The sequence below is a fragment of the Mugil cephalus genome, chromosome 7 (assembly GCF_022458985.1).
Source record: "Mugil cephalus isolate CIBA_MC_2020 chromosome 7, CIBA_Mcephalus_1.1, whole genome shotgun sequence".
NCBI lineage: Eukaryota > Metazoa > Chordata > Actinopteri > Mugiliformes > Mugilidae > Mugil > Mugil cephalus.
Window position 1 is genome coordinate 25957804 of NC_061776.1, and position 115792 is coordinate 26073595.

The 115792-nt window shown below is 39.8% G+C and overlaps 5 protein-coding genes and 2 long non-coding RNA genes across 13 annotated transcripts; 3 read left to right on the forward strand and 4 right to left on the reverse strand.

The window, feature by feature from the left end:
* Nucleotides 1–21202: 21202 nt before the first annotated feature.
* LOC125010775 (keratin, type I cytoskeletal 13-like) lies at nucleotides 21203–24031 on the forward strand. Its single transcript, XM_047589588.1, has 8 exons — nucleotides 21203–21954; nucleotides 22202–22284; nucleotides 22698–22854; nucleotides 22954–23115; nucleotides 23199–23324; nucleotides 23438–23512; nucleotides 23603–23751; nucleotides 23848–24031. Exons 1-8 carry the CDS (start codon nucleotides 21538–21540, stop codon nucleotides 23921–23923), a joined length of 1245 nt encoding a protein of 414 aa, XP_047445544.1. The 5' UTR covers nucleotides 21203–21537; the 3' UTR covers nucleotides 23924–24031.
* Nucleotides 24032–28896: 4865 nt separating this feature from the next.
* On the forward strand, nucleotides 28897–29900 carry LOC125011321. The gene is made up of 3 exons (XR_007113161.1): nucleotides 28897–28923; nucleotides 29073–29167; nucleotides 29584–29900. It is a non-coding gene; the product is annotated as an uncharacterized LOC125011321 (long non-coding RNA).
* An 8228-nt stretch (nucleotides 29901–38128) lies between these two features.
* LOC125011320 lies at nucleotides 38129–72742 on the forward strand. Of its 5 annotated transcripts, none has more exons than XR_007113157.1 (9): nucleotides 38129–38242; nucleotides 38659–38726; nucleotides 45971–46111; nucleotides 55004–55114; nucleotides 55282–55365; nucleotides 63001–63141; nucleotides 69401–69485; nucleotides 69763–69912; nucleotides 71937–72742. It is a non-coding gene; the product is annotated as an uncharacterized LOC125011320 (long non-coding RNA). The 5 variants fall into 5 exon arrangements; XR_007113156.1 differs by having other exon boundaries at nucleotides 38142–38296; XR_007113158.1 differs by lacking the exon at nucleotides 55004–55114 and having other exon boundaries at nucleotides 38142–38296.
* On the reverse strand, nucleotides 39938–50536 carry LOC125011316 (myosin-7-like). The gene is made up of 38 exons (XM_047590471.1): nucleotides 50515–50536; nucleotides 50012–50220; nucleotides 49786–49929; nucleotides 49536–49692; nucleotides 49415–49442; nucleotides 49230–49338; nucleotides 48948–49040; nucleotides 48806–48869; nucleotides 48381–48479; nucleotides 48189–48292; nucleotides 47962–48100; nucleotides 47603–47721; nucleotides 47365–47514; nucleotides 47094–47264; nucleotides 46689–46998; nucleotides 46469–46548; nucleotides 45948–46153; nucleotides 45744–45867; nucleotides 45524–45660; nucleotides 45012–45267; nucleotides 44682–44924; nucleotides 44418–44594; nucleotides 44194–44339; nucleotides 44020–44110; nucleotides 43537–43926; nucleotides 43309–43435; nucleotides 43115–43233; nucleotides 42842–43038; nucleotides 42580–42763; nucleotides 42341–42506; nucleotides 42133–42257; nucleotides 41733–42041; nucleotides 41440–41643; nucleotides 41049–41345; nucleotides 40772–40876; nucleotides 40597–40692; nucleotides 40224–40358; nucleotides 39938–40061 (listed from the first exon to the last, which is right to left on the reverse strand). The coding sequence occupies exons 2-38, from the start codon at nucleotides 50210–50212 to the stop codon at nucleotides 40041–40043; spliced, it is 5823 nt and encodes a 1940-aa protein (XP_047446427.1). The 5' UTR covers nucleotides 50213–50220; nucleotides 50515–50536; the 3' UTR covers nucleotides 39938–40040.
* LOC125011318 (myosin-7-like) lies at nucleotides 56660–69373 on the reverse strand. The gene is made up of 37 exons (XM_047590475.1): nucleotides 67236–69373; nucleotides 67010–67153; nucleotides 66760–66916; nucleotides 66643–66670; nucleotides 66453–66561; nucleotides 66176–66268; nucleotides 66034–66097; nucleotides 65532–65630; nucleotides 65340–65443; nucleotides 65113–65251; nucleotides 64735–64853; nucleotides 64497–64646; nucleotides 64232–64402; nucleotides 63840–64149; nucleotides 63412–63488; nucleotides 62978–63183; nucleotides 62414–62537; nucleotides 62085–62221; nucleotides 61587–61842; nucleotides 61257–61499; nucleotides 60994–61170; nucleotides 60770–60915; nucleotides 60596–60686; nucleotides 60113–60502; nucleotides 59885–60011; nucleotides 59691–59809; nucleotides 59418–59614; nucleotides 59156–59339; nucleotides 58917–59082; nucleotides 58605–58729; nucleotides 58205–58513; nucleotides 57912–58115; nucleotides 57521–57817; nucleotides 57327–57431; nucleotides 57130–57225; nucleotides 56903–57037; nucleotides 56660–56785 (listed from the first exon to the last, which is right to left on the reverse strand). The coding sequence occupies exons 1-37, from the start codon at nucleotides 67434–67436 to the stop codon at nucleotides 56765–56767; spliced, it is 5820 nt and encodes a 1939-aa protein (XP_047446431.1). The 5' UTR covers nucleotides 67437–69373; the 3' UTR covers nucleotides 56660–56764.
* LOC125011317 (myosin-7-like) lies at nucleotides 71904–86401 on the reverse strand. Of its 2 annotated transcripts, none has more exons than XM_047590474.1 (39): nucleotides 86061–86399; nucleotides 85927–85965; nucleotides 85443–85655; nucleotides 85154–85297; nucleotides 84880–85036; nucleotides 84760–84787; nucleotides 83557–83662; nucleotides 83375–83467; nucleotides 83225–83288; nucleotides 83038–83136; nucleotides 82846–82949; nucleotides 82369–82507; nucleotides 82160–82278; nucleotides 81912–82061; nucleotides 81646–81816; nucleotides 81260–81569; nucleotides 81027–81103; nucleotides 80683–80888; nucleotides 80468–80591; nucleotides 78959–79095; nucleotides 78610–78865; nucleotides 78213–78455; nucleotides 77957–78133; nucleotides 77734–77879; nucleotides 77540–77630; nucleotides 77059–77448; nucleotides 76796–76922; nucleotides 76472–76590; nucleotides 76185–76381; nucleotides 75765–75948; nucleotides 75108–75273; nucleotides 74890–75014; nucleotides 74494–74802; nucleotides 74204–74407; nucleotides 73769–74065; nucleotides 73408–73512; nucleotides 73106–73201; nucleotides 72848–72982; nucleotides 71904–72025 (listed from the first exon to the last, which is right to left on the reverse strand). In XM_047590474.1, exons 3-39 carry the CDS (start codon nucleotides 85641–85643, stop codon nucleotides 72005–72007), a joined length of 5817 nt encoding a protein of 1938 aa, XP_047446430.1. In that variant the 5' UTR covers nucleotides 85644–85655; nucleotides 85927–85965; nucleotides 86061–86399; the 3' UTR covers nucleotides 71904–72004. The 2 variants fall into 2 exon arrangements, with proteins under 2 accessions (XP_047446430.1, XP_047446429.1); XM_047590473.1 differs by lacking the exon at nucleotides 71904–72025 and adding an exon at nucleotides 72101–72323 and having other exon boundaries at nucleotides 86061–86401.
* Nucleotides 86402–89730: 3329 nt separating this feature from the next.
* LOC125011315 (myosin-7) lies at nucleotides 89731–102477 on the reverse strand. Of its 2 annotated transcripts, XM_047590470.1 has the most exons (39): nucleotides 102384–102477; nucleotides 102108–102168; nucleotides 101662–101864; nucleotides 100803–100946; nucleotides 100525–100681; nucleotides 100419–100446; nucleotides 100233–100338; nucleotides 99911–100003; nucleotides 99453–99516; nucleotides 99261–99359; nucleotides 98564–98667; nucleotides 98272–98410; nucleotides 98076–98194; nucleotides 97785–97934; nucleotides 97520–97690; nucleotides 97115–97424; nucleotides 96927–97006; nucleotides 96635–96840; nucleotides 96419–96542; nucleotides 96161–96297; nucleotides 95817–96072; nucleotides 95498–95740; nucleotides 95229–95405; nucleotides 95005–95150; nucleotides 94831–94921; nucleotides 94359–94748; nucleotides 94131–94257; nucleotides 93937–94055; nucleotides 93664–93860; nucleotides 93401–93584; nucleotides 92940–93105; nucleotides 92723–92847; nucleotides 91368–91676; nucleotides 91086–91289; nucleotides 90697–90993; nucleotides 90505–90609; nucleotides 90330–90425; nucleotides 90106–90240; nucleotides 89731–89849 (listed from the first exon to the last, which is right to left on the reverse strand). In XM_047590470.1, exons 3-39 carry the CDS (start codon nucleotides 101860–101862, stop codon nucleotides 89829–89831), a joined length of 5820 nt encoding a protein of 1939 aa, XP_047446426.1. In that variant the 5' UTR covers nucleotides 101863–101864; nucleotides 102108–102168; nucleotides 102384–102477; the 3' UTR covers nucleotides 89731–89828. The 2 variants fall into 2 exon arrangements, with proteins under 2 accessions (XP_047446426.1, XP_047446425.1); XM_047590469.1 differs by having other exon boundaries at nucleotides 96927–97424.
* Between the last annotated feature and the right edge of the window lie 13315 nt (nucleotides 102478–115792).

Consider the following 115792-nt stretch of genomic DNA (forward strand, 5'->3'; position numbering starts at 1 on the left):
CGGGGCTGCGGATGAGTTTCTCTCCTTTGATCAATGAAGTCGGCGGTGATCAGTAATTTGTGGTTATTATCGGTAAAAGCAGCGTAAATCACAACTTTGTTCAGTTTGACATTATTGTCAGTCCGTTAGATAAACATTACATTGTATTAAAATAGAAAATTAATATTTAAAGCCTGTGGGCTATACAAATAATAGTCATTGAAGTAGCTGGCTGGACTCAGTTGTGTAGTGGGCCATATGGCCAGCAAAGCCCTGTATTTATCCGCCACATCTTAAAGGATCTGTGAAAATATTGTCCGACAATAAACCGATCCGTGGCCCAAAAAAAGTTTGGGGACCAGTGCTCTAGAATACAAGTGAGGTCCCCAAAGATGAAGCCCATTGTACTGTAACAGGCCAGTCTTGAGATACAACAAAATTACTACTGAAAAACACACTCATGTGAAAAGGCATTTGCTAATGCTAGCAGAGGAACGGTCCAATTCCTCCCGACAACAGTCAGTTAACAGCTTCACCAAATGCCCCGCAGGAACCGACAGGAATCCACATTTTTGTCAAATTTCACTGTCAAAGATATTAGACCTTAAGCTACAGTACACAGAGAAGGCTTCAGAAAAGTAATGATTTTCTTTTTACTGTGTTGATATTACATCATCATCGCCTCGACTTTTACCACATATAGTTCGACTTTGAAAGAATTTATTTATTTTCCTGATTTCTTTTTTTTGACTTTGAAAGAATTTAAGTCGTGCAACCTCTAATATATAACAGCACTTCATTTACATTCATCAGTGTGCATTTAAATTGCATTTGAGAGAACACATGATCATTTTAAAGAAGAAAAGTGATCACGATAAGTACAACTATGAAAATAAAACATGCAAGTAAATTAGAATTTTAACTACTGTCCACAGTTAAGAAACCAAAAGCATCATGGCATGTTTGTCCTTTAAAATACTTATGTGGAATTTCTATAAGAAAGCTCTAGTAATTTGACTATTTAACTATTTATTTGGTGAGTTTCCAACTCAAGACAGCAATAAGAAGTTTAAAAATAAATCTATAATTACTCTATAAATAAACCCAGCCGACACGGTTTCATCTGTATCTATTGTAGGAATTCCAACTTTTTAATGGGATCTATTAGCAGAGTTTACGCTTTATTCAACATTAATGTTAAATGTTAAATTTAATTTGACAGTACTTCCATAACAAATTTTGATTTGAGCTAAACATTGAGTATTTAAATAAAACAGAAGGATGATACAGATGATGATTCTTCTCACTAAAAACATTTAAGTGAATAGTCATTTTAGAGCAATACTTTATTATTATTAATAAATTATTAATAATATTTAATTTACATTTAATAAATATTTAGCATATTAGTTGGGAGAATTTGATCAAGGAACTACTGGGACTTGTATATTACCCCATGATGACTGAAGTTTCAGCAATAAACCAGACCAACAACCTGTTTTTTGAGGTAAGTAGTTTTTCTTTCTTTCTTTTTTATTTTGGAACTTATAAGTGTGTTTTTCAGACTTTTCATACAGAATTTTAAGCCTATTAATTACCGCCACCTACTGGATGACACGTTAAACAGTAGGTATTAACTGGTACATCTGTGTCTCAAACTGTAAAATGCTCCTTATGTGAAGCCTAAATTACAGTTAAAAAAACAGGAAGATGATTCCGGTGACTACTCTTTTTTCTGTAAACCTCAATATTTTCAATACTGAGTAGTTTTTAAATGAACAGTAATTTTAGAGTTATTGTATAAAAACCAAAAATCTCCAAATGTAAAGAATTCATAATGGACTTACTGCAATAAAGCTCCGGGCGTCACACAGTGAGGAAGAAGAGACTGTCTGTATTTTCAATTGTTCTGACTTTCTTGATTTTGTAATGGCATTCATTTTTCTGTACGAGATAGCTGGCTACGATGCAACGTCCTGTTTTATTGTTATCTCTATGATGTTGATGGTCTCTATAGCAGCATCCATGTAGAGTTCTTTATAGGCTGCATTAATGCTACAAACAGCATAAAATAGTGTTAATTTGTTGATTGTCTTATTAATTAAAAGGTATAATATACATATTAAAAAATTTAAAAAAAATAAATAAAAATCCGGCTTGTCTCACAAAAGAACCGGGTGCCAAATACCAGAGAAGAAGGATCCCCGGGGCACTAAAATCCATTTTAAGTTTCTTTATTGTTTCTTTATTGACCGGACAGCACACCTACAGATTACTACACAATAAATACCATAACATACATGTCACTGCGTTTCATCTGTGGCAGCGTCCAGCAACCAGATAGCAACAGCAGAAAACATGACACTGTAACAATTTTATACCGAGACATGAGAGATTCATCGTAATAACAAACCAACCATAGATCATATATATATATGATGTATATTAATGTATATTTCTCACTAGAAATATTGTCAAAATGATTTTTTTATGACCAAACTATAGTGCATTGAAATGATGCATAATGCTTACCTATTTTCAGCTGATTTCAGCCTGTTCTTCTTCTTGCTTAACACCTCTCCAGCTTTGAAGAAGACCCTTTCACATCGGAACAGATGTTGCAGGCATGTGTAAATATTGTTTGGAAAGCTTGTACAGTTTGAATAAATTGCCGCCCTCAACTGGCAGTACTTTAAAGGGTCTTTTCCTCTGGAGAGGCAGGGCTCTGATAAATACTGAACCTGTGCTGCTTCAGCTATAACGTTTTGTAGTCAGTGGCAACTGCAAGAAATGGAAGGTGAAATCCATTGTAGGTGTTTTTGTCTCAATGAGGATTTTTGTACACACTATTGCAACCAACCAACTCAGCAGTCCAGAAGCTCCCAGAGGTTGTCAGGGTCAGCCTCTTGTGTTGAGGGACCAGGGGCTTCCTCCATTGTAGACTAAAAAAATGGAAAAAGACACTTCTTTAAAAGAGCCCATATACAAGGAATGATAAAATAAAGAAAGCTCTTATCTGTGATGTCGAGGGTGTGACATATTCTCTCCTCAGTCGTTCAGCTGTGACCCTGCCAACTGCCTCTTGTGCGTTGGTTTGGTTTCCAAATGCTAGCATTTTGAAACTTGGGTCCAGAACAGTTGCCACTGCCAGGACCCAAATGTTTTCCACATAGCACCTCGCCAATAAAAAGTGCAGCGGATTTTGGTTGAGTAGGGATCTGGACTTCTCAGTAATTTTATGTTGTATACGAATGATAGGTATGATTTTGGTTACTGACACCTGTCTGCTGAAAGCTCAGGTTACATGCGGCCATTCAGACATGTCACCATTCCGACATACCACTATTCCGACATACGGACATACTGGCATTCCGACAAAGTTTCGTCCCGGCATTCTGACACAGAGTGTGTGTATGCGTGTGTGTGTGTGTGTGTGTGTGTGTGTGTGTGTGTGTGTGTGTGTGTGTGTGTGTGTGTGTGTGTGTGTGTGCGTTTTCTTTTTTTCATGTTTTAAGACATGTGTACAGATGTGATACAGTCAGTTGAAGCTTAATAAATAAACACAAAGTCTCGCCATCCGAAGGAGGAGGTGCATTGAACGGGAAGCAGACCGTCGTGGTTTTCAATCAAACACTTCAATCACCATTTCAGTATAAATCTGATGTGTGCGTGCGACAGCTGTCATGGAGGTGTGTCGAAAAAAAATGACAACATATGATCAGAAGCTCTTTCAATTCTGTGAAGACTGGGGGAAGTGAAGCCGACCTCATCCTCTGCTTCAGAGAGGGACAGCCCACTGTCGATCCTGGGTCTCTGCTCCGTGTCCGGAGCCTGGTCGGGACCGGAGAATGAATTGATTCATGGACCAGTGACGGGGTGCAGCGCACGCTGGGAAAATGCTCTGATTGACAGGAGTGAAACGCTACAGCGCAACTGAGACAGAGACCCAGGTCCGACAGCGCAGCGAGGAGAGCAGCACGTGAGGAAGATGAAGATGGGCTACTAAACGATGAGGAGGGATTTAAAAATAAAAGCCTCCCTCAGATAGAAGCTTGCCTCCAATAAAGGCCGTCGGCCGTAGCCTACGTCACACCGAGCTGTCAGGTGCAGCCTGACTCCATCCATACTATGCCAGATGCCAGGCTGCGCAAGCATAGATCTATGCATTATGTGAGATAAATGTAAGTCAGACAAATTGAGTTTAAATTTGGATTCCTTATTTATTTATTTATTTTTTTATTTTTATTGCATATGCTGGCATCATATTGCATGTGATGCCAGCATGAAGGCACACAAAAAGATTTGTCAGAATGGCAACACTTTTAAAAACGGATAACATACCACCATTCCGACCTTAGGAGGCAAACTTTTTTGGAATGATGGGACGTTTGATTAAAGGGTTATTTGTTGCCATTCCGACAATTAGGCTTGGAATGGCGTTATGTTGGAATGGCCGTTGCCACCCGAAAGCTCAGTTGTAGCCAGAGACAGTTCTACTCCGCAAACAAATTTAGAACCCCCTCAGACCATGCGTACGCACAATTGATGAAAGAAATTTCCTCAAAAATGTTAATACATACCCTTTTAAATAAATACATACATATTAAAACCTAATTTATCGGGAAAAAAGGCTTTAATCATAACAATAATTGAATTTACTAATGTATGGACCAAATGTAAATGCTGTGTCATCCTCATAATTTATTATCACAATTAACATTGTTAATCATAGCAATTCAGTTGTAGTTTATTAACTTCACAATAGAGTAGACCATATGAGAATGTTCACATTGAAATGTAACACTATTGGCCTTTATTAAATAGTTTATTGACCTATAATTGATAGGTGATTCCGAAAGATTGGTAGTGCTATGACTGAATTTACCGCCAATGAAGTGGAGAGATGGCAGATCTAGCCTTGCTGGAAGATATCGCTGCCCGTGCATTCAGGAGAGAGCGCATCTTTAGGGACCGTCAAAACATGTTTGATGAAAGTGACGGCTTATGAGCCATTTCCGACTGCCAAGGCATGTTTGCCCTGAACTGCCGCACACAGCTATCTCTTGGCCTGACCAATTAAATATTAAAATCAAATTCAGTCCTGTGGACACACTACTGAAGAGTGTATTTTTTCTGGCCTTCACCTCTTTCCGCCACAATAATCTTAGTTTCTGCTGACGTCAAATTTTACTTCTTACTTTTTGGGGCCATCTTTCACGTTGTGTCAGCTTCTCCGTTAACAACGCTCTCTTCATGCAGCACTAAACAGATGTCCTATACAGAGAAATAGAGGCATGGTAGTATGCTGATTGCTGATCGTGGCCACGTGCCTGTCAATTTAGAATGGTTCTAATTTACTAATGGTGGTGAGAACAAAATTAGCCGGTACGCACGTGTCATGAATCCAACAGTGATTTTGCGCAAGTACTTTTTTCTGCAGAGAGCAACTCGAAGTTTTGTCAGTGAATCCCAACCCGATATTGCCAAGCCATCACACAACAGCAGCAGCATATTTCAGAAGATTTGGGCAATGAACCCCTGAGATGAACGTTCCCGACACAGTTCATGTCCATTGTCAATCATTGTCCATGGGTATATCATGAAGGCCGAATGATGCACATATCACACAAGAGAAGGAAGGAAAGAGAAATCCCATGACAAGGATTCTCCAAGTAATAAGAAGTCTATCTGGACATTGGATGTGCAAGCTGTGATGCTCAAGCAAGCAGCCTGTATTACAAAACAAAACTGCAGGTCCATAACTTTAGAGTGAGGCAACACTGTTGGTGTATCCCTCAGTATAGATTATAATTGTTTCCTGTTTCATTCTCTCTTATTAAAAGACAGAGGAAGGAAGCAAAGAAGGGAAGACAACACAGGAGAAACGAGAAGGAGAGAGAGGGGTAAGAATCAGTTTAGCCATTTAAAGCAACTGTTGACTCTATGGACCTTTTACTTAACTTGCCATTTTAACCGGTACAGAGAAAAAATACCAGAGAGCAGCTGAAGGATAATCAGTGCCTCTCTCCCATCCCTCCAGGACATTTACAACACCTGGCTCACACGCAAAGCCCTCTGCACTGCAGGTGATGCCACCCACCCGTCACACAGCTTCCTCAGGTTGCTGCCATCAGGGAGGAGACTGCAGAGTCTGCAGACCAGAACCAGCAGACTGGGGGACAGCTTCGTGCTTTTGTGAGATTAGGTTTCAGCTCCATATAAGTAGTTATTTAAGTAATTAATCACCGTATGTTTTTAAATGAAATAATACATTTGTGTATTTTATGTAGACTGCAAGACACATGATGTTGTCCAAGACAAGATCTCCTGGTTTAACAAATGTTTCGTCTGCCATGGACCATTTTCTGAACTGAAGTGGTGGGGCCTGAGATGTAAAGGTTGGTATAAAAATTCACATGGAGTTTAAAACAATAAGTATTATTAGGGTAATGTGATTTAGGGATGCCTAACATTTGTAGCATTCATCGTGTGAAAGAAAGTTTTAAGCTATTGAAATAATTTAAATCCTTAAACAGAAGTATTTTTTATTAGTAATTTTAAAGCACAAGTTCACTTTTGTAACATGATAACACATACATGTTTTCATGTAGTTAGAAATATACAGTGTATTTTTAGACAAATTTACTTGAAACCTGGTCCAGAGTCCTGTGAATCCTTTGAAGCAACACAAATTTAAGTCAAAGTTGTAGTTTGTTAAGGTAAGACCAAACTTTGCCCTGGATTCCACTTCTGCCGGCCAACTTGCTTTTTGAGTAGTGAAATATTAATAATAAGGATAAGACAATTCAGTTTTTTGAGATAGATAAGAAAAATAATAATATTTTTTATATTAAATATGTTAATCAAGAACATTCTTTTATTTTTGGGAATGGTCATTACTTTTGGTCCCTTACAACATTTTGTATATGAGCCTCCCACTTTTTAATTCCAACACCGTTAACCTCAGTTAAACGTAAAAACCCTCAAATTAAAGCTAAAAGTCTGCAGTGAAAGCACATCTTGTTCGTTTCATTTCAGATCCATTGTGGTGGTGGACAGAGCCAGAAAGATGACAATTGGGTTAATGTCCCAATATTTACAGACCTGACTGTATATGCTTCTTTGCAGACTAATATCTTCATGTAAAACAACGTGTGATCTTACAACACTGAGGCTGCTTTTGTGAGGTTAGGCTTCAGCTCCATATAAGTAGTTATTTAAGTAATTAATAAACACTTTTTTTTAAAAATTAAATAATTAATTTGTGTATTTTTGGTAGACTGCAAGACACATAATGTTGTCCAAGACAACCTTCCCTATATTTGTGGAGCTGACTGTTTGCAGTAGATTTATATTTTAAGATAAAATTACTAAAATAATTTTAGATTACGCTATTCTTTTTCAGTATTAAGTATTTGGATTGAAATTCAGTTTTCAGAAAAGCAATCTCAGTATATTTCTTGTTGTTGTGTTGTGCTTTTGCAAGTGTTTTGCATGTGTTATGTTAACTTTTTATTTTATTCAGAATGAGCCAGAAACTACGGATGAGGAAGTATCAGATGATGACCGTGGCCCAGAATATGTTCCAGCATCAGAAACTGATACAGAAGAAGATGAACCTATGTACAGCTTGGCTAAAACAAAATCTATTGTTGCTGAAGAAGCACTAATGAACTCTATGGACCTGGATGTCAGTGGTGACACTGTTGAAATCAATAGTGAATCTGACAACAATCAACAGAGGAAACTTCTACCCTCAACCACTGCGGCAACAGGAGGGCAACATTTCTGCTTTTTACGCAAGAAGTTTAATTTTAAACTAGCTCAGCACTTTAGGACTCACATGAAAGAGAATGCTGAAGCAGCGATGGCTCTTAGTCTCCCTGCAGGCTCAAGATGTAGGAAGGAGTTGCTGGAGAAAGGCAATTTCATATACAACAACATTGGAACACTTAAAGTAAAAAGAAAGGCTAAGAAAAACAACAAAGCACGACTCGCCAAAAAAAATTGTCAGCTTGGAAGACTTCTAAAAACGATACGCAAAGTCTTCAATCCATAATTTGGAGGCTTTAAAACCAGCCAATTTCATGAAATTAATTGAGGCAGTAAAAGAAACAGCATGATTCAAGAGAGAAGACAGCACTTTCAAGACGCCAAGGCTTGCCCTAAAAATTGGACACTCCCTGTAAAAAGTAAGTGATATCATTCAGTGCCATGCCCTCATGTCGAAAAAGAAGACGAAAAGACGAGGAGTTGAGTAAATCGTCAGATGCTTTTCAAAAACTTTATAGATCCAAGTGGTCAGAATTCATATCACACTGTCATAACCACATAAGTGATTTGAGGTACAACAAATCAACTAAACTACCTCTCACCGAGGACATAACAAAACTCCACACTCATCTTGATGAAAGCACCAAAACATCAAGTGCATTTCACTTTCACACTTATGGGAAATGATGTGTTGTAAGTACACTAGCTATGTGCCTGAAAGACCAACTCCAAATGCATTGAACTGCTTATGAATGCACCTCTTGTGGCTCATTTTCTTATATGGTACTGTACTTAATATTTGTGTTTAATGTTTTGTGTTCTAGGTTTAAAATATTATATTAAAATCCTGTTTGCATTGGAAGTTCTTTTGTCTTTCATACTTACTGTAAATCTTAGATTTCACAAATGTCACTGTTAATATGTAATTAAAAAACAAAACAAAACAGGCAATAGTGTTCAACACACTAGCCAGAATACAGAATTGTAGTATATGTATGCTTATTAAAAACAAAAAAAAGTTCTCTAGCAGGGTTGGGCGGTAATACGGTAATAAGGTATACCGGCGGTGTCTTTCAAAAGCAACGGTACCAGTTTCAATACCGTCATTACAGTCATAAAAAAAAAGTGCAGTGCACTTATATAGGAGATAAGGATTAAATATAAGATATAATTAATTCAATGCCTAAAAATGATACTATGTCCACTGTCAGTGTGTGTGCGGCGCATTCTGCGCAAAAACTCTTCTGGATCGTTATGTTAATTTAATTGTTTGACTGTTGTTAATACTGTACACATTATGTTGTTACTGTTTCATTATTAGTGTTCGGTATTCGGTTTCTGAACGGTGTAGGCACAAGCCAACAGTTTGGTGATGCTGTCGGGCCCGTCCATGGCGCGTTGCGTGTATTTGGTCCATCCTGCACGCAACTTCAAAACCTACCGGGTTAGGCTGCCAGATTTTGTTTACTTGCTCAGATTTGGCCATTTTCCCAGTGTATGTTCTTCTAAACATGCTTCTACAAGTGTAAATATGCTACGTTGTTTAATAAGTTTTGCTTTTGTCTGTTTTTATGACCGACAGTTTGCACGGGGGGATTTTATTTTGAAAATCCACCAGATTCTGTTTTTCCTGTGTCTGGCTTCTGCCCAGTCGAGGTTGTCGTGTAAATTGACGCGTGCTTCGTAATTTTTAATTAGTCACGGTAATACCGTATACCGCGGTAAAATGTAGAGATGGCATGTAGATATCAAAATTTGGACACCGCCCAACCCTAATGACATTTTGTATTCACAGGTGAATTTTCTCGTGTACTGCTGGGGGACAGATGGTATGCCCAGGGTCGTTGCTAGGCCTGCAGCTTTACAGGGGCACAGGCCCCCACTGAGACCCAGTGTGTTAACGTCCTGTGGTTAGCTGAGCTCTCTCTCTCCGGAAATGATTCCCATTGACATCTGGCTCAGTGCAAAAAAAAAGCTAACCCTACCTGTCTCCCTCTTATTCACTTCTCCTCCTCCTTGCTTCTTTGTCTCGATCGCCTCGGTTTTAAAAGAACTGTCTGATGTCCATGACGCCAGCCAGGCTGTCCGATGACAGCGCATCCGTATCTATGATCCGCAGCAGTGTGTGTACACTATTTCAATTTCACGTGCTACGTGTTGCTCCTGTCACATGCACGCATCACTATTCGCGTGAGTCATAGCACAGGGTTTCGGATATTTTTCTGTGATCATAAACTGTCTGTGATGAAAAATAGACTCATTCGTGAAATTTCATCTGGAATTTTACAGGGGGGCACAGTGTGTGTTTACCGGGGCACATGTGACATATCTCTACAAGTTTTTTGGTCTCTTGATCTGCATGTCATTGGTGTCACTGTCAAATCTCCAAGACTACTGGAGACAGAATTAAGTTTTGTCTGTGCCCTTTCCAGTCAAGGTGATGACAAGGGACAGGTTTTGATCCATATTTTGGAACATCCACCTCAGTGACCCAGAGGAACAAAATGACAGAAAGAAGGGCATGCCAGTCCATGACAAGCTGTTTGGAGCCTTTACGATGACATCCGCAGAGCCCATCTGGTTTATTACCACCCAAGGAGGGACGTGACAGTGGATAAAAGGATGGTGGCGACCAAAGCAAAAACAGGCATGACGCAGTATATGAAGGACAAGCCAACTAAATGGGGAATCAATTTTTTTGTACTGGCTGAGTCAAGCTGTGGCTACACCATCAAGTTCGACATATAAAGTTGCAACTGCAAGTGAGCATGAACATTCTTATGATGTTCATCCACCCTTTCTTGGTACTGGGTACCATATTTACATGGACAATTTTTAGTCCCAAACTGTTCATGGACCTGGCCAGTATAAAATTTGGACCTTGTGGCACCTATAGAGACAAACAAAATACAAACAGTAACTAACCCCTGGTCACCCCAACCAGTGACAATATGTAGAGGGAAGAGGGTCTTTCCATCTGAACAGGATCAGACGTCTGGCCAGTAGTGTACGGCCACCATATTGGACTTACAATTACTGAAGTTCACAGCCTGTGGAGTGACACCAAATAAAGCAGTAAGAGGGGATGGATTTTATCGGCTCCATTAATATTTTAGATAGAGTATTGAAAATTGACTGCCAGAAATGACTGCCATCTTTTGGCAGGAAAGGGTGGTAAACTCTTAGTATGGACAAGAGTGCTGACAGAGTGACCAGAGAAATACCAAACCTAGTGGCCCAATCTGACAACGCAGACTGTAGGTCAAGGGCTGAGTGGTTGTCATCATCACAACTTTCATCACTTTCACTAAAACCCTCTTCAGGCATGGTCTGATCACACAACTGGGAATTGTTTGCACTACAGTTTGCCCTATCATTTCCCCATCATCACTCTGACTTGGACCTGGGTCAGAATTGTCAGACATTTCACTCTGCATAGACAGGAGCATCAGATCAACTCTATTTCAAGCTCTTCTGCAAATGTTACTCCACTAACTGTATGCCATTGTGGACTGAAACTAAAAGGAAGGAAGAGAAAATACAGTTAGTTCTGTAATAAAGTGTGGAAGGGGTAATAAATTAACAATTACATAGGTCTACTATTACAATAATTCCAGCTTTTGGGACATTGACATATACATTTATACGTTTTTCTGTGACACAAATGTTGTTGAGCACAAATGCATAAAAAAATCAACTTTGTCCCCATTGAAATGTTCAAAGTTTTCATTTGATTAACACAATTCTCTCTGTAGACACTTTTTGTAGTGTAGCTGTAGCAACCACTGGGTCTGAAGAGTGAAGCAAATGCAAAAGTGCAAACAAACTGCAGTTCATCAAGTGGCCACTTGAGGCTTCAAAAGGGAGCAAATTCCCATAGACCCCCAAGTTAAAAGGCCCAACTTTACAGCATTATTAAACATGTTTACAGCCTGTTACAAAAACAGTTTTGGTCTTATTAGCTTATTTCACGATTCATGACAACTGTACGGGCGTGATTTTTTTTCTAACTCATTCATTTAGTGTCTACTGAGGTTTAAAAGTCTGCATATTTTAGGGTGTTCCCGTGTGACCAGTGACGTATGGACGCTGCCAGAGGCCGCTAGCTGCTAGCCTTGGTCTCTCTGCTTGTCCTCGTCTGAGGTTTTGGTGCATTTTGGATAATTTTAAATCCACATAGCTATCTGCTTTGCTGGACCTCTTACCAGAACAACCGGTAAGTGAATCTGAATAATTATTTATATGGCCGGTGTCAGACCAGCATAACTAGTCTGGTTGTTGAAGTTAATAATGTAATTAACCAGCTAACGATTAGCCTCAGGGAAGCCTTCCAGCGCATCCCAGGTTTGTTAACCAGGCTAACAGGGGGCTAACAATCAAACCGGCGCCAAAGTCAAAACGTAAATAATTTTGGAAATATTAATCCACCATGTAAAGTAGGTAACATTAACGTCTCATTTACAATACGTTTTTTCCATAGACCATTGTTAAAATGTTGAGCTGTGTTTAGTTATATCAAAATACTGACATTATATTGCAGCGTCAATCATAAGGTTAGTCTCTACATATAAATATTTCACAGAGGGTACATCACTGAAAAAAGGTTGAGAAACACTGGTCTAGATTATATGCTAGTCGTTGAAGTTAGATTGAAGTGTAAACTAAACTAAAATGTTCATACTCGTAATTATATTTCGTACATATAACACATATATTATTTCACTGTGTAAAGTTGTGCTCCAGATAATCCAGATGTTCTATATGAGATGCAGAACAGGACTTCTCGTCTGGGCAGAGAACGCCAGTCACTTCACCGCCAATTCCTTATTGCTGCCCAGATATGTTACCTTTAGTTAGTGTTGATGTTTTGATTATTTTTGATTATCTGTCATTTTTGCTATTATTATTAAAGGTTTTATGATTAATAATTTATTTGTATCTATTAGTGTGGTATTTGCTTGTTACAGTCAGTGCAAAAGAACTACGGAATTTATTGAAATGTGACCCATAACCTGGAATAGAAATCTAAGATTTTTTTAAATAAGTCATTAATCACTAAATCATGACTGTATTTAATATATTCTTCTATTCCTATAATATTATAAGGCCACCATGTTAGTCGGCTGCTAGCACCTCGGATAGCGATTAGCCTAGGTCGGTCGCCCAAACTAACACGGCAGCGAAGAGTTGGGTGTGCGGGGTTCAACGTGAGGACTGCTTTAGCTCTGGGGGTCTGCTTGTACTGGGACTGAAAAAAGCAGATGTAAATCTTCCTGCTTGCTCTGTGGTTTCATGCGCTGTTTAATGGAAGGAGAGAGGAGAGGGGAGAGGGCAGTCGGAGTGGTGGACCGGTGTTACCAGAGTTTGGACCGGACAATTCCAGTTCCACACTGAGTGACAGCATGAGAACATGTAGCTACTCCGTTGCCCACCCATTGTTTTTAAATCCCTCTATGACGGTAATGATTTCTGCTTGTTTCAGACAAATTTGTTGATGCTAACTAGCCCTAACTAACTAGCCTGCAACACTTTTAAATGATATTCTTTCCTTAAACTGTTGCAAAATCACAAATCTTGCTGGTATATTGAACTGTACCCTACGCATTCAATAGAGTGTTATCCTCATCATATTCTTAGACTATAGCTAAAATATCATATTGCAATGATCCCTTCACAAATAATCAGATCAAAAATGTGTTTGAACGTTCACCTGTCATAATTTTATTAATGATAATAATAAATGTAAGTTGCTTATATGACCAGCGACTCAAATAGATCAAACAAAACCATGAAACTTGTGGTTAGCAAAAACAAACCAATTTTTAGAGAAGAGAAAATGTATTCACCTTCAGTGTTCACGCCGAGAAACTGATGTGGGCGGGGCTGCTTCTCTTGTATTTAAAAGGGCAAAAATTTTCCCGGTCTTTGCGCAGACTTTTGGCGAGACGGAGAGGTGCCAAGGCGCTCTCATAATGCGATCCTGCTCAAACACATACGGTCCCACTCATCGCCTTTTTGTCTGGTTAACCAGACATAAGCTAAAACTTGGCCGAAATTACATTGCAACTTTATTTATTATGGCAGACCATAACCAAACCAAAACGGACCCAAAACCCTAATCATTTGCCAAAACAAGCCCAAAGAAGCCACATGTATGCCATAGGAAAGCCAAAATGATTTGCTATGTTGGATTTTGTGGGGTGGAAGAGGCATGTGTTCCCCACAGCAGCCTTCATTGCCCAGAGCAGCCTTCATTGTCTAAAGGCTATTGAACTCTGTGTGCATCGCTTAATTATATATCGGTTTGTGATATACTAATAACTTATAACTGCAGACTTTGAACTGCTCCTGTAATGATATTTAGTCAGTGGCACTGACTCAGTGCTGATGAGGCCAGCTATATTTGTCCTTTTGATTGACCTCTTACTTCATCCATTCTTGTTTATGTAAAAATAAAGCCCCACCAGTAAACTGTGCTGATGACAGGTGTTTCATGTACATGTGTGCATGTACAGTGTCCAGTGTCCAGCAATTCAATTCATTGATAATTGAAACACTTTCTGTCGAAAGTCTTGTCTGATTAGGCGAGATGGAGTTCATCCCACTCTTATCTCTAATAATTTGGCCAATTAACCCCCAAAACCATAACAAGCCACAATTCAAGCCCTGGAGGCAGAGTTGCAGTCGTACACACTCATTCACAGGAACCTGATACAAATTCATCCTCTCTCGTCTAAATCTCTTTTAGTAAATGATTTGATAGCTGATCATCGGATTAATCTACCTAGTTTGACTGAAACGTGGACGCAGGATGATGAATGTATCAGTTTAAATGAGTCTGCATCACATTTCACAGAACACAGGTAGAGGAAGCGGTGTTTTCACCTAATATTGTTTCTAATTTGCGATAGTTGAGGGCTTATGTCCATGTGGACACAGATTATTTGTAAAATCTGGCATCATATCATGAAACTGTAGGATCTATAGGCAAAGATTTTACCCCCTTAAAGCCAACTCCACAGAAAGAGAAAAGGAGGGAAATATTGTCCTTCAATCGTCCTATTGTTCTTCAAATTAACTTCAGAATATTTTTTTCTCACTTTAGATGAGCTGACAGAGCTAACATGTCAAATTCACAGCAGCAGTATCATTTGAATATTATACAAATATGCTTGTAAGAGTCTTAGTAAGAATTTAATACTCTTTTAACACACCGTGTTCCACAATGTATTAACTTGCATTAAATATTTTAAAAAGTTTCTCGTTTTTTACCCTAACTTACATGAAAGTGATGTATTTCATATTTATCACTTCAAAAGGTACACTCCTGAACCGTGTATGATTCCATACTTTCCAAGTGGATTTTGAATGCATCGGCAGAATCTCGCCTGTTTGGCCAAAGGGGGCTGAGCAGCTCTAGAGATAAGTGGTTTGATTAAAGGGCGAGGTCACGGAGGAAAGCAGAGACCATCACAACTGCTAATGTAAGATATTTTATTCTAGTTTAACTAAATTTGGAGAATGTTTGGCTTTACAGCTCCAGGGTAAGGCTGTTTAGTTAACCTGTCATAATACATAACTGTTGTGTAAAATCAAAATCAATCCTAACTGTCCGCAAAATGAATTAATTTATGAAGTGGCACAATGACAATTTTTTCTTCGAATTTTTAAAAGAGTAAATGTGTTTTTTTGGCTCGGGGAAAATAAATTATAAGTATTTAACTGAAGTGTATTTTATTTGTGTTAGTTCTTTTTTAAAATTTTAGTTCTAAATTGGAAGATTATTGTGATCTTGAAATATTAAAATAAAATTATATTTTATTATTTTACGTCGCTCAAAATAAGCGTCACACTTAAGGAAGCTGGTATACCCAACAAAATGCCATCCATATATCAAGACTTTCAACCCCAGGTAGGCCAAGTATGGAGAAATGTAAGAAAAGAAATATATCTGAAGAAAATAGAACATTTAATGATGCCTAGGCACATTCATTTGCATTTACCTCTGGCTAGAGGAGCCTACCAGTATGCCTAATTCGTGGAGAAAGACTGGCTAACAATAAAAGGTCAAATGTCACAAGACATTTCCAAAATAAACACAGAGCCTTTGCTGAAAAATATCCGGAGGAAGAAGAGAGGAAAAAAAAGCTGTTTCGGAACTAATGCAGGAGGCTGATCTGAGGAAAAATCAGTTCCAGAAGCTGTACCTTCCAAGACCGGACAAAATCATGTTTGAAACATGGATGTGGATTTCTGCTGTTCATGACATCGAAGCATCTGTCAATCACCTCAAACATAAACATTCATTGTTGTTACTATTGTTTGATAATAAACTTAAAATACGAATTTATATCAAAATTGTTGCAGATACATTTTTTGTTTATCAGTGAATTGTTGCAGCCCTGTTTCCGTTGACATTACATTTACCCAATACTGTAAAGTACAAGTACTGATGAACCTTTCAAGGATTAACTCAACAAATCCAACTGTTGGAGAGCAATCCTTGAACTTGTGATGAAAGGTGTATAATATATCAAGTGTTATAATGCCTGAAATCAATTTAAGGCCTGCACCTTCATCTTCTGGCTGATAAAGTTGATGTGCTTGCTTGTGTTTCCTGGACTACATTGAGATCTGATAAGTAGCTTCATTTCACAGCTCCAACAGGACTGTTGATAGAACCATATGCCTGCAACATGTTTCTGGTCAGCTTTAACATGTGACATGGGTGTCTGATGCTAGAGAGTTGATAAGGAAGTAGGCTATTGGCATCTTCCAGTGGCCTTGGAGTTCCACAACCACAAAAACAAGGGCTTCACCTGCCACAGTGGTCTCATCTAAGCCATCTCCCAGGTCAACAGAGCCTGTCATCTTTTGTGTATGCACGTCATATTGGATCTGTCGTCCAGCATGAGGCATACTTGTGAGAATCGGTCTGGGTCTTCATTTTTTCTCTTCTGCAGCATATCCAGAAGTGCAGTGTTTAAACCAGGCTTTCCATCCACAGCCTGCCACTGCCTGTTTTACGAAAAACAGTCAACAATGTGTATGCATTACACACATACTGACATATTTACTTTTTGATGAATGTGAAAATGTGGAAAAGGTAACATTTACTTTTGAAGAGTGTGGGGATGTGGCAGTGGAATTTCCATTGTTTCCCTTAATATGTGTATGCTTTCGGTTCTTGCCAATTTAGGGTCAAAGCGAATTATCTTTGAGCTGGAGAAAAAGCATGATCCTGCATGAAGAGTTCAACGAGAAGATCTGAAATGTTGAGCAGAACATGTCATTTCCACAGCTGCCTGAACTATTTCAGGGGTGATTTTGTTTTCACAGCTATTCCTGGTAGGCATTCAGAACAGTGGTGAGAGACAATTAAATTATATGTGATCATATATATTTAAGGTGTAACTAAATCCCAGAGTTTTGGCTGAAGTGGGACTATACTGGACACAGAGGAGAGGGGCTATGCTGCAATATGTTGAATTCATACACTTGCACTAACATATCAATTAGATCTGGACCCGGGACCATCAACAACACAAATAAATCCTTATACATTAGTTTTCAGATGAATAAAAGTGGTTTGGTGGTTGAGTTACTCTTTCAACCACTACAAAATTACACATTTTACACATGCATTTGTTAAAAGGAACATGCAGGGCAGTTCAACCAACCAGAGTAGAAGTCAGGTTTCTGCTGCAGATCATCTATTAGCAATGTTGTATTTTCCAATTCATTTAATAGAAATTTCACAGTCCTTTTCGCCTGGCATTTCTTATGCTCCATTGCAACTTCTCCACCTTCCCCTGAAGGTCAGTCAAATTTTTTTTTGCTTTGACTGGATCAAAGGCATACTGATGATCCTGAAAAATATTACTTATAATAACTTATAAGGCAGGCATCCAACAGAGGTTGTTGGATTTTTTCACTCACTGAGGTTGACTTCTCACTGAGGTTGAGTCCTTCAAGTCCTCTGACAGAACGTGATTCCTCATGGTCTGCCTGGTGGAAAATAGTAAAAACTACGATTTTGAGGGCATAAAATAATTTTTTTTTCTCTGTCCTCCAAGCTACATTTATAAAGGTTTATATGAGAGTTCACTCAATAGGAACCATTTATAACAATGTATTTCATTACTTTCATCACATGTTGTGATAGTGAAATATTAAGATTATGTGCGAAGTTGTCATAACACCAACTTTACAAAGTTGGTCATGCCTTCCTTCAAACGAGTTGACTGTCCAGTCCTGTCAAAGTCTTCTGCTTTAAAAAGATAACCGCAGAAGACTGAACAGGCCTTGGGCACAAAATCTCTCCTCCTGAGTGCCACTGTCCATGCCCACCTCTTCAATTTATCTTTTGGAAACCTGCACACAAAACAACTCTGAACAACGCTCAGTTCTGCATGCTTATGTAGCTACAATTCGTAATGTCTCCATGAAACTGATTTAATAGATAATTTAGGAATAATAAGACCTACTTAGCATAGTTACATACAGAGGCTGGTTGCCAAATGTCACTTTCATTATCTTACTGATATCTTACTAACAAAAACATCCTTTGTTGTCTTATTGTGACACAAGCTAGCAACAAGGTACTTTAATTTATGTTAGTTTAAGAGATACAAATCAATCAAAATTCAACACGTTCATTAGCAATTACAACCCATTAACCCACAGAATTTCCTGTTTAGATCTCAACTTCTCTCTTAGAACTGAAGAAGATCCTTGGATGAGTGGCAAAATGAAGAAACTCCACAAGTCCACACACTATAACATATAACAAGGTGGCATTAGCCACAAACAAAACACCCACTATATGGGCACCTGAACTGAGAAAGCTGGCTATCATACCATGACGAAAGCCCGCCCCTCCACCCCCATACATTATTCTGTATAACCAGTCAAATGACATAAAAAGAAAAACAGCAGAGATTGGTCATACTACAAATTGAAAAATATCCATCGAGGTTAAGAGTTTTTTTTTATTTTATTTTTTTTAGAATATTTATCAAGCAAAAAATAACAAACTGTACTGCAAAATTGTAATTAATTCATATTGCCTGTAGGAATATAAATGACTGAAGTAAGCAATATAATAAACCAGCAAAAAACAGCATCCCTCATTTTAGAAGGAAACTTTAGAGTCACAGAAAACTTCAAGTATGCACCGATGTGTGTTATTATGGGTGCATGGAATAATACTATACTTATCTAGAGATTCTGTGTAGAATAGAATAGAATAGAATACCAGTACATTAGATTCATTCGTCAGTCCACCTTCCGGGTCTGAGTGCCAAAGAAGTCTTCAGCCTCTGCCTGGGTTTCAAAGAGGTGCACTTCTGATCAGCGGGACAGCTTTAGTTTAGCCGGATAAATCAGGAACGGAATGAAACTGAATTTCCTTGCTGTCTCCATCGCTTGGGAAAATGAGCGCTGCGCTTTGATGGTGTAGTTACTACAGTCAGCTGCAAAGTGGATCTCTTTGCTGTTGACCTCAATCCTAGAGCCCCTCGTTGCCTTCAGGATGCGGTCCCGGTCTGTGTAGCGTAGCATCTTGCAGATCAAGGTGCGGGATCCGGTGTTGCGCTCTGGTCCTATACGATGAGCCCGCATCACCTCCATCTTTCTACTGGTGAGAGCGGGAAACCATTTAGGGAGCGAGGATGAAACAAATTCGCTATGTCGCCGTTTTCAATTTTTTCTGGCAGGTTGATAATACGGACATTATCCCTGCGGGACCTGTCCTCTAGCTCCGCCAAGTTTGCTTCAAGTTTGCAACATGTAGTTTGGAGAGACTGCTTTGGAGAGGATTTAGCCAGCTGTATGGAGAGCCCATTGTGGTCTGCTTTCAGCTTCTTCATTTCATTTGAATTCTTCATTACCTGTGTTTCTATGTTGTCCAGTTGTTCTTCAAATTTTGCAAACTGTTTATCAATAAAGGCCTTCAGCCATCGTATACACTAAAGTTATGGAGAATCCGGGCAAGGGGTTGTTAAATTAATAGATAGATAATATGTAAAAGTTAGGAGGGGGAGGGCAGGAGCAATGCGTCGCGCAGCCATCTTCTCTGCAGGTCACGTGCGTCCTCTAAATCATGTTACTTATTTAATAAACTGTCAGTTGATTATTAAAAGTGTCACAGTCTTCGCTGCTGTACTCCTCTCCATCTGGTTGATTACGGGTGAGCAGAGCTGGAAACAAGCTGTGACCCAGGCTAAATCTGCAGAAAGATCGGGTCGTTAGCAGGTGAGCGATTGCCCATCACTGTTGTCACTGTTGCAGCGCAGTGAAGGTGTTGTAATGTCGGGCGTAGAAACAGGTCCGTTAACATTCAACTATGGCAGCAGAGCAGGCAGGCAGGTGGTTTCGGTAGGATTTTATTGAACCCACCTAATGAAAAGGGAATGTTTGTAGAGTTAATCAGGGCGTGATCGGCTGTTAAGCCTCGCTGATGAGTGATGGGATGGTGCGAGCTGGGTGTGTGGGTCATTCAGGATGGAATGAGGACAAGAGGTCATGAATGCTCTGCGCTCAAAGTTTTCAAATGGGATTTATGGAGGAAAAGTAGAGATGATGCAGGATGTTCTTAACTGAAAATTAATGTGATGTAAATGCACCCTTCATATTGGTCAATAATGATGATTGTGTAGATCTAATGCACACAAGTAGATTAGAGTTGACATATGCACGCACTTTCGTGTTGCATTGTGGTTGCAAACACTGCCGCAGGAGGGTTTCTGTCACAAAATGAAAACATCCGCTGGGCTCAGTTAGTTCAGAGCTGATAAGCCGTGTTATCTCACTGTTATTTTAGTCTCTGCACATCTTCACAGAAGTATGAGAATTCAGTCACTTTCCACGTTCACTTCAGTACAGATAATTAATAATCTTTCTGCTTATTTTGTGTACATAATGCTCATAATGTTTACCTGTGTGTACATTCGGGACAGATGCCTACCCTATAGTCTATATCTCTGCCTCACTACAAAAAACACAATTCTGTGAACACACAGTGGAAAGAGGTGAAAAGAGGGAAAAAAAAATAGTTATTTAGTGCTTTAGGCAAGCAGAAGCCAGAATGGAAACGGTGTCATTTTGACTTGACTTTGGTGTTTTAGATCAGTGTGGGGTTCAGGGCAGCCATCACCTTTTAATACAAGTCCATTCTAAATCCTCAGTGAGTTGCACGGACACTAGAAAAGAAATGAAGTACAACGTGCTACGACTCAGTTACTCATTTGCACAACTTCATTAAATCAAATTTACTGAGGTCTGAGGAGTAAGCAGCATTCAATCTGATGTTCTGCAGGATGTGTGATTTAAACTACGGTCCTTAACCATCTGCTGCACTTTGTAAATTTGAAACTCACTCTCCCATTTCATGGGAGTTTGCTGACATTTACATGAGCTTTCACTTAAGCCCTGAAGCTTTAATACGTTAAATCTGTGTGTGAGGCCTCGATGTCATAATTAAACTTTACCCTACTATTTTGACAGCTCTGCTTAGCAATATTTTTACTAACTATCCTTTAAAAGTCACAAGATTCCTGGGGGTGGCAGAGACCTTCTTTGTTGCCATTGATCAAAAGAGCCCGTTATTGTTTTCCGTGACCATCCCTGACACGCCTCATGTAGCCTGCCCTGCTGCGCACATACTTGGCCCGTGCCGTGCCGGGATGCATTGAGTGACTAACTGCTCCCCGAGTTTTAAATAGGAGGAGGGACACGCTGCTCCTCACTCTCCTCTCTGTGTCGTCTCTAGCCACAGCATCTATCATGGCCAAAACCATTTCTTCGTCCCACTCCATCAGGACCTCCATGGTTGGCCTTGGCGGCGGGCCTCGGATGTCAATGAGGGCTGGCAGCGTGTATGGTGGGGCCGGAGGCTGTGGCGTACGCATCTCCTCCTCATCCTCCATGGGAGGAGGACTCGGTGCCTGCTTCACTGGTGGCTACCCGTCCTTCGGCAACGTTAGCGTGTGTGGCGTGGACGACAGCATCATTGGCAACGGGAAGTTCACCCTGCAGAACCTGAACGACCGCCTGGCTTCATACCTGGCCAAGGTGCGTGCTCTGGAGCAGGCCAATGTCGAGCTGGAGCTGAAGATCAAGCAGTTCTTGGAGAGCAAGGTCGGCCCCGCAGCCAGGGACTCCAGTGCCTTCTTCGCCACCATCGAAGAAATCACTGCCAAGGTAGAACCTAAATCCTCATTTGGCAGGTGTAGACAAAATATATATAAATCACAGCTATAGTTTAAAGCAACACAAGAAGATTTAGCACATCAAACCCAAAGAGATCCCTCTGCTAATCTGTTTTTATGTTAATTGTGATATGATGTTTGAGTTTATTCTGTTCTTTATAAACTTTGTTCCAACTTAGCAGCGTTGAAGGAATTTGCAGTACCAAACAGTGATGGTCATATTAACTTCCTGTCTGCAGATTCAAGAAGCCATCAAAGTGAACGGAACAGTCCACCTGAGCATTGACAATGCTCAGCTGGCTGCTCAAGACTTCAAGACAAAGTGAGAACCAGCAATTACAGAGGCAGAAATATTCCAAGCAGAATCTTCTTCAGCCACTTTCATAAATGTTGTCTGAGAAACCACAAGAACATAGATTCAGGCAATAAGAAACATGATCAGCTGGAGTTGAGTGACTACTGTAAGTGTAGTTCTGAGGTTAGATTGAACACAGAGATTAATGGTCGTGTCTGATCGTGCAGATCAAGGTTTCACTGACTTATAAATCTGAGGCGCTGCTTTGGCTCTGACTTGGTTGCAGAATTATGTGATACTGATCAGTTCGTTATACTGATTTTAGGGGCAGACAAATTATTATTAGGTTAATTTCTAATGATTTTCTCGTGCTCCTTTTATTGTCTTTATTCATGTGACAGTTAATATTTATGGTCTCACCTGTCACCTTCCGCCGGCAGGTACGAGAATGAGCTGTCCATGCGTCAGGCAGTTGAGGCGGACATTGCCGGGCTCAAGACGTTCCTAGACGGGCTCACACTGACCAGGACTGACCTGGAGATGCAAATCGAGGGCCTGAATGAAGAACTGATCTTCCTCAAGAAGAACCACGAGGAGGTCTGCTGAGCAAACCAGCAAATAACCTGAGGAGTTTCTAAACCACCCCTGTCCCCCAAAACAAACTCTCCAGAAAACTAATCAATTTGTTCGTTTCAGGACCTGCTGGCCGTACGAGCACAGATGAGTGGCCAGGTTCACGTGGAGGTGGATGCCGCACCAGCAGAAGACCTCACCAAGATTATAGCTGAAATCAGGGAGCACTACCAAGCCATCATTGCCAAGAATCAGAGAGACCTGGAGGCCTGGTTCCAGGCAAAGGTGCCACAATGACATCACTTCCTGCTGACTTCACCTTCACATTGTAACTTTGTGTGGACCGAAGTGTGTGTTTCTTGTTGCAGACAGAGGCGCTGAACAAGGAGGTTATCACTCAGACCACCACGCTGCAGACGTCCAAGACGGAGGTCACAGAAGTCAAACGCACGCTGCAGACTCTGGAGATCGAGCTGCAGTCCATGTTGAGCATGGTGAGCATCACATGACCTTTCAGTTCATCTGGACTAAATTCTCTGACCTGAGTGGAGTATGCTGACAGAATTTATGTTTTGCTTTGCTTTGTTAATTTAATTTCCCTGTGCAGAAAGTGTCTCTGGAGGCAACCCTCGCTGAAACAAAAAAGTGCTACTCAATGAGGTTGTTAGGATTCCAGGCGCAGGTAAGACTATGAGTGAGCCAAAATGTCACAAATGCCAAGCAATGAGGGTGTGGAGCTTAGTTTCACCTGTGAACGTGTCTTGGCCTGCAGGTGACGTGTCTGGAGGATCAGATGGTGCAGCTGAGGGCCGACCTGGAGCGCCAGGGACACGAGTACAACATCCTCCTGGACATCAAGACCAGACTGGAGATGGAGATCGCCGAGTACAGGAGGCTTCTGGATGCAGAGGGTGCTACCAGGTAAGGCTGACACAGATTTAGTCGATGATCCTGAAGCTACAAGGCGACATTGAGACTCAGCTGTTCTGTCTTGTGATTGGTCCGCACTGTCACCAGTTCCACCCCAGGCAAGAATGACGTAACAGTGGTGGAAGAGGTTAACAGAAGGGTGGTCTCCACCACCTCCGCTTGATCCTCTTCAGTACTGGCCCGCTGAGGAGCTGCAGACGACGACAGCCAGAGTGTCTTCTCCTCTGTCAGAGAATCTGACGTGACAATAAAACGAGAGTCCACATCAGAACCGAGTGTGTCAGTCTTCATTTAATGAGGTTCAACTAATCTGTCAGTGGCTCCCAGTCAGTCATTAGATATTAGAGGTGCATGATTATTATAGGGCCCATAATCATAGACCCGATAACATATAATATATATTTTTGTCAGCACTGTCGTTTGAGTCGTCGTTTTAATCAGGCGCTCCCTCTTCTACATGAGACCTGCTCGGCCTGGAGTGACTGCTGCGATCGTGGCATCAGTATAATCGTAAAAACAACCTTCTGACTGAAAAAATGCGTTTCTCCCTCATGTCAGAAAACAACTCGTCAACTCTGTCATACTTTTGGTAGTAGCTTACTGATAACAACGTCTTATCCCCAGTATTTTATTCAATGCACTGGATGTTACACATAAATCATAGAAACATGAACATAAAAAGGTCGGGGAAATGACTCGCAAACCGGGAAAGGGAAAATTCTGTCACCACAAGAATGCATCACAACGTGCATACGTTTGTAAATATACAAGATGGCGGCAGTAGTTTCTGAGGAAGATACTTCGATGGCTGAGTGCAATAAATGTTTAAAGAAAATACCACTGGGAGGGAGAACTAGCATAGAACTAGCATAAAAATGTTTGATTCTAACTTGTGTCAATGCATTACTTATTTTTCAGAACTTGTTGAATGCACTTTTTTGTTCCTTTTACTTTTAAACCTGATGCACTGTTTCAGGTCTAGAGGACTTTATTTTGTGATGTTCATTTGAAATATCAAATAGTTTAGTTTGACCTTGATCTTTTAGCAATTTTTTGCTTGCTAATCAATCGCTTGAATCAACAAGCGATTGTTGATTGGACACACAAGACACACAGGCGTGCACACAACCACGGAAACACACACATGGACTCATAGCCCTAGACCAGCCCAAATCGTGCATTTTTTACTCTAGTCAGCTGTAACGTTTTGAGATAAGGCTAACGTTAGAAGGCTTAAGGCAATGCCCCCCTCCCAGCTCACAGAGGTTTATATCACTTGACTTACTTGTGGCTCTCCTATATTTGTCCCTCTAGAGAAAACACGAGAGACACCTGGAGAGGTATACAAAGCTCACAACCCTGAAAAGGAAGAATGACAAAGAACTTAAAGACCAAGCACCCAAGCAGGTGAAACTTTGGGAAGCCAGGCACGTGTCACAGAAGAGTGTGGATAATCATATCGTTGACTTTGTAGTTCAGGGCCTGCACCCTCTGAGTGTTGTTGAGGAGGAGGCTTTCCAACATTTCGTGCATCACCTGCAACCAAATGCAAAGGTCATGGCTCGCAAGATTGACAAAGCAACACAAGAGATGAAAAAAAATGTCACGGTTGCAATGCGGGATGTTGAGTTTATCGTAACCACTACAGATTACTGGACAGCACATAGAAAGGGCTTCATCTGTGTCACAGCACACTGCATACAACCCAAAAGTCTGCAGAGGTGCTCTGCTGCACTAGCATGCAAGCAACTGAAAGGCCCACACAACTTTACTGCACTCGCAGATGCTCTGACTGAAATACATACAGGTATGTAGGCTTAAGTCCAATCCAGTTAAAATGTATAGGTTTGTTATTCACTTTTTAATACATTACTTTTAACTTTGAATGTCTACTTCCTTAACTTCTAATGTGTGCATTCATGTGTCGGTGTCTCCAGGCTACTGCAAACTTGAATTTCCTGTGGGATCAATACCATGTCTGCCTACCTTAGTTTTTCCTTATCCATCTATCTGTCTAGAGTTCAGCATCAGAGACAAGATTGTATGTACGACGACAGATAGTGACAGAATCGCAAAGTGCCAGGCTCTCTGGAACAAGAGCAGCAGATCCTCCACAGCTTCAGAGATCATTGAGGAACACTGCAAACTCCATCTCCTCTGGCCATGTGCAACCAGGTACACTTTTAGATATGTTCAGCCCTTTGAATATGTTTCAAATGTAAAGCACTGTACAAATATAATGCGTCCTTTTTTATTGTTACAAGGTGGAATTCCCTCTTCTATGCTGTTGAGCGGATTGTACGAATCATTAAGGATAAAGGAGAAGCAGCCATTACAGCAGTCTGCAGCGCGCTGAACATTCCGATGTAAGTTTACTTGGCATTAACACCTAGGGTTGGCTGGTGTAAGTAAACATCCATGGATACCATGGACATCCTGAAAACATTTCCATCTGTGTGCCGCCTGTCTCTCAAGCTAAACACACCACTACCTGCCTCAGCTGCCTGGGAGAGGTTTTTTAGCACAGCGGGAATGATTTTTAGACCCAAGTGGGCTAAGCTATGTTCCAAGAACTTTGAAAACCTTCTTCTCTTGAAACTGAACAAACTTTTTTGTTAGATTTGTTTACGTAGAGATATGAAGATGGAGGTCTAGTATGTGTTATAAAATTATAAAATTGATTAAATGGATTCCATATAAATTATCGTGTGGTTATTAGCTTTGAAGTGAATTGTGCAATAGAAATACTTTGTACTTTCAATAATACTTTTGAGTACATTTCAGAGCCTGTACTTTTTACGTTTACTTGAGTGAATATTCGGATCAGTACTTTCACTTCTACTGAAGTCGTTTTTTACACAGGTAGTTTTACTTCTACTCAAGTAAAGAATCTGGGTACTTTTGGCAACTCTGCGACAGTCTGCCGCTTTCACCCGGGTGCTTTGCTCTCATATGAGAGTGCATGGTTGTCGTAGACTTGTGATATGAAAGCCTTGCCTCGCAGAGTTTACATTGTACCTCTGTTTCACCTGTTTTTTGAAATAGCTCCACAGGGAACTTTTTGGCGGCTGCAGTAATCTCTCCATCGTGTCTTCTCCTCTGTTCGTTTCCTTCTACAGCTTGGCATCTAGCCCGCTACCCCCGTGCGGAAGGCGCCAGTAATACAACATATATTTTTATCAGATACGATGAAGTATACGATTTTTTATGATTTAATGACTATTCGAATATTGTAAAATCAATGCCCATCCCTATGACAAACCTACATGAGAAATGTGCATTGGCAGACTGGTGAGATTTGGATACATAGAACAGGCTTACATGGGACTGCTCATTTTGACAGGTGTTTGTAGGTCAAAACACAAATCAACCCTCACGCTCTGGAATGAAAAAACAGGACAAAGCATTTTCCAGGCTACAATGTCTCACCAAATTTGCAGAGCCCTCAGGTTTGACGACACACTATTTCACCTGATGACAAGCTTGCTGCCTTCTGCAAAGTCTGGGACAGGCAAGAAGCGGCCTTCTCCTCGACCTTTGCTTTTACAAAGACCTACACACTGGTCTCTTACATCCCACAACGGGGCAAAAATGTGCTGCTCCCAAGCAAGAAACACCACTGTCCATAAGTAATCAATGAAAAGAAGAAAAAAAATGTCAATGCTAAAAATGTAGAAACAACACTTGCAAAATATTTTTCCAATACATGATGATTTAAGGGTGTCAGTATACATCTGTTTTTGTTGGATTAAGTAGTAAACAGTGCTCAGTGGTCGCCATGGAGATCTGAGGTAAACAAGACTGCAGCTCAAGAAAATCTTTCTGTTTTTGTGTTGGTTATGTATTATTATATATTTATAGGTGTTGGTGCTCACCTAGCTAACGTTAGCAAGCAACAGATTGCTAACCACAGTTAGCTATAGTAGTAGCTAAGCTTTTAAGCTTAACGTCAAGAGTATTCTGTAGTAAAAATTTGATGCACCCTAAGATATACGGCCACAGACCAGGGAGTGCCGGTAGAGAAGCTTGCCTTGAATCCATTACACCATTGGCGCAGTCCTCCGCTCAATTTTTATCTTGTATTCATTGTGTTCTGCTTGAAAGCTCATAATTGCATAACGGTTGTTTTCTTTCATTCACTGGTTGTTGGAACATAACTTCACTGTGTAGCGCGCTGTTGCTAGTAGCAACAAGCGTGGGTGTGGCTAAAGCCCGCAAAACCGGGGGGAGGGGTGATCACTCCTTAGTAATGGAAAAGTTAGTTACAAAAAAGTTGGTGAGGTGAGCGGCGGTGTGGAGGTAGGGCGCGTCATACTGAGAAAGTAGAGTAAGTATTTTTTCTGCACTGCAAAAAATCAAAATCTTACAAAGTATATTTGTCTCATTTCTAGTCAAAATATCTCATTACACTTAATATAAGACACAACTGCCTAACAAGTACCATTTCAGCAAGATATAGGGACTTGTTTTAAGACAGCGCATCTTGAATATCTTGTTAAGTGAAAAAGTCTTGAAAACAACGTTTTGAGTCATATGTCATGTGAAACAAGCTTTTTTGACATTTGAAGAGGTTTTTAAGCTGCTGTGTTATTTGCAAAAGATAAACCATTTTGTTTCAGTAATTACACTTACTTGATTTAAGAAAATATGTCTTGTTTACAGGAAAGCCTTAAGTTTCAACGGATTTTGACAAAAACTCATCAGATAGTGACTTTCTGGAGTCTGCTGTTTGCCTCATGGTGATCACAAGACTAGGGATTTCCAGAATGTTGAAGTATTCCTTTAATCAAAATAAAACTCCAACAAAATTACACAATACAATGATACGCAAATCCATGATTTTTAATTGTCAGTGACATAAAATTAATTTCTGCCATAAATCTGTGGAAATGGTAGCAGTCTATAGTTCAGCAGTGGTTTTACGTACTGCGCAGCCCTCATTAAAGATTAAACGAAAATGAGAGATGGAACACTCCATGGCTATTTCCATCTCTGAAAAACAACGTGTTTTATTCAGAATTTAAGTGAGCATAATACATTCACCTGATTTTTAAGAAGTGAGATGTCTCACTTTTTTGTCGTGTCGGTTGAAAGTTGGACATGCGCAGTAGAGAACACAAAGAAGAAGAACAACAGTACGGCTCTCTGGGGGGAACGTTAAAGGTACGTAATAAAGCTACCTCTTCCGAGACGTTTTGAATTCGTATTTCATTGCAGGTTACGTTGTATCGAATATCTCATGTTTTTTTAGTCACATACGTTTTAAATATTATCCACGTTTCAATGTGTATTTGTTGTGTACACTGTTGCAGACGAGCACGAGCTAACGCTACCTGAGCGCACTTGCTAGCTAAAACCGCTAACAGCATGGACGAACTTGATGATGCCACGGTGTCGACTTTAAGAGGTAATGTAGTCAAATATACATTTGCAACGTAGTTATTGTTTTATTTTTACGTCATAACTATGAATTCTGAACTAATTTTAATGAAATTGGATAAATTGAACATGATATTGGTTACTTGTTTCAATTAAATCCAGTTACTGGGTCGGATCTACTCAATTCTATACTAAAACATTAACCTACTGAATAGCCACAACTTAAAATGTAAATTATTTAGAATTTATGCTCTTATGAGTTTCTCCAAAATTGTAGATTGCTATCAGGGCTGATATTTGTTAAAAGATTTAATTCCATGAAAGTATCTAATATTAGTATATGATTATTATAGCAGTTTTTTGACATATTCTTTGTCATGCAACAACATGGGATGAACTTTTTTAAACTGAGGCATATTAATCATGTATTTTTGTGTCTTACAGCTAACAAGTCTGCAGATATTGACAGTCCAGACACCTACAGTCCAGCAACCTTGGCCAAGCACTACAAGACCCTACAAACTTTGTATAAAAGAAAAAATCCAAACCACCAGGATATCTCTCATCTCTTGGATTTGGAATTCGTAGCCAGAAGAGCATTCATTGATTCAAATACCGTTCGCGAAGAGGACAGACATGAGAAGGTTCTCGAAGCATATCCTTGTTTCAAGGACATTGGACATGTAAGTCATTATTGACTGTGCATGATTAAAACCATGGTATCACGCACAATGTTTAAAAGACCTGGCCTAACCTTAACCCTGCCAAAATGTTTTATGAAGCTGTTTCCCTCAGTCCTCTGGGACTTTTTGCTGTTTAAATAATAATAAAAAAAAAAAGTTGGTTAAATGCAAGACTGGTTTTCATTTTTTTCTGTCTTATAAGAAGTAGTTAATGTCTTGAATCTAGCAGGTGAATGTCTTGAATCTAGAACAGCATTACTTTTGTAGAGCTTACAATAAGGTCAACACACATAAGATGATGACAGGATGGTAAATTACAGCTTATTATGGCAAAAAAAAGCACTGCTTAATATGAGTCAGGAATGCTAACTTCAAGACATTTTGTTTCAAAATGCCAGTTTCTGGTCTTATTTCAAATAGGTGGTGGACTTAAATCTGGAACAGTGTAACAATTACAGAACTAAAAATTAGCATCACAAAACATCACAATACTAGTAATATATAGCTAAAATGAGTATTCCCAGCTAATTTCAAGATCACTCTTATCATCCAAGGCTTATATATAATGTCTTATTTCAAGAAATCTTACCAGGACAATTTTCACTTGTTCCATTGGCAGATTTTTTGCTTACTACAAGCAAAAATATCTTGTATTAATTTTTGTTTTGGTTATTTTTGGAGTGGCCTTTTTTCCAGTGTGCTTTTATTTATTATTATTTATTACTGTTTCATTTTGTGTTTTAGTTAGTTTCCTTCCTGTACAGGTGCTGGCCAGTAAATTAGAATATCATCAAAAAGTTGAATTATTTCAGTAATTCCATTCAAAAGGTGAAACTTGTATACTGTATACTTTCCTTCCACACATAGTGATATATTTCAAGTGTTTATTCATTTTCATTTTTATTATTACAACTGACAGCTAATGAAAACACCAAATTCAGTATCTCAGAAAATTAGAATATTCTGAAAAGGCTCAATATAGAAGACACCTGGTGCCACACTAATCAGCTGATTAACTCAAAACACCTGCAAAGGCCTTTAAAAGGTTCCTCAGTCTTGTTCTGAAGGCTCCACAATCATGGGGAAGACTTCTGACTTAACAGTTGTCCAAAAGACGACCATTGACACCTTGTACAAGGAGGGGAAGACACAAAAGTTGATTGCTAAAGAAGCTGGCTGTTCGCAGAGCTCTGTGTCCAAGCACATTAACAGACAGGCGAAGGGACGGAAAAAATGTGGTAGAAAAAAGTGTACAAGCTCTATGGATAACCGCACCCTGCAGAGAATTGTGACGACAAACCCATTCAAAAATGTGGGGGAGATCCACAAAGAGTGGACTGCAGCTGGAGTCAGCGCTTCAAGAACCACCACGAAGAGACGCATGAAAGACATGGGATTCAGCTGTCGCATTCCGTGTGTCAAGCCACTCTTGAACAAGAAACAGCGTAAGAAGCGTCTCGCCTGGGCCAAGGATAAAAAGGACTGGACTGCTGCTGAGTGGTCCAAAGTTATGTTTTCTGATGAAAGCAAATTTTGCATTTCCTTTGGAAATCAAGGACCCAGAGTCTGGAGGAAGAGCGGAGAAGCACAGAATCCACGTTGCATGAGGTCCAGTGTAAAGTTTCCACCGTCAGTGATGGTGTGGGGTGCCATGTCATCTGCCGGTGTTGGCCCACTCTGTTTCCTGAGGTCCAAGGTCAATGCAGCTGTCTACCAGGAAGTTTTAGAGCACTTCATGCTTCCTGCTGCTGACCAACTTTATGGAGATGCAGATTTCACTTTTCAACAGGACTTGGCACCTGCACACAGTGCCAAAACCACCAGTACCTGGTTCAAGGACCATGGTATCCCTGTCCTTGATTGGCCAGCAAACTCGCCTGACCTTAACCCCATAGAAAATCTATGGGGTATTGTGAAGCGGAAGATGCAATGCGCTAGACCCAACAATGCAGAGGAGCTGAAGACGACTATCGGAGCAACCTGGACTCTCATAACACCTGAGCAGTGCCACAGACTGATCGAGTCCATGCCACGCCGCATTAATGCAGTGATTGAGGCAAAAGGAGCCCCGACTAAGTATTGAGTGCTATACATGCGCATGCTTTTCATGTTCATTCTTTTCAGTTGGCCAACATTTCTAAACAAAACATTTTTTTTCATTGGCCTTTTCAATATTCTAATTTTTTGAGATGCCAAATTTGGAGTTTTCATTAGTTGTCACTTATAAATATCAAAATTAAAAGAAATAAACATTGGAAATACATCGGTCTGTGTGCATTGCATGAATATAATGTACAAATTTCACTTTTTGAATGGAATTACTGAGATAAATCAAGTTTTTGATGATATTCTAAGTTACTGGCCAGCACCTGTATGTGCCCTCCGTTGTGATTGTCTGCCCTGCCCTGATTGTTTTCACCTGTGCCAAATTACCTCAGCCTGTGTGTGTGTGTGTGTGTGTGTTTAGTACATTTATCTTTATTAACAAATTCTGGCATTACAAAGTCAGTATCAATCAGATAGTTCAGCCAAAATGTAGCATGTTAGACCAAGCAACACATGTAAATACATGAAAACAACACTGTATCATCAAAACAACAGAAAATAAATTAATGTAACAAACCAAAAAACAAATAAAAAAAAGAGAGTCAGAGATTTAATCATCAATGAATCAATGTAATTGAGCTATTGTTAACACATAAGGCTTGTTTAGGTTTTATATGTTTTTTTTTTTTAAATTAATCAGCTTATTCATAAAAATCAAAAACAGTGGTGTGACATTTGAAAATCTACATCTATGGATAAAATGCTTCCCCATGATGCCTGTATGTATTGTCTGTCTCTCCCTTATTCCTTTGCCACTTGGTCCTGTCTCATGCCAGTAGTATCAGCACGAGCTGTGCCTTGTCTTGTCTTGCCAGGTCACCGTTTTACCTAGACCTTATTTTCCTCAATATTTCAATACCGAGTCTTACCTTAGATTCCATCTTTTTCCTCATTGTGTGTGACTTTGAATTCTCTTCTTCTGGCCTTTTTTTTTTTTTTTTTTTTTTTGCTCACAGTGATTTTGTGTTTTCTTAGTCATTTGTTAGAAATTTAAATCAAACACTTGACATTAAAGTTAAAAAATGTTCTCCTTCTGCAGGAGTACGTGTCAACAACCTAACAAAAAACACCAAAACATCTTGACTATATTAATGAATTATCCAAGAATTCTTTCTCAGGATAAACATTATTTATTTCATATGAATAAACACACCAATGTATATTTTAGATAAAAAGTATAAAAATGAATAAATGTGTGTCCATCTCCTCATAACATTTCGGGACCTTTCGGTTAGCACCACTCGTATTGTTGTGCCCCTTGGCTGCTTGATAATCGGCTTTCAGTTTTTTTTAGGTTTCTCCTTTGGTTTACCGTCCTGATAAAGCCAAGTTTTTTGAGACACATTTTTGTGGAGGATGATTGAGATGGCAGCCAGGAGAGCTTCGGCAAAACTTCATGGTGCTGTTCAGATGGTCCAAAGCTTAGGACCATAGCTCAAAGGAAAAAAAAAAAAGGACTAGAACCCCCTCAGTGCAGTGTTTAAAAAAAAAAAAAAAGGGCATTCTTGATGCAGATATTGCTGACTGTGTTTCATATGGCCCATTCGCGCAGAATAAACAAACTCTGTTGTTATGGGTCCACTACTTTAACTTTGAAAAGCTCATGTTAACATCCAGGAGCAATGCAGAACACGTCTCCTTTAATTGGTTTTGTAATCTGCTCCTCTTTCCCCGTCATTTTCAGTGTAGTTGCTGAGTACAACTGCAAATTGAGCCAACCAATCCAATGGTGTCACGTCAGCGACAGCAATGGCAGCACCCTGTGTTTAAGCAGTGAAACTTAAAGGGCAAGATTTTGAAAATCCTTTGGCCATCGGTGTTAAAAGATATATAATCTTTTTAGCACGTGAGACCTTCTTTAAATGATCATAACTATGTTAAGTGTTTCATGTCCCCTTTAACAATAAAAAATCAGCTTAGAAGAGACTAGAACTTGAAACAAAGAATGAGACAATACAGTGCTGCAAATATGTGTTTAGTATAGGTTGGTAGAAGGAGGAGTAGTAGTCAGCAGTCCTGTTGTTTTTACTCTTGTCCTTGTCTCAGTTCTGGCATGGCATCCTTGAGCACCAAGATAACCTGTGAAATTCTTGCTCACTGCCCACATGGTGCTGATGATGCAGGGGACAGCTTGGCGACAGCTACTGACGCACAGTGGAGGAATCAAAGCTTTCTACATGTAGAGGAAAAGCAACAGGTCAATGTCAAGCAACACACAGGCGGCAATTTGAAAAAGACTTAGTCCATAGTAAATCGGCAAATGCAAAAAGACTGCATCTGTAGTTTTACTCTGCCTCTTGTTTTGTTTTGGGGTTTTTTGTACAATGCATTTTTTTAAAAAAAGAATCCCAGTTTATTGCAAACCTGGCAACACACTAAGACAGAAACTGGTCCACCCCAAAGACAAAACACCCAGAAACAAACAGAGTAATGTAGTGTAAGCTGTTAAGTGTAGTGAGGGGACACTAAACAACCCATCCACAAACGCATGGCCCAACACAGGAGAGCCAGCTCATCAGGAAACGACTCAGTAGTCCACCTCCACCTGAAGGACAAAGGAGACTCCTTTGAAGATACCAACGTCAAAGTCCTGGCCAGAGATGACACGTGGTTTGATAGAGGAGTTAAGGAAGCCATCTATGTCAAAGTGGAAAAACCTGCTCTAAACAGAGGAGGTGGACTGAGATTTAATTTACCATCTATTTATAATTCAGTCTTGACTTCTGTCCCCAAGAAGTTTCAACAACATTCACACCTTGAGCCTCCAGGCTCCCATTGACAATGGCCTCGTTAGAGCTCTATTCATAGGGTAAGTAGCCTAGGTACACAGTTCCCCCCATTCAAGGACAGGTAAGTATCAGCCATTAAGGAAATGAGTGACCCCAGTTTCTGGTCAAGCAAATTTCGGGTGGGTGGTACCAACAGAGTTTTTCCTATTTAAACCTCAATTTCCCACTAGTTTATCAGAACTGACGAAGCTACTCGGATGAGTGGCGAAATGTCTTCAAGAAATCCTACAAGTCCAGCTGACCTTATTCAACGCTTTTTGGATTGTGTCCATACATGCTGTGTCAGTTTATTAGGTGAAAACGTTGTCGTTTCTATGAATTTATTTGTCAGGAAAAAAGAATAAAAAAGCTCAGCACCATGGAGCATGGAGAGAGACCTTTCATTTATATGGTAGGTGTCAGTGCCCAAGGCAGCCTGGTAGCCAAAGTTAACTATCTAATTAGAGACTAATTAGATAGTTTTGGTTTGTTAGCGAGACTAACGAGAGGCTAACGGCAGCTTAACAGTTATCAAACCAGTACAGCACTAAAGTCAAAACATAATTAATAATTAATACTTTCAAAAGAAGTGTGTCAGTTTGAGGTTGGTAAATATTAGTCCCCAACATAAAGTTGATAACATTTATATCTTGTTGACCTTCCTTGGTAAATGGTAAATATGTTCAATGTTACCAAGGTGTTCAGTTATATTAAAATATTGTTACACAGACAAATAGATATGTTGATCCAGGTGATCCAGATGTTCTACATAAGATAAGGAGCTGGACTAACAGGAATTCTCATCTGGGCAGAGAGCACTTTGAAAGTCATCTCTTCATCACCAATTGCTTACTACAGGCCAGATTTGTTAACTTTAGTGTTGATGTTTTCGTGGGTGTGAATTTTGACTTCAATTTTTGCTATTATGATTTATGATTAATAAGTATGATGTTGCTGTTATAGTCAGTAAAAGACCTAAGGAGTGTAAATGCACATTTAATTTATTGAAATGTGACAGATAACTGGTAACAGAACTCTTCATTTATTTTTTTTATTAATTAAAGACACTAAAGACATAATGATGACTATTTAATTTGACCTGGGACAAGTCAAACTGGGTGCGAGGCCACCATGTTACAGCTAGCACGTTAAATAGTGATTAGGCTATCGCGCTAGCCTGAGCTAACACAGGGGAGAACGAGCTGCCTTTGGTCCGTCCCAACACGACACCCATGTCCATTTTTGGAGTATTCACATGTGGGCAGATTGAAGCAGGTTGCCCACTTGGGGTTTAATTTTTTATTTATTTCCATTCTTTATTAACTATCATACAAGTATGAATACACTTTGGGCCTAATTATGTGTTCATATACCGGGCCAATAAAACTGATTCTAATTTTACTGTTCAGAAATCTAACGGGTGACGTTTAGTTTTTGCCAACATTAACCCGACGAGGGACACTGTGGCAGACAGGATTTCAGATCTCTTCTGGTTTGGTGGAACTTACCTCTTGCTCCTGCACTGCCACAACTTTCATAAATAAGCTTGTTTTAAAAATAGTGAAAACAGTGAAATAGTGAAAGTAAAGTGAAATACTTTATTTTTCAGTTCTAAATACCTCTCACTAAAAGTTTTGTACCTTAGAGGCATAACATTACATTTTTTTTAAAGAAATTTGCGATTGTTCAGAAAATATTTTATAAAAATATTTATTCAGTGAAGAAAGAACTTAACTTTACATAAACCACCTGTACTTTTTTGCAATAAAGCAAAGGTGAAATTTTATTTTGTTATTTGTAGCTTATAATGCCATTCTTATGGTCTGGCCTGCTTGAGATAAAATTTTGCTGAATATGGCCCTTGAATTGAAATTAGTAAAAGTATACATCCATTATGCTCAGCCACTCAAGAACTAAGCGTATTAATCCAGCTTTGCAACATGAAATAACATCCACACAACACACACAGGTCAACCCCATATTCCTTAACTTTAAAGGGGACATGAAACAAACGGAACATACACCAAAGTAGAAAAAGTGTACATGTTGCTCAAATAAAACATCAGCCATTTTAAAGAAAATCAGCTATTAAAACTGCTTTGAATTATACTCGCTGCCATCTAGATTTCACATCATTCCCTGAACTTTTTTGTAATCTGCTCCTCTTTCCCTGTCATCTTTAATGTATATGTAGTTGCTCAGTGTAACCACAAATTGGGCCAACCACTCCAATGTCCTGCGACACAACAGCAATGGCGATGCCCTGTGTTTTAACAGTGAAACTTAAATGGCGAGATTTTGAAAATCCTTTCGTCATCGGTGTTAAAACTTATATAATCTTTAAATTATCATAACCCTTTTTAGTGTTTCACGTCCTCTTCAATTATATCTTTTTGAAAGTGGTGAGAGGTTATATCCAGCATGGCCTTTTGGTTACTCTGATATTGAGGTCGTTGAGTTCATTTGTCATTGCTTCTGTTGTTGTAACTAATAGGCAGCTTACTCCACCAAGGTTGTCTTATTCAATTTAAATACATATCCGCTGACAGCAACACCTGCCAACTATAGCTTTGCAGTTGCTGTTTGGACATATCTGTACACATTTGTGGGCTGTTGCTACGTTAGGGAACCAAGACAAAATTGCAGATTCTCTCAGATTTGTGAGAACACAGAGCAGTGTTTGCATGTTGTGGAACTGAAGCAGCAATAATATGTGGGCCTCAAACAATATGACAGAATCAGTGGAAGTTGTATCACAACATGAAATGCTGACTTGAGTGTCCTTTGAGAATAAACACTGTCTCTAGGAATATGTCTGCACCGAAACATTAAATAAATGGTTATGCTACCTAATATTTACTTTAAATTTATTAAATGGAAATTTGCAAGAAAGATAATGTACCACTACACTGTAAATATATTGCAAAAACAAAAAAACAAAAAAAAACAAAAAAAAAATAGAATAAATTAACTAACCGTTTAACTTGAACTGATAGTATTTGTAACTTCATGGAATTTCTAATAATTTTCCAAAAGGCACCAATCAGGCAGGCTGATGTGTCAACAGCTTATAAGTTGACCTTGCTCAGCCAAGGTAACAAGAGGAAGCTCTTTTGATTTTCCATACAGTTGACATACATAATGTTGGCAGTGTGTCAGCATTTTTGCAAACTTCTAAACTCCTTTTCTTAGCTACAATCTATTCCAGGCTTCGGTGCTCGGTCCTTGTCAAAGGTCCCATTCCCAGCTGTCCACAGGCCTTGCATCTCTGACTTTTGCACACACATGTATACATAAGAGAAGTTGTGAGGCACCTTGCCTCTCTTAAGTTTGTAATCTGAGCCAGCTGGGGCTTCAGATGAGGTTGCTATTGTTAGAATACTTGTTATTTACTGACGGTCACTTGAGGAGGTGTTGAGTATTGGTCCCTGCCTCCATATGTCCTCCTCTTGTCTTGCCCTTTCTCCTTGCCTCCATTCAGACAGTGAAGTCGTCAGTGGTTGGTACGTGTGTGCTAGGAACAAGAAGACTTCTAATGATAAAAAGGTTTGTCTGCTGATGAAAATTTAACATTTTGCAAACAGAGAAACAAAGAAAAAGGTAAAGTTGACTTGTATTAGATTATTTGTAAAATTATATTGTGTTCATTATGTGAATCTGTTTTATCTGGCCTGTATAACCAAACCTGGGTCTATTGGTTGAAGATGGAAGGATATTGTTTGTAATGTTATTTGAGCTGTGTTAGTAAAAAAAAAAAAAAAAAAACAGGTGAAGTGAAGAGATATTTATACTGCTGTTGAGTCTGCTATAAAGATGGAAGTAGCAGAAGTCAATTTGAGTTTATATCCTTGTAGATTGTATAACATTTCAATGATTTGCTTTTATGCTGAAACGATTCATAACAATGTTGCACATACTTGAAATGCTTTTTTGTTTTTTATTTTTATTTTCAAATATCACAGGCTTTTTATTGTGAAGTTGAAAAAAATAGAAGAATGTGGCACCTTGTACAAGAACATCTTATTAACAGGTGAGTTATCAGAATTGCTGCTGAGATGTTCATCATAGGTCAAAAATGAGACAGTTCTGTATGAGATAACAGTGATCACCAAGCTTACATGATAATGTCTGAATTAATGTAATGGTGTGGATGCATAGCAAAACAAATCTCTAATAATGTCTAACATTAACCAGTCATTTGATCATATAGTTTTTCATATAAGATACAATAGTCTTTATAAACCTTGAATTTAACCCTGTGTAGCCCATCTCACTAAGGTAACTACAGCTACTATCTCTCTGAGGTCTCATCACCTTCCTAATATTGTGTAGGTCTCCTTGTGCCTCCAAAACAGTTATGAATCATCAGAGAATGGACATGGGTCTTCTGAGCGTGTCCTGTGTTGTCTGATAACACAATGTTGTTAGTGGGGGTCTTTGGGTCCTATGGGTTGAGGGGAGGGGCCTCTGTGGATCATCCCACAGATACTTGATCAGTTTGTGATCTATTGAATTTAGAGGCGAGGTCCACACCCTGTGCTGTTCTTCATGTTTTTTGAGTTGTTCCTAAACTGTTTGTGTGTGTCTGTGTCAGTCTGGGGGTGGCTGCTGCCATCAAGGAGTGTCATTGCTATGAGGTGGGAGTGCTGGGTCTGGTCTAAGTGGGTGCTACATGTCTAAGTAACATCCCCAAGAATGAATGCCAGGTCCAAAAGATTCCCACTAGAACACTGAATTGTCACGAGATAATTGATTCTATTTAATTCTCCTGGTAGTGATTTTAATTTTAATGAAAAGTGTATATGTGGATTTGATAATTACCTAAATCATTTATCAAAAAAAAAAAAAAAAAAAAATGTGTTCTTGGATAACAAGAACCGCTGGTGGGGGGATTTTAATTTCATGGAGAAAAGCAAGGCGAGGGGTTTGAAAATCAAAATGTTTGATATGCATGAGGAGCTACTTTTTACATTTATCAAAATCAAATGAAGTCTAAGGTGTATAATATATCGTCCTTACTACTGTGAGTGCCCAATTAATTAAAATTTGAGGCGCACATTTTCCACCTCCTATCTGAGTCAGGGTTAGGTCCTGCTGTAAGACTTTAATATGCCATTTTGACATAAAATATTGTCAGTGAGACATGACAACATGTGACTGGATGTCCATATGTAAAGAACTGTTGTGTCTCAAACGTCCTCATGTCTGGTGAAGCTACGAAAAAAAGGTCCAAGGCACAGATTGAGATGCCGATTCCTTTTATTCTACTGAACAAACAGCATGCATAGGGAGACACATCGTTAAGATTTAAGTGCCTCAGAAGCAAGCATCCATCCGTTTAGCTTTATTCCTCATCGTGTCCTTTCTGGAATTAGAAAAAAAGAGAAAGAAGAATGTAAAAAACAGTGAAAATGTATATTACAAAATTGTGTTCATCCATGTAGCAACAGTATCAATGCTGTATTTGCTCTAACTTCTGCAGAAGTACAGTGTGCCCATTACAGAAAAGGAAAAAAAAGTAGCTCACCTTCGAGCCCACATCGCGGCTCTTGGCACGCATCTTGTTGACCTGAGACTCCGCGATGTCAGCTCTCTCTTCAGCCTCATCAAGCTCATGCTGCAGCTTGCGGAACTTGCCAAGATGACTGTTGGCCTGTTCCTCCTACAGAACAGAGACACAGTACTTGACATACTGTATATGTTTCTACTGAAAATGTAGCAATTCAGCAATAAACCATGGCTTAAGTTTCAGGCATAAAATGTTTTTATTGATCTGGGCAAATGTAATGCCAGTTGTCAAAATCTGGTTATAAAGAAGGGCTTGGTGTGAATTTTGGCCATATTTTCCAGGTATTATGTTTTTGTTTTTTTTAATTTTGTTTAACGTGAAAATTACTTACCGCTTCTTCAGCAGATCTCTTGTAGGATTTGACCTTTAGCTGTAGCTTGTCCACCAGATCTTGCAGACGGGCCAGATTCTTTCGATCTTCTTCAGTCTGAAAAGGAAAAAAAAAAAAAATTAATTTGTTTTTATGCTATGAGGAACATAATTTTGTGAACTGGACAGAAACTTGCCTGATAGGTCAACTCTTTGATTCGTCTCTCATATTTCCGTATTCCCTTCACAGAATCGCTGGACTTTCTTTGTTCAGCCTCTACTTCACTTTCCAGTTCTCTGATCTTTAAGATAATGACATGATGACAAAGTGTTTTATACTCAGTGGTTTGTGTAGACTTTCTTATGCAAAAAAAATTCTAACAATTCCTTTTATCAGAATTTGATGATTATTTTCAATGATTTCTTGTAATCATGACATGCATTTGACTTCTCTGAAATTATTGTTACTCTTACCCTGGCCTCGAGCTTCTGCAGCTGCTTCTTGCCTCCCTTCATGGCGATCTGTTCAGCCTCATCCAGACGGTGCTGCAGGTCCTTGATGGTTTGCTCCATGTTCTTCTTCATGCGCTCCAGGTGAGCGCTGGTGTCCTGCTCTTTCTTCAGCTCCTCTGCCATCATGGCAGCATCAGTAATGGCTTTCTTGGCTTTTTCCTCTGCGTTTCTACACTCCTGCACCGCATCTTCTACTTCAGTCTGAAGCTGGACTGTATCACCTTCCAGCTTCTTCTTCTGGTTCAACAGGCTGGTGTTCTGTTTTTACATAAAACATAGACACATTTTTGGTGTGAAAGTAGTCAAAACAGACAGGCTGAAAAACACGGTACAGATGATTGTTGTTTCATACCTGTGAGTGCAGTAGCTGCACCCTCTCACTAACATCCAGCAGCTCTTGCTCAGCAAGTTTGCGACTTCTCTCAGTTTGTTCCAGACCAGCTCTGAGCTCCTCCACCTCAGCCTGAAGCAGGTTGTTACGTCTCTCAACAATGGCAATATTTTCTTTCATATCATCACTGGCTCGCAGAGCATCATCAAGCTGAAGTTGAGCATCCTGGAAGATAGAAACCCAAAGGACTTAATTTTGAGTGAAGTTCAGAAGAAGCAATAGAGTAATGATTGTATTCTCTAGTTATTTCAGACCTTCAGATGAGCATGAACAGATTTAAGCTGTTTCTGGGCCTCAGCTGCCTGCCTGTTGGCCTGGCTCAGCTGGATCTCCATCTCATTGAGGTCTCCCTCCATTTTCTTCTTCAAACGGAGGGCCTCATTCCTGCTGCGAGTCTCAGCTTCAAGAGAACTCTGGAGAGTGTCCACAATCCGCTGCTGGTTTCTTTTTGCTTGCTCCATTTCTTCATCTTTCTCGACTAGCTTGCGTTCAATGTCAGCCTTAACCTGGTTGAACTCTAGCTGGGCTCTGAGAATCTTCCCTTCCTCATGCTCCAATGAAGCCTGTGGTCAAATAAAAAATTAAAAATAAACACCATATGTCTGTCAATTACCATTTCGTAACAATGTTCCAGAGGTTCACTTAGCAGCTAACCTCTGCTTCCTCCAGAGCTGTCTGTATCTCAGACTTCTCTTGTTCCAACTGTTTTCGAATCTTCTCCAGCTCATGAATGCTCTTTCCACCCTCACCAATTTGTTCAGTGAGGTCAGATATTTCCTCTAAGAAAGCAAATGTGATATTTTCAAAATTTTAGTCCTTTCTACAAATTGTGCATCAAAGGTGTAACTGGTGCTACGTTTACCCTGTAGATTCTTGTTCTCTCTCTTCATGGTCTCCAGATTTTCCAGAGATTCTTCATAGGAGTTTTTCAGTTTGAAGAGTTCAGTGCTCAGAGACCTGGCCTCCTTCTGAGAACTCTCTAGCTCTGTTTGACTCTCCTCATACTTTTGTTTCCATTCTGCCAAGACCTGAAAGACAGTTCACATTTTAGATAGAACTGGCATTAAATCTACACCAAATTCATATGTTAAGGATTCAAACCTTGTCAAAGTTTCTTTGCTTCTTGTCCAGAGCAGCAGCAGCAGCATTAGACCTCTCCACATCCACCATGAGATCTTCAATCTCATTCTGCAGTCTGTGTTTGGTCTTCTCTAGAGAGGAACATTTAGCATTCACTGCTTCAACAGCCTCCTCAGCCTCCTGCAGACGCTGAGCCAGCTTCTTTCTGGATGAAGAAAAGAATTCATTAGGGCTAGTTACATTTCAAATTTGTTGAATTGGGTTCAAACTGTGTTTTACTCACTTGGCTTCTTCCAGTTCCTCAGTCCTCTGGATGGCATCAGTTTCGTACTTTGTTCTCCATTGAGCCACCTCAGAGTTGGCCTTGGACATGCTGCGCTGCAGTTCAGCCTTGGCCTCCTGCTCCTCCTCATACTGCTCTCTGAGCAGGTCACAGTCGTGACGAGAAGACTGCACTGCATGGGCTAATGCATTTTTGGCCTGAAATGAAAGTAAACCTTAATGATTTGTTAGTGACACCATTCAATCTACTCTTCATGAATTTTCTTTTTTCTACCTTGACTTCCTCCTCCAGTTGTCGTTTAAGGTCTTCGAGTTGTTGAGTGTAGGACTGTTTTCCTCTGGTGAGTTGAGACACCAGAGAGTCCTTTTCCTCTAGCTGCCTTGCAAGTTCACCTAATTAAAGCAGAAGATAAAGTTAATACTCCAGATACCCACAAGTTAAATATACTGCTGCAATGAAATGCATACCATTCTCAGTTTGAAGCTTTGCTTTCTGCATGGTGAAGTCATTGATGCTGCGCTGCCCCTCTTCTGACTTTGTTTTATATTCATGCATCTGGTCTTCCAAAGACCTGCACATTTTCTCCAAATTGTTCTGAAAGCAAAATACAGTGGAATTGGCACAAAGACTGGAAAAACCTATCCAACATTCATTATTAAATAAGAAGGTAAATGAAATGGTTAATAGTACCTTACCTTTGCCTTGACAATTTGCTCCATGTTGGAGACCACATCATCCAGTTCCAGTCTGAGTTCACTCTTCTCCTTCTCCAGTTTCTGCTTGACTCTCTGCAGGTTGTCAATCTGCTCTCCCAGGTCAGCAACACTGTCAGCTTGTTTCTTCCTGAGTGTGGCGGCGGTGGCTTCATGATGCAGAGTGGCCTCTTCAAGGTCTCTGCGGAGTTTCTGGAACTCAGCCTCCCTCTTCTTGTTCATCTCAATCTGGGCAGCTGTTGCTCCTCCAGCCTCCTCCAACCTCTCACTGATCTCCTCCAACTCTCTGGCCAAATCTGCCCTTTGCTTCTCCACCTTGGCTCGAGCAGCTCGCTCTGCTTCAAGCTCTTCCTCCAGCTCCTCAATGCGGGCCTAGACAAAAATCAAAGCAAATCCTAACATGAAATTCCATTTCTATAAATTGTGGTCTAAATAGTGGGTATTCACTTTCATTTGGATTTTTACCTGCAACTCCTTCAGTTTTTTCTGGAGTTGTGCACACATTGCTTGTTCATCTTCTATTTTTCCATTGAGCTGACTGATTTCAAAATCTTTCCTGTGGATGAAAACAGTATAATGTACAAGGTGTATCCTAGTTTAAAATAGTTTGTACTATTAAAGGTGAACCTGTTGCATTACTTCTTCAGCCTCTCTTCGAGTTGCTGTTTGTCATTTTCCAGGTCCATGATACTCTCTTGAGCCAATTTTAGGTCTCCTTCAAGCTTCCTCTTTGCTCTCTCAAGATCCATGCGTATTTTCTTTTCTTGCTCTAAGGAGCCTTCAAGCTGTGGGAAGTAATAAGCAACTTTTTAGAAATCCTAACTCTAATTTATTGTTTGTTATCCTCCATGTGAAGTTCTTACATCGTCCACTTGCTGCTCCAGCTTAGTCTTGGCCTTGGTCAGAGTGTTGACTTTGTCTTCTTCACTCTGCAGGTCATCCAGTGTTTGTTGATGAGCTTCCTGTAAGGCTTTCTTTTCCTTGGTCAGCTTGGCGATGATTTCGTCCAGAGCAGCCATTTCCTCTGTCATGTTCTTCACCTATAATCCATTAAAAGATGCTTTACTGGATGCTTTACTTAGTCATTAAATCTGTTGAAATAATCTCTTGTTATTTAATTGTCATACCTTGTTCTCAGTGGCATGCTTCTCTTTCTCCACTTTGGCCAGGGTTAACTCTAAGTCATCTATGTCTTTCTTTAACTCAGAGCACTCATCCTCCAGCTTCCTCTTCTTAGCAGTCAGTTCAGCATTCATCTCCTCCTCATCCTCCAACCTTTCTGTCAGCTCTTTGATTTTTGCCTCCAGTTGGATCTTGCTCTTAATCAGCCCCTCACATCTTTCTTCAGCATCACACAGATTATCTTGCTCCTATGAATGCAAAGGCACAACATTACACATTGGAAGACTTGGTTTGATTTCAACATTTTTGGTCATTCTGATAAACTTTAAACATACAGTCTGAACTTGGAGCTGCAGGTCATTCTTCTCTTGGAGAAGAGTAACCATTTTTTCCTCTAGTTCCTTCCTGCGCGCTTCTGATTTTGCATACGCTTCTTTGAGTTTGGTAAACTCTTCCTTCATGTTGGCCATCTCCTTCTCAGTCTCGGCTGATTTCAACAGAGGTTTGATTTTGAAGAACATCTTCATCCAGGGCCAATTCTTGACCCCCATGAAGGCACGGATGTTCCACTGGATCACAAGTAGTGCATCCCTGTGGATAAACAACTTTCATTCCTGAAACCCTTAAAAATCATTGCCTTAAACTACTGGTAACCTGAGCAAATGATGTGCTTCTCAATATATCCTAAATTAATTCACATCCTAGACATTGCCCACCCATTTTGAGATTTTTACAGCCATTACAGGTTTTGTTAGTGAGGCCATTTCCATTTTTAGATACACCCTTCATTTTTCATTAGAATAGTTTTTCTGACTGATGTTTGGTTTTGCAGTGAACAGTTAGTTACCTGCGCTCAACAATCTTCTGGAATTCTATTCTTGCCAGAAGACCTCGCGACCGGGCTTGGATGCCAGTGATGATCAATGCTAATCGGTCATCTCGCATCTCCTCTAGCTGACCCAGCAATCCAGCCTTGAAGAACACCTTTTTGTAAAAAATAATGGATAGTTAGTAGCAACATATTTATTGTACAAGATGTGCATTTCTGTAGCAGTGGCAATCCTGACCTTGGTGTGCCCCAGTTTATACTGGTTGTGGTCTATATCCAAAGAACCCAACAGCTTCTCAGCAGCCTTCTTGTTGTCAATGAACTGGCCCTCAGGAATTGCATTTGGATTCAAAATGCGGTATCTTAAGAAATACAAAGGGCAAGTCAATCATTTAGTTTTTGTTTGCATTTTTAGGTATAAGTTTGTTCATCAAATGCAAACCTCTGTTTGAAATCTCCATATAGGATCCTGTTGGGGAAGCCCTTCCTGCAGATCCTGATTCCTTCCAGTACACCGTTACAGCGCAGCTGGTGCATCACCAGAGGGTTCTCCATGGCCCCAGGAGTCTTGGTCTCATTGGGGATGATGCAGCGTACAAAGTGAGGGTGAGTGGACCTCAAGTTGGTCATCAGCTTGTTCAGGTTCTCCTGCAAGTTTGTCATATATAACTTGTGTTAATTGTTTTAATAGTGTCTCACACAAATTAAAAAGTTGCAGTGTAGTAAATTTTAAAGAATGAATGTCTAGATTATAAATGTAACAGAACTTTATAGAGTTTTATGTAGTCCTGATAAGCCTGCGGTACAAATTACTTCCAGTTGATTGGCCTCTTTGTTGAAGCCTCATTTAATTGGTAATTTTTTTCTAGAAGCCTTATACCTATATAATGTGACCATTATCGTGTTGCTTCTTTCTCAGACCAATAACGATTGGAAATGAGATTCAAATAGTGAAAATCTTACCCTGTGCAAAGCTGATACCGTTTGGAAGGATGACCCTTTCTTCTTGCTACCGCCTTTTCCCTTCCCGCCGGATTCTTGAGCTAAATAAAACATTTTGAAAATTTTGTAAACAGAGCAAAGTCAAATTCTGGGAATTTTGTACTTCAGGCATTTTCAGAGGTCTACTGAATCTTTATTAAGGTGGTTATTATGAGATTTTTGTCAAGTGTTGTCAACGTACCTGAGTCAGCTCCAGCATACCCTGCAAAAAGCAAGGCTAAAAGCTTAAGGGTGGACTTTTGGAATAGTCCAACAACAGTCTCGTTCAGAGGATCCTTGTTCTTCACCAGCCAGTTGTTGATATTATAATCAACAGTTCCAGCATAGTGAACCAAGGAGAAGTGGGCCTCTGGTTTTCCCTTGACCACTCTGGGCTTCTGGAAGTTATTGGATTTGCCAAGATGGTTGTCGTAGAGTTTAGCTTTAAAGGTGGCATCAGAGGCCTTGGGGAACATGCACTCCTCTTCAAGGATGGACATGATACCCATGGGCTGAGGAGAATATAATGAAGAAAGTCAACATGTCCAGAATGACAAACCAAAGAAATGGGGTTTAGATGTAAAGTACAGTACACTCAAAAACTCACCTTTTCAATGAGGTCAATACAGGCCTGCAGGTCCATACCAAAATCAATGAATTCCCATTCAATGCCCTCTTTCTTGTACTCTTCCTGCTCCAACACAAACATGTGGTGGTTGAAAAACTGTTGCAGTTTCTCGTTGGTGAAGTTGATGCAGAGCTGCTCAAAGGTATTGAACTGGAAAGAAAGAACATGTAGGAGTGTATTAGTGTATTATTCTCTGCATTTATATCACATTGACAGGGGTCTAGCCTATGCTGCACATAAAATTGCTCACATCAAAGATCTCAAACCCAGCAATGTCCAGCACACCAATGAAGTACTGGCGAGGCTGCTTGGTGTCCAGGGACTGATTAATCCTCACCACCATCCACAGGAACATCTTCTCATACACTGACTTAGACAGTGCACCAATGGCGTAGTTCACCTTATGTAGAAAACAATCAGTTTTAAAAATGAACTCTACATTATGTGTAAAACCAACCCCCCTCACAAATTTCCCTTCATATTGTTACCTGGGCAACATTCTGTCCCTTGGTGACCCACTCATTCCCTACTTTGACTCTTGGGTGACAGAGACCTTTGATGAGGTCAGCAGAGTTCAGGCCCATCAGATAAGCCACTTTGTCAGCATCTGAGAAAGTAAACATAAAAGGAACTTTTTATTTTATTTTATAAGCTTGTTTTTATAAAGAAAGTTCATCGTACTATAATTAAGTGCTGTGCTCAAGAAACATAAGGAGTGGGGCCTCTATTAAATTTATTTATATCATGCCAGAAACAATCAAATTTGCCTCAGAATGCTTTGTAAAACCCAGACAATATGTGTTAAACATCAGACAAAAGTCTTATTGACCCCTAATGACACTCTTACCTTCAGTGCCATCAGCTTCTGCCTGCTCTTCACGTTGCTTCTGCTTGAACTTCATGTTACCATAGTGCATGATGGCACCAGTCAACTTATAAATACTGTTCTTCTCTTCTTGAGTGAAGCCCAGCACATCAAATGCTTCCTAATTCACATCCAAAGATTTAATTAGGACATTTCATCATTTTGTCATTAACTTAAAGTCTGATGTGACTCAAAGGGATCCAGCTCACATCAGTGGCCATCAGCTCTTCAGAGTCATTAATAGAGGCTACTGTTGTCTCTCCTTGGGAGATGAAGGAGTAGTCATAGGGGTTGTTGGTGATGAGCAGCATCTCTGAAATAGAATATTTTCATGTAATCATATGATACATGATGCAGAACATTAAAAAAGATATTGTATTACTTGTATCTTTAACACTTACCCAGAAGTTCAGGCTTTGCCTGAGACAAGATCTGGTAGAAAATGTGATAGTCCCTTTCAGCTTTGAGCTGGTAGGTGACTCGAGATTTTTCCAGAAGATCTGTTTGAGAAAATTGTACATGTGATATTATTGTTTTTTGCGTCTGAAACAGGGCAGCACAGTAGTGTGGTGGTTAGCACTAATGCCTCGCAACAAGAAGGTTCTGGGTTTGGGTCCATTGGCTTACTGGGGCCTTTCTGTGTGGATTTTGCTTCCTCCTTCTGTCAGCTTCACCACTATGTACGCTGTATTCTCTTACAAATGTTTGTAGAAGAGATGTACATGCCTAGTTGCTTGATTTTATACATCTGTAGCCATGGAAGCAATTGAAACACTTGAATTCAATTGTTTGAAGGGATGAGTGAATACCTTTGGCTTCTACTTACATGTTTCAATATCAGCAGAAGCCAGCTTTCCACGGTTGTCAAAATGGATTCTGATGAATTTACCCTAAGGGAAATGTAGTGTTTAACTCTCAGTTAATTAATAGTAATCAAGAGGTTTCTCTGCAGTCCTACAGACACTCACAAATCTGGAGGAGTTGTCGTTCCTGATGGTCTTGGCGTTACCAAAGGCCTCCAGTGCAGGGTTAGCCTGAATGATTTGATCCTCCAGGGTTCCCTGATTATGACAAAGATGCAACTTCAGTCTCGTTAACAACTTTGGAGAAACTTTATGCACAAAAGACTTTTCTTTTTTTGTCCGTTTTATAATGATGTAATCTCTGTTTATCTAAAATGAGACCTATAACCTATTTAGCGTTTTTTTTTTTGATTGTGTGACATTAAGACATAAAGATGTAATACAAACCTTCTTTTCAGCCGCAGCATCTTTCTTCCCAGTTGGAACAGCAGCAATGCTGGCAAAGTACTGAATGACACGCTTGGTGTTGACAGTCTTTCCAGCTCCAGATTCTCCGCTGAGTAGAAGGGACAAAGGTTTAGGACCTGTGATTCCCAACTGCTGAAAAGATTTTAGTTTACAGAGTGACTTACGTAATAAGGATTGACTGGTTTTCTCTGTCTGTCAGCAAAAGATTATGACAGTGTCAGTGAAAAATGTTTTTTTTTTATCACAAAGAATTTTCAAACAACGTGAAGGCTAAACAGGATGTACCTGACAGCATGTACTGGTAGGCATTATCAGAGATGGAGAAGATGTGAGGAGGAGCTTCACTCCTCTTTTTTCCTCTGTAGGCAATTACTACCTCTTGGTTGTAGACTGGCAGCCACTTGTAGGGATTGACAGTCACACAGAACAGCCCAGAGTAGGTCTGCCATGTGAAAAGAGTGATTACAATCATTGTTTTCAGATTCTGAGACATCATATTAGTGGGGGGAAATGACAGAATAAGGTGCTGACTTACATAAATCATCCATGCTGCGTAACGCTCTTTGAGGTTAAACAGCACAGCTGGTTCATGGAGGAAGGTGAACATGGCCATGTCTTCAATTTTATCAAACTTTGGTGGATTCTGAGGGTGTACATCACACTCCTTCACTGTCACAGTCTGCAGAAGGAAACAACACATCTTATCCAGAGGTCAAGACGCATACTAACATACAGCTGAACTTAACTGAAATGATGCACACCTTTCCAAACTCAGTCTCAGCAGTGACTTTGTCACCGTCACGACTGGTGATGGAAGCCTTAACGTACTCGACCTCAGGGTCGGGGACAAAGCATTCTTTCTTCATGTCAAATGGACGAGTCTGGGCCTCCAGACGCTCTTTATCTGACTTCCGTAGATATGGAGCCGCGGGCCCAAACTCTGCCATGGCAGCGTCACCCATTTTTCAACCTTTCAAAAATAAAACATTGTGTATGCGCTGTGATTTATTTCTTTGTTTTTTTATGCTAATAAAAAAGCATAAATAAGGAAGTTAAATGTTTCTCTTGCATTCGTGTTAATGAGATATATGCAGTTATTTACATGAGTTATTTTGCATTAGAGAAATGATACAATGGCACAATCAAAAGAGGCATACAAGACACCTGTTGCTGACAAACACCTGTATCAACAGAAGAATTGTATTAATTGTTTTACTGTTATAAAACAGTTAGTTCATTTGATAAACCTGGCTGTAAGTTTTACCTGAATTGTTTTCACCCCACAGGAAATTGTGATCTGTGCTATGTATATTAAGTAGACAGAAGAAAGCCAAGGATCATGTTAAGCCATTATTTAATTGAGATAAATGAAGTAAACCATAACAGAATACATCCTATCAGTAGAAACTATAGCTGAGAGTATTTTTAGCATCCTAAAAAGTCAACAACATTGTCCCATATACATAGCTGTGTCTCCCTTGAGTAGGTGATTTTCCTACCTTTGACCGTCAAGCCCTCGTCAAGTGAAAGGATGGATCCAGTGGCTGACACCAGTCTGCCTCCCCGTTAATAAAGGCTGCAAGTCAACCAAATATGGGGGTGGATATCAAAGAATTGGCATCCAGGTTGCCTATCACAAAAAGCATTTTCCAAATTAGGTAGAGTCTACTGCTGCTATTTGTTGCTCTCACCTTGTCAACAACAGACTTTATGCCAGAGTGTACATGACGAAGCAAGGGGAAGGCAGGAGGTGGGGAAGCCAGGACAGGCTATAGTTTGTCAAGTAATTCTCATCTCTTCCATGTAAGTTGTATGAAGTACTTTTAAAATAATAATGAAAAAGAGTGTCTTGAACCAATGTAAAATTGAACCAATGTTGTGATCCATTTTAGTTATTCAAAATGTCAGTTTTGTGATTATACTGCATGCATTTAAGGACATTTCCATAGTAAAGGAAGTAGAAATCCCAGTCCAACCACAGCATTAGGTGATCATGATTAATGATTCACTTAATTAGTGTTTTCGTCTCAGCACTATATGTTGTGTTCCATAACAGCAATCACTATAGCGTGCATTCTTCCTTTTCTTGCCATGCAACATCTCAAAAGGAAACACGCTGATTAGAACATGTATATCAATGACTATTTGTTACTAAGTGGACAGAGCCACAGTGTCATAGGTTGTGTCTCCATATTTGAACTAAATAAAATAAGTTTACATACAAAGGATTTGTGGGACTTAAAGCATCCTGAGATCTAAATGTCAATAATAGTCTGTCAAGTGATGGGGTGTGAAATACATTTCAAGAGGGGGAATAACGAGTCGCAGCTGTTGTCTACAGATAGGCAAGACGAGGCCAAGGTCACAGCTGTGAAATCTCTTTATTATCACTCACCACTGTTCAGTTACATCCACACCCTTTGTTTAACCCTGGTCAATTGGCAGTCTTTCCTTTTTCTTTACCAACAATAGACATGTGCAGAGACTATACAATGCTATTCAAGTTCCTATTGAAGCAAAAAAAAAAAGTTTCTTGACTTAATGAGTCAATAACACTGGCATTTGACGAACATGTACTCCTCCTGACTAAGAAAGACATTTGAGTCAAAACTCCATATATTTATTCTATCAGTGTACAGAATATCCATATTTTGATTTAGCTTTATATGCAGTTAGCAAGTGGGGTTTTGGACTTCAGTAGGTTTGCAGAATACTTGGGGGCATCAGCAGTTCAAAGCAAAATTTGATAAATTTACATTTTTCTAAATGTGTTTTTCCATCATTGAGCTAATGATAGCAATGGCATTCATTATTACACAGGATAAGATGTTACAATCCCTTGTGCCAAAATCCCAGACAAAACACTTTTAGAAGCCCAACAGAAAAACTGACCAGCAGGCTAGCAACTACCTGCTAGCAACCAACAAGAAGACATCAGTTAAATAGCCTAGCCAACAGTAGTAGGCAATATGCAGCACATCATTGGGGTTTTCAAGTGGGCACCTCCCTTCACCGATATTTCCTTAAGTTAGGTCCACGACACCTCAAGGAGGCAGTGAGTTACAGCCTCCTGGAATCACCCCCCTCATTGGTGCCACCGCACAACTGCGTGACCATGGAGCGACTACCTTAGCCATTTTCACTACTATTCAATAAATCGTGTCGTTGGATACCGTAAACTGAAAATAAAGGGGGACTACATGACTATAATGGTTCCAACAACTGGGAGTAGGAGGGTGGTCAGGGTCAACTGCTGGGATAACTTTGGGATCTTATTCTGTGGGTGTTAAAGTGCCTTCAAGACCTTACTGGGGTGTGAGTAGATGAAGAGGAAGCCCCCACCTCCAACTAGAGGTGGGGGCTGCAGGTCTTGCCAGTAAATCAGTTTGGTGTACATGGACCGGAGGTCCTCCTTAGGAAGGCTCTTTAAGAAGTATCCTTAGGAAGATGCCTGTTAAACTAACTGCTGTCCTTTACGCTGGTTCGGAGAACAGCCTTCATGGAGCAAATAAACCAGCTCCATAACCCCTTGGTCTGCAGATTTCTGTCAGTGGAAGTTTGTAACAGTGTCTGCCTTTGATAGGAGAAGTATTTCTGGAGGAGGATGAGAATGAGGTCTACATTGCAGAAAATGACAACAAGGTGGGCGGAAAATTCCTGAATGTGCTGGACTCAGTACTGGCATGCTTCTTGATGGGCTTTAGGGATGAAGGCCACAGGCTTTTGGAGAAACAAAGGATGCACTCATTACTGTGATTGCAGTATTCCTATGTTCCAATGTGAGTGGAGCATAGGGGTGGTGAAAGGTGGGTGAAAGCAGCTCTTCTTTTCTACCCTGCTGAAAAGTGCATGGAGATTGACACTCAGTGCTGAGATGTGGTGAAAAGGCAGGGGCAGGGAAGAGAACAGTCGTACAGTGCTTTTGAAAAAACTTTTATCAAAGTCTGAGGATGTATCTGAGCCCCAGGGGTGTGGATTTTGTACTAAGGAACTTATAACTGAGACGGAAGTTTTTGCATAAATAGGAGGGTTAAGAGCACACAAGGCTTGCTCTTTCCCAGGACGTTCAGCATTCTATCCAGAAGGCTTGACACACAAGACACATCTAGTCCCAACAGAAAGTCTTTTTTCACTTAAATCGATGAACTGTTTAGTACGACTACCAAACAACACTTCTGGAACATGAACAAAATCACGCAATCTTACAACAGCAAAAAGCAGCTGCATGTTGAATTTATTCTACTGACCTAACATATATGTTCATAATTTATAAAAAAAACAAACAAGTAATTAGTAATTATGATCTGTTACTAATCTGATAATTATGAAGAGATTAACATCTATAACACCATTAAATAAAAAGTGATACAAGTTGGACACCCATTTTTTATTTTTGTGTACAGCAATAATTTTTATCAAACTCTATTTTTTTCTGTTCATGATAAAGTTAGCAGATACGCTTGCAAAATCGTACAATACTTATAGGGTTTATAATAAAGGTAAAGTGAGCTGCTGACTATGTATTTAATATTTAACTATAGGATAAAAACCAAAAGACTGCTTTCTTAGCTCTGGAAATTATATTGTATGTTTACATTGTATTTGTAGATTTATTTATTTGTAGTTTTAAAAAAACTACTCTCTTTGAATGTTAAAAATAGTATGATACTTCCTTCAGTTAAGTTGTTTGATGACCACCTTACAATTTTTTTTTTTCCATTGGAGAGACTTATATATATATATAAAAATATGGTCGGGAAAACTTTTTGTTGAGTTGTCGGAGCCTTTACTTTCTCAACTTAAGGCACTAGGATAATGACTGTGTTTTTATGGTTAAGAGTTTAAGCTATGTGTGGTTAAACTGTTATTCTTTGCTGTGTGACTGATGTTACTGTTGTGTTACTGTTTTGTTTATTGGTTTGTTTCGGTCTGTTATTGGATTTGGTTTATCTGTGTTTTGTTGTTGTTTTTGCTTTTTTCCCCTTTCTTTTTCTTGGCAGTGTGTATGTATTTATACCCATATAAATGAATAAGAAAAGATTAGAAACACAGATATGAATTCCTATAGCCTTATGCATAATAACTTACATACACAGCATATAACAGGCATCTGTCCAAAAGTTACATGCAGCAATTGGCCATGGCCTACTCCTGTTGATATGGCATTGTTTTCTTCTCTTTATCCTTGAGCACAAAGATAACTTGTGAAATTCCTGTTGGCTGCCTTTGGGGGCTTGATGGTTCAGTTATGTCACAGGCTGTCCTCAAGCTATCCTCAGTGGTTCAGAGGATAGCTTGAGGACAGCTTGTGGCATCTAGTCACGTTTTTGTTTTTTTGTTTTTTTTTTCTCTGACCAGCAGCAACAGGTGATACGCCCATAGGAAACCAGTGACATGCATACTGTAGGATAATCTTTAACTTACATGCAAATGAATATATATTCAGCCAAAATTTGAAGTATTGTAACAGTGAATGGACACACAAAGCAGGACAATGTGAATGATGAAAATCAATGTGATACAATAGTGGAAATCAGGCTTTCTGAAACATGTAAAAGGATTTTCTTGGCCTGACAGAAATTTTTAACTCAGGTGTACTGAAAAGTAAATCTCCTGGCATAAATTAAATCTTACAGAACATGTCCTAGAAACACCTGTCTTCCTCTCCATCACATCCCATCCTATCCCTTGAGACCTTGTCCCTGCTTGCCTTTGTATTAGAATTTCCATCTCCTTTCTTATCCCTATTCCAGGCCTACATCTATTCCAGGAAAGCACCTGTCTTTCCATTTAAGATGCCATTCCCAGCTGTCTGCAGTCTTTGAGTCTGTGACTTTTACCATCACATGAACACACCAGGGAAGGTGAGAGGCACCTTGCCTCACTTAAGTTTGAAACTGGAGCCAGCAAAGCTATTGGCACTATTTGCTCTCTGTTGTGGTGAAAGGTCACTTCTAAGGGGTGTGAAGTTCTGGTAGGGGCTTACATAGGTTATTGTTCTCTTCCCTTTGTCTTCTCCTCACTCATTCAGGCTATGGACTTCAGCGTAGACAATCCAGAGTGCTGCTAGTCTTCTGATGACTCTATGACCAGGACAAAATGAAATAATGGCAAGGTACTGTCAACAATGAATACTTTTGTTATCTACTGTTGTGGATGAAATATTTTAATCCACTGCAAAAGAGACTAAATTGTTAAGCAGGTTTGATTTAAACAATATACTCTTGCTATCGGTGGCATGCTTTAATTGAGTAAATGGTGATGCTTGAACTGCCCAGGTGTATGTTGGAGGTCTGGACTTGGTCAGACATCTTTGCCAGTTGAGCGTCTATCCTGTCTATCCCTTCAACAACCCAGCATTGTGTGCCTCTGAAAATTGTATTTTGGTTACAACAGAAAGCCTGAACTCTACTACTATTTTAGCGTGTAGTATTATGAGATTTATATTATATAAAATTACAATGGTTGAGTTGCTACATGATGTTCTGAGGCCAATATTAGTCCTGAAATGATGCTTATAGTTCTACCTCTTATGACAGTAATAAAACTCATGACTCAGTACAGACCTCTAATCGGTCACTTGTCAAACACTGCCAACTACAGTTCTGGAGGAAAATTGCTCATGCTGATTACACAGATCTTCCTCTAAAAATGTACTTTTGTACGCTCTCATTAACTCTTGGTGGTAGGAATGGGGATTTTATTTTTCCACTTGTTCTAACACAGACTTTGCAGTGCACGAATCATCATGAGATCCTTTAAACTGCTATTTCCTTATTACATATCTCATCATTTTTTTTTTGCTTTGTCCATATTTTTCATACATGTTAAGGAATACCACACTTTTATTAAGTTTTGAATTTGCATTTAATGAGAAAGCAGAGGTTGTTCAGCCAAATACAATACCTTGAGCTTTATTAGTAGGTAGAGGCCAGGTGTAATTGTTACAACGCCAAACTAAAAAGAGATACAGTATGTGAGCGCCATCTGCTGGTCATAGGATGCTTGACTGACATTTGCATATGAGTGAGGTTAAAAAAAAAGGCTAAAATAAAACAATAAATGTAAGTAATGTGAGTAAGTGCAATTGGGATCACTTTCTAGCTTAAGAGACAAATCGTATGCTGACATTACATGTTTTCGAAGGTTTAAAATAGACATGCAGTGTATAATTAAAGCTACCTAAATGACCACTGCATAGCATTGTGTACAAGTAGACATTTTGATTTAGAAATAGCAGCAGTACTTATTTGGAAATAATATAACAATAAATAAATGGATATATTTATTCTTATATATTGTGGATAAATCAAATAAGTCATATTAAATAAATTATATATATAAATGGGTATATAATGGGTATGTGTATACATTGTTTTTCATTTTGTCAATGAAAAGTCAAGAAGCACTTTCATATGCAATTTCAATTTATTCTATGGAACAAAACACATGCTTAGGGAGACACTGTTACGCAGTCAAGAGGTGTCTCAGAATGAGTCATTCTTCAGGGAGATTCATTCTTCATCGTTCCCTCTCTGAAACAAAACAACGTTTTTTTAAATTATTTTAGAGGAACAAGTCGTTGTGAGTGACGCTCCAATTTTAAAAGTTAGAGTCAGGCAAAATGCTAAACATGGAATTTGACTACAAACCTTCGAGCCCACATCGCGGCTCTTGGCACGCAGCTTGTTGACCTGAGACTCAGCGATGTCAGCTCTCTCTTCAGCCTCATCAAGCTCATGCTGCAGCTTGCGGAACTTGCCAAGATGACTGTTGGCCTGTTCCTCCTATAGGACAGAAAGACAACAGTGTTTGCTAGGATAAAGCTCAGTTTCAGAGGATAGATGTGTGGCTGTAATTTAAGGTCACTTATACTTACCGCCTCCTCTGCAGATCTCTTGTAGGATTTGACTTTCAGTTGCAACTTATCCACCAGATCTTGCAGACGTGCCAGATTTTTACGGTCCTCTTCAGTCTGAATAATGCAAAAACAACATGAAAATAAATGTATTCATCCTTTAATTCTGAGTAATGTTTCCATGAGATAAAGAGACTATGTTTCAGATTGACATTTACCTGATAGGTTAGCTCCTTAATTCGTCTTTCATATTTTCTTACTCCCTTCACAGCATCACTGGCCTTTCTCTGTTCACCTTCCACCTCAGTTTCTAGTTCCCTGACCTGTAGGATATAAGATGCCAAAACCAAAGTCAGCTTACACCATGCTTTTTTTTATTTACAGCAGTAGTCGAAGAGAGACTTATGCTCACCCTGGACTCGAGCTTCTGCAGCTGCTTCTTGCCACCCTTCATGGCGATCTGTTCAGCTTCATCCAGACGGTGCTGCAGGTCCTTGATGGTTTGCTCCATGTTCTTCTTCATGCGCTCCAGGTGAGCGCTGGTGTCCTGCTCTTTCTTCAGCTCCTCTGCCATCATGGCAGCATCAGTAATGGCTTTCTTGGCTTTTTCCTCAGCATTTCTGCACTCCTGCACTGCATCTTCTACTTCAGTCTGAAGCTGGACTGTATCAGCTTCCAGTTTCTTTTTCTGGTTTATTAAGCTGGTGTTCTGTTTTTACATAAAACATAGACACATTTTCGGTGTGAAAGTAGTCAAAACAGATAAGCTGAAAAACACGGAACAGATGATTGTTGTTTCATACCTGTGAGTGCAGTAGCTGCACCCTCTCACTAACATCCAGCAGCTCTTGCTCAGCAAGTTTGCGACTTCTCTCAGTTTGTTCCAGACCAGCTCTGAGCTCCTCCAGTTCAGCCTGAAGCAGGTTGTTACGTCTCTCAACAATGGCAATGTTCTCCCTCATATCATCACTGACTCGTAGAGCATCATCAAGCTGAAGTTGAGCATCCTGGAAGATAGAAACCCAAAGGACTTAATTTTGAGTGAAGTTCAGAAGAAGCAATAGAGTAATGATTGCATTCTCTAGTTATTTCAGACCTTCAGATGAGCATGAACAGATTTAAGCTGTTTCTGGGCCTCAGCTGCCTGCCTGTTGGCCTGGCTCAGCTGGATCTCCATCTCATTGAGGTCTCCCTCCATTTTCTTCTTCAAACGGAGGGCCTCATTCCTACTGCGAGTCTCAGCTTCAAGAGAACTCTGGAGAGTGTCCACAATCCGCTGCTGGTTTCTTTTTGTTTGCTCCATCTCTTCATCTTTCTCAGCTAGCTTGCGTTCAATGTCAGCCTTAACCTGGTTGAACTCTAGCTGGGCTCTGAGAATCTTCCCTTCCTCATGCTCCAATGAAGCCTGTGGTCAAATAAAAAATTAAAAATAAACACCATATGTCTGTCAATTACCATTTCCTGACAATGTTCCAGAGGTCCACTTAGCAGCTAACCTCTGCTTCCTCCAGAGCTGTCTGTATTTCAGACTTCTCTTGTTCCAACTGTTTTCGAATCTTCTCCAGCTCATGAATGCTCTTTCCACCCTCACCAATTTGTTCAGTGAGGTCAGATATTTCCTCTAAGAAAGCAAATGTGACATTTTCAAAAGTTTGGTCCTTTCTACAAATTGTGCTTTAAAGGTGTAACTGGTGCTACGAGGTCAGAAATCTCCTCTGGGGGGGTCAAGTAGTGAGATAAAAATACGATTACAATTTAATCCGTAAAGTTTGTCTAACGTGTGCACAGTCCCTGATAATAGATTTTACCCTGCAAGTTCTTGTTCTCTCTCTTCATGGTCTCCAGATGTTCCAAAGATTCTTCATAGGAGTTTTTCAGTTTGAAGAGTTCAGTGCTCAGAGACCTGGCCTCCTTCTGAGAACTCTCCAGCTCTGTTTGACTCTCCTCATACTTCTGTTTCCATTCTGCCAAGACCTGAAAGACAGTTCACATTTTAGATAGAACTGGCATTAAATCTACATCAAATTCATATGTTAAGGATTCAAACCTTGTCAAAGTTTCTCTGCTTCTTGTCCAGAGCAGCAGCAGCTGCATTCGACCTCTCCACATCCACCATGAGATCTTCAATCTCATTCTGCAGTCTATGTTTGGTCTTCTCTAGAGAGGAACATTTAGCATTCACTGCTTCAACAGCCTCCTCAGCGTCCTGCAGACGCTGAGCCAGCTTCTTTCTGGATGAAGAAAAGAATTCATTAGGGCTAGTTACGTTTCAAATTTGTTGAATTGGGTTCAAACTGTGTTTTACTCACTTGGCTTCTTCCAGTTCCTCAGTCCTCTGGATGGCATCAGTTTCGTACTTTGTTCTCCACTGAGCCACCTCAGAGTTGGCCTTGGACATGCTGCGCTGCAGTTCAGCCTTGGCCTCCTGCTCCTCCTCATACTGCTCTCTGAGCAGGTCACAGTCGTGACGAGAAGATTGCACTGCATGGGCTAATGCATTTTTGGCCTGAAATGAAAGTAAACCTTAATGATTTGTTAGTGACACCATTCAATCTACTCTTCATGAATTTTCTTTTTTCTACCTTGACTTCCTCCTCCAGTTGTCGTTTAAGGTCTTCAAGTTGTTGAGTGTAGGACTGTTTTCCTCTGGTGAGTTGAGACACCAGAGAGTCCTTTTCCTCCAGCTGCCTTGCAAGTTCACCTAATTAAAGCAGAAGATAAAGTTAATACTCCAGATACCCACAAGTGAAATATGCTGCTGCAATGAAATGCATACCATTCTCAGTTTGAAGCTTTGCTTTCTGCATGGTGAAGTCATTAATGCTGCGCTGTCCCTCTTCTGACTTTGTTTTATATTCATGCATCTGGTCTTCCAAAGACCTGCACATTTTCTCCAAGTTGTTCTGAAAGCAAAATACAGTGGAATTGACACAAAGACTGGAAAAACCTATCCAACATTCATTATTAAATAAGAAGATAAATGAAATGGTTAATAGTACCTTACCTTTGCTTTTACAATTTGCTCCATGTTGGAGACCACATCATCCAGTTCCAGTCTGAGCTCACTCTTCTCCTTTTCCAGTTTCTGCTTGACTCTCTGCAGGTTGTCAATCTGCTCTCCCAGGTCAGCAACACTGTCAGCTTGTTTCTTCCTGAGTGTGGCAGCGGTGGCTTCATGATGCAGAGTGGCCTCTTCAAGGTCCCTGCGGAGTTTCTGGAACTCAGCCTCCCTCTTCTTGTTCATCTCAATCTGGGCAGCTGTTGCTCCTCCAGCCTCCTCCAACCTCTCACTGATCTCCTCCAACTCTCTGGCCAAGTCTGCCCTTTGCTTCTCCACCTTGGCTCGAGCAGCTCGCTCTGCTTCAAGCTCTTCCTCCAGCTCCTCAATGCGGGCCTAGACAAAAATCAAAGCAAATCCTAACATGAAATTCCATTGCTTTAAATTGTGGTCTAAATAGTGGGTATTCACTTCCATATGGATTTTTACCTGCAACTCCTTCAGTTTTTTCTGGAGTTGTGCACTCATTGCTTGTTCATCTTCTATTTTTCCATTGAGCTGACTTATTTCAAAATCTTTCCTGTGGATGAAAACAGTATAATGTACAAGGTGTCTCCTAGTTTAAAATAGTTTGTACTTTTAAAGGTGAACCTGTTGCATTACTTCTTCAGCCTCTCTTCAAGTTGCTGCTTATCATTTTCCAGGTCCATGATACTCTCTTGAGCCAATTTTAGGTCTCCTTCAAGCTTCCTCTTTGCTCTCTCAAGATCCATGCGTATTTTCTTTTCTTGCTCTAAGGAGCCTTCGAGCTGTGGGAAGTAATAAGACACTTTTTAGAATTCCTAACTCTAATTTATTGTTTGTTAACCTCCATGTGAAGTTCTTACATCGTCCACTTGCTGCTCCAGCTTAGTCTTGGCCTTGGTCAGAGTGTTGACTTTGTCTTCTTCACTCTGCAGGTCATCCAGTGTTTGTTGATGAGCTTCCTGTAAGGCTTTCTTTTCCTTGGTCAGCTTGGCGATGATTTCGTCCAGAGCAGCCATTTCCTCTGTCATGTTCTTCACCTATAATCCATTAAAAGACGCTTTACTGGATGCTTACTTAGTCATTAAATATGCTGAAATAATCTCTTGTTATTTAGTTGTCATACCTTGTTCTCAGTGGCATGCTTCTCTTTTTCCACTTTCGCCAGGGTTAACTCTAAATCATCTATGTCTTTCTTTAACTCAGAGCACTCATCCTCCAGCTTCCTCTTCTTAGCAGTCAATTCAGCATTCATCTCCTCCTCATCCTCCAACCTTTCTGTCAGCTCTTTGATTTTTGCCTCCAGTTGAATCTTGCTTTTGATCAGCCCCTCACATCTTTCTTCAGCATCACACAGATTATCTTGCTCCTATGAATGCAAAGGCACAACATTACACATTGGCAGACTTGGTTTGATTTCAACATTTTTGGTCATTCTGATAAACTTTAAACATACAGTCTGAACTTGGAGCTGCAGGTCATTCTTCTCTTGGAGAAGAGTGACCATTTTTTCCTCTAGTTCCTTTCTGCGCGCTTCTGATTTCGCATACGCTTCTTTGAGTTTGGTAAACTCTTCCTTCATGTTGGCCATCTCCTTCTCTGCTTCAGCAGATCTCAGCAAAGGTTTGATCTTGAAGAAGAGCTTCATCCATGGCCAATTCTTGACTCCCATGAAGGCTCTGATATTCCACTGGATCACAAGTAGTGCATCCCTGTGGGCATCAGTTTTAGATATACAGGATTTGAGTCCATTACAACTATTGATTTTTTTGTGTGTGATTTTAACTAATCTATATTTTTATGCAGAATTTCAAAATTGCTAAGTGTTTAAGTTTACAGAATGTGGAAAGATACTGATGAAACAAAGACACAATCTAAAATATAACCCTGAGTGAGTCTTCTTTTACATTCTTATAACTTCAGAACAGATTCAGTAAATGTTAAGTACACATACCTGCGTTCTACAATTTTCTGGAATTCAATTCTTGCCAGAAGACCTCGGGATCGAGCCTGGATCCTGGTGATGATTAGAGCTAAACGGTCATCTCGCATCTCCTCTAGCAGACCGAGCAACCCAGCTTTGAAGAATACCTGTTTATTCCAAACAGCTTTGATCAGTAGTAGCAGACACAAGGTCACCACACAGAACTTATGTGTGTATGATGTATGCATGATGAAGGTTTGCTCATTCCCAAAGCATCACTGCCAAACTTCGATGTGCTATCACATAAGCCAAAACACTTTCTTTATAAAGCATGTGCAAAATATACTTCAAGTTCTGACCTTGGTGTGACCCAGTTTGTACTGGTTATGGTCGATATCCAAGGAGCCCAAAAGTTTCTCTGAAGCTTTCTTGTTGTCAATGAACTGCCCCTCAGGTATAGCATTTGGATTTAAAATGCGGTATCTGTAGAGAGGATCATAAATGACTTCAGTTTTATTTCAAATCATATAAAATGTCCAAAACACAACTACAATATGTCTTTTATCTGTATTGCACTAGGTAGACTACATTGTTGGATGGCATAGTGAAAGAAAAAACCTGCAAATAAGTGGGGAAACATAACTACTGAATCAGGGAATGATTAGTCACTATATCCACTGATGAACCAACCATCCATTCTAGTCATATGCTGAGTATGTAAATTATGGGAATTATAGGATCCTAACATATTGCAAAACCTGTTTTAGGTGTTGGAGCAAGATGTTAGCACACCAGTGCAGGAATATCTTTTGGCAGAGTAGTGTCTATTCCCCTAGCAGACAATGATTTAGAATGTAAGTGGCCTCTAATTAAGACATCAAATGACTCCTTTCTTTTAGATTTTTTAACCGTCTGTATATCACCTCTGTTTGAAATCTCCATATAGGATCCTGTTGGGGAAGCCCTTTCTGCAAATCCTGATTCCTTCCAGTACACCGTTACAGCGCAACTGGTGCATCACCAGAGGGTTCTCCATGGCCCCAGGAGTCTTGGTCTCATTGGGGATGATGCAGCGTACAAAGTGAGGGTGAGTGGACCTCAAGTTGGTCATCAGCTTGTTCAGGTTCTCCTGCAAGTTTGTCATATATAACTTGTGTTAATTGTTTTCATAGTTTCTTACACAAATTAAAAAGTTGAAGTGTAGTAAATTTTAATTAATGTCTAAATTCTAAAAAAGTATAAAAAGTTAACAGAGCTTTATAACAGAATTGTATCTAGTCTTGAGAAACATTATCGCGTTACTTCTTTCTCAGAACAATAACTATTGGAAATGAAATTCAAATAGTAAATATCTCACCCTGTGCAAAGCTGATACAGTTTGGAAGGATGACCCCTTCTTCTTGCTGCCTTTTCCCTTCCCGCCGGTGTCTTGAGCTAAATGAAACATTTTGAAAATTTTGTTAATAAGACACAGTCAAATTCTGGGAATCTTGTATGTCAAGCATTCGCAGAGGTCCACTGAATCTTTATTAAGATGGTTTTCATGAGATTTCTATGAGTGAAGTCAAAGCGGACACTTTTTGCAAAGATGTGCCCTTCTTCTCGCCTCCTCCTCCCTTGCCACCTTTTCCAGTTTAAACGAGTTGAAATAGTGCACTCATTAGATTACATTAGTAGATCCACACCCAAATCTGTCAAATGTACTAAAATGTCAGAAAGAAAACTATTTGAAGACCATTGCTATTCCCATTAAAGGTTAAAGCAGTACATTGTTTTTATTCTTACCTGAATCAGCTCCAGCATAATTTGCAAACAGGATAGCCAACAATTTGAGATTAGACTTCTGGTAGAGTCCAACAACAGTCTCATTCAGAGGATCCTTGTTCTTCACCAGCCAGTTGTTGATATTATAATCAACAGTTCCAGCATAGTGAACCAGGCCAAAGTGAGCCTCTGGTTTCCCCTTGACCACTCTGGGCTTCTGGAAGTTGTTGGATTTGCCAAGATGGTTGTCGTAGAGTTTGGCTTTAAAGGTGGCATCAGAGGCCTTGGGGAACATGCACTCCTCTTCAAGGATGGACATGATACCCATGGGCTGAGGGACAATATAAGTTAATTAAATCCCAGACTATATTTGTGTTCATTGTGATTTAACATGTAATAGTCCAGCATCTCACCTTTTCAATGAGGTCAATACAGGCCTGCAGGTCCATACCAAAGTCAATGAATGTCCATTCAATGCCCTCTTTCTTGTACTCTTCCTGCTCCAGCACAAACATGTGGTGGTTGAAAAACTGTTGCAGTTTCTCATTGGTAAAGTTGATGCAGAGCTGCTCAAAGGTATTGAACTGGGAAGAAAGAACATGTATCAGTGTCTTCATCTCTCCATTTATATCACACTGATAAGGGTCTTGTTTACTTTGTACTCATACAATCACTCACTTCAAAGATCTCAAACCCAGCAATGTCCAGCACACCAATGAAGTACTGGCGGGCTTGCTTGGTGTCCAGGGACTGATTTATCCTCACCACCATCCACAGGAACATCTTCTCATACACTGACTTAGACAGTGCGCCAATGGCGTAGTTCACCTTATGTAGAAAGCAATCAGTTTTAAAAATGAACTGTACATTATGTGTAAAACCAACCCCCCTTACAAATTTCCCTTCATATTTTTACCTGGGCAACATTTTGTCCCTTGGTGACCCACTCATTCCCTACTTTGACTCTTGGGTGACAGAGACCTTTGATGAGGTCAGCAGAGTTCAGGCCCATCAGATAAGCCACTTTGTCAGCATCTGAGAAAGTGAACATAATTGGGACATTTTTATTTTATTGTCTAAGCTTGCTTTTATGTTCATTGTACTGTAATTTAGTATCATGCCAAAATCACTCAACTCCGTATCTCATGCTTTAAAGAACCCAGATCAGTGAACAGCAAGAAACTTGAGTAGAACCCAGCAAATATGTGTTAACCGTAGCACATCTGCTTCAGACAGCATAACAGACTGAAAAACATCAGACAAAAGTCTTATTGACCCCTAATGACACTCTTACCTTCAGTGCCATCAGCTTCTGCTTGCTCTTCACGTTGCTTCTGCTTGAACCTCATGTTACCATAGTGCATGATGGCACCAGTCAACTTATAAATACTGTTCTTCTCTTCTTGAGTGAAGCCCAGCACATCAAATGCATCCTAATTCACATCCAAAGATTTAATTAGGACATTTCATCATTTTGTCATTAACTTAAAGTCTGATGTGACTCAAAGGGATCCAGCTCACATCAGTGGCCATCAGCTCTTCAGAGTCATTAATAGAGGCTACTGTTGTCTCTCCTTGGGAGATGAAGGAGTAGTCATAGGGGTTGTTGGTGATGAGCAGCATCTCTGAAATAGAATATTTTCATGTAATCATATGATACATGATGCAGAACAGTAAAAAAGATATTGTATTACTTGTATCTTTAACACTTACCCAGAAGTTCAGGCTTTGCCTGAGACAAGATCTGGTAGAAAATGTGATAGTCCCTTTCAGCTTTGAGCTGGTAGGTGACTCGAGATTTTTCCAGAAGATCTGATTGAGAAATTGTTATTGTGACGTTATTGTTTTCATGTATGAAGCAATATGATGTTGCTGTAGGTTTAGCGACAAGAAAAAAATCTTAAGATTTATATTGCCGAATATTTATGTAATAAAATGTTTCAAACTGACTAAATTCAATATAATGAGGGGTTTAATTATTTTTTTAATTTCACATGGGGGTTACAGAACTCTGTGTTGCCTGTTCTCCTTGTGTCTCCAGGTTGAACAGTTTGTGTGTTCCTGCGGGGTGCACTGTAGGTTAGTCCTGGGACAGATAGGAGTCAGGTGTGGTGATTTACACTTCCTCTCAAACTGGGGGATCAGCTTCACCACTGTGTATTTGTGCCATGCCGCCCTACAAAGTGGCTAAGAATATAAATTTACTTCTACTTACATGTTTCAATATCAGCAGAAGCCAGCTTTCCTCGGTTGTCAAAATGGATTCTGATGAATTTACCCTAAGGGAAATGTAGTGTTTAACTCTTAGTTAATTAATAGTAATCAAGAGGTTTCCCTGCAGTCCTACAGACACTCACAAATCTGGAGGAGTTGTCGTTCCTAATAGTCTTGGCGTTACCAAAGGCCTCCAGTGCAGGGTTAGCCTGAATGATTTGATCCTCCAGGGTTCCCTGATTATGACAAAGATGCAATTTCAGTCTCGGCGACAACTTTGGAGAAACTTTATGCACAAAAGACTTTTCTTTTTTGTCCGTTTTATAATGATGTAATCTCTGTTTATCTAAAATGAGACCTATAACCTATTTAGCGTTTTGTTGGTTGTGTGACATTAAGACATAAAGATGTAATACAAACCTTCTTTTCAGCCGCAGCATCTTTCTTCCCACTTGGAACAGCAGCAATGCTGGCAAAGTACTGAATAACACGCTTGGTATTGACAGTCTTTCCAGCTCCAGATTCTCCGCTGAGTAGAAGGGACAAAGGTTTAGGACAAGACCTGTGATTCCCAACTGCTGAAAAGATTTTAGTTCACAGAGTGACTTACGTGATAAGGATTGACTGGTTTTCTCTGTCTGTCAGCAAGAGATTATGACAGTGTCAGTGAAAAATGTTTTTTATCACAAAGAATTTTCAAACAACGTGAAGGCTAAACAGGATGTACCTGACAGCATGTATTGGTAGGCATTATCAGAGATGGAGAAGATGTGAGGAGGAGCTTCACTCCTCTTCTTTCCTCTGTAGGCAACTACTACCTCTTGGTTGTAGACTGGCAGCCACTTGTAGGGATTTACAGTCACACAGAACAGCCCAGAGTAGGTCTGCCATGTGAAAAGAGTAGTTAAAAACAGTGTTTTCAGATTCTGAGACAGCATATTAGTGGCGGGAAATGACAGAATAAGGTGCTGACTTACATAAATCATCCATGCTGCGTAACGCTCTTTGAGGTTAAACAGCACAGCTGGTTCATGGAGGAAGGTGAACATGGCCATGTCTTCAATTTTATCAAACTTTGGTGGATTCTGAGGGTGTACATCACACTCCTTCACTGTCACAGTCTGCAAAAAGAAACAACACATCTTATCCAGAGGTCAAGACTCATACTAGCATACAGCTGAACTTAACTGAAATGATGCACACCTTTCCAAACTCCGTCTCAGCAGTGACTTTGTCACCGTCACGACTGGTGATGGAAGCCTTAACGTACTCGACCGCAGGGTCGGGGACAAAGCATTCTTTCTTCATGTCAAATGGACGAGTCTGGGCCTCCAGACGCTCTTTATCTGACTTCCGTAGATATGGAGCCGCGGGCCCAAACTCTGCCATGGCAGCGTCACCCATTTTTCAACCTTGACAAATTATGAACATATATTCAAATCAAGGATGGAACATCAGTATAGGGCACAAAAGATAGCATACATTGCCACTGGTGTACAGGTACAGTTACAAGGCAAATAGTTGATATCCCACTATGATTGAAAAGGGTTGTTGAATGATTTGTCTACATATTGCATACAACAACCCTGTCCTAAGGAGAATGCCCCACTTTAACTTTTAAAGACCTTGTCCTCTTAATTGTATGTGAAAATTTTAATATCAACAACTTGAAATAAACACACAACATTTAAGTCCAGACTGAGTTAGGGACTTTTTAACTGGAATGACAAAGGTTTTAACCTAGTGTGGGTTGGACCAGGGTCAATCAGAACCTTGCTGTGCAGACCAAATGACAAGGGAAAATATAAAAAAAATATATACATTATTAGTCACATTCCATTTGATACCACCAGCCAAGAAGAGACACATGTTTATCACGAAAGCGTGATGTGTCAGGACATCACTTTTAAATATCCAATTGCATGACATGTCTATCCCATACCACGTATATAACTGTTACTTACCTTTGACTGTCAACCTCTTATCAAGTGAAGTGAAGAGTCCTGTTGTTGACAGCAGTCCTCTCCCCATTAATAAAGGCTGTTATTCCACCAAATATGGGATGAATTTTTGGAGAAAGGTTTCAGATTTAAAAAGCTTTCTTCTAATTGGGCAGGATGTACTGCGGCTATTTGTTGCCTTCACCTTGTGACAAACAAGGCGAGGACAGTACTTGGTAAATAGAAAGGGGAGGGCAAGAGGTGGAGATCAGGGACAGGCTTCATATCAAGTGACTATTATTTTATTTGTATATATCCTAACAGCTCAGTTTATAGAATTTCCTACTAGCTAGTAGTGTGACTCAGTTACAACTGGTCAGTTTGAGTTTCATTATTTGGGTCTAGTTGTATTTATATAAATTAAAAAGAAAATTGTAGTAGCAGCTAAACACAACAACCAGATTAAAGAGTAATCAAAACAGTACATTTGATGTTTTATGTCTGTAAAAAGATAATAAGCATAGGAGGGTTAGAGACGACTGGATGTCTAATCTTCATGTCCTCCACATGGCATCGTTCTCAGTCCTGAAATAAAGGATGATAGTTGAGCAAGATTAAGGATTTAAGTAGACTAATTTGTTCCCCAAACACTTTGGTTTGATAACAGCCCTGATTTGTTGGTCACGTTAAGATTCTTAATCAAAAAGCTAAAGTTCAGCTAAGTTCAGGCATGCAAGGGGGTTTGAAAAGTCTCTGCTGCAACAATAAAGACTTGCAGCTGTTGCTGAGTGAGAGCTAAGGTCAGAGACTTTAAAGGATCACTCAACACTATTCTGCCCAGCTCTTTCTACACCCTTTGTCTCATGATGTCGTTATGGCATTGTTCCCTTTCCTTTGGCCTTGAGGACAAAGATAACCCTGTGAAATTCTTGTCTGGATTTTTTCTCCCTGATTGTACAGGGCAGCATTTAAGGACAGTGATCGAGCTGAACTGTAGTCTCTGATGGGGGTGACAGGTGCACACCACTTAAAATACTATATATATGCTGAAACAACAACACCAACAACTTTAATATCCTTTTTTTATTCCATTATTTAATATAATCGTATCAATGCAGTGTTTAAAAGCTGACTTCAGTTCCCACTGCAGCATGTTCTCTGTCCTCCACTTAACTGAATCCTAATGTCATGAGAAAAGTTCAAAGAAAGCTGGATTTTGTTATCACCTATCTCATGGAGAACAATCATATTTCTTCCCCTTATCAACTAAAGGAATGCAGTATATGCAAATCTGGTTTCCTACAGTAAACGTGGAATGACCTTTACTGTCAGTGTAGTTGTACTGTTAGATTGAGCAATGTTCCAGTGGACCTTATGAGAGTTGATCAGAATTTGATTTCACATTGTTGGACTCATTCTCATTCTCAGCTGTCTAAAACCCCAGGGAAATCTTCATCTGTTCTGCGCCCCCTTTCTGGCTCTCATCCTGTTATCCTTGTATGACTCCTCTAAGGTAATTGTTTTGATGCTTTTCATGTTAATATGCTGTTTGAAACTATGCCTGCTAATTTATCCTGAATCATTTGTAAACATCACAGTCCTTTGTGTTAAGCAGTTGACACTATAGAGGCCCGTAGCACATGGATCACAGCATTAAAAGGTTGTTAAGTCTAAAGGGTTAGCTTGAAGACAAACAAAACCATGGCTTATTGGCATTAAAATACAGATAACGAAGAATAACAATATATAATGAATTATATAATTATATCAATCAAATAATCTCTCTGCAGGTATCAAAATCATTTGAAGGACAGGGCTTTTTGAGGTCAGCATTTGGTGCCAGATGAGTGTCAAACTAGCAGCCACCCTTCTCCTGACTCCTACTGACAGCAAACGAGAGCATGCTTCAGTTCCCATCTGTGCTACTGCAGAGACATGAGGTACGTAGATCCAAATCTAAACTGTTACTCTACTAATTAGATTCATGTTCAGATTTCAGCTTTTTGTGTTGTTTGTGTAGTTCATATTTCATCCTTATGTGTTTCCACACATTAAACCGTTTATTACATTTGCATGTTAGTGTTATAAGTGTCATACTGAATGTTTATGGCCAAACTATGGTTTAATTACAATTACAGTTATTATTATTACATATTCTCAATTTAATATATACATGTTATTTGGTATATATTTCTTTAGAATGGTGATTTATAACAATATGGGGATTATAGCCAAAAAAATACATGCTGTTATACGCAGTTTAAAACTAGCTATTTATAGCTAGTATTGTGTATTTTAATTACTGCTTACAGAGAATAAAATACGATCAGCTTATATTGCAAAAATAACGCTGAATTGTAAGTGTACAGTACAGTTTTTAACGCTGAAAATACTGTACATTTTACTTGCTTTCCAGCCGATTTATAACTTTCCAAAGTTTTTTCTTGTTTAACTTACTAAATTTGTAAATAAATACATCTCATATTACTGGCATATACTACTCAGCATAAACTTGTACTTTTCTTTCTTTTCCTTTTTTTTTTTTAGAATTTACTTCATAGATTTTACCTCCACACTAATGATTATAGCATAAAATGAGAAAACAAAGAGAAACTCTGAAAAGACCAGGCTGTTGATGGTTGGCACACTCCATGGTGTCAACAAATAAGCCTGTCTCATTTTAAAATAATTATCGTATCAGAATAGTGGTATAAGATTGTTTTTGATTGTCCTTATTTTGCAACTGTGGGTCAATATTTTTGACAGAATAAGATATATAGAACATACAACAATGCAACTGCAGTTTAAGTTTCCTTACATCTGAGATTTTAAATGTCATAAAATTGCAAAGTTTCCCTGTTTGAGACATTTGTCAAAACACAGCTGTCTAATAAAGTTGTTCTACATACTACAAATGTTACTGGAGTGTTGAACTTTTTACATTCATTTCCTCCTCCACACACATTCATAATAGGCAAAATTGCTCCTGAAATTACAGAAGCCCTAAGCTTTCCCATGATAACAAGTTCAACTCCTCTGTCTCGAGATCTCCAGAAATGTTATCATTATCTAGCAAACATAAAAGCACAAAACAAACGGCTCACCTTACAATAGGCCTATTACATTAGGCTGTTATTATTGTTATTACTACATTATTAGTGTTAAAGGCATCCATCAGTCAGCATTGCAGGTCACATATGACAGAACTCTCTTGATTTCGAGATAAACAACTCGAGAGCTCGAGAAAATAGAGCATGTTTTCCCAGGATAATGAGATACGTAACTTGAGATCTTGAGAAAACAGAGGAAATTAACTCTATCACCGGAAAACAGAAATAGAAATAATATGTATGCACAGTCGCTTAGGGCTTCCATATGAAACAGAACATTTTCCCCAGTGTTTATTATGGAAAAGCTGTAAGAAGGCCTGAACCTGCTACTTTTAGCTGGAAGTTTCATTTTACTTTTTTAAGATCAGAAAGGGACTCTTATGAACGGCTGCATTGCTTGTTTTTCTGTTCCCTGACAATCCAATATAAAATATTAATTAATACCACATATATCATGTCCAAGGCTTGATATGATTTCATTCAACAGATACCAAAGCATAATATATGTTTTTCATTGATCTGATTTGGTTCTCTCCACCTGATTTGAGGACTTGAAAGTTGTTTGAAGTAATTTTTATGCAGAGATGTGGAAAATTATGAGGTGTACAAATATTTTTTGGTGAAACTGTATGTGCTACTTGCCCTCACTTTGTGCCTCCGGCTGGGTCGACTGCCCAGCTGAGTGATGTGTTTCACTATAAATGAAAAGCTTGTGAATATTATACATTATTCATACATACATTATCTGTCAAACTGGTGTGCTTTCAGTGTCTGTTATTGTGGAGAATTCTGCTTGATTGAAATAAATGAGCACTCTGCGCTTGAATTTGAATGCACTTTGCTTTATTCTACAGTTACTCTGAAGACAAAGGGGACTATAGCACAGAAGATCTCAAAGGTCTTGGGTGGCCATCTGTGAGTTTCACTCCTCATCTAGCCCTTTCTGTGATGGAGAATGACAAGAAAATAGACAACGAGAGACGGATTAGAGAGAGACGACCAACAATTGTTACACAAGATTGTACAATTACAACTACAACTGAATTGTGTGGTAAATTATTAGTACTCCGGTTTTTCATGCATGATTTCTAAATGGAAATGAATTATGCTCTATTCTACCATGGATCTATTCAAATATCCTTTTAAAATGGAAATGGAGTTTCATGCCTTTTGGCACCTTGAATACTGATCCCAAGCCTGAATTCCATGGACACCATTTAGCGTTTTTCAATATATTTGTCCTGTGAAATAAAGGTTAACAAAATATAGGTGAGTATACCAACACAGCCACTACACTAACGTGCTCAGCTCCTTGCATGAGAACTTTTAATACAGCATTGGAGCTGTCTGCATTACAAACAACATAAATTACATATGGCAACAATTGTTTGACACCTCGATTTGGAACGGCATGTGCAGACACTGTTTAATGGTTTCTCCAAACATTTAGGGACGCCCACATGGCCTAGAAGATTTTTGATATTGCAGGCTACGTAATATTTCCCTCTTTAATTTTTAACAGCTATTCAACTCTAATTAATATATAATTAGCCCTGAAAATACTAGCAAAAAGTGCATTAACACTAACATCTGAAATTACTCTAAACTCAACAACTCAACCAACACATAAAAAACTCTAAATAAAACTGATTTGTTCAAAGACTTGTCTGATTTATTTACTCTAGTACAAATGAAATATTCTGTATTTAAAACGTTTGCAGTACAACTGAAGCAACTTCAACTGGATTAAACAGAACTATTTTACCTTTGAACCCACGTCGCGACTCTTGGCACGCAGCTTGTTGACCTGAGATTCAGCGATGTCAGCTCTCTCTTCAGCCTCGTCCAGCTCGTGCTGCAGTTTACGGAACTTGCCCAGATGAGTATTGGCCTGCTCTTCCTACAAGATTCAGCAGACCACAGAATTGTATATAACAAAAGTTTTTTTTTTTTTTTCAAAATAAAGAAAGAAAGAAAAGTTACTGAGCTCACAGCACAAGCTAAAGTAGTAGCAAACACTTACAGCTTCCTCAGCAGATCTCTTGTAAGCTTTGACTTTCAGCTGCAGTTTGTCAACCAGATCCTGCAGGCGTGCAATATTCTTGCGGTCCTCCTCAGTCTTTATAAATCAAGTGAGTAAGACAGACAACAAAGAGCATTCTCTTCAGTAAGCATCTTGATTTTGCCAAAAGAAATATAGTAATTGTGTATAGTAAAGTGAATACATTGAAAATGTTCAAAATAACAGGGTAAGAGGGCACATACGGAAGTTGAAAAACACATGTTTCTATAGTACTGTAAATGCTATATGGGAACAAAAGTCACCTGGTATGTGAGCTCCTTAATGCGCCTCTCATATTTACGGACGCCCTTCACTGCATCACTGCTTTTCCTCTGCTCCATCTCCACTTCATTCTCAAGCTCCCTCACCTGGCAAACATCAGAAAACCATTTACTGTGACTGATCCACAGGGAGCTGAGCTCAAAGCTGCATTAATCAATTCATTTAAACATTTTGTGAAAAAATTATGTATAATGTAAAAGGCTACACATAGTGATCACCAGCAGACAAAAGTAAAAAGCTATCAACTGTCTGGTGAAGAAGGTATCAGACCAGGTCTGTCACCTTGTTTTGGAATACATCTGGTAGTTATTCGAATATGTCACATATAGTTGTAACTCTTACCCTGGCCTCGAGCTTCTGGACCTGCTTCTTGCCACCCTTCATGGCGATCTGTTCAGCTTCATCCAGACGGTGCTGCAGGTCCTTGATGGTTTGCTCCATGTTCTTCTTCATGCGCTCCAGGTGAGCACTGGTGTCCTGCTCTTTCTTCAGCTCCTCTGCCATCATGGCAGCATCAGTAATGGCCTTCTTGGCCTTCTCCTCAGCGTTTCTGCACTCCTGCACTGCCTCCTCCACTTCAGTCTGAAGCTGGGAGGCGTCAACCTCAAGTTTCTTCTTCTGGTTTATAAGCCCAGTGTTCTGCATGTGAGATGTGAAATTTTGGAAACTGAGAAAAGGTATGCCACTGCACAGTGGAAGGAGAGTAATTGTTTTGAGATATTTGCATTCAAATCCTACAGTAGTCTGCGTGGGTTGTAGTAAAACATGAGGCTGTACCTGTGAGTGCAGTAGCTGCACCCTCTCACTAACATCCAGCAGCTCTTGCTCAGCAAGTTTACGACCTCTCTCAGTTTGTTCCAGAGCAGCCCTGAGCTCCTCCAGTTCAGCCTGAAGCAGGTTGTTACGTCTCTCAACAATGGCAATGTTCTCTTTAAGATCATCATTGGCACGGACAGATTCATCCAGCTGAATTTGGCAATCCTTAATGGGATGACATCACTCACATTAATGTTTGTAATCACTCTGAACCATGTTTAAGAAAAGAATCTGTTCTTTTTCTGCTTTACCTTAAGATGTGCATGAACAGATTTAAGCTGTTTCTGGGCCTCAGCTGCCTGCCTGTTGGCCTGGCTCAGCTGGATCTCCATCTCATTGAGGTCTCCCTCCATTTTCTTCTTCAGACGCAGGGCCTCATTCCTGCTGCGACACTCAGCTTCAAGAGAACTCTGCAGGGTGTCAATCGTTCTCTGCAAGTTCCTCTTACACTGCTCCATCTCTTCATCTTTCTCTGCCAGTTTGCGTTCAATTTCAGCTTTGATTTGATTGAACTCAAGCTGGGCTCTCAAGATCTTGCCCTCCTCATGCTCTAGAGAGGCCTGGTGGAGAAGAGGCCACAGCATTATATGTATATAATTTGTTTTGTTTTACTACAAAATGTTTTAATCACCAACAAGGCTCTGTACCTCAGCTTCCTCAAGAGCAGACTGGATCTCACTCTTCTCCTGATCCAGTTGTTTTCTCAGTTTTTCCAGTTCATGGATACTCTTTCCACTCTCACCAAGTTGCTCTGTGAGGTCAGAAATCTCCTCTGGGGGGGTCAAGTAGTGAGATAAAAATACGATTACAATTTAATCCGTAAAGTTTGTCTAACGTGTGCACAGTCCCTGATAATAGCTTTTACCCTGCAAGTTCTTGTTCTCTCTCTTCATGGTCTCCAGATGGTCCAGAGATTCTTCATAGGAGTTTTTCAGTTTGAAGAGTTCAGTGCTCAGAGACCTGGCCTCCTTCTGAGAACTCTCCAGCTCACACTGAGACTCCTCATACTTCTGCTTCCACTCAGAAAGGACCTGCAGTGGGAAAAGGTCAGGATTAATTGCATATGTGACAAATGGATGGATGAATAACTACGTGCTCAAAGAGTTCACCTTGCAGAAGATATTTCTCCAACATCATTACAACATCATTATTCTTAAAATGGTAATACAAGATGGAGATTGATTAGATTCTAAAACAAAGGCAACTGAGTTTCTTGAATATCTTTCACCTATTATCCAGGGTTCTTCAGTTATGTTTTTTAGGTAAGAGATATTAAGGGGTCTTTAAAAGATTCACGGTAGTTCAATTGCTTTTATTTTAACTTTTGGAGCGTCTGTGTGTAGGTGTCTGAATTTTCACAGACATACGGTGGTGAACATATAAACTTCTCAGTAACTCTAATCGTACTTATTTTTAATTGAAGAAAGTAATTATTCCCACACAGACGCTCTATGTGCATCATGTACAGAGTTTTAACACTGTAACACAGTGGATGGTGAACAAATACTACAAAGCACTTCACCTTGTCAAAGTTTCTTTGCTTCTTGTCCAGAGCAGCAGCAGCAGCATTAGACCTCTCCACATCCACCATGAGATCTTCAATCTCATTCTGCAGTCTATGTTTGGTCTTCTCCAGAGAGGAACATTTAGCATTCACTGCTTCAACAGCCTCCTCAGCCTCCTGCAGACGCTGAGCCAGCTTTTTCCTTAAGGAATCAGCACAAGAATTCATATTGTTTAATGGTCCTGCAGCTGCTGAACAACACCACTACAGCAAACTCGACCATTATGACTGGCTGCTCAGTCATCTAACAGACAAACTTTTTGTTCGTCTTACATTTTAGTAGGAACATAACACAAACAAAAAGCTGATCTGTTAGACGAAGTGAATGTATAGTTGTTACAGAGTAAATCAAAACTTTGAATTATCAGACTATCTTACTTGGCTTCTTCCAGTTCCTCAGTCCTCTGGATGGCATCAGTTTCGTACTTTGTTCTCCACTGAGCCACCTCAGAGTTGGCCTTGGACATGCTGCGCTGCAGTTCAGCCTTGGCCTCCTGCTCCTCCTCATACTGCTCTCTGAGCAGGTCACAGTCGTGACGAGAAGACTGCACTGCATGGGCCAGGGCACTCTTTGCCTTTTAAAACAACAACATTATATGAATGAGTGACATGTTTGCAGAAAAGACTTGTTCTTGTTCTGCCAGTAGATAATAATAATTTTTCACCTTGGTCTCCTCTTCCAGTTGTCTCTTCAGGTCTTCAAGTTGTTGAGTGTAGGAGGTTTTTCCTCTTGTCAGTTGAGACACGAGGGAGTCCTTCTCCTCCAGCTGCCTTGACAGCTCCCCTAGTATTTTGGTAAATGGAGAATGTTGATGTTATCATCCAACAAATGATCAAAAAGACAACTTTTATGAAGTTTGTTACCAGTAACACTGATTTGCCTTTAATTTTTCTGAAAGTTTCAAACTATTTCATACATTGAAATCATTAGCTATAGTATCTTATAATTCAACTAGATATCAGCTAAGGTGATAAAGCAAAGCATATACCATTTTCTGTTTGTAGTTTTGCTTTCTGCATGTTGAAGTCATTGATGCAGCGTTGAGCCTCTTCAAACTTGGTCTTGTATTCATTCATTTGATCTTCCATAGACCGGCATGTTTTCTCTAGATTAGTCTAAGTTGTAAAAAAAGAAAAAAGAAAATTGCATAAAAATAAAAAAATGCTACATACGTGTACTGTACTACAAGTACTGACATATCTGTGCTACAGGTTGCCTACAAGAAATACAGAGAAAATCAGTTTAGCCAACCTTTGTCTTCACAATATGTTCCATGTTGGAGACCACATCATCCAGTTCCAGTCTGAGCTCACTCTTCTCCTTCTCCAGTTTCTGCTTGACTCTCTGCAGGTTGTCAATCTGCTCTCCCAGGTCAGCAACGCTGTCAGCTTGTTTCTTCCTGAGTGTGGCGGCGGTGGCTTCATGATGCAGAGTGGCCTCTTCAAGGTCTCTGCGGAGTTTCTGGAACTCAGCCTCCCTCTTCTTGTTCATCTCAATCTGGGCAGCTGTTGCTCCTCCAGCCTCTTCCAACCTCTCACTGATCTCCTCCAACTCTCTGGCCAAATCTGCCCTTTGCTTCTCCACCTTGGCTCGAGCAGCTCGCTCTGCTTCAAGCTCTTCCTCCAGCTCCTCAATGCGGGCCTGTTACAGCACAATTTTTGTTATTACTATAATAACTTACTATGGAGAATTTAACTAATTTTGTTATCACTAAATAGGAGTAATTCTTTACCTGCAGCTCTTTCAATTTCTTTTGAAGCTGAATAGCAATGGCCTGCTCATCCTCTATTTTACTATTAAGCTGACTTAGTTCAAAGTCTTTCCTGTGGTGAAATGTATGAGTTAGAATTCACAGATACCTCCAATACCTGTATCTGCAGAACGTTTCATTGTAACAGATCCATTGTTATATAATAATGTGCTTACTTTTTCAGATGTTCTTCAAGTTGTTGCTTGTCATTCTCCACATCCATTAAACTCTCCTGGGTCAATTTCAGATCTCCCTCCAGCTTCCTCTTTGCTCTCTCAAGGTCCATCCTAATCTTTTTCTCTTGTTCCAGAGAACCTTCAAGCTGGAGATTATTACAAGAAATTAAACAGCATAGAAAGAGTAGTGGATAACCTTTCTAAACATTAATGATGTATTTACATCGTCCACTTGCTGCTCCAGCTTAGTCTTGGCCTTGGTCAGAGTGTTGACTTTGTCTTCTTCACTCTGCAGGTCATCCAGTGTTTGCTGATGAGCTTCCTGTAAGGCTTTCTTTTCCTTGGTCAGCTTGGCGATGATTTCGTCCAGTGCAGCCATCTCTTCAACCAGGTTCTTTACCTGTGACAAAAGTAACAAGTATTAAAATTGCCGCTTGTTAGAGAATGACAGAAATGAGATGAGTGAATATTTGTCATACCTTGTTCTCAGTGGCATGCTTCTCTTTTTCCACTTTGGCCAGGGTTAACTCTAAGTCATCTATGTCTTTCTTTAACTCAGAGCACTCATCCTCCAGCTTCCTCTTCTTAGCAGTCAGTTCAGCATTCATCTCCTCCTCATCCTCCAACCTTTCTGTCAGCTCTTTGGCTTTAGCTTCCATTTGAATTTTATGTTTGATCAGCCCCTCACATCTTTCTTCTGCGTCTGCAAGATTATCTTGCTCCTAAATGGTCATGTGTTTACAACATTGTTAGAATAATTTACAGTCTAAACAGATATAGCATTTTATTCTCCTTATGGAATTTACGGCATGGGGAAAATTAATATTATTATTATTTTTTACATCGATACACAAGCAGTGCTATCACTAGACTTACTGCTTGAACTTGGAGCTGCAGGTCGTTCTTTTCTTGGAGAAGAGAGACCATTTTCTCCTCTAGTTCCTTTCTGCGAGCTTCAGATTTTGCATAAGCCTCTTTGAGTTTCAGGAATTCTTCCTTCATGTTGGCCATCTCCTTCTCTGCTTCAGCAGATCTCAGCAAAGGTTTGATCTTGAAGAAGAGCTTCATCCATGGCCAATTCTTGACTCCCATGAAGGCTCGGATGTTCCACTGGATCACAAGTAGTGCATCCCTGTGGACAATCAGCCACACTTATTACTACCCATCTCATTACTATAAATTATCGTTTTTTCCATTCTGTTATTTTAAGACAGAATTTTCCTACCTCCTTTCAACAATCTTTTGGAATTCCATTCTTGCTAGCAGACCTCTAGACCTAGCCTGGATTCCAGTAATGATGAGTGACAAACGGTCATCCCTCATCTCCTCCAGTTGGCCAAGAAGGCCAGCTTTGAAAAACACCTTTTAGAGAGATGTATCCACATGTTAAAATCTATCAGGTGTTAAAACTCTAAACATTTTAGGACACCGTAGTTTAAAAAAGACTAATGATGTTGTTTATCCTACGAATATGAAGTTGAAATCCTGAAGCCAATCAGCAAGATTGAAATGAATGCCTTTTTTTCATGTATAACCACCTAAGACTAAGAATCATTGTGTAGAATGAGCCCTAAATATATGTAGTGTACAAGTCTTCCTGCTCTGACTGGATATTGCATTGTCATTGTTCTATCCACAATGGACGAATCAGAGGCTGGCTTTGTATGATGTCTATATGGTCACGGATTTTGCATTTATAGCAGCCGCTCCATCAAGCTTGGAAAGCTTGGTGGGGGGAAGCATTAATTGGTAGCCGTGTCCAACCTCATCACTATCCCAGTATACTACACACTGGACTTTTTAGAATTTGCAACCACTCACTCACCCGAATAGTCAATCTCGTTCGGGGATTTTGTTATTCAGCAAAAATAATGTGTTACTTGTAACACACGTTGGTTCTGTATATGAACTAGTCAACTTTACTGCTGTGCCATGACGCAATAAGCAGGAAGTCGAATAGTCTCCGATCACGTGACAATAATAATACTGACACCTCGGAGAAGAAAGGTGAGGAGCCCAGTCAGCAAACAAATAGCGGTTCATCAAGTGTGTGTAAATACTTCACTAAAGATGAAGCCTATTCTACCGTGACATGCAGAGTATGTAAGTCAGTCCTGAAATACAACAAATGTAGTAGACTAGTCTACTGCAATGCACACTCATCTCAAAAGGCATCCGCTAATGCTAACAGAGGAACGGTCTAAATCCTCTCAACGACCGTCAATTAACAACAGTAAATAAGTCAATTAGTCATGTGGTAACAGATAGAGCATATCAGCTATTTGTTCGTGAAATATATTAGAGCTTTGGCTGTTTTTTTTTTTTCTTAGAACAAGTAAAATACTTGTTAAATGCTACTGATGGTGCCGATTTATAGACTAACCATATCTGCATGGCGCCGTATTGATAAGCTCATGTGCATATGTTCAGTTCTGTTGTGTTTTGTTAGTTGACATCGTCACTGTCGTTATAGAGTGTGTTTTTTGTCCTTGATGTCAGTGAATGCATTATGTGATGACAGAAGTTGTGGCCGCAAACTCGTGCGAAAACTCGATGTGAAAGGGGCTTTATTTGGTTTCATTTTTGCAAAGCAGGTGTGTTTTTACGTGTGATATTATCGGCTAGGCAACCTTGACTCGATTTTGTTTCAGCTGTTCATCTCCTAATATGATGTGTATAAATGTTAAAATGCAGCAGATACTTTGTCCGCCGGGCTTCTCATTTTATTAATTACCTTAGTGTGGCCAAACTTGTATTGACTATGATCAATGTCCAGAGACCCAAGAAGTTTCTCAGCTCCCTTCTTGCTATCAATAAATTGGCCGTCAGGGATGGCTGCAGGATTCAGGATGCGATATCTGGAGAATAACAAAGTCGCATTTTCTAGGAGCAGGTACTATATTTTGTTTGGAATCATCATCATAGCATGTGAGCTAACTGAGATAATACCTTTGTTTGAAATCTCCATATAGGATCCTGTTGGGGAAGCCCTTCCTGCAGATCCTGATTCCTTCCAGTACACCGTTACAGCGCAGCTGGTGCATCACCAGAGGGTTCTCCATGGCCCCAGGAGTCTTGGTCTCATTGGGGATGATGCAGCGTACAAAGTGAGGGTGAGTGGACCTCAAGTTGGTCATCAGCTTGTTCAGGTTCTCCTATGAAGGAAATGAAATCATGTGTTCAGAGTCAGTTATGACTGACATTTTGACACATCTTATTATTATTATAAAATGGCAAGTCATTGCATTCCACATAGAAAATCAATTCACACATATTTATTTGTCTTTACTAACCCTGTGCAAAGCAGACACTGTTTGGAAAGATGAGCCCTTCTTCTTGCTCCCTCCTCCTTTGCCACCTTTGCCATCAGCTAATAAAGCAATGCACAAGCCATTAGATTATATTAACATGATTAAATGAATTGATTTTAATATTATCATATGTTAAAAATGTAACTTAATTACATTAAAAAAGACTTCTGGATATTTCTTTAGAGGCTAAAACTATAAATTCTATGCATTCTTACCTGACTCAGCTCCAGCATAATTTGCAAAGAGGAAAGACAACAACTTGAGATTAGACTTCTGGTAGAGTCCAACAACAGTCTCATTCAGAGGATCCTTGTTCTTCACCAGCCAGTTGTTGATATTATAATCAACAGTTCCAGCATAGTGAGCCAGGCCAAAGTGAGCCTCTGGTTTCCCCTTGATCACTCTGGGCTTCTGGAAGTTATTGGATTTGCCAAGATGGTTGTCGTAGAGTTTAGCTTTAAAGGTGGCATCAGAGGCCTTGGGGAACATGCACTCCTCTTCAAGGATGGACATGATACCCATGGGCTGAGGGACAATATAAGTTAATTAAATCCCAGACTATATTTGTGTTCATTGTGATTTAACATGTCCAGCATCTCACCTTTTCAATGAGGTCAATACAGGCCTGCAGGTCCATACCAAAGTCAATGAATGTCCATTCAATGCCCTCTTTCTTGTACTCTTCCTGCTCCAGCACAAACATGTGGTGGTTGAAAAACTGTTGCAGTTTCTCATTGGTGAAGTTGATGCAGAGTTGCTCAAAAGAATTGAACTAGAAATGACAAAAGTATAGTTATTTTAATATGCATGTCTTTACTGCATGAATTAAAATAATATGTTCATTTAATATACACAGAAATTGCTCACATCAAAGATCTCAAACCCAGCAATGTCCAGCACACCAATGAAGTACTGGCGGGCCTGCTTGGTATCCAGGGACTGATTTATCCTCACCACCATCCACAGGAACATCTTCTCATACACTGACTTAGACAGTGCACCAATAGCATAGTACACCTAAAACAGGAAACCTCAACTTAAGAGTTACAGTAAAGAGTCCTTTTTCCTCTCAGTGTCTATAAAACGGGGGTTCATCTGTTAAGTAGTTTACTTACCTGCTGTACATTCTGTCCCTTGGTGACCCACTCATTCCCCACTTTGACTCTTGGGTGACAGAGACCTTTGATGAGGTCAGCAGAGTTCAGGCCCATCAGATAAGCCACTTTGTCAGCATCTATAAAAAGACATGTAAATGTCAAATGAGCGTCACACAGCTGAATAAAGGTTCCTTGTCCTGATTGTCAAGTTTCAGAGTTTCCCCTACCTTCAGTTCCATCAGCTTCTGCCTGCTCTTCTCGTTGCTTCTGCTTGAACTTCATGTTACCGTAGTGCATGATGGCACCAGTCAACTTGTAAATGCCGTTCTTCTCTTCTTGAGTGAAGCCCAGCACATCAAAGGCATCCTGAATGAGAAGAGGAACTTTTCTATTATGCATATTTTGTTGACTTGTACGGGAGATGTAGAGAACAGAATACAAAGTATATTCTTTGATGCAATTTTTGATGTCTGACATCAGATGTCTAATCCAGACTGTTCAAATCATTTTTGCATTTTTGTTCACATGTAGTGGCACAGTGACACTGGCTTACAGCTTTCATAATCTCTTATTTAAGTAGAACTGATATCACATATGAAGAACTACCATATAGATAGATAGATAGATAGATAGATAGATAGATAGATAGATAGATAGATAGATAGATAGATAGATAGATAGATAGATAGATAGTGTTTTCTTACGTCAGTAGCCATCAGCTCTTCAGAGTCATTGATTGAGGCTACGGTTGTCTCTCCTTGGGAGATGAAGGCGTAGTCATAGGGGTTTGCTGTGATGAGCAGCATCTCTGAAAAGCAGAAACGAAATGTTGTTAGGTGTTGCATTCTAGTGACATAATTATTGTTGCTGGTCCATAGATCACAGGCTTTCATTACCCAGCAGCTCAGGTTTCCTCTGAGACAAAATTTGATAGAAGATGTGGTAATCTCTTTCAGCCTTTAGCTGAAAAGTCACACGGGACTTTTCCAGCAGATCTATAAAGAAATAAGTATTATGTTGGTGGGAAGGTGGTTGTAAACATGAGAATCAGCTAGAAGAAAGCAGACAGAAGGGACAGCTTACATGTCTCAATATCAGCTGAGGCCAGTTTTCCACTGGCTGCAAAGTGAATTCTGATGAACTTGCCCTAAAGTAGAGATGGAAATGTAAAAAACACCATTAAAAGAGAATATATGCAATATATGAGTCCTTTCTTTACAGAGAGAAACTTACAAATCTGGAAGAATTGTCATTCCTGATGGTTTTGGCATTACCAAAGGCCTCCAAAGCTGGGTTAGCCTGGATGATTTGATCCTCCAGAGTACCCTGAAATCATAGAATAAGGCACTTATTCAAATTGGTAAAACATGAAAAAAAGTATATACTGTTCATAAAAAGTTGTAATTCTTTATAACCTTTTTCTCAGAACCTGCATCCTTTTTCCCTCCCGCAGCTGCGATGCTGGCAAAGTATTGGATGACTCTCTTGGTGTTGACAGTTTTCCCAGCACCAGATTCTCCACTGAATGCAGAAATGGATTTGTTAAATACAAATAGGAAGCATATGAGATATGTAAGTAGTCACAATTTTGATTAATCTACAAACATGTTATTAGGGATGTAACGATTACCAGTTTCATGATAAACGGCGGTAAAATTCCTGACAGTTAGTGTTACCTTTCAAATTATTATTATCACTAAAAGAGTCATTCACTGTGATATGGTTCCTTTCTGGAGAGGTTAGCTGCACTCACTCCTTCAGATGCTGTGTTTGTTTCTGTTGTGTAGGAACGCTGCCACTTAATTATGCATGTTTGCTCTGTTTCCGCTCCAGCAGTAGCTCTGCTCCGCTTCAAATATGAATATAAATTTTCGAATATGCTTTGAATGGGGATTTTTAAAATATGCAATAAACAAACAGGAAGTCCGACACAGATCCGTTAAATTTTGAGAAGAAAATGTTCCGATCCTAAAGTTTTGTTTTTACAGTAGTAAGTGTGTGTGTGCCTCAGTGAGATAATAATAATAATAGTAATAACATTATATTAACATTATGCTTTCCATTATTTACAGAGATGGCGTGCAGCAGGTAAACCCAGTGATGATATAGCTACATTTCGAGCACATTTCAACAATACTGTGATAAAAATGTTAACCGTGGTAATTTTGGTCTCAGTTATCGTGATATGAAATTTTCATATCTTTACATCTCTACGTGTAATTTGCATTTGCAAATTTGAAAGTGAGACACATTTGCAGCAAAATATGGCTAATTCACTTACTGTTACCATTATTATCCGCAATCACTGTAAGAAACTCTGCTAACACTACTTTGTTTGCTTGTAGTTAATTACAGTAGTGGCAGTAGCATGTTTTAAAACTGCAGAATATAAACTTACAGTTACAGACTTTTTTCCTAATAAATTCCAGGTTTATATCTCACGTCCATACTCAATGTTCCAGTTTTGTATGAAGGTCATATATTCATTAACAACATAGTACTTAGTTTAAAATAATTGCAAAGCTTTTTCAAAGATTAACTAGAGCATATCAGTGAAAAATGTATGTCACTAAAAAACTATATAATTACAAGATAAGACAAAGTAAACCAAAACTTACGTGATGAGAATTGATTGATTTTCTCTGTCTGTAAAAGAACAAGAGGGATCACTTAAATAATCCTCTAGGTTTTTGCTTTACTTTGTTGTGACTGTGCTGGAGTAACTGGAGGTATATTACCAGTCAGCATGTACTGGTAGGCGTTGTCAGAGATGGAGAAGATGTGAGGAGGAGCTTCAGTCCTCTTCTTTCCTCTGTAGGCAACAACCACCTCTTGGTTGTAGACTGGCAGCCACTTGTAGGGGTTGACAGTCACACAGAACAGCCCAGAGTAGGTCTAAAAGGATGGGAAACAGAGAGAGACTAGACTTTTCAACTGTTTCTGTGAAAACATGGCTCTAATATGGCATTTTAGAATGGGTGTGAGTGCTATGTTTTAAATGTTTCAACTCACATAAATCATCCATGCTGCGTAACGCTCTTTGAGGTTAAACAGCACAGCTGGTTCATGGAGGAAGGTGAACATGGCCATGTCTTCAATTTTATCAAACTTTGGTGGATTCTGAGGGTGTACATCACACTCCTTCACTGTCACGGTCTGAAAAGGGAAACAGTTGGCATTAGTACACAGGGTGATCGTGCCTCAGGATGATCGTGCCTCTGGACAAATGAGTCTGAATGATCTGGGTCTTAGTTAAGAAACCAGCCTCATCCAGAGCAGCTGTTCCATTTTACTCACTGACCTTCCCTTTCTCAGTCTGAGCAGTGACTTTGTCTCCCTCACGGCTGACGACGGAAGCCTTCACAAACTCCTCATCAGTGTCAGGAACGAAGCACTCCTTCTTCATGTCAAATGCACGAGTCTGGGCCTCCAGACGCTCCTTGTCTGACTTCCTCAGGTAAGGGGCAGCTGCCCCAAACTCTTTCATGGCAGCATCACCCATTTTTTACCTTGTCTACAAAAAGTAAAATAAATCACAGTTAAACCATATTATCGGTTTAACTGATGACTAAAGCAAATGCATGTGAGCCTTTTAGCTCTTTTCTAGTTTATCATACATTAGCAGATACTGTATATTTGTTTTTAGTAGCAGGGTATTGAGTGTAGAGTAACAGGAAATATCCAGGGATAATGTAGTATGTGCTCTCTGAGCCCCTAGGATACTGTAAGTTCCCCATAATTCATTTTTTAATGCATACACATTTTCATTTTTGAGATGTTCTTACCTTACCACTCTGTGCTGAGAAGACTGAGGTGTAATGGTCCTGAGGAAAGAAATAATCAGCGCTAATGAGACCAGTCTGAAATTTGCCCTAATACAAATGAGGCTTAAGTTTGTATGGTAGTATCCTCACCTTACCTTGAGATAGAATGGCGACCTGTTGGGGTTTCACCATGAGTTCTCTTTATAAATGAAGCCCTTCTACCAAATATGGAGGAGCGTTTCAGGTCCCAGGAATGTTATTGTGTTGGAGTTGGGTTGGGGGTATATTGAAGGGAGGGGTTAATGAGTGGTGGACAGCAATATAGAAATCAGCGGGTTAGGGTCTTATCAGTGATGGGGTCCCTTGACAATGCCATATTAGGAGCTCCATGCAGTGAAGTGATTAATCATAGGTATCCTCAAGCAGCCAGGGGACCATGGTGCAGTCTATAAATAGACATAGGGAGAAATTCCTCTCTAAGCATCCCTGAAGTGTGCTTCTGTTATAGGAACAATACATGTTGTGCTGGACAGAAGCATCCTCACTGGATGATACTCATCAAAAACTATTTAAATGTAAAAACGTTTTGTAGGAATTAAAGTATTAATACTGTAATGTGCTCTTTACTAAAGTGGTTATTGGTGCATCTTTCATTCTTTCTATCAGGCAAGTCACTGTAATGTGTTATGAAAGCAAATAACATAACAGTGTAACAGCTGTTAATTAACATGCAATAATATGATAGTGTTAAAATATATGTTTAGTTTTTTATAATTGCTAAAATTATTTGGAAGATCATGTCATTATATTCTAATTTAATACTTGTTTGAGTGCAACAGTTAAAATATGAATAATAATAATAAACTACAGATTAAATAAAAATATGTAGCCATGATTAATCCATCTCAGAACAGCAGCAGAATCACATCCTTTTTTCGTATTTTGCCACAGGGTCAAGAATTCCATCTATGTATTGTCTAAACACAAAGGAAGATGTACTGAATATCTGGGGGCATATTTAAAAAAATATGCTATGCATGGGTCTCAATTACTCTCAGGGATTAAGTGTAGTCTCAGAGAGGCTTAAGTAACACATTGTGTTCAGTAATCACAGAATGGACAGGGGGTCCGTCTAAATAAAGAACAATAGTCCGTGAGATTAACCAGGCGGCAAGAGCGAGGCAACACAGGCAAAGTCTGCCATAGATGACATGCCCAAGATCCACTGAAATGCAGCTGTGATGACACACAGTAGAGGGCTGTGTCAGTATGACATGCTCCAAGGTCACTGTGGAAGCCTTTACCCATTATCAGGTGACAGCTAGAGAAAAGTGCTCAGTTGCAGTCCTGTGGACATGGCATTGTGGCTTTGGGGACGAAGATAACTGTGTGAAATTCCTGATGAGAACCCAGCTCTGAGGAGTCTGGTCTTGCCTGCTTCTGGGATGAACTGTGACAGATGATGGCCTCACACTGGGCTTTGTTTCACATAAATACACAAAGAGTGACAGGTTTATGACACACCCAATCACATTTCAGTGTTCTGTTTATATTCCTCCCCCTTGAGTTTGAAGCTTAGCTGACCACAGTTTTATTGCTGGATCAGCTTTTAGTCATAATTCTGTTTCCATCCCCAAACGATACACCCACTTTACAGTGCTTTTCATTCACACTCACATATAAATACAGCTGACCTGATTCTCTATTTAATTCCATTCAGTAACTCTGAACCTATACATACAGTATGTACAGCAACTATGCTGCAGAGCTTAGCACCACCACGGACCCTTCATAGGTTAAGAGACAGAAAGAGGGTCAACAGCTGCTGACAAGTGAGAGATTATTTCCATTCTGAAAACCTCCCCGGCCCTGTTACTGACAGGTGGCGTCAGAGTGCTAAATGCAAGTGAGAGATTCCATGCCTGTTCTGAAGAGCAAGTGAAGATAACGTTGACCTTATAGGTCAAACACCCCCTTATTAAAGAAAACATGATTAAATACTGTTTACGCCATAACAAATGCCCATTGTCACCACAGATTGATTAGATGTGAATTGCAGAATGGTATTGACATATAGCACTCATGTTTCTGGGCTTCTGTCCCACACTCTTACATTAGACACATACTGTTACTCAGCATGTCAGCAGCTAAAAGACTTGAAGCTAAAAAAGACTTGAAGCTAACTAATCTAAAATGACCTTCTCATTTAGCCACTACAAGCTCATTATATAAAAACACATCATGGAAGTACAGTTCAAGGTTACAGGTTCAATTTTTAAGGTGTACATTTTTTATATTTTCCACCTCGTTCATCTTCATGTCTTTAGTGTTTTTGCGCCAGATATGACCTTTATGGTTTATAATAATAGCAGCTGGATCAAATCTGATACTGATTTGACCTGCTTACGTATCCGCATGCTTTTTTTTTTTTCAACTAGAGATGTGATGTAAAATATAACTCGTGTAAAATCCCAACAATAATAACCTTGTAACATCTAATACTTCCTAAACTCTGAGCGATTGTCTGCCAAAGAAATGTTAACATGCTCATCTCAGCCAGTTACTTATGGTCAAAGAATCAAAGAACAGCCCATTTTATTCCTAAATTAAAGCAAAAATGTTTTCTTTCTTTGTTCAACCATGGATAATATTACTGTTGATTTTTAACTAGTAGTATTTTTCCAAACAACAACTGTTGGTATTTCTGCTGGAGACTGAAAGTCCAAGAATTCTTTCTAGAGAGAACTGTCAGAACTGTGTGCATTCAACTTGTCTAGACCGGATTATTGTACGAAAATTGTTATAGTGTCAGAGCTGCTACAGTCCCTGAGACACATTAGAAGGTGGTCTAATTACACGAGCAGTGAATGGTTACATCTTTGACCTCTTATTTTCACATGCACATGAGCTCAGATAACCTGTTAAGCGTGCTGATAATCCTCAATGCATACTGTGCTGAAAGTGTCTGTGCTCTTTAAGCAGAGGTGTGAATGCTCTTTCATTAGCTCATGGATACCTGCTTGTCTGGTCAGGGAGTTAAGGACGTCATGTAACAAGAGAAGATTCTGAATTTCACACAAAGGGAGTATGGGGCCTCCCTCCTCTCCCTCCCACCTCAAATCATTATTTAGTCTCCAGCAGAAGCAGCAGTGATTGAGGCTTGATGCCAGCAGCAGAGCAGAGTTGTATGTATGTTGACATTTCTATATTTATTTTATATTTCAGATACTTTGACATCCTCTGTAGCCCTTTAGATGGCAGACTTGAACAGCTTGAACTCTGACCAGCTGTAGCTCTGGTTATGTGTGGTGTTATTGTAGACCAATGCAGAGCACCGGTAAATTGTTGAACTTGCAGCCCTGGCTATTAGGCTTTTTTTTTTTTTTTTTTGTTATAGCTCTCTATGTTTTAATCTTTTCACTTTTCAGCTTAATCCATTTTAATCAACCTTATTTAATTTATCACAGTGAAAAAATGACTACAATAGTAATGATGGTTTTAGTTGGTTTAGTTGGTAATTTTACATATGAGCAAAATAACCATATCTCTGGTATATATTAAAAAATGTATTAGCTGCCTTTTTTTAAAAGTGTACCAAATAGAAACTAAATTCAGCACTGTTTTGAATATCTATAATCAGTATTTTTTTCCATATATTGCAATATTTAGAATTTGATATATGAATATAATGTAGTTCTGTAATTATTGACCATCTTAAAGGCATATTAAATTATTAAAGTAGCTTGAGTTCCAGTATTTCCTCTTAAATTTCCTGTGAAACCATTTGAAAAAACAAAACAAAAACAAAAGAAGCATACAATGTTGTGCAACTCCTTGATGCAATTTTATTAGCACTACAGGTTATGAATAGTGATAGTCTACACTACACAGCGGGCAAAGGGGTTTCTGCGGACTTCAAAGCTTCACTCCTCATCAAACCCTTTCTGTTGTAGCCGGGGAAGTTGAAAGGAAAGAAAAAAAGAAACGATTACTAAATACTAAAAGATTAGTATTGCTTTAGTGTTACAAAGCAGTTCATGTACGGAGCAATACAAATTGAAGCGCTGCCATTGATGTAGCACATACAGTATTTGTGCTAATGAATGAATAGCAGTGCAGCATACAATCTAAATGCAGCCACACGAGGGCCTGTCTTCTGGTCAGATACTGTGCACCTGCTACAGATTACATGCTTCATACCTTGGGTCCGGCGTCGCGGCTCTTGGCACGCAGCTTGTTGACCTGAGACTCAGCGATGTCAGCTCTCTCTTCAGCCTCGTCCAGCTCGTGCTGCAGCTTGCGGAACTTGCCAAGATGAACATTAGCCTGTTCCTCCTGTTTAAAGTAAATCCAATAAACGTAATTATACACTGATAAAGGAAGAAGTCACATGAAGACTCCACGTTGCACCTTAACACACTCACAGCTTCCTCAGTGGATCTCTTGTAGGATTTGACTTTCAGCTGCAACTTGTCAACCAGATCCTGGAGACGGGCAATATTCTTGCGATCCTCCTCAGTCTGTAGAAATATGAGACAAATGTTCTTTCTCCACCACTCCTGGAGACTAAAGAAGCTAGCTGTAGTTTATGCCACAAACCTGGTAGGTTAGTTCCTTGATGCGGCGCTCATATTTACGCACACCTTTAACAGCTTCACTGCTTCTCTTCTGCTCCATTTCTACCTCATTTTCTAGCTCTCTCACCTGGTCAGGGACAAGTTTTTGCACTTTAATAATAATATACTTGATAAACTTGCTTCCAAAAAATACAACATGCAAAGGAATGCTCACCCTGGCCTCGAGCTTCTGCAGCTGCTTCTTGCCACCCTTCATGGCGATCTGTTCAGCTTCATCCAGACGGTGCTGCAGGTCCTTGATGGTTTGCTCCATGTTCTTCTTCATGCGCTCCAGGTGAGCGCTGGTGTCCTGCTCTTTCTTCAGCTCCTCTGCCATCATGGCAGCATCAGTAATGGCTTTCTTGGCTTTCTCCTCAGCATTTCTGCACTCCTGCACTGCATCTTCTACTTCAGTCTGAAGCTGGACTGTATCAGCTTCCAGTTTCTTCTTATGGTTTATCAAGCTGGTGTTCTGTTTTTACACAAAACAGACACATTTTCGGTGTGAAAGTAGTCGAAACAGACAAGCTGAAAAACACGGTACAGATGATTGTTGTTTCATACCTGTGAGTGCAGTAGCTGCACCCTCTCACTAACATCCAGCAGCTCTTGTTCAGCAAGTTTGCGACTTCTCTCAGTTTGTTCTAGGGCAGCCCTGAGCTCCTCCAGTTCAGCCTGAAGCAGGTTGTTACGTCTCTCAACAATTGCCATGTTCTCCTTCATATCATCATTGGCTCGCAGAGCATCATCAAGCTGAAGTTGAGCATCCTGGAGGATTTTTAAGACCTCTGGTTATTAAGACACTATCATAAATTGTAAATTTGAAAAGTAAAAGCCACATATTACCTTTAGATGTGCATGAATAGCTTTAAGCTGTTTCTGAGCCTCAGCTGCCTGCCTGTTGGCCTGGCTCAGCTGGATCTCCATCTCATTGAGGTCTCCCTCCATTTTCTTCTTCAGACGCAGGGCCTCATTCCTGCTGCGAGTCTCAGCTTCAAGAGAACTCTGCAGGGTGTCAATCGTTCTCTGTGAGTTCCTCTTGCTCTGCTCCATCTCTTCATCTTTCTCGGCCAGTTTACGCTCCATGTCCGCCTTGATCTGGTTGAACTCAAGTTGGGCTCTCAAAATCTTGCCCTCCTCATGCTCAAGAGAGGCCTAAGAAAGACCATTTGATTTTGTCAGATCATTTGCACTCACATTATTTTCGCTAGTGCACCTAATGAATTTAAATAGCAGTCCTACACTAAATCTGAGCTTCATGAAGAATTTCATGGTGTTTTGCATTTGTTTAAAATAATTGATTCAACTGTCATTTCAGAGGCTGTGGTTTGTAGAACTATTGAAGTGTATTGTGTTGTACCAAGATACATGACAGTTTCTATTATTTTGATAACCTGATTTTAGTCATTGGCTAGACTTAACAGAAACACTAGTGTTTAATTCAATCCAGTTTAAGAGCACCACAAACTAAATCCTCCAAAAAGATCGTCCACTTGCCTATCCACCTCTATGACATTATTAAACATATACACCTTAAAATGAACATTATAACTACCAAGATGTGTGATTTAGTGCAGAACTATTGTGTTACAATGCATCTGTTTTCACTAGTCATTGAATAATAATTCTGTGAAATCCACTGTAGCCCTTTAGATGGCAGGCTTGAACAGCTTGACCTCTGACCATTTACAGCTGTGATCATGTGTGGTATTACGGTTGACCAATGCATGAACACTGATTTATTGTTGAACCTAAAGCCCAGGCTTCTAGACTTTCTTTAACTCTATTTTAAGAACTGTCGGGTTTTTATAGGTCATGTTTTACCTATCACAGTATTCCACTACACTTTTTCAGTTTTCTGCTCAAACCATTTAAATCAAATTTATTCACTTTATCACAGTGAAATGGCAAAATATTTCTATTTTAATCAAGCTTATATTTAGGACTGGCTCAGGTGACCCTGGGCTTCACCCTAATTATGTTTCTATAGGCTGAGACAGATGAGGGACCTCTAGTGGTAATATACCACTATTGTACGTGTTTGACTGTGAGGCTTCATTCTCCTTCAGTTTGTGTTTCTTTCCTTGTTGTCCCATCTTTCCTTGTACATTTCTGAAGGTAGTTCTGTCTCCACATCTGCATGTTCTCATGTGCAGTTACCGGCCTGCATTGAACTGAATTGAAGTGAAGTAAAGCTTTACCTCTGCTTCCTCAAGGGCAGATTGAATCTCACTCTTTTCCTGCTCCAGCTGCTTACGGACTTTCTCCAACTCATGAATGGTTTTGCTCCCTTCACCAATTTGCTCGGTAAGGTCAGAAATTTCCTCTGTGTACAAAGGTGGTCGTATTTCATTTACTTTTTTGGCACTTGCAATGTGAATACAGTATATTGTGTATGTACATTCACAGATGTATTACCCTGTAGATTCTTGTTCTCTCTCTTCATGGTCTCCAGATTTTCCAGAGATTCTTCATAGGAGTTTTTCAGTTTGAAGAGTTCAGTGCTCAGAGACCTGGCCTCCTTTTGAGAACTCTCCAGCTCACACTGAGACTCCTCATATTTCTGCTTCCACTCAGAAAGGACCTGTACATTGAGATACAACTCTCAAGTTTAAATCACCACTTTAAGCTTTCCACAGTTTGACTAGTACATAATTTCATTGAACTGAAACAATAGTTGAATAGAACAGGCAAAATAAAAATGATTAAACGGCACGCTATAGTAGGAAGCTATCAATGTCACTGACATTCCTGATCTATCCTAAGAAATGTGAGACAGAAGAGAGATAAAAAAAAAATGCGCCAAAACATATAAAGCTAGATTTTATATTTAATACTAATATTCTTGATTCTTTCAGACAATCAAAGTTGCAACAAACCTTGTCAAAGTTTCTTTGCTTCTTGTCCAGAGCAGCAGCAGCAGCATTAGACCTCTCCACATCCACCATGAGATCTTCAATCTCATTCTGCAGTCTGTGTTTGGTCTTCTCCAGAGAGGAACATTTAGCATTCACTGCTTCAACAGCCTCCTCAGCCTCCTGCAGACGCTGAGCCAGCTTCTTTCTGGATGAAGAAAAAAATTAATTGAGGGTTAGTTACTTCTCAACATTGTTGAGTTTGGTTCAAACTGTGTTTTACTCACTTGGCTTCTTCCAGTTCCTCAGTCCTCTGGATGGCATCAGTTTCGTACTTTGTTCTCCACTGAGCCACCTCAGAGTTGGCCTTGGACATGCTGCGCTGCAGTTCAGCCTTGGCCTCCTGCTCCTCCTCATACTGCTCTCTGAGCAGGTCACAGTCGTGACGAGAAGACTGCACTGCATGGGCTAATGCATTTTTGGCCTGAAATGAAAGTAAACCTTAATGATTTGTTAGTGACACCATTCAATCTACTCTTCATGAATTTTCTTTTTTCTACCTTGACTTCCTCCTCCAGTTGTCGTTTAAGGTCTTCAAGTTGTTGAGTGTAGGACTGTTTTCCTCTGGTGAGTTGAGACACCAGAGAGTCCTTTTCCTCTAGCTGCCTTGCAAGTTCACCTAATTAAAGCAGAAGATAAAATTAATACTCCAGATACCCACAAGTTAAATATACTGCTGCAATGAAATGCATACCATTCTCAGTTTGAAGCTTTGCTTTCTGCATTGTGAAGTCATTGATGGTGCGCTGTCCCTCTTCTGACTTTGTTTTATATTCATGCATCTGGTCTTCCAAAGACCTGCACATTTTCTCCAAGTTGTTCTGAAAGCAAAATACAGTGGAATTGACACAAAGACTGGAAAAACTTATCCAACATTCATTATTAAATAAGAAGGTAAATGAAATGGTTAATAGTACCTTACCTTTGCCTTTACAATTTGCTCCATGTTGGAGACCACATCATCCAGTTCCAGTCTGAGCTCACTCTTCTCCTTCTCCAGTTTCTGCTTGACTCTCTGCAGGTTGTCAATCTGCTCTCCCAGGTCAGCAACACTGTCAGCTTGTTTCTTCCTGAGTGTGGCGGCGGTGGCTTCATGATGCAGAGTGGCCTCTTCAAGGTCTCTGCGGAGTTTCTGGAACTCAGCCTCCCTCTTCTTGTTCATCTCAATCTGGGCAGCTGTTGCTCCTCCAGCCTCCTCCAACCTCTCACTGATCTCCTCCAACTCTCTGGCCAAATCTGCCCTTTGCTTCTCCACCTTGGCTCGAGCAGCTCGCTCTGCTTCAAGCTCTTCCTCCAGCTCCTCAATGCGGGCCTAGACAAAGCAAATCCTAACATGAAATTCCATTTCTCTAAATTGTGGTCTAAATAGTGGGTATTCACATTTGGATTTTTACCTGCAACTCCTTCAGTTTTTTCTGGAGTTGTGCACACATTGCTTGTTCATCTTCTATTTTTCCATTGAGCTGACTGATTTCAAAATCTTTCCTGTGGATGAAAACAGTATAATGTACAAGGTGTCTCCTAGTTTAAAATAGTTTGTACTATTAAAGGTGAACCTGTTGCATTACTTCTTCAGCCTCTCTTCGAGTTGCTGTTTGTCATTTTCCAGGTCCATGATACTCTCTTGAGCCAATTTTAGGTCTCCTTCAAGCTTCCTCTTTGCTCTCTCAAGGTCCATGCGTATTTTCTTTTCTTGCTCTAAGGAGCCTTCAAGCTGTGGGAAGTAATAAGACACTTTTTAGAATTCCTAACCGTAATTTATTGTTTGTTAACCTCCATGTGAAGTTCTTACATCGTCCACTTGCTGCTCCAGCTTAGTCTTGGCCTTGGTCAGAGTGTTGACTTTGTCTTCTTCACTCTGCAGGTCATCCAGTGTTTGCTGATGAGCTTCCTGTAAGGCTTTCTTTTCCTTGGTCAGTTTGGCGATGATTTCGTCCAGAGCAGCCATTTCCTCTGTCATGTTCTTCACCTATAATCCATTAAAAGATGCTTTACTGGATGCTTTACTTAGTCATTAAATCTGTTGAAATAATCTCTTGCAACTGGATCTAGTTGTCATACCTTGTTCTCAGTGGCATGCTTCTCTTTTTCCACTTTCGCCAGGGTTAACTCTAAGTCATCTATGTCTTTCTTTAACTCAGAGCACTCATCCTCCAACTTCCTCTTCTTAGCAGTCAGTTCAGCATTCATCTCCTCCTCATCCTCCAACCTTTCTGTCAGCTCTTTGATTTTTGCCTCCAGTTGAATCTTGCTCTTGATCAGCCCCTCACATCTTTCTTCAGCATCACACAGATTATCTTGCTCCTGTGAAACAATTAAATTCATTAACCCATGAGTTAATTACACTCAAAGTAAAACTAAACCATCTTTTCATACTTACTGCTTGAACTTGGAGCTGCAGGTCGTTCTTCTCTTGGAGAAGAGAGACCATTTTCTCCTCTAGTTCCTTTCTGCGAGCTTCCGATTTTGCATAAGCCTCTTTGAGCTTCAGGAATTCTTCCTTCATGTTGGCCATCTCCTTCTCTGCTTCAGCCGATCTCAGCAGAGGTTTGATCTTGAAGAAGAGCTTCATCCATGGCCAATTCTTGACTCCCATGAAGGCTCGGACGTTCCACTGAATTACCAATAAAGCATCTCTTTTTTCAAAGAGATAGAGCAGGTCAGTTAAAACAGATTCACATACCAATAACTATTAAATTAATATTAGCTGGATGTCAAGCATACCTGCGTTCGACCATTTTTTGATACTCAATACGAGACAAAAGTCCACGAGATCTCGCTTGAATAGCAGTGATGATTTTGGAGAGTCGCTCGTCTCTCATTTCCTCAAGCAGACCCAGCAGTCCTGCCTTAAAGAACACCTAACAACAACAATAGATTGACTGTGATCAATGTCCAGAGAAGTGGTTCAGTATCTGATCACTTCCCATTGTATGATGTCACTTTTAGTGAGTAATCTCAGAAACAAAGATCATATGATACCTTAGTGTGACCAAACTTGTATTGGTTGTGATCAATGTCCAGAGACCCAAGAAGTTTCTCAGCTCCCTTCCTGCTGTCAATGAATTGACCTTCAGGGATGGCTGCAGGATTCAGGATGCGATATCTGGAGAATAACAAAGCCACATTTTCCAGGAGCAGTAGCAGTAGTATATTTTGTTTGGAATCATATAGCATGTGAGCTAACTGAGTTAATACCTTTGTTTGAAATCTCCATATAGGATCCTGTTGGGGAAGCCCTTTCTGCAGATCCTGATTCCTTCCAGTACACCGTTACAGCGCAGCTGGTGCATCACCAGAGGGTTCTCCATGGCCCCAGGAGTCTTGGTCTCATTGGGGATGATGCAGCGTACAAAGTGAGGGTGAGTAGACCTCAAGTTGGTCATCAGCTTGTTCAGGTTCTCCTGTAACATGGTGAAGCAAATAGTGGTTGTTGAAGCAGTCACATACAAAATACTATTTCCTAGGATAAAAAAGGCATACACAATACCCTGTGAAGGGCAGACACAGTCTGAAAGGATGATCCCTTTTTCTTCTTCTCTTTTTTACCTTCAGTAGCTTCAGCCATAGCTGTTGAGCAAGATGGCATAATGTTAAGACTACACAAATAACAAATAATAATATTCATGATATCATCATCATAGTAACACCAAAGAATATATTTTACTTCCAGGGTACCTGAATCAGCTCCAGCATAATTTGCAAAGAGGGTAGCCAGCAATTTGAGATTAGACTTCTGGTAGAGTCCAACAACAGTCTCATTCAGAGGATCCTTGTTCTTCACCAGCCAGTTGTTGATATTATAATCAACAGTTCCAGCATAGTGAACCAAGGCAAAGTGAGCCTCTGGTTTCCCCTTCACCACTCTGGGCTTCTGGAAGTTATTGGATTTGCCAAGATGGTTGTCGTAGAGTTTAGCTTTAAAGGTGGAATCAGAGGCCTTGGGGAACATGCACTCCTCTTCAAGGATGGACATGATACCCATGGGCTGAGGAGAATATAATGAAGAAGGTCATCGTTTTCAGGATGACAAACCAAAGAAATGGGGTTTAGATGTAAAGTACAGTACACTCAAAAACTCACCTTTTCAATGAGGTCAATGCAGGCCTGCAAGTCCATACCAAAGTCAATGAATGTCCATTCAATGCCCTCTTTCTTGTACTCTTCCTGCTCCAGCACAAACATGTGGTGGTTGAAAAACTGTTGCAGTTTCTCATTGGTGAAGTTGATGCAGAGCTGCTCAAAGGTATTGAACTGGAAAGAAAGAACATGTATCAGTGTCTTCATCTCTCCACTTATATCACGTTGATAGGGGTCTTGTTTATTTCGTACTCATAAAATCACTCACATCAAAGATCTCAAACCCAGCAATGTCCAGCACACCAATGAAGTACTGGCGAGGCTGCCTTGTCTCCAGAGACTGGTTGATTCTCATTACCATCCACAGGAACATCCTCTCATAAACAGCTTTGGACAGGGCTCCAACAGCATAGTTCACCTATTTGCCATACATATAGGGCATACAAAAGAACAAAATTCATATATTTGTGCACTTTTTTATATATATAGTTTAGCCCTTGCAAATTAAACCATATAGATATATTAATGCAAATGATAAGACACATTTCCTGTCTCTCACCTGGGCAACATTTTGTCCCTTGGTGACCCATTCATTCCCTACTTTGACTCTTGGGTGACAGAGACCTTTGATGAGGTCAGCAGAGTTCAGGCCCATCAGATAAGCCACTTTGTCAGCATCTGCAGAAAGAAAGTGTATCATGTGACGATTTCAGGTTGATGTTTGAGCCAACTCCACAAACATAGCTGCAACTAACCTTCAGTTCCATCAGCTTCTGCCTGCTCTTCTCGTTGCTTCTGCTTGAACTTCATATTGCCGTGGTGCATGATGGCACCAGTCAGCTTGTACACAGAGTTCTTTTCCTCTTGAGTAAAGCCTAACACATCAAAGGCATTCTGTGGGAAGACATAACAAAACATCTCAATGTCTCTGCAGAAAGCATCAATTACACATTTGCATTACACATATTGGTCTAACTGCTGTAGTCATTATGATTAAACTAGAGTTTAATAGTAGCGTGTAAAATCAGATATGGGTGTGAGCCTAACATCTGTTGCCATCAGTTCATCTGCATCATCAATGGAGGCCACTTGGGTTTCCCCTTGAGAGATGAAGGCATAGTCATAGGGATTATTTGTGATCAACAGCATCTCTAGGGGAAGCACAGAGACAAAGAGGAGAGAGACACAGAGACAAGGTCAGACAGGTGGACAGTACAATATAATGACAACAAGACAACCGGTCTCATGCATGAACCATGCCTGCACACAGATTTGATCTTAAACTCTTTACACACAATTTCTGAACTTTTGAGGCATTCAGTCATTTCTGTGTCCTTCTCTCATGTATGTATACATTTAATACTTATGCCAGTACACACAAATACTTGCTTGATGTGAAATGATGATGCATCATAATGATGCTGAAAAAAAGCATTCATTTAGTAATTTAACTGACGCTAATTAAATATGATATTCATACACATTTCTTTCATTAATTTGTGAAGACATGGGTGGCATATACTAAGGACTTAAATATCTTCCTTCAGAATTGAGTCTTAGATTATCTCAGGTGAATCTTTTTGAGAACTGGCTGCACACACTTTAAGAATTAGGACTTTTTTATTTCCTTTAATGGTATGAGTAAGAATACATTTCGGAGGCAAATAAGAATGTATGAGGCCCAAGGTTATCTGGTGTTCCATTTTTCCACTTTTTCACAAAGGAATTCATTCCTTTTACTAACCCAGGAGTTCAGGCTTCTTGTTGGACAGAATCTGGTAGAAAATGTGGTAATCCCTCTCAGCCTTGAGCTGGAAGGTCACACGAGACTTCTCCAGAAGATCTGGTAAATACAGGATGACAAATATTATGATGAGTTAAACCTCATGGTGCTGTGTAAGAAAAGTTGAATGGACTAAGAAGTGTTTCTGCTTACATGTTTCAATATCAGCGGAGGCCAATTTTCCCCTGGCATCAAAATGAATTCGGATGAATTTACCCTGAAAAGATAAAATTTTCATTTATCAACACACCTTGATATCTGACCCATTATCCGTATACACTTGTCCTCTATAGGGTTGCAAGCTGGCTGGATCCCAGCTGAGAATGAGGCAAGGTATACCCTGAACAGGTCAACAATCTAACACAGAAAGACCAACAACCATTTCACATGTACATGCTCAACCATGGCCAATGTAGAATCACCAATTAACCTAAAAAGCATGTCTTTGGACTGTGGCAGAAAGCCAGACCACTCATGCAGAATAAAATCCATGCAGGCACAGAGTGAATATGTGAACTATGCAGAGAAAGGAGCCAGCACCTTCTAGCAGTTTTCATTGAAACTGAATTAGTTATACTTCCAAGTCAGTCTCACAAATATTAAAGACTCACAAATCTGGAGGAGTTGTCATTCCTGATGGTCTTGGCGTTACCAAAGGCCTCCAGTGCAGGGTTAGCCTGAATGATTTGATCCTCCAGAGTTCCCTGTCAGAGAGGAGCATTGTGTTTTTCTCAATGTGTAATTTACACGAATCCTACACGAAACATTTTTAGCATCCTCTATTAATTCATAACATTTGCAATAATTAATAGTTTTAATTTTAAGTCAGTTACGGTAATGGTTAGAGGAGTTTAAGATATTATTGGTGACTTTGTAATTTTTTGGGGAGTTTTCTGTTCCAACAATTCTCACATTTAACAAATATTTATTTACCTTGTCTTTGGCATTGGGGTCTTTCTTAATGCCACCAGCTGCAATACTTGCAAAATACTGGATAACTCGTTTTGTGTTGACAGTCTTTCCTGCACCAGATTCTCCACTGTAATTGCAAATCCACTGATCAATACATGACTGTAGCATTACATTGACTGAGATTAAATTATTAATAGTATTACGTACGTGATCAGAATCGACTGGTTTTCACGGTCTGCCAAAAGAGAGTACAATTTTGTTATTATACATTGCAAGATTTATCCAAAATGACACCTACTTCGTTAGTCTGTACCTGACAGCATGTACTGGTAGGCATTATCAGAGATGGAAAAGATGTGAGGAGGAGCTTCACTCCTCTTCTTTCCTCTGTAGGCAACTACTACCTCTTGGTTGTAGACTGGCAGCCACTTGTAAGGGTTGACAGTCACACAGAACAGCCCAGAGTAGGTCTAAAAATACAAACAAATGATTTACTGTTTCATTACTGTTAGGGAATCCATCCATCAATATGACCTTTGTGTTTTGGGACTAGCTAATAGAAGTATACGTATTAACCACAGGGCTACTCACATAGATCATCCATGCTGCGTAACGCTCTTTGAGGTTAAACAGCACAGCTGGTTCATGAAGGAAAGTCAGCATAGCCATGTCTTCAATCTTGTCAAACTTTGGAGGATTCTGTTGCAGAATCTGGGACTCTTTGACAGTCACAGTCTGAAGAAACCAGAACAAAATTGAATGTAGTGTTCACATTGACATGTAGAAATATTACGTGGTAGTAATGTTTTATGTTTAAATCAAACAAACATTTGGTTTCTCCTGTTATTTGCGATCACATGCCTGCACGACCCTATTATTATCAACAGCATTGCAAAGCATGCTGCACATTGTTACTGTCAGGTGGCAGCAATGCCTCGTATCATCACTCGGCTGCTCAGTGAAGTGACTGGAGACACTTAAATTGCAGCAGTATGAAGGCTCTCATTTGATCGTGTATCCACACTCACTTAAGGACAGACGCTTTAAATCACACACAGATTTACACTCAGATTATCGCTTGCTCCCAGACATGCACTCTCAGACTCACAGCTGATGGGTTTCCTAAATGACCAGGGAGTGTTAATTAAAATGCATTCACTTATTTGCGTGATACAGAGTGCTTTAAAGTGCACTTAAGAATGAAGCGAACACCGAACAACGGTTTTGATGCTATAGGAAGGTGTGATACCAGTCTGAGTTCAAGTGCCAGTTTACAAACATCATCAACAGCCTGCCTTGGATCCCCAGTTTAGTGAATTTGCTATATTTCAGCACTGCACGCCATGCTGAGCTTTAGCTTTATTTAGGTTGATTATAAACATGGTAGGAACACTTAAGTGGTGTTAATAATTGAAACTGACTGTCTAAATGATAAAATCTAACCACAGACCTTCCCATGCTGAGTCTCCACTGTGACCTTGTCTCCATCCCTGCTGCTGATGGTTGCTTTCACAAATTCTTCCACTTGATCTGGGATAAAGCATTCCTTCTTGATGTCAAAGGGACGTGTGGAGGCCTCCATACGCTCCTTCTCTGACTTCCTCAGGTATGAGGCAGCTGCCCCAAACACAGACATCTCTGCGTCCCCCATGGCTGCATTAATGTGCATACACAGTGATGATTAAGGCTTCATTCAGTCTGTCTCTGATACTCCAGGAGAAAAACATCATTTGTAATTGATTTCACTTCTTCCTCTGTATTTCCTAAATGTAACTATTCACATCTTTGTAGAGGATAGATAGTAGCTTATATACCTTGATGAGAAGATGTGCCTTATATAAAGCCGTACTTCAATTACCTAAACTTCTATGGAAAACATCAGAAATAGGAATTTACCTCTGGGTTCAACTCAGACGACAGGTGAGCTCGGGCTTCAGACAAAAAGTCAGTGATCTACCTGTAGTGAACAGAGAAAAGTAAAATTAAGATATTTTTGAATTAAACTGTAAAAAAAATTCAAATTAGCTTAAAAACAACATTAGCAAATAGTAGTCTTTTCTTCCAAAACAAAGCAGTTTTATTGAGATTTTTTAACATCTTGTTATGGCAGGAATGCAACTTCTGTGAAAATTGACAAATGAATCCAAAATACAACCAGCTGTGCAGACTTACAGGGGCCAGGTGAAGAGGATGCAGCTGATAGACCTGCAGGCTAGGCAGGGATCAAATATATAACCCCAGATAACCCAGCCTTACAAGGCCAAGGGCACCACCCTGACCTGCTATCTAACAAACACACACATCATCAGGTACACTAGTCCTACACATACCCCTAGGCTCTTCCCACACCCCACAGTCATGCACACCCACCCACTATGGTAATCGCCATCATTTCCATCACTTATGACAGGCCTCTCCATGGCTCTGATGATGTCTGGCTGCCCTCTCTGCTTCTTTGTCTCTTCCTCTCACGTCCAAATAATGTGATTTTTCGGGAGCAGTGCCAGGAACTTTCTCGAGCATAACTCATCTGTGACTCACAAGCGCACAGCCTCTCTATCTCTAATTCTGCCACACTTTTCCTGTCAACTCTTGTGCTAAATTCTTTTTCCAAGTAAAGGCTGGCCATGGACAGATACCAGATTCCATTTATTGCCTGTGAGGCAGAGCAAACCAACATGAGTACAACAATAAAGGCATACACACATTGCCTTTTTTTCACCAACAATATGAATTATAGTTTGTGATTATATATGGGCACCACCTGAATGTGACAGACAGAAAAAGCAGTTCCCTGAAACAGTATAGTCACTATTTTCAAGTCAGTCACATGTTATTCTTTCAACTTAACTCATCACTAAATCACTTTCTGAAAGCAGCTATGTCAGAGTTAACAGTCTGCCTGCTGGCTCCAGCATGAAAATTTTTATATTGTATTTGGGATGAATGAGTTGGTAATTATTCCATTTCAGGCAGAGTCAGTCTAGTCAGATTTTTTTTTCTGGTGTAGGTCAGTGAGGTAGTAAGGGACCTCTACAAGAGTTCTGTGGCCATTTAAGACTGTTGGATGTCGTCCTTCCACAGTTTTGATTCGTTTGTTAGTGAGTACTTCTCAAAGGGGGTCAAAATAAATATTCAGACTTTCTAGGGACACACAAACTTCAGTGCAGAGGATGATTTCCATATGGGCTTGTCTTGGTCATGGAATAGTGAAGCAGGCAGCAAGAAAGACATTTTGTGGATATTTGTGTCCCCTGGGCAGTCCTGTAGTGAGAATGTGGTGCTGGGGAAACAGTCAATGGACACATCATTGTGCTTGTAAGAACATCTGTTTGTACTGCTGACTGTTGTAGGGTGATCTCAGGATGACTTCTCTTATTTCTGTGCATTATAATTGCACAGTCCATAATACTAGACTTAAGAACTTATTCTTTTTATAAGGTGGACCATCACACTACCAACCACAAACAACAGTAAACAGTAAACCATTGATTATTTACACCTGTTTATTCTTTGTAGGTTCATGGAGCTGGAGCTTATAAATGAGGGAATGGATCTAAACTTTATTTGGCAGTGGACTAGTCATCAAAATAATGAGACTAAAATATGAACCTCCTTCTTTAGGATAAATTGCTGGAAGTTTAGAGCTAAGTGGAAGTTGTTGTGTTTAGAGCCTCAACTTCCTTTCTCTGGTCAACTGGTAGCAAACAACTACAGCTATCACATCTATTTGGTCTGATTCATTGGTCTATTTAAAGCCTATTAGGTTGTGTTTGTAATCACTAGAGATGGTGTTGTGTAGTGTCACCAGGTGCTAATTGGCTATTCTGCCACTCTTCCCTTAGTGATAGCTATAAATTAACATTTTAACTTCATGACATGTTTAGTGCAGCCACTCTTAGGTGTATCATATACACTGTATGCAGGTCAAGATGCATGTAGTTAGTATACTGTCAACAACCTCTTTTGACACTCCGGCAGCAGCTCTGTTATGACCTCTTGAATGTAGTCCCTGGATTGATGAAGCACATGTGTACATACTTCAACGATTAAGCTATGAAAATTTTTATTTGCCCGCAGCACATTCTGATCATATGCGCCTCAGCTGTATCACATCACTTCAGCTGTTTGAGTGCAGTTGTTTCTAACATTGTCACTAGACAATGCTGGCATCAGGCCGTCACATTTGTGTTAGCTGCTCTGATGAGATCGCACTCTTAACACTTTAATTCCATGAACAGAGCTCAGTCAATATTGCTATTAATATTACTCTATAGAACATTTCTCAGATACAATATGATATAATATTTGACAACTGAATCAGTTGGAAAGTATGATGTTTTGTTGTATATTGGTAGAAGTTTGGCTTTGTACACACACAAGTAATCAAGAAGTCCCACAAGAAGTCACACCTCCTAAGGCTAGAATTAAATGCTGTTTACCTAGCCTTGCATCACCAGGCAATGGATCAAAGACAAATAAGGATTTTAAAAGTAAAAATAAAATCATATTGGCTAGAAATGCTCATTAAGTTACTTTCTATCTTTATTAGAGTGTTCTGTTTACACCTCAATAATAGGAATTTGTTTTAAGAATGCACTTTTTAGTGAATCATATGATTTCTCCCATGAAAAATGTCCTTCCTGGATAACGTAAATTGATTTGAAAATTAATTAAAATGTTTACCATTGTTGGCATTAAAAGTTTATAGACAACAATAGTTAGAGCCCAACAAATAATTACTGCTCAGAAAACAACATTTTCATCAGAATTAATGTTATGTATTTGGACTTTTATATTGAAATTGATTCATTCGTTCCTGTTTGCCACACAATAAAATAGAAAATGTCTTAATTTTTTTTACAGGATAAGTAAAATGGGTGTTATTGTATCCTCAACTCAAAAAACACTACACTGTCATATAATACGACATTTAGGTTAAATCATTTGACTGTGTCAATGTTACCCAGAATGACATGCTGTTAGCCAGGAATGACTACTGCAAGATTTCAGTGTCAAAGTATTTCATTAAAGGCTGTTTGAGGAATATATTTTTTAACAAACATATTACAAAGACAGTGACAACTGTCAAATATTTGAAAAGATTTTTGCACACAAGTGTAAACATATTTTTTTAACTGATCTGCATAATCACATCATTACTAAATCTCAATACCTTGATCTCTTTTTCTCAAGATACTCAGTCCTAGCTTGTGGGTCAGCATTCTTCATGGCCCTGAAAAGCCTCTGCCTTTCTTTATTAGACAGTGGCATCTGCAAGAACAAAAATGACAGTGTTCCTGTCATTGAAAAAGATAACAAAAAATGCCATAAAAGTTCAAAAATACATAATACTGCTTCTTTAATTATTTAATTAATCAGTTTCTGCTATTAATAATAATAAAATAACAACAATACAACATCAAATCAATGTCTAAAAACCTACAGCTACTGAATTGATTAAAATGTCCAGTGTCTCTAACAGAGGACATGTCCTGGGTAACAGAATATCTTTGTTATCTAGGAAGGACATATCGTTACCCAGGAAGGACAAAAAAACTATTTTTCCTTTATAATCGGGCACTAACTGGGTCTACTGTTTAAAACACTAGCTTAATCTTCAACACATCAATGTCACATTTCACATGAAATAGGTCATTTTAAAACGTAAAAAATTATAAATGTGTTATTAGCGTTATCCAGAAAGACACATCATGGTGGTACATCACATACCACTGAGCGAAAAGGTCAAAATATCAACATTTTAAGAGAGGTTTACTGATCTTGTTATCTCATTTGGGGGTCCTTCAGAATCTGTTGGCTGATGCAACACCCTGTAACATGGCTGTCCAAATCCAATTATGGTCATACAGCCAATTTATGTGGGATACACAGGAAGGACATTTGAGAATCCAAAAATGGGGACAAAAGTATTTCTTGAATAAAAATGTAAATTTTTATTCAAGAAATACTATATATAAATACTATATCATTACAAACACCAACACAATTATGCCCCAGTGTATCATTAATGCTTTTATTAAGATTTTTGACATTTTTAACATAATTTTGTACTTACATTTTTAGCCTGGATGTTATCCAGGAAGGACAGTTTTGTACTTTTGAGCTAAATAGGTCCTTAAATTTTCATTTCTTACTGTAAATATTATATATGAGTAAGTAAAGTGGGGAGAATTGAGTAACAAATTGTACTTTTTTATTTTTTTTTTATTTATTTTTACCATTATAAATATGCCTCAGCCAGAATTGACATGTCACGTCTTTGACCCATTTTGAGGGAAAGTTGACATTCTGTGTGTTCAGGACACCGGGCGGAAAGGTAACAAGACTAGAACATTGTAGCATGGTTTAAACTGTTTTACCATGGTGTGGATAACAAGTGGAATGCAACAGGGGTGATCTTGGAGAAGTTTGTAAATAATGTTCGTGAGAGAATGTCAGATAGGGTGATGAATCTTGAAGATCGATGTGTCTGAAGATTGAAACTCAAGGTGTGATGAGAGGGCCAAGTTCTGGACTGAGTTAGAAGATTTTATGTAGAGTTTTCTCTGAGTTGAGAGACTGTGATTGGTGCAGACTTCCATGGACATGTTGGTGAAGGGAATAGTGGCAATGAGGAAGTGACGGGCAGGTTTGGTATTCAGGTGAGAGACTCAGAAGGACACAGGGTTGTAGACTTTGTGATAGACTATATCTTGTGTAGAAGGTGTAATCTGAAGGATAGTTGTAGGAGACACTGTAGCTAAACAAGATATGTTGGTGGTGTGTAGGATGACATTGGTGAAGAAGATGAAAAGACCAAAGACAGAGCAGAGGACAAAGTGGTGGAAGCTGAAAAAGGGAGAGTGCTGTGTGGGGGATTAGTAGAAGTAGTTAGGCTCTGGGTGTATAGGAGGTTCTTCCAGACGACTGGTTAACTACAGCTACGAATGCATCAGGTGTGTCATCTGGAAGGGGAAAAGACGACAAGTAGTACAGGAGAGAATTCAGAGGAAGAGGTTGGCTAGGAACAAAAGTTTGACAATGAGAGGATTGAGGAAAGTAGGTAAGAATATAAGGAGATGCAGCAAGAGGTGAAGATGGAGGTGGCAAAAACCAAACAGAAGGCATAATGAGGACATGCATAAGAGGTAGGACAGTAAGGAAGGTGAGAAGGATCTGTTCTGGTTGGCGAGGGAAAAGAATGGAAATGGGAAGATTGTGCAGTAGGTTTGAGTGATTAAAATAGTGATGGAAATATGCTGACAAGGGATTGAGCATGAAGGAAATATAGTAGTAGTACTTTGAGCAACTGGTGAATAAGGACAGCAGAAGCAAGAGAAGAAGAGCTGAGGAGGCAACTATTGTTGCACAGGTGTTACAAAAGATTAGTAAGAGTGAAGTTAGGGTGACTTGTGAAGATGAAGTGTGGGAAGGTATTTCCTGAAATACCTGTAAAGGAAGTGTCGAGGAGAGATGGCAGTGGTGTTTTTAATTGGTTTGTTTAACAAGATCTTGCAAAGTCAGAGGATGCTAGAGGAATGGAGGATAAGTGTTTAGGTGTTTAGGGTTTTTGAGAACAAGGGTGATGTGCAGAGTTGTGGAAACTACAGAGCTATCAAGTCGATGAGCCAATGAAGCTAATGAAGATGTGTGAAAGAGTAGTGGAAGCTAGGCTAAGGGGAGAAGAGAGCATTTGTGAGCAGCAGAATAGTTTCATGTGAAGAAAGAAATGATTAATTAGTTAGCCCAGTTAAATCAAAGGTGAAAGAAAGTTTTATTCCCTGACGAGAAAAATTTTAACCCTCCTGACGGCTTCCAACGTTACTGGCATGACAAGGAGATGCCACCTGAGATGTTTTCTACACATCACAGTGGAGTGGGTGCCATAATTGATCTGGGGTGCTTTTTCCCTCAGTGGAGACAAGGGCCCTCGTCTGTGTGGTAATGACTGGGTTTTTCAACAAGACAATGCTGCAGTTCACAATGTCTGCCAGACAAAGGACTTCTTCCAGGAGAATAACATCACGCTTTTGGATTATTTTGCGTGTTCCCCTGATTTAAATCCGATTGAGAACATTTGGGGATGGATGGAAAGGGAGGTTTAGAAAAATGGACATCAGGTCCAGACAGTGGATGCTCCTCATGAAGCCATCTTCACCACCTGGAGCAACATTCCCACTAACCTTCAATGGTGGAGCTACTCATTACCAAGTCCTTTTTTGACACTTTCATTTCTGTTTTGAGGAGGATTTCATGTTTTTTTTTTCAAGCTAAGTCTTAAACTTTTGATCAGCTGAAGAACAGCCATTTCAGTTAAATTGTTGTTTTCAATAAGTTGCCTGCTCAAAATGTTTGGTCTCTTCCTCCCATTTCTTCTTTATTGCATGTGAAGTTTTACTTAGAACCATCTAAATGGTGGTGATAGTTGTGTGTGAGTGTGTGTGCGTGTAGTTTAAATGCTGTTTTGCAGGATTGTAATCAGGTGTATGATCAACTAATTATACAGGTACACAGGTACTAATACTCATCAATGTCACATGTCGGTTGAAACACAGTCATTAACTGAAACAGAAACAGCTATGTAGGAGGTTTAAACCTGGGTGAGGTTTAAACAGATTAACTCTGCTACCAAGGTGAGGTTGTGCAAGACAGTTTCACGTCATAGGTAAATACACTATGGCAAGACTGAGTACAGCAACAAGACACAGGGTAGTTATACTGCATCAGGAAGGTCTCTCCTAGACAAGTATGTCAAAGCAGACTGGTGTATCAAGATGTGCTGTGCTGTTTTGGCCAAGGAAATTTAGTGCAGCAGATGAAAAACACATCAAGCTTATTTCCCTTCGAAATCTGAAGTTGTTTAGCAGAGCCATCAGCTCAGAACTGGTAGAAACCAGTGAGACCCAGGTACACCCATCTACTGTCTGGAGAAGTCTGTTCAGAAAGTGGTAGAAACTGAAGAGAAGAAAGATGGCAGCAGGTGCCCTGGATTGATGAATCAAAGCTTGAAATATTGGTCTGTAGCAGAAGGCTGCAGAAAGCTAGGAAGTTTGTTCACCAAAAAGTGCTACAATAATGAGTGTCAGCAGGCAACAGTGAAACATGGCGGAGGTTCCTTGAAAGTTTGGGGCTGCATTTCCGCAAATGGATTTGAAGATTTGGTCAGGTGAATGGTGTAATCAATGTTGAGAAATACAGGCAGATACTTATCCATCAGGGAGGAGTATGATTGTCCCCAAATTTATTCTGCAGGAGGACAAAGACCCCAAACATACAGCCATAGTCATTAAGAACTAACTTCAGCATAAAGAAGAACAACAAGTCCTGAAAGTGATGGCATGGCCCCCACAGAGCCTTGATCTCAACATCATGGAGTGTGTCTGGGATTACATGAAGATATGTGGTTAGTTCTGCAAAATGTTTAGAACAACCTGCCAGCAGAGTTTATTCAAAAACTGTGTGTAACTAGAAGAAGGTAATAAGGCTACCCAAATATATTGTCACTTTCATAGTCGGGGCATTTAGTAAGTTCAGGAGTCCACCAGTTGCTTACAACACAAGTTGTTACTCGAAAGCAGTCTTTCCAGTGACAAGTACTGATTAAAATACTCTTGTCATTGAAAATTGCCCTCACTTGCTCTCATCATTTTGGTATTAAGCATGTGTGCATGTTATAAATAGTCTGGGGTATTAATAAACCGTTTGTTTGATACCTCCCCTGGCCCCACCATCTTCTGTTGCATAAATAGATCACGCGGAGTATGTTAGAGTCTGTTTACTAACCACGCTATCAGTGGCATTTCCAGCCTGATAGCAGCTGTGCAGATAAAGACTCCATTTCTGACATGGTCATGGGGAAAAAATAAACACAACCAGACAAAGAACAGTAACTCATGTTTATTTCCTGTCAGACACACAGAGCTTTATAATGCACTCATGATACTGAGTATGGATACGTTGTGATGGAAATTATAAATAGAAACTACTGAGATGTCCACATGAAGTAGTATTTTTCTATACCAGTCTAGTACCAGTAAACTAATGGGATATTGCCAGGACTATAGCTACAATGTGAGTGTCCCCATACTACTCATCATAGAGCTCTGTCAGTACAAACACTGAAGCCTTTCGGTGGGAATGAACACGAGGGCTCCAGCATGCCCATCAGTGTCCTTCCTTTCTGGCTCTCTGCTTTGGAACTTTTTCAGCAGCAGGACAAAGCAGTGAAATCAGGCAGGCAGCTGTTTGTGTTGTCACTCACTGTTTTATAGAAGATTAGAAGCGAAATTCTACAGCTGACAGTTCATCTGACCAACTGGATAACACAGATAGCAGACACTAAAGGATCTGCACAGGTGACTATGTGGAACCAAAACTGGTCTCATTTAAACCATATTAAATTAAATTAGATGTGCTAATTCAGAAAACCGGCATGAAGGACACTGACAACTATCTTGTTTTACATACTAGACCTTCCAAAATGTTAGCACAAAAAGTATAGTATTTGATATTTGCTTGCAAGACTGCAATAAGAGATGCATATGCATGTAAGAGTAATACTGTATAAATAAAATACAGTAATGTTGTTGCTAATCAGGACCTGATGTTTGGTCTTCAGCATATTATGAGCATTCCTCTGATGATTTACTCTTGTGTCATTTCATTGCCATTGTTTTTTTGTGGTTGAATGAATGATCCTTGTACAATCCCTCATCAACCCAAGGATTGTTTTCATATCCTGTAAGACACATTAAAGCACTTGATGTGCAACACTTGCCATCTTTATATATTATTGTATGCTGTGTATGTTAGTTTGATGTCACTCAAGCCATAACTAGTCCCTCATGTATAACTGCAGTCCTACAGTGTATCAGTTCCTGTTGTTTCCACCATCACACATGACTCCTTACAACAAGCTACTGTTTTCCAAGACCACAGCAAGCTATAAATCTAGGAGCTGACTTAGGCACTACCATTCCTTTCCGTTGCTAGTGTGCTTTTATGCTGTTATGGAAAGATCCGCTTCTGGACCAGCTACAACTTTCCGACAGATGGCAGATCTTCAAACACTGATGTGATGCAGAATTCATAGTTGAATCACTGATTGCAACCCGCCCAGTCCCTAATGTTCTCTTTCAGATTCTAGACCAATGCACTTTGAGAATGACAGTAAACAGAAAATCCTGTGATGAAAATTTCTTCAAAACTTGTTTTTGTGTAAAACACTCAAATCTTGGCCTGTATCAGTTGGATAATTTGATAGTTGTATAAAATCTATTCCACTTGTGAACGATTTGATTTGTTTCAGGTATTCTTTTTAAAAACCCCTTTGAGTCTCAGATCTTTTTAGGGCCTTAGAGAGCTCTTCAGATCTTGGCATCTTGACACCGAACACTTCAAATAGCAAAGATAATGGCTGACCCTAGACAACCCTAGTGTGTTACTTACACTCTGAGGACATTGAGACAGTCATATTGCAGATCTTGCTTTGGGGGAGAAAACAAAACCCCATAAGGTAAATCATTATTTTTAACCCCAGAACACTAACATTATAAATAGTAACAACATCACTAACATCGGGTATATTTCAACCAATATAATAACCTGATAATTAGTTAGATAATAGTTGTAAGTACAACAACACATGGTAACTTGATGTGCTTTTATTTTCAGCCATAAAATACCTGTTAAATCAAAAAAGGTATCATGGGGATATCCTGTAAAAAAGGATTTAAAATTGGTGAAAGATTAAGGAATATTTAACAAATAACTTAATTTAACTCTGTCAAAACAAGTGCTAAAGTCTGGCCTAAACGTCAAACAACAAGCTGGAACTGCTTCAAGATTGTGATGGCGGCTCGAATACCAGTCGGCGAAGCAACAACGTGCTAACACTCAATTGGGCATGGCGCCGGCCGCTACGGCTAGCTAGCTCAGCCACTCCTGAGGCCCCAACTACCAGAGAAACGCTTACACTGAAGATGATGAAGACACAACATAATGTCCCAGAGATATTCAGTTGGATTTATGTCAGGTGAGTGTGGGGGCCAATCAGTGATATTAATTCCCTCATCCTCCAGGAACTACCGACATACCCTTGCCAGATGTGGGTAGACATTGTCATGCAGGATGGTATGGATTTCATCTTGATATGTAATGGCAGTCAGGGTGGTGTTGTCCTGTTTGTAGAGGTCTGGGTGTCCCTCCATGAATATGCCTTCCCAGTCTATCCCTGACCAACCACCAAACCTGCCATGCTGATGTTAAAGGCAGCATTCTCCACGCCTTCTCCAGACCACTTCATGTCTGTCATGTGCTCAGGGTGAACCTGCTCTCATCTGTTAAAAGCACAGGGTGGCAGACCTGGCAGACTTGCCAGTTCTGGTGTTCTATGGCAAATGCCGGTCGAGCTTCACAGTGCCAGGCAGGGAGCCCAGGGCCCACTAGAGGACGTTGGGCCCTAAAGGCCACCCTCATAAAGTCTGTTTGTGATTGTTTGATCAGGGACATTCACACCAGTGACCAGCTGGAGGTCATTTTGTAGGGCTCTGGCAGTACTCATCCTGTTCCTCCTCGCACAAATGAGCGAAGACGTTCCATGGCCCTACCCATGTCTTCTAGGCTTCTGCTCTTTAGGCTGTGCTGGCAGCAAACCTTTTGGCAATGGCATGTATTTGTAATGGCATTTATTTGTAATGGCATGTGACACCCTGGTGCAGTTGAACTGCCTGTGCAACCTCTGTAGGGTCCAGGTATCACCTCATGCTAGCAGTAGTGACAACTCCGACATGTCACTGGTCTGAAACAGATTATGAACCAGGTCAATATTACAAGTATTGACCCAAGAAGTTTAATTGACTTTTTGCTACACTCTGATTAAAATGTGTTCCTTTAGTTTTTTGAGCAGTGTGTATTGCTCTGTCCTTCCTGAGTGTTTTGTCTTTGGGCTAAACTAGTTTCTGCTTCAGTGTGTTACTGGGCTTCAAATAAATGGGAATGCAGTGTTTACTGAAAATCATCTTAGTTTCTCTAATACTCCAGCCATGCACGGAGTGATGATTTCTCCTCTCGTTCTTTTCCTCTCTGTCCATTCTTAGATATCTTTTTGGGTTTTTGACAAAAGCCCAGTTTCGATTTCCTCATGTTCTATGTTTGTTTTTGTTCCTCCTACTTATTTTCTGTGCTTGGTGCTTTAGGCTTCTGATGTCCCCCAGCTTGTGACAGGATCAGGACAGATTCCTCCAATTACAGGCGAGTATCTGGTTGGATACAGACCCTTGTCATGTGAGCACTCACGTATGTTCCTTTATCTTATCTGATAATGTTAGTGTTATGCTAAGTCACCAGAAAATGAATATGAATCAATAAAGACTATATTTAAAGGAGGTAATGATCTAATGTACTCTTTAGATGTACTTCACATTAAATTGTTCAGGACCCTCTTAGCTCCCTCCCCTCTGGAGTTATTTGTAATGTCACAGTTAATCCACAGAGTGGCAGTATTTTTTCAGTCTTTCATCACGCAAAACATGAGTATATTTTTTCTGTCTGTATGTTGGTGTCATATTGTTGTAGCATCCCTTCATAACCTGACAGATTACCATTTATCAATCAAGAGCTAATACAAGCAAAAGCATGTTTCAAAGCAAGGCAACTGGCCAACAGCAGTGTGTAGTCTTCGTTCAAGAAAACACAGAGCATCTCGTGAGTAGTGATAATACTTTTCAAGCGCACCTCTATCAGAACTACAATTCATCTCTTTAGATATGTTTTCTACACCAAAGACATATTGCTGGGCTGGTGAGTACCTCTATTGATCATCCAACTCGTCCAATTTCCAGTGTACCTATTGTTTTTTTTGTTTTGTTTTTTGCAATTTTGCAAGCCTACTGTACTTTGCCCTATTTACCTACTCTTTATTTGCAAAAATATCAAATATTTTAGAATGCATTTCTTATCTCTTCTTCTTCTAAAATATCCAATTATTACCCACTTGCTCCCCATAGCCTTGTTGTTTCAACTTCACAAGCATTGTCACCTCAGTGCCTGCAGATGTCAGCAGCATTGCAGAAACCAGGTGGCGTCATACTGAGCACATAAGATTGATCAGAACCAGACTACAGCTAATAATGGAATTGTCATTTTATGATCCTTATTATCACTTAACTTCAGCAAGTAGGAGTCCAGGATACAGCATCTGGTGTTCTACAGTGTGTTAGTTTAACAAATAAACAGGTCTTCTATTTAGCATTTTTTTGATTTTCAACTAATTCAGGTTTGCTTATTGTATATAGTGACACATTACAGCATAGCATGTTGTCTCAGGACCTGTTACCTGAAAGGTAAGACCTCATATATTATTAAAAGAAATCCACCCTCGTGTTTATGTTCTAAACGTGTCAATGTAAGAGGACAAACTGAATGTTATTGAACACTGCTGAAAATAGACATTGTTGCAGTTAGTTCATCATACAGCTGAACTGTTAATGGTGGTTACATTTGGTCACTCACCAGGACAAGTTGGATGTTTCAGTCATCTGTAATTAGTTATTGTTGGCCATTTTATATTTATTCTTTTCACCAAATTTATTATGTTTAGGGTTAGGACAGGTTGGACAGGTTAGGACAGCCAGCCTGTCCTTTCAGCTTTCAGCTACCTTTTCAGCTGTTGATTCATTACATAGCTTTTTCGAGCTGAAGGAAGGTTTTTAGTTCAAAAAAGTTTTAGATACTGCCATATTTTTTGTTGCCTGAGCTGTTTACTTTATTCAGAAAATCATTGTATAATGAATATGGTCTTAAAGGTGCAGAAATAAGTTTTATAATAATAAATAAAGTACATTTTGAATTATTCTTCGGGAAATTCCTGTCTGAGGTCTGAAACCCAAGGATGTCTTTACTGCAGGGGACAAAAAAGAAGAAGAAGAAACACACAGTATAACAATAGTGCCTCGGTGGGTTGCGCCGTGGCCGTAATTAACTAAAACCATGATATGGCTCTGAATCTGAGCAGAGCATATTCAGAATTGAACCTAGCTCAACATTTCAAAAGCATTATCAGCTCAACTTGGAGCGTCCTGCCATCATTCACTGCTCCAACAGCCAGTGGGCTTCACCCATCATTTGCAATGATTAAATCAGCTTTGGTGTATTCTTACTGACTTGGCAGCAAGGGAGTACTGGGACTCCAAAACAGTTGTGACTCATCAGAGAATGGACATGAGCTTTTTGATAGTGTCCTGTTGTCAGTGGGGGTCTTTGGGTCCTATGGGGGGGTGGGTTGAAGGGAGGGGCCTCTGTGGATCATCCCACAGATACTTGATCAGTTTGAGATCTAGTGAATTTGAGTCCTTTTTGAGCTCATCCTAAACTGTGTGTGTGTGTCTGTACCAGGTTGCATCCTGCTGCCATCAAGGGGTGTCATTATTGTGGGGTGGGGGTGTCTGGTCTGGTCTAGGTTGGTGCTACGTGTTTAACTAGCATCCACATGAGTGCCAGGTCCAAACGTTTCCCAGCAGAACAATGAATTGTAACAAGATGATATTCACTCGGTGGATTTTCCTCCATCTGACAATTAA

Bases quoted from the DNA above. Each gene is read 5' to 3' on its own strand.
- LOC125010775 (XM_047589588.1), top strand. From the start codon at position 21,538: ATGGCCAAAACCATTTCTTCGTCCCACTCCATCAGGACCTCCATGGTT. The intron at 22,855-22,953 runs GTCTGCTGAGCA...TGTTCGTTTCAG, and splicing joins TCAAGAAGAACCACGAGGAG to GACCTGCTGGCCGTACGAGC. The intron at 23,116-23,198 runs GTGCCACAATGA...TTCTTGTTGCAG, and splicing joins AGGCCTGGTTCCAGGCAAAG to ACAGAGGCGCTGAACAAGGA.
- LOC125011315 (XM_047590469.1), bottom strand. From the start codon at position 101,862: ATGGGGGACGCAGAGATGTCTGTGTTTGGGGCAGCTGCCTCATACCTG. The intron at 97,935-98,075 runs GTGAGAGACAGG...TATGGCAAATAG, and splicing joins AGGGACAAAATGTTGCCCAG to GTGAACTATGCTGTTGGAGC. The intron at 90,426-90,504 runs GTTTGTGGCATA...ATATTTCTACAG, and splicing joins TCAAGGAACTAACCTACCAG to ACTGAGGAGGATCGCAAGAA.
- LOC125011318 (XM_047590475.1), bottom strand. From the start codon at position 67,436: ATGGGTGACGCTGCCATGGCAGAGTTTGGGCCCGCGGCTCCATATCTA. The intron at 64,854-65,112 runs GTAAGAGTGTCA...TCACTTTCTCAG, and splicing joins AGAAGCTGATGGCACTGAAG to ATGCTGACAAAGTGGCTTAT. The intron at 61,500-61,586 runs GTATGTTTAAAG...TTGCATTCATAG, and splicing joins TGCAGCTCCAAGTTCAGACT to GAGCAAGATAATCTGTGTGA.
- LOC125011317 (XM_047590473.1), bottom strand. From the start codon at position 85,643: ATGGGTGATGCTGCCATGAAAGAGTTTGGGGCAGCTGCCCCTTACCTG. The intron at 83,137-83,224 runs GTAAGCTGTCCC...ATTTCTTTATAG, and splicing joins CTCAGCTGATATTGAGACAT to ATCTGCTGGAAAAGTCCCGT. The intron at 82,950-83,037 runs GTAATGAAAGCC...TCTGCTTTTCAG, and splicing joins GAGGAAACCTGAGCTGCTGG to AGATGCTGCTCATCACAGCA.
- LOC125011316 (XM_047590471.1), bottom strand. From the start codon at position 50,212: ATGGGTGACGCTGCCATGGCAGAGTTTGGGCCCGCGGCTCCATATCTA. The intron at 47,515-47,602 runs GTAACAATATGA...TTTCTACATAAG, and splicing joins AGGGACAGAATGTTGCCCAG to GTGAACTACGCCATTGGTGC. The intron at 46,999-47,093 runs GTGAGTTTTTGA...TATTCTCCTCAG, and splicing joins GTATTGACCTCATTGAAAAG to CCCATGGGTATCATGTCCAT.